The 127531-nt window shown below is 49.3% G+C and overlaps 1 protein-coding gene across 3 annotated transcripts; it reads right to left on the bottom strand.

Moving 5' to 3' along the window:
• Positions 1-31041: 31041 nt before the first annotated feature.
• PHF19 (PHD finger protein 19) lies at positions 31042-111980 on the bottom strand. 3 transcript variants are annotated; one of them, XM_088460902.1, is made up of 15 exons: positions 111905-111980; positions 95380-95587; positions 92799-92880; positions 87646-87741; positions 82282-82382; positions 80342-80490; positions 76488-76583; positions 72871-72939; positions 66903-67023; positions 64160-64227; positions 63137-63310; positions 61308-61395; positions 41600-41685; positions 40710-40805; positions 31042-39978 (listed from the first exon to the last, which is right to left on the bottom strand). In XM_088460902.1, exons 2-15 carry the CDS (start codon positions 95569-95571, stop codon positions 39621-39623), a joined length of 1776 nt encoding a protein of 591 aa, XP_088317028.1. In that variant the 5' UTR covers positions 95572-95587; positions 111905-111980; the 3' UTR covers positions 31042-39620. The 3 variants fall into 3 exon arrangements, with proteins under 3 accessions (XP_088317028.1, XP_088317029.1, XP_088317030.1); XM_088460903.1 differs by lacking the exon at positions 111905-111980 and adding an exon at positions 102934-102986; XM_088460904.1 differs by lacking the exons at positions 82282-82382; positions 87646-87741; positions 92799-92880; positions 95380-95587; positions 111905-111980 and having other exon boundaries at positions 80314-80399.
• Positions 111981-127531: the final 15551 nt, after the last annotated feature.

The raw sequence follows: 127531 nt of genomic DNA, 5'->3' as shown, positions 1-127531 counted from the left end.
GGGGCCAGGTGCTTAGTGACTGTGATGCCGAGCAGCTACGCCTGAGTCTTTTATGCCGATCCCCAGCGCGTCAGCCCCTCACACATCATAGGGGGCAGGTGCTTAGTGACTGTGAAGGCGAGCAGCTACGTCTGAGTCATTTATCCCGATCCCTAGCGCGTCAGTCCCTCACACATCATAGGGGCCAGGTGCTTAGTGACTGTGATGCCGAGCAGCTACGCCTGAGTCGTTTATCCCGATCCCCAGCGCGTCAGCCTCTCACACATCATAGGGGCAAGGTGCTTAGTGACTGTGATGCCGAGCAGCTACGCCTGAGTCATTTATCCCGATCCCCAGCGTGTCAGCCCCTCACACATCATAGGGGCCAGGTGCTTAGTGACTGTGATGCCGAGCAGCTACGTCTGAGTCATTTATCCCGATCCCTAGCGCGTCAGCCCCTCACACATCATAGGGGCCAGGTGCTTAGTGACTGTGATGTCGGGCAGCTACGCCTGAGTCATTTATCCCGATCCCCAGCGCGTCAGCCCCTCACACATCATAGGGGCCAGGTGCTTAGTGACTGTGATGTCGGGCAGCTACGCCTGAGTCATTTATCCCGATCCCCAGCGCGTCAGCCCCTCACACATCATAGGGGCCAGGTGCTTAGTGACTGTGATGCCGGGCAGCTACGTCTGAGTCTTTTATGCCGATCCCCAGCACGTCAGCCCCTCACACATCATAGGGGGCAGGTGCTTAGTGACTGTGATGGCGAGCAGCTACGTCTGAGTCATTTATCCCGATCCCTAGCGCGTCAGTCCCTCACACATCATAGGGGCCAGGTGCTTAGTGACTGTGATGCCGAGCAGCTACGCCTGAGTCGTTTATCCCGATCCCCAGCGCGTCAGCCCCTCACACATCATAGGGACCAGGTGCTTAGTGACTGTGATGCCGAGCAGCTACGTCTGAGTCATTTATCCCGATCCCTAGCGCGTCAGCCTCTCACACATCATAGGGGCAAGGTGCTTAGTGACTGTGATGCCGAGCAGCTACGTCTGAGTCATTTATCCCGATCCCTAGCGCGTCAGCCCCTCACACATCATAGGGGCCAGGTGCTTAGTGACTGTGATGCCGAGCAGCTACGCCTGAGTCATTTTTCCCGATCCCCAGCGCGTCAGCCCCTCACACATTATAGGGGCCAGGTGCTTAGTGACTGTGATGCCGAGCAGCTACGCCTGAGTCATTTATTCCGATCCCCAGCGCGTCAGCCCCTCACACATCATAGGGGCCAGGTGCTTAGTGACTGTGATGCCGAGCAGCTACGCCTGAGTAATTTATCCAGATCCCCAGCGCGTCAGCCCCTCACACATCATAGGGGCCAGGTGCTTAGTGACTGTGATGCCGAGCAGCTACGCCCGAGTCATTTATCCCGATCCCCAGCGCGTGAGCCCCTCACACATCATAGGGGCCAGGTGCTTAGTGACTGTGATGTCGGGCAGCTACGCCTGAGTCATTTTTCCCGATCCCCAGCGCGTCAGCCCCTCACACATCATAGGGGCCAGGTGCTTAGTGACTGTGATGCCGAGCAGCTACGCCTGAGTCATTTTTCCCGATCCCCAGCGCGTCAGCCCCTCACACATCATAGGGGCCAGGTGCTTAGTGACTGTGGTGCCGAGCAGCTACGCCTGAGTCATTTATCCCGATCCCTAGCGCGTCAGCCCCTCACACATCATAGAGGCCAGGTGCTTAGTGACTGTGATGCCGAGCAGCTACGCCTGAGTCATTTATCCCGATCCCTAGCGCGTCAGCCTCTGCCCTCACACATCATAGGGGCCAGGTGCTTAGTGACTGTGATGCCGAGCAGCTACGTCTGAGTCATTTATCCCGATCCCTAGCGTGTCAGGCCCTCACACATCATAGGGGCCAGGTGCTTAGTGACCGTGATGCCGAGCAGCTACGTCTGAGTCATTTATCCCGATCCCCAGCGCGTGAGCCCCTCACACATCATAGGGGCCAGGTGCTTAGTGACTGTGATGCCGAGCAGCTACGTCTGAGTCATTTATCCCGATCCCTAGCGCGTCAGCCCCTCACACATCATAGGGGCCAGGTGCTTAGTGACTGTGATGCCGAGCAGCTACGTCTGAGTCATTTATCCCGATCCCCAGCGCGTCAGACCCTCACACATCGTAGGGGCCAGGTGCTTAGTGACTGTGATGCCGAGCAGCTACGCCTGAGTCATTTATCCCGATCCCCAGCGCGTCAGCCCCTCACACATCATAGGGGCCAGGTGCTTAGTGACTGTGATGCCGAGCAGCTACTCCTGAGTCATTTATCGCGATCCCCAGCTCGTCAGCCCCTCACACATCATAGGGGCCCGGTGCTTAGTGACTGTGATGCCGGGCAGCTACGCCTGAGTCATTTATCCCGATCCCCAGCGCGTCAGCCCCTCACACATCATAGGGGCCAGGTGCTTAGTGACTGTGATGTCGGGCAGCTACGCCTGAGTCATTTATCCCGATCCCCAGCGCGTCAGCCCCTCACACATCATAGGGGCCCGGTGCTTAGTGACTGTGATGCCGGGCAGCTACGCCTGAGTCATTTATCCCGATCCCCAGCGCGTCAGCCCCTCACACATCGTAGGGGCCAGGTGCTTAGTGACTGTGATGTCGGGCAGCTACGCCTGAGTCATTTATCCCGATCCCCAGCGCGTCAGCCCCTCACACATCATAGGGGCCAGGTGCTTAGTGACTGTGATGTCGGGCAGCTACGCCTGAGTCATTTATCCCGATCCCCAGCGCGTCAGCCCCTCACATATCATAGGGGCCAGGTGCTTAGTGACTGTGATGTCGGGCAGCTACGCCTGAGTCATTTATCCCGATCCCCAGCGCGTCAGCCCCTCACACATCATAGGGGCCAGGTGCTTAGTGACTGTGATGCCGGGCAGCTACGTCTGAGTCTCTTATGCCGATCCCCAGCGCGTCAGTCCCTCACACATCATAGGGGGCAGGTGCTTAGTGACTGTGATGCCGAGCAGCTACGTCTGAGTCATTTATCCCGATCCCTAGCGCGTCAGTCCCTCACACATCATAGGGGCCAGGTGCTTAGTGACTGTGATGCCGAGCAGCTACGCCTGAGTCATTTATCCCGATCCCCAGCGCGTCAGCCCCTCACACATCATAGGGGCCAGGTGCTTAGTGACTGTGATGCCGAGCAGCTACGTCTGAGTCATTTATCCCGATCCCTAGCGCGTCAGTCCCTCACACATCATAGGGGCCAGGTGCTTAGTGACTGTGATGCCGAGCAGCTACGCCTGAGTCATTTATCTCGATCCCCAGCGCGTCAGCCCCTCACACATCATAGGGGCCAGGTGCTTAGTGACTGTGATGTCGGGCAGCTACGCCTGAGTCATTTTTCCCGATCCCCAGCGCGTCAGCCCCTCACACATCATAGGGGCCAGGTGCTTAGTGACTGTGATGCCGAGCAGCTACGCCTGAGTCATTTTTCCCGATCCCCAGCGCGTCAGCCCCTCACACATCATAGGGGCCAGGTGCTTAGTGACTGTGGTGCCGAGCAGCTACGCCTGAGTCATTTATCCCGATCCCTAGCGCGTCAGCCCCTCACACATCATAGAGGCCAGGTGCTTAGTGACTGTGATGCCGAGCAGCTACGCCTGAGTCATTTATCCCGATCCCTAGCGCGTCAGCCTCTGCCCTCACACATCATAGGGGCCAGGTGCTTAGTGACTGTGATGCCGAGCAGCTACGTCTGAGTCATTTATCCCGATCCCTAGCGTGTCAGGCCCTCACACATCATAGGGGCCAGGTGCTTAGTGACCGTGATGCCGAGCAGCTACGTCTGAGTAATTTATCCCGATCACTAGCGCGTCAGTCCCTCACACATCATAGGGGCCAGGTGCTTAGTGACTGTGATGCCGAGCAGCTACGTCTGAGTCATTTATCCCGATCCCCAGCGTGTCAGCCCCTCACACATCATAGGGGCCAGGTGCTTAGTGACTGTGATGCCGAGCAGCTACGTCTGAGTCATTTATCCCGATCCCTAGCGCGTCAGTCCCTCACACATCATAGGGGCCAGGTGCTTAGTGACTGTGATGCCGGTCAGCTACGTTTGAGTCATTTATCCCGATCCCCAGCGCGTCAGCCCCTCACACATCATAGGGGGCAGGTGCTTAGTGACTGTGATGCCGAGCAGCTACGTCTGAGTCATTTATCCCGATCCCTAGCGCGTCAGTCCCTCACACATCATAGGGGCCAGGTGCTTAGTGACTGTGATGCCGAGCAGCTACGCCTGAGTCATTTATCCCGATCCCCAGCGCGTCAGCCCCTCACACATCATAGGGGCCAGGTGCTTAGTGACTGTGATGCCGAGCAGCTACGCCTGAGTCATTTATCCCGATCCCTAGCGCGTCAGCCCCTCACACATCATAGGGGCCAGGTGCTTAGTGACTGTGATGTCGGGCAGCTACGCCTGAGTCATTTATCCCGATCCCCAGCGCGTCAGCCCCTCACACATCATAGGGGCCAGGTGCTTAGTGACTGTGATGTCGGGCAGCTACGCCTGAGTCATTTATCCCGATCCCCAGCGCGTCAGCCTCTCACACATCATAGGGGCCAGGTGCTTAGTGACTGTGATGTCGGGAAGCTACGCCTGAGTCATTTATCCCGATCCCCAGCGCGTCAGCCCCTCACACATCATAGGGGCCAGGTGCTTAGTGACTGTGATGTCGGGCAGCTACGCCTGAGTCATTTATCCTGATCCCCAGCGTGTCAGCCCCTCACACATCATAGGGGCCAGGTGCTTAGTGACTGTGATGCCGAGCAGCTATGTCTGAGTCATTTATCCCGATCCCTAGCGCTTAAGCCTCTGCCCTCACACATCATAAGGGCCAGGTGCTTAGTGACTGTGATGCCGAGCAGCTACGCCTGAGTCATTTATCTCGATCCCCAGCGTGTCAGCCCCTCACACATCATAAGGGCCAGGTGCTTAGCGACTGTGATGCCGAGCAGCCACGCCTGAGTCATTTATCCCGATCCCTAGTGTGTCAGCCCCTCACACATCATAGGGGCCAGGTGCTTAGTGACTGTGCTACGCCTGAGTCATTTATCCCGATCCCCAGCGCGTCAGCCCCTTACACATCATAGGGGCCAGGTGCTTAGTGACTGTGATGCCGAGCAGCTACGCCTGAGTCATTTATCCCGATCCCCAGCGCGTCAGCCCCTCACACATCATAGGGGCCAGGTGCTTAGTGACTGTGATGCCGGGCAGCTACGTCTGAGTCTTTTATGCCGATCCCCAGCGCGTCAGCCCCTCACACATCATAGGGGGCAGGTGCTTAGTGACTGTGAAGGCGAGCAGCTACGCCTGAGTCAATTATCCCGATCCCTAGCGCGTCAGTCCCTCACACATCATAGGGGCCAGGTGCTTAGTGACTGTGATGCCGAGCAGCTACGCCTGAGTCGTTTATCCCGATCCCCAGCGCGTCAGCCTCTCACACATCATAGGGGCCAGGTGCTTAGTGACTGTGATGTCGGGCAGCTACGCCTGAGTCATTTATCCCGATCCCCAGCGCGTCAGCCCCTCACACATCATAGGGGCCAGGTGCTTAGTGACTGTGATGCCGGGCAGCTACGTCTGAGTCTTTTATGCCGATCCCCAGCGCGTCAGCCCCTCACACATCATAGGGGGCAGGTGCTTAGTGACTGTGAAGGCGAGCAGCTACGCCTGAGTCATTTATCCCGATCCCTAGCGCGTCAGTCCCTCACACATCATAGGGGCCAGGTGCTTAGTGACTGTGATGCCGAGCAGCTACGCCTGAGTCGTTTATCCCGATCCCCAGCGCGTCAGCCTCTCACACATCATAGGGGCCAGGTGCTTAGTGACTGTGATGCCGAGCAGCTACGTCTGAGTCATTTATCCCGATCCCTAGCGCGTCAGCCCCTCACACATCATAGGGGCCAGGTGCTTAGTGACTGTGATGTTGGGCAGCTACGCCTGAGTCATTTATCCCGATCCCCAGCGCGTCAGCCCCTCACACATCATAGGGGCCAGGTGCTTAGTGACTGTGATGCCGAGCAGCTACGCCTGAGTCTTTTATGCCGATCCCCAGCGCGTCAGCCCCTCACACATCATAGGGGGCAGGTGCTTAGTGACTGTGAAGGCGAGCAGCTACGTCTGAGTCATTTATCCCGATCCCTAGCGCGTCAGTCCCTCACACATCATAGGGGCCAGGTGCTTAGTGACTGTGATGCCGAGCAGCTACGCCTGAGTCGTTTATCCCGATCCCCAGCGCGTCAGCCTCTCACACATCATAGGGGCAAGGTGCTTAGTGACTGTGATGCCGAGCAGCTACGCCTGAGTCATTTATCCCGATCCCCAGCGTGTCAGCCCCTCACACATCATAGGGGCCAGGTGCTTAGTGACTGTGATGCCGAGCAGCTACGTCTGAGTCATTTATCCCGATCCCTAGCGCGTCAGCCCCTCACACATCATAGGGGCCAGGTGCTTAGTGACTGTGATGTCGGGCAGCTACGCCTGAGTCATTTATCCCGATCCCCAGCGCGTCAGCCCCTCACACATCATAGGGGCCAGGTGCTTAGTGACTGTGATGTCGGGCAGCTACGCCTGAGTCATTTATCCCGATCCCCAGCGCGTCAGCCCCTCACACATCATAGGGGCCAGGTGCTTAGTGACTGTGATGCCGGGCAGCTACGTCTGAGTCTTTTATGCCGATCCCCAGCACGTCAGCCCCTCACACATCATAGGGGGCAGGTGCTTAGTGACTGTGATGGCGAGCAGCTACGTCTGAGTCATTTATCCCGATCCCTAGCGCGTCAGTCCCTCACACATCATAGGGGCCAGGTGCTTAGTGACTGTGATGCCGAGCAGCTACGCCTGAGTCGTTTATCCCGATCCCCAGCGCGTCAGCCCCTCACACATCATAGGGGCCAGGTGCTTAGTGACTGTGATGCCGAGCAGCTACGTCTGAGTCATTTATCCCGATCCCTAGCGCGTCAGCCTCTCACACATCATAGGGGCAAGGTGCTTAGTGACTGTGATGCCGAGCAGCTACGTCTGAGTCATTTATCCCGATCCCTAGCGCGTCAGCCCCTCACACATCATAGGGGCCAGGTGCTTAGTGACTGTGATGCCGAGCAGCTACGCCTGAGTCATTTTTCCCGATCCCCAGCGCGTCAGCCCCTCACACATTATAGGGGCCAGGTGCTTAGTGACTGTGATGCCGAGCAGCTACGCCTGAGTCATTTATTCCGATCCCCAGCGCGTCAGCCCCTCACACATCATAGGGGCCAGGTGCTTAGTGACTGTGATGCCGAGCAGCTACGCCTGAGTAATTTATCCAGATCCCCAGCGCGTCAGCCCCTCACACATCATAGGGGCCAGGTGCTTAGTGACTGTGATGCCGAGCAGCTACGCCCGAGTCATTTATCCCGATCCCCAGCGCGTGAGCCCCTCACACATCATAGGGGCCAGGTGCTTAGTGACTGTGATGCCGAGCAGCTACGTCTGAGTCATTTATCCCGATCCCTAGCGCGTCAGCCCCTCACACATCATAGGGGCCAGGTGCTTAGTGACTGTGATGCCGAGCAGCTACGTCTGAGTCATTTATCCCGATCCCCAGCGCGTCAGACCCTCACACATCGTAGGGGCCAGGTGCTTAGTGACTGTGATGCCGAGCAGCTACGCCTGAGTCATTTATCCCGATCCCCAGCGCGTCAGCCCCTCACACATCATAGGGGCCAGGTGCTTAGTGACTGTGATGCCGAGCAGCTACGCCTGAGTCATTTATCGCGATCCCCAGCTCGTCAGCCCCTCACACATCATAGGGGCCCGGTGCTTAGTGACTGTGATGCCGGGCAGCTACGCCTGAGTCATTTATCCCGATCCCCAGCGCGTCAGCCCCTCACACATCATAGGGGCCAGGTGCTTAGTGACTGTGATGTCGGGCAGCTACGCCTGAGTCATTTATCCCGATCCCCAGCGCGTCAGCCCCTCACACATCATAGGGGCCCGGTGCTTAGTGACTGTGATGCCGGGCAGCTACGCCTGAGTCATTTATCCCGATCCCCAGCGCGTCAGCCCCTCACACATCGTAGGGGCCAGGTGCTTAGTGACTGTGATGTCGGGCAGCTACGCCTGAGTCATTTATCCCGATCCCCAGCGCGTCAGCCCCTCACACATCATAGGGGCCAGGTGCTTAGTGACTGTGATGTCGGGCAGCTACGCCTGAGTCATTTATCCCGATCCCCAGCGCGTCAGCCCCTCACATATCATAGGGGCCAGGTGCTTAGTGACTGTGATGTCGGGCAGCTACGCCTGAGTCATTTATCCCGATCCCCAGCGCGTCAGCCCCTCACACATCATAGGGGCCAGGTGCTTAGTGACTGTGATGCCGGGCAGCTACGTCTGAGTCTCTTATGCCGATCCCCAGCGCGTCAGCCCCTCACACATCATAGGGGGCAGGTGCTTAGTGACTGTGATGCCGAGCAGCTACGTCTGAGTCATTTATCCCGATCCCTAGCGCGTCAGTCCCTCACACATCATAGGGGCCAGGTGCTTAGTGACTGTGATGCCGAGCAGCTACGCCTGAGTCATTTATCCCGATCCCCAGCGCGTCAGCCCCTCACACATCATAGGGGCCAGGTGCTTAGTGACTGTGATGCCGAGCAGCTACGTCTGAGTCATTTATCCCGATCCCTAGCGCGTCAGTCCCTCACACATCATAGGGGCCAGGTGCTTAGTGACTGTGATGCCGAGCAGCTACGCCTGAGTCATTTATCTCGATCCCCAGCGCGTCAGCCCCTCACACATCATAGGGGCCAGGTGCTTAGTGACTGTGATGTCGGGCAGCTACGCCTGAGTCATTTTTCCCGATCCCCAGCGCGTCAGCCCCTCACACATCATAGGGGCCAGGTGCTTAGTGACTGTGATGCCGAGCAGCTACGCCTGAGTCATTTTTCCCGATCCCCAGCGCGTCAGCCCCTCACACATCATAGGGGCCAGGTGCTTAGTGACTGTGGTGCCGAGCAGCTACGCCTGAGTCATTTATCCCGATCCCTAGCGCGTCAGCCCCTCACACATCATAGAGGCCAGGTGCTTAGTGACTGTGATGCCGAGCAGCTACGCCTGAGTCATTTATCCCGATCCCTAGCGCGTCAGCCTCTGCCCTCACACATCATAGGGGCCAGGTGCTTAGTGACTGTGATGCCGAGCAGCTACGTCTGAGTCATTTATCCCGATCCCTAGCGTGTCAGGCCCTCACACATCATAGGGGCCAGGTGCTTAGTGACCGTGATGCCGAGCAGCTACGTCTGAGTCATTTATCCCGATCCCCAGCGCGTGAGCCCCTCACACATCATAGGGGCCAGGTGCTTAGTGACTGTGATGCCGAGCAGCTACGTCTGAGTCATTTATCCCGATCCCTAGCGCGTCAGCCCCTCACACATCATAGGGGCCAGGTGCTTAGTGACTGTGATGCCGAGCAGCTACGTCTGAGTCATTTATCCCGATCCCCAGCGCGTCAGACCCTCACACATCGTAGGGGCCAGGTGCTTAGTGACTGTGATGCCGAGCAGCTACGCCTGAGTCATTTATCCCGATCCCCAGCGCGTCAGCCCCTCACACATCATAGGGGCCAGGTGCTTAGTGACTGTGATGCCGAGCAGCTACTCCTGAGTCATTTATCGCGATCCCCAGCTCGTCAGCCCCTCACACATCATAGGGGCCCGGTGCTTAGTGACTGTGATGCCGGGCAGCTACGCCTGAGTCATTTATCCCGATCCCCAGCGCGTCAGCCCCTCACACATCATAGGGGCCAGGTGCTTAGTGACTGTGATGTCGGGCAGCTACGCCTGAGTCATTTATCCCGATCCCCAGCGCGTCAGCCCCTCACACATCATAGGGGCCCGGTGCTTAGTGACTGTGATGCCGGGCAGCTACGCCTGAGTCATTTATCCCGATCCCCAGCGCGTCAGCCCCTCACACATCGTAGGGGCCAGGTGCTTAGTGACTGTGATGTCGGGCAGCTACGCCTGAGTCATTTATCCCGATCCCCAGCGCGTCAGCCCCTCACACATCATAGGGGCCAGGTGCTTAGTGACTGTGATGTCGGGCAGCTACGCCTGAGTCATTTATCCCGATCCCCAGCGCGTCAGCCCCTCACATATCATAGGGGCCAGGTGCTTAGTGACTGTGATGTCGGGCAGCTACGCCTGAGTCATTTATCCCGATCCCCAGCGCGTCAGCCCCTCACACATCATAGGGGCCAGGTGCTTAGTGACTGTGATGCCGGGCAGCTACGTCTGAGTCTCTTATGCCGATCCCCAGCGCGTCAGCCCCTCACACATCATAGGGGGCAGGTGCTTAGTGACTGTGATGCCGAGCAGCTACGTCTGAGTCATTTATCCCGATCCCTAGCGCGTCAGTCCCTCACACATCATAGGGGCCAGGTGCTTAGTGACTGTGATGCCGAGCAGCTACGCCTGAGTCATTTATCCCGATCCCCAGCGCGTCAGCCCCTCACACATCATAGGGGCCAGGTGCTTAGTGACTGTGATGCCGAGCAGCTACGTCTGAGTCATTTATCCCGATCCCTAGCGCGTCAGTCCCTCACACATCATAGGGGCCAGGTGCTTAGTGACTGTGATGCCGAGCAGCAACGCCTGAGTCATTTATCTCGATCCCCAGCGCGTCAGCCCCTCACACATCATAGGGGCCAGGTGCTTAGTGACTGTGATGTCGGGCAGCTACGCCTGAGTCATTTTTCCCGATCCCCAGCGCGTCAGCCCCTCACACATCATAGGGGCCAGGTGCTTAGTGACTGTGATGCCGAGCAGCTACGCCTGAGTCATTTTTCCCGATCCCCAGCGCGTCAGCCCCTCACACATCATAGGGGCCAGGTGCTTAGTGACTGTGGTGCCGAGCAGCTACGCCTGAGTCATTTATCCCGATCCCTAGCGCGTCAGCCCCTCACACATCATAGAGGCCAGGTGCTTAGTGACTGTGATGCCGAGCAGCTACGCCTGAGTCATTTATCCCGATCCCTAGCGCGTCAGCCTCTGCCCTCACACATCATAGGGGCCAGGTGCTTAGTGACTGTGATGCCGAGCAGCTACGTCTGAGTCATTTATCCCGATCCCTAGCGTGTCAGGCCCTCACACATCATAGGGGCCAGGTGCTTAGTGACCGTGATGCCGAGCAGCTACGTCTGAGTAATTTATCCCGATCACTAGCGCGTCAGTCCCTCACACATCATAGGGGCCAGGTGCTTAGTGACTGTGATGCCGAGCAGCTACGTCTGAGTCATTTATCCCGATCCCCAGCGTGTCAGCCCCTCACACATCATAGGGGCCAGGTGCTTAGTGACTGTGATGCCGAGCAGCTACGTCTGAGTCATTTATCCCGATCCCTAGCGCGTCAGTCCCTCACACATCATAGGGGCCAGGTGCTTAGTGACTGTGATGCCGGTCAGCTACGTTTGAGTCATTTATCCCGATCCCCAGCGCGTCAGCCCCTCACACATCATAGGGGGCAGGTGCTTAGTGACTGTGATGCCGAGCAGCTACGTCTGAGTCATTTATCCCGATCCCTAGCGCGTCAGTCCCTCACACATCATAGGGGCCAGGTGCTTAGTGACTGTGATGCCGAGCAGCTACGCCTGAGTCATTTATCCCGATCCCCAGCGCGTCAGCCCCTCACACATCATAGGGGCCAGGTGCTTAGTGACTGTGATGCCGAGCAGCTACGCCTGAGTCATTTATCCCGATCCCTAGCGCGTCAGCCCCTCACACATCATAGGGGCCAGGTGCTTAGTGACTGTGATGTCGGGCAGCTACGCCTGAGTCATTTATCCCGATCCCCAGCGCGTCAGCCCCTCACACATCATAGGGGCCAGGTGCTTAGTGACTGTGATGTCGGGCAGCTACGCCTGAGTCATTTATCCCGATCCCCAGCGCGTCAGCCTCTCACACATCATAGGGGCCAGGTGCTTAGTGACTGTGATGTCGGGAAGCTACGCCTGAGTCATTTATCCCGATCCCCAGCGCGTCAGCCCCTCACACATCATAGGGGCCAGGTGCTTAGTGACTGTGATGTCGGGCAGCTACGCCTGAGTCATTTATCCTGATCCCCAGCGTGTCAGCCCCTCACACATCATAGGGGCCAGGTGCTTAGTGACTGTGATGCCGAGCAGCTATGTCTGAGTCATTTATCCCGATCCCTAGCGCTTAAGCCTCTGCCCTCACACATCATAAGGGCCAGGTGCTTAGTGACTGTGATGCCGAGCAGCTACGCCTGAGTCATTTATCTCGATCCCCAGCGTGTCAGCCCCTCACACATCATAAGGGCCAGGTGCTTAGCGACTGTGATTCCGAGCAGCCACGCCTGAGTCATTTATCCCGATCCCTAGTGTGTCAGCCCCTCACACATCATAGGGGCCAGGTGCTTAGTGACTGTGCTACGCCTGAGTCATTTATCCCGATCCCCAGCGCGTCAGCCCCTTACACATCATAGGGGCCAGGTGCTTAGTGACTGTGATGCCGAGCAGCTACGCCTGAGTCATTTATCCCGATCCCCAGCACGTCAGCCCCTCATACATCATAGGGGCCAGGTGCTTAGTGACTGTGATGCCGAGCAGCTACGTCTAAGTAATTTATCCCAATCCCCAGCGCGTCAGCCCCTCACACATAATAGGGGCCAGGTGCTTAGTGACTGTGCTACGCCTGAGTCATTTATCCCGATCCCCAGCGTGTCAGCCCCTCACACATCATAGGGGCCAGGTGCTTAGTGACTGTGATGCCGAGCAGCTACGCCTGAGTCATTTATCCCGATCCCCAGCACGTCAGTCCCTCATACATCATAGGGGCCAGGTGCTTAGTGACTGTGATGCCGAGCAGCTACGTCTAAGTAATTTATCCCAATCCCCAGCGCGTCAGCCCCTCACACATAATAGGGGCCCGACGCTTAGTGACTGTGATGCCGAGCAGCTACGTCCGAGTCATTTATCCCGATCCCCAGTGCGTCAGTCCCTCACACATCATAGGGGCCAGGTGGTTAGTGACTGTGATGCCGAGCAGCTACGCCTGAGTCATTTATCCCGATCCCTAGCGCGTCAGTCCCTCACACAGATCATAGGGGCCAGGTGCTTAGTGACTGTGATGCCGAGCAGCTACGTCTGGGTCATTTATCCCGATCCCTAGCGCGTCAGCCCCTCACACATCATAGGGGCCCGGTGCTTAGTGACTGTGATGCCGAGCAGCTACGCCTGAGTCATTTATCCCGATCCCCAGCGCGTCAGCCCCTCACACATCATAGGGGCCAGGTGATTAGTGACTGTGATGCCGAGCAGCTACGCCTGAGTCATTTATCCTGATCCCCAGCGCGTCAGCCCCTCACACATCATAGGGGCCAGGTGCTTAGTGACTGTGATGCCGAGCAGCTACGTCTGAGTCATTTATCCCGATCCCTAGCGTGTCAGTCCCTCACACATCATAGGGGCCAGGTGCTTAGTGATTGTGATGCCGAGCAGCTACGTCTGACTCATTTATCCCGATCCCTAGCACGTCAGTCCCTCACACATCATAGGGGCCAGGTGCTTAGTGACTGTGATGCCGAGCAGCTACGCCTGAGTCATTTATCCCGATCCCCAGCGCGTCAGCCCCTCACACATCATAGGGGCCAGGTGCTTAGTGACTGTGATGCCGAGCAGCTACGCCTGAGTCATTTATCCCGATCCCTAGCGCGTCAGCCCCTCACACATCATAGGGGCCAGGTGCTTAGTGACTGTGATGCCGAGCAGCTACGCCTGAGTCATTATCCCGATCCCCAGCGCGTCAGCCCCTCACACATCATAGGGGCCAGGTGCTTAGTGACTGTGATGTCGGGCAGCTACGCCTGAGTCATTTATCCCGATCCCCAGCGCGTCAGCCTCTCACACATCATAGGGGCCAGGTGCTTAGTGACTGTGATGTCGGGAAGCTACGCCTGAGTCATTTATCCCGATCCCCAGCGCGTCAGCCCCTCACACATCATAGGGGCCAGGTGCTTAGTGACTGTGATGTCGGGCAGCTACGCCTGAGTCATTTATCCTGATCCCCAGCGTGTCAGCCCCTCACACATCATAGGGGCCAGGTGCTTAGTGACTGTGATGCCGAGCAGCTACGTCTGAGTCATTTATCCCGATCCCTAGCGCTTAAGCCTCTGCCCTCACACATCATAAGGGCCAGGTGCTTAGTGACTGTGATGCCGAGCAGCTACGCCTGAGTCATTTATCTCGATCCCCAGCGTGTCAGCCCCTCACACATCATAAGGGCCAGGTGCTTAGCGACTGTGATGCCGAGCAGCCACGCCTGAGTCATTTATCCCGATCCCTAGTGTGTCAGCCCCTCACACATCATAGGGGCCAGGTGCTTAGTGACTGTGCTACGCCTGAGTCATTTATCCCGATCCCCAGCGCGTCAGCCCCTTACACATCATAGGGGCCAGGTGCTTAGTGACTGTGATGCCGAGCAGCTACGCCTGAGTCATTTATCCCGATCCCCAGCACGTCAGCCCCTCATACATCATAGGGGCCAGGTGCTTAGTGACTGTGATGCCGAGCAGCTACGTCTAAGTAATTTATCCCAATCCCCAGCGCGTCAGCCCCTCACACATAATAGGGGCCAGGTGCTTAGTGACTGTGCTACGCCTGAGTCATTTATCCCGATCCCCAGCGTGTCAGCCCCTCACACATCATAGGGGCCAGGTGCTTAGTGACTGTGATGCCGAGCAGCTACGCCTGAGTCATTTATCCCGATCCCCAGCACGTCAGTCCCTCATACATCATAGGGGCCAGGTGCTTAGTGACTGTGATGCCGAGCAGCTACGTCTAAGTAATTTATCCCAATCCCCAGCGCGTCAGCCCCTCACACATAATAGGGGCCCGGCGCTTAGTGACTGTGATGCCGAGCAGCTACGTCTGAGTCATTTATCCCGATCCCCAGTGCGTCAGTCCCTCACACATCATAGGGGCCAGGTGGTTAGTGACTGTGATGCCGAGCAGCTACGCCTGAGTCATTTATCCCGATCCCTAGCGCGTCAGTCCCTCACACAGATCATAGGGGCCAGGTGCTTAGTGACTGTGATGCCGAGCAGCTACGCCTGAGTCATTTATCCCGATCCCCAGCGCGTCAGCCCCTCACACATCATAGGGGCCAGGTGCTTAGTGACTGTGATGCCGAGCAGCTACGTCTGGGTCATTTATCCCGATCCCTAGCGCGTCAGCCCCTCACACATCATAGGGGCCCGGTGCTTAGTGACTGTGATGCCGAGCAGCTACGCCTGAGTCATTTATCCCGATCCCCAGCGCGTCAGCCCCTCACACATCATAGGGGCCAGGTGATTAATGACTGTGATGCCGAGCAGCTACGCCTGAGTCATTTATCCTGATCCCCAGCGCGTCAGCCCCTCACACATCATAGGGGCCAGGTGCTTAGTGACTGTGATGCCGAGCAGCTACGTCTGAGTCATTTATCCCGATCCCTAGCGTGTCAGTCCCTCACACATCATAGGGGCCAGGTGCTTAGTGATTGTGATGCCGAGCAGCTACGACTGACTCATTTATCCCGATCCCTAGCGCGTCAGTCCCTCACACATCATAGGGGCCAGGTGCTTAGTGACCGTGATGCCGAGCAGCTACGGCTGAGTCATTTATCCCGATCCCTACCGCGTCAGTCCCTCACACACATCATAGGGGCCAGGTGGTTTGTGACCGTGATGCCGAGCAGCTACGCCTGAGTCATTTATCCCGATCCCCAGCGTGTCAGCCCCTCACACATCATAGGGGCCAGGTGCTTAGTGACTGTGATGCCGAGCAGCTACGTCTGAGTCATTTATCCCGATCCCTAGCGCGTCAGCCCCTCACACATCATAGGGGCCAGTTGCTTAGTGACTGTGATGCCGAGCAGTTACGTCTGAGTCTATAATCCCGATCCCCAGTGTGTCAGCCCCTCACACACATCATAGGGGCCAGGTGCTTAGTGACTGTGATGCCGAGCAGCTATGTCTGAGTCATTTATCCCGATCCCTAGCGTGTCAGTCCCTCACACATCATAGGGGCCAGGTGCTTAGTGATTGTGATGCCGAGCAGCTACGTCTGAGTCATTTATCCCGATCCCTAGCGCGTCAGTCCCTCACACATCATAGGGGCCAGGTGCTTAGTGACCGTGATGCCGAGCAGCTACACCTGAGTCATTTATCCCGATCCCTACCGCGTCAGTCCCTCACACACATCATAGGGGCCAGGTGGTTTGTGACCGTGATGCCGAGCAGCTACGCCTGAGTCATTTATCCCGATCCCCAGCGCGTCAGCCCCTCACACATCATAGGGGCCAGGTGCTTAGTGACTGTGATACCGAGCAGCTACGTCTGAGTCATTTATCCCGATCCCTAGCGCGTCAGCCCCTCACACATCATAGGGGCCAGTTGCTTAGTGACTGTGATGCCGAGCAGTTACGTCTGAGTCAATAATCCCGATCCCCAGTGTGTCAGCCCCTCACACACATCATAGGGGCCAGGTGCTTAGTTACTGTGATGCCGAGCAGCTACGTCTAAGTAATTTATCCCGATCCCTAGCACGTCAGCCCTTCACACATCATAGGGGCCAGGTGCTTAGTGACTGTGATGCCGAGCAGCTACGCCTGAGTCATTTATCCCGGTCCCTAGTACGTCAGCCCCTCACACATCATAGGGGCCAGGTGCTTAGTAACTGTGATGCCGAGCAGCTACGTCTGAGTCATTTATCCCGATCCCCAGCACGTCAGCCCCTCACACATCATAGGGGGCAGGTGCTTAGTGACTGTGATGCCGAGCAGCTACGTCTGAGTCATTTATCCCGATCCCTAGCGCGTCAGTCCCTCACACATCATAGGGGCCAGGTGCTTAGTGACTGTGATGCCGAGCAGCTACGTCTGAGTCTTTTTTCCCGATCCCCAGCGCGTCAGCCCCTCACACATCATAGGGGCCAGGTGCATTGTGACTGTGATGCCGAGCAGCTACATCTGAGTAATTCATCCCGATCCCTAGCGCGTCAGTCCCTCACACATCATAGGGGCCAGGTGCTTAGTGACTGTGATGCCGAGCAGCTACTTCTGAGTCATTTATCCTGATCCCTAGCGCGTGAGTCCCTCACACATCATAGGGGCCAGGTGCTTAGTGACTGTGATGCCGGGCTGCTACGTCTGAGTCATTTATCCCGATCCCCAGCGCGTCAGCCCCTCACACATCATAGGGGGCAGGTGCTTAGTGACTGTGATGCCGAGCAGCTACGTCTGAGTCATTTATCCCGATCCCTAGCGCGTCAGTCCCTCACACATCTTAGGGGCCAGGTGCTTAGTGACTGTGATGCCGAGCAGCTACGTCTGAGTCATTTATCCCGATCCCCAGCGTGTCAGCCCCTCACACATCATAGGGGCCAGGTGCTTAGTGACCGTGATGCCGAGCAGCTACGCCTGAGTCATTTATCCCGATCCCCAGCGTGTCAGCCCCTCACACATCATAGGGGGCAGGTGCTTAGTGACCGTGATGCCGAGCAGCTACGTCTGAGTCATTTATCCCGATCCCCAGCGCGTCAGCCCCTCACACATCATAGGGGCCAGGTGCTTAGTGACTGGGATGCCGAGCAGCTACGTCTGAGTCATTTATCCCGATCCCTAGCGCATCAGCCCCTCACACACATCATAGAGGCCAGGTGCTTAGTGACTGTGATGCCGAGCAGCTACGCCTGAGTCATTTATCCCGATCCCTAGCGCGTCAGCCTCTGCCCTCACACATCATAGGGGCCAGGTGCTTAGTGACTGTGATGCCGAGCAGCTACGCCTGAGTCATTTATCCCGATCCCTAGCGCGTCAGCCCCTCACACATCATAGAGGCCAGGTGCTTAGTGACTGTGATGCCGAGCAGCTACGCCTGAGTCATTTATCCCGATCCCTAGCGCGTCAGCCTCTGCCCTCACACATCACAGGGGCCAGGTGCTTAGTGACTGTGATGCCGAGCAGCTACGTCTGAGTCATTTATCCCGATCCCTAGCGTGTCAGCCCCTCACACATCATAGGTGCCAGGTGCTTAGTGACTGTGATGCTGAGCAGCTACGCCTGAGTCAATTACCGCGATCCCTAGCGTGTCAGGCCCTCACACATCATAGGGGCCAGGTGCTTAGTGACCGTGATGCCGAGCAGCTACGTCTGAGTCATTTATCCCGATCACTAACGCGTCAGTCCCTCACACATCATAGGGGCCAGGTGCTTAGTGACTGTGATGCCGAGCAGCTATGTCTGAGTCATTTATCCCGATCCCTAGCGCGTCAGTCCCTCACACATCATAGGGGCCAGGTGCTTAGTGACTGTGATGCCGAGCACCTATGTCTGAGTCATTTATCCCGATCCCTAGCGCGTCAGTCCCTCACACATCATAGGGGCCAGGTGCTTAGTGACTGTGATGCCGGGCAGCTACGTCTGAGTCATTTATCCCGATCCCCAGCGCGTCAGCCCCTCACACATCATAGGGGGCAGGTGCTTAGTGACTGTGATGCCGAGCAGCTACGTCTGAGTCATTTATCCCGATCCCTAGCGCGTCAGTCCCTCACACATCATAGGGGCCAGGTGCTTAGTGACTGTGATGCCGAGCAGCTACGCCTGAGTCATTTATCCCGATCCCCAGCGTGTCAGCCCCTCACACATCATAGGGGCCAGGTGCTTAGTGACCGTGATGCCGAGCAGCTACGCCTGAGTCATTTATCCCGATCCCCAGCGCGTCAGCCCCTCACACATCATAGGGGGCAGGTGCTTAGTGACCGTGATGCCGAGCAGCTGCGTCTGAGTCATTTATCCCGATCCCCAGCGCGTCAGCCCCTCACACATCATAGGGGCCAGGTGCTTAGTGACTGGGATGCCGAGCAGCTACGTCTGAGTCATTTATCCCGATCCCTAGCGCATCAGCCCCTCACACACATCATAGAGGCCAGGTGCTTAGTGACTGTGATGCCGAGCAGCTACGCCTGAGTCATTTATCCCGATCCCTAGCGCGTCAGCCTCTGCCCTCACACATCATAGGGGCCAGGTGCTTAGTGACTGTGATGCCGAGCAGCTACGTCTGAGTCATTTATCCCGATCCCTAGCGCGTCAGCCCCTCACACATCATAGAGGCCAGGTGCTTAGTGACTGTGATGCCGAGCAGCTACGCCTGAGTCATTTATCCCGATCCCTAGCGCGTCAGCCTCTGCCCTCACACATCACAGGGGCCAGGTGCTTAGTGACTGTGATGCCGAGCAGCTACGTCTGAGTCATTTATCCCGATCCCTAGCGTGTCAGCCCCTCACACATCATAGGTGCCAGGTGCTTAGTGACTGTGATGCTGAGCAGCTACGCCTGAGTCAGTTACCGCGATCCCTAGCGTGTCAGGCCCTCACACATCATAGGGGCCAGGTGCTTAGTGACCGTGATGCCGAGCAGCTACGTCTGAGTCATTTATCCCGATCACTAACGCGTCAGTCCCTCACACATCATAGGGGCCAGGTGCTTAGTGACTGTGATGCCGAGCAGCTACGTCTGAGTCATTTATCCCGATCCCCAGCGTGTCAGCCCCTCACACATCATAGGGGCCAGGTGCTTAGTGACTGTGATGCCGAGCAGCTATGTCTGAGTCATTTATCCCGATCCCTAGCGCGTCAGTCCCTCACACATCATAGGGGCCAGGTGCTTAGTGACTGTGATGCCGAGCACCTATGTCTGAGTCATTTATCCCGATCCCTAGCGCGTCAGTCCCTCACACATCATAGGGGCCAGGTGCTTAGTGACTGTGATGCCGGGCAGCTACGTCTGAGTCATTTATCCCGATCCCCAGCGCGTCAGCCCCTCACACATCATAGGGGGCAGGTGCTTAGTGACTGTGATGCCGAGCAGCTACGCCTGAGTCATTTATCCCGATCCCCAGCGCGTCAGCCCCTCACACATCATAGGGGGCAGGTGCTTAGTGACCGTGATGCCGAGCAGCTGCGTCTGAGTCATTTATCCCGATCCCCAGCGTGTCAGCCCCTCACACATCATAGGGGCCAGGTGCTTAGTGACTGGGATGCCGAGCAGCTACGTCTGAGTCATTTATCCCGATCCCTAGCGCATCAGCCCCTCACACACATCATAGAGGCCAGGTGCTTAGTGACTGTGATGCCGAGCAGCTACGCCTGAGTCATTTATCCCGATCCCTAGCGCGTCAGCCTCTGCCCTCACACATCATAGGGGCCAGGTGCTTAGTGACTGTGATGCCGAGCAGCTACGTCTGAGTCATTTATCCCGATCCCTAGCGCGTCAGCCCCTCACACATCATAGAGGCCAGGTGCTTAGTGACTGTGATGCCGAGCAGCTACGCCTGAGTCATTTATCCCGATCCCTAGCGCGTCAGCCTCTGCCCTCACACATCACAGGGGCCAGGTGCTTAGTGACTGTGATGCCGAGCAGCTACGTCTGAGTCATTTATCCCGATCCCTAGCGTGTCAGCCCCTCACACATCATAGGTGCCAGGTGCTTAGTGACTGTGATGCTGAGCAGCTACGCCTGAGTCAGTTACCGCGATCCCTAGCGTTTCAGGCCCTCACACATCATAGGGGCCAGGTGCTTAGTGACCGTGATGCCGAGCAGCTACGTCTGAGTCATTTATCCCGATCACTAACGCGTCAGTCCCTCACACATCATAGGGGCCAGGTGCTTAGTGACTGTGATGCCGAGCAGCTACGTCTGAGTCATTTATCCCGATCCCCAGCGTGTCAGCCCCTCACACATCATAGGGGCCAGGTGCTTAGTGACTGTGATGCCGAGCAGCTATGTCTGAGTCATTTATCCCGATCCCTAGCGCGTCAGTCCCTCACACATCATAGGGGCCAGGTGCTTAGTGACTGTGATGCCGAGCACCTATGTCTGAGTCATTTATCCCGATCCCTAGCGCGTCAGTCCCTCACACATCATAGGGGCCAGGTGCTTAGTGACTGTGATGCCGGGCAGCTACGTCTGAGTCATTTATCCCGATCCCCAGCGCGTCAGCCCCTCACACATCATAGGGGGCAGGTGCTTAGTGACTGTGATGCCGAGCAGCTACGTCTGAGTCATTTATCCCGATCCCTAGCGCGTCAGTCCCTCACACATCATAGGGGCCAGGTGCTTAGTGACTGTGATGCCGAGCAGCTACGCCTGAGTCATTTATCCCGATCCCCAGCGCGTCAGCCCCTCACACATCATAGGGGCCAGGTGCTTAGTGATTGTGATGCCGAGCAGCTACGTCTGAGTCATTTATCCCGATCCCTAGCGCGTCAGTCCCTCACACATCATAGGGGCCAGGTGCTTAGTGACCGTGATGCCGAGCAGCTACACCTGAGTCATTTATCCCGATCCCTACCGCGTCAGTCCCTCACACACATCATAGGGGCCAGGTGGTTTGTGACCGTGATGCCGAGCAGCTACGCCTGAGTCATTTATCCCGATCCCCAGCGCGTCAGCCCCTCACACATCATAGGGGCCAGGTGCTTAGTGACTGTGATACCGAGCAGCTACGTCTGAGTCATTTATCCCGATCCCTAGCGCGTCAGCCCCTCACACATCATAGGGGCCAGTTGCTTAGTGACTGTGATGCCGAGCAGTTACGTCTGAGTCAATAATCCCGATCCCCAGTGTGTCAGCCCCTCACACACATCATAGGGGCCAGGTGCTTAGTTACTGTGATGCCGAGCAGCTACGTCTAAGTAATTTATCCCGATCCCTAGCACGTCAGCCCTTCACACATCATAGGGGCCAGGTGCTTAGTGACTGTGATGCCGAGCAGCTACGCCTGAGTCATTTATCCCGGTCCCTAGTACGTCAGCCCCTCACACATCATAGGGGCCAGGTGCTTAGTAACTGTGATGCCGAGCAGCTACGTCTGAGTCATTTATCCCGATCCCCAGCACGTCAGCCCCTCACACATCATAGGGGGCAGGTGCTTAGTGACTGTGATGCCGAGCAGCTACGTCTGAGTCATTTATCCCGATCCCTAGCGCGTCAGTCCCTCACACATCATAGGGGCCAGGTGCTTAGTGACTGTGATGCCGAGCAGCTACGTCTGAGTCTTTTTTCCCGATCCCCAGCGCGTCAGCCCCTCACACATCATAGGGGCCAGGTGCATTGTGACTGTGATGCCGAGCAGCTACATCTGAGTAATTCATCCCGATCCCTAGCGCGTCAGTCCCTCACACATCATAGGGGCCAGGTGCTTAGTGACTGTGATGCCGAGCAGCTACTTCTGAGTCATTTATCCTGATCCCTAGCGCGTGAGTCCCTCACACATCATAGGGGCCAGGTGCTTAGTGACTGTGATGCCGGGCTGCTACGTCTGAGTCATTTATCCCGATCCCCAGCGCGTCAGCCCCTCACACATCATAGGGGGCAGGTGCTTAGTGACTGTGATGCCGAGCAGCTACGTCTGAGTCATTTATCCCGATCCCTAGCGCGTCAGTCCCTCACACATCTTAGGGGCCAGGTGCTTAGTGACTGTGATGCCGAGCAGCTACGTCTGAGTCATTTATCCCGATCCCCAGCGTGTCAGCCCCTCACACATCATAGGGGCCAGGTGCTTAGTGACCGTGATGCCGAGCAGCTACGCCTGAGTCATTTATCCCGATCCCCAGCGTGTCAGCCCCTCACACATCATAGGGGGCAGGTGCTTAGTGACCGTGATGCCGAGCAGCTACGTCTGAGTCATTTATCCCGATCCCCAGCGCGTCAGCCCCTCACACATCATAGGGGCCAGGTGCTTAGTGACTGGGATGCCGAGCAGCTACGTCTGAGTCATTTATCCCGATCCCTAGCGCATCAGCCCCTCACACACATCATAGAGGCCAGGTGCTTAGTGACTGTGATGCCGAGCAGCTACGCCTGAGTCATTTATCCCGATCCCTAGCGCGTCAGCCTCTGCCCTCACACATCATAGGGGCCAGGTGCTTAGTGACTGTGATGCCGAGCAGCTACGCCTGAGTCATTTATCCCGATCCCTAGCGCGTCAGCCCCTCACACATCATAGAGGCCAGGTGCTTAGTGACTGTGATGCCGAGCAGCTACGCCTGAGTCATTTATCCCGATCCCTAGCGCGTCAGCCTCTGCCCTCACACATCACAGGGGCCAGGTGCTTAGTGACTGTGATGCCGAGCAGCTACGTCTGAGTCATTTATCCCGATCCCTAGCGTGTCAGCCCCTCACACATCATAGGTGCCAGGTGCTTAGTGACTGTGATGCTGAGCAGCTACGCCTGAGTCAATTACCGCGATCCCTAGCGTGTCAGGCCCTCACACATCATAGGGGCCAGGTGCTTAGTGACCGTGATGCCGAGCAGCTACGTCTGAGTCATTTATCCCGATCACTAACGCGTCAGTCCCTCACACATCATAGGGGCCAGGTGCTTAGTGACTGTGATGCCGAGCAGCTATGTCTGAGTCATTTATCCCGATCCCTAGCGCGTCAGTCCCTCACACATCATAGGGGCCAGGTGCTTAGTGACTGTGATGCCGAGCACCTATGTCTGAGTCATTTATCCCGATCCCTAGCGCGTCAGTCCCTCACACATCATAGGGGCCAGGTGCTTAGTGACTGTGATGCCGGGCAGCTACGTCTGAGTCATTTATCCCGATCCCCAGCGCGTCAGCCCCTCACACATCATAGGGGGCAGGTGCTTAGTGACTGTGATGCCGAGCAGCTACGTCTGAGTCATTTATCCCGATCCCTAGCGCGTCAGTCCCTCACACATCATAGGGGCCAGGTGCTTAGTGACTGTGATGCCGAGCAGCTACGCCTGAGTCATTTATCCCGATCCCCAGCGTGTCAGCCCCTCACACATCATAGGGGCCAGGTGCTTAGTGACCGTGATGCCGAGCAGCTACGCCTGAGTCATTTATCCCGATCCCCAGCGCGTCAGCCCCTCACACATCATAGGGGGCAGGTGCTTAGTGACCGTGATGCCGAGCAGCTGCGTCTGAGTCATTTATCCCGATCCCCAGCGCGTCAGCCCCTCACACATCATAGGGGCCAGGTGCTTAGTGACTGGGATGCCGAGCAGCTACGTCTGAGTCATTTATCCCGATCCCTAGCGCATCAGCCCCTCACACACATCATAGAGGCCAGGTGCTTAGTGACTGTGATGCCGAGCAGCTACGCCTGAGTCATTTATCCCGATCCCTAGCGCGTCAGCCTCTGCCCTCACACATCATAGGGGCCAGGTGCTTAGTGACTGTGATGCCGAGCAGCTACGTCTGAGTCATTTATCCCGATCCCTAGCGCGTCAGCCCCTCACACATCATAGAGGCCAGGTGCTTAGTGACTGTGATGCCGAGCAGCTACGCCTGAGTCATTTATCCCGATCCCTAGCGCGTCAGCCTCTGCCCTCACACATCACAGGGGCCAGGTGCTTAGTGACTGTGATGCCGAGCAGCTACGTCTGAGTCATTTATCCCGATCCCTAGCGTGTCAGCCCCTCACACATCATAGGTGCCAGGTGCTTAGTGACTGTGATGCTGAGCAGCTACGCCTGAGTCAGTTACCGCGATCCCTAGCGTGTCAGGCCCTCACACATCATAGGGGCCAGGTGCTTAGTGACCGTGATGCCGAGCAGCTACGTCTGAGTCATTTATCCCGATCACTAACGCGTCAGTCCCTCACACATCATAGGGGCCAGGTGCTTAGTGACTGTGATGCCGAGCAGCTACGTCTGAGTCATTTATCCCGATCCCCAGCGTGTCAGCCCCTCACACATCATAGGGGCCAGGTGCTTAGTGACTGTGATGCCGAGCAGCTATGTCTGAGTCATTTATCCCGATCCCTAGCGCGTCAGTCCCTCACACATCATAGGGGCCAGGTGCTTAGTGACTGTGATGCCGAGCACCTATGTCTGAGTCATTTATCCCGATCCCTAGCGCGTCAGTCCCTCACACATCATAGGGGCCAGGTGCTTAGTGACTGTGATGCCGGGCAGCTACGTCTGAGTCATTTATCCCGATCCCCAGCGCGTCAGCCCCTCACACATCATAGGGGGCAGGTGCTTAGTGACTGTGATGCCGAGCAGCTACGCCTGAGTCATTTATCCCGATCCCCAGCGCGTCAGCCCCTCACACATCATAGGGGGCAGGTGCTTAGTGACCGTGATGCCGAGCAGCTGCGTCTGAGTCATTTATCCCGATCCCCAGCGCGTCAGCCCCTCACACATCATAGGGGCCAGGTGCTTAGTGACTGGGATGCCGAGCAGCTACGTCTGAGTCATTTATCCCGATCCCTAGCGCATCAGCCCCTCACACACATCATAGAGGCCAGGTGCTTAGTGACTGTGATGCCGAGCAGCTACGCCTGAGTCATTTATCCCGATCCCTAGCGCGTCAGCCTCTGCCCTCACACATCATAGGGGCCAGGTGCTTAGTGACTGTGATGCCGAGCAGCTACGTCTGAGTCATTTATCCCGATCCCTAGCGCGTCAGCCCCTCACACATCATAGAGGCCAGGTGCTTAGTGACTGTGATGCCGAGCAGCTACGCCTGAGTCATTTATCCCGATCCCTAGCGCGTCAGCCTCTGCCCTCACACATCACAGGGGCCAGGTGCTTAGTGACTGTGATGCCGAGCAGCTACGTCTGAGTCATTTATCCCGATCCCTAGCGTGTCAGCCCCTCACACATCATAGGTGCCAGGTGCTTAGTGACTGTGATGCTGAGCAGCTACGCCTGAGTCAGTTACCGCGATCCCTAGCGTTTCAGGCCCTCACACATCATAGGGGCCAGGTGCTTAGTGACCGTGATGCCGAGCAGCTACGTCTGAGTCATTTATCCCGATCACTAACGCGTCAGTCCCTCACACATCATAGGGGCCAGGTGCTTAGTGACTGTGATGCCGAGCAGCTACGTCTGAGTCATTTATCCCGATCCCCAGCGTGTCAGCCCCTCACACATCATAGGGGCCAGGTGCTTAGTGACTGTGATGCCGAGCAGCTATGTCTGAGTCATTTATCCCGATCCCTAGCGCGTCAGTCCCTCACACATCATAGGGGCCAGGTGCTTAGTGACTGTGATGCCGAGCACCTATGTCTGAGTCATTTATCCCGATCCCTAGCGCGTCAGTCCCTCACACATCATAGGGGCCAGGTGCTTAGTGACTGTGATGCCGGGCAGCTACGTCTGAGTCATTTATCCCGATCCCCAGCGCGTCAGCCCCTCACACATCATAGGGGGCAGGTGCTTAGTGACTGTGATGCCGAGCAGCTACGTCTGAGTCATTTATCCCGATCCCTAGCGCGTCAGTCCCTCACACATCATAGGGGCCAGGTGCTTAGTGACTGTGATGCCGAGCAGCTACGCCTGAGTCATTTATCCCGATCCCCAGCGCGTCAGCCCCTCACACATCATAGGGGCCAGGTGCTTAGTGACTGTGATGCCGAGCAGCTACGCCTGAGTCATTTATCCCGATCCCTAGCGCGTCAGCCCCTCACACATCATAGGGGCCAGGTGCTTAGTGACTGTGATGCCGAGCAGCTACGTCTGAGTCATTTATCCCGATCCCCAGCGTGTCTGCCCCTCACACATCATAGGGGCCAGGTGCTTAGTGACTGTGATGCCGAGCAGCTACGTCTGAGTCATTTATCCTGATCCCCAGCGCGTCAGCCCCTCACACATCATAGGGGCCAGGTGCTTAGTGACCGTGATGCCGAGCAGCTACGCCTGAGTCATTTATCCCGATCCCTAGCGCGTCAGCCCCTCACACATCATAGGGGCCAGGTGCTTATTGACCGTGATGCCGAGCAGCTACACCTGAGTCATTTATCCCGATCCCTAGCGCGTCAGCCCCTCACACATCATAGGGGCCAGGTGCTTAGTGACTGTGATACCGAGCAGCTACGGCTGAGTCATTTATCCCGATCCCCAGCGTGTCAGCCCCTCACACATCATGGGGGCCAGGTGCTTAGTGACTGTGATGCCGAGCAGATACGCCTGAGTCATTTATCCCGATCCCCAGCGCTTCAGCCTCTGCCCTCACACATCATAGGGGCCAGGTGCTTAGTGACTGTGATGCCGAGCAGCTACGCCTGAGTCATTTATCCCGATCCCCAGCGCGTCAGCCTCTGCCCTCACCCACCCACCCGCACACTGTGACATGTAACAGGGCATCCCCTGCACTCCTATACAGACCTCTCTAGAACCTGTCTCACCCACTGCTGTGGCACATTGCAGGACAGTGGGAGGATGGCGGCCATCCCTGTATGTACTCGCACACTAGCCCCTCACAGCAATGACTGTATATATGTATCAGCCTCTCCTCTCATTCCACATACACTGCCACCAAATGGCTGATTATATACTTACAGTTATATTTGCAGATGTAGCCTGATTTATTCTGTTCATGAGCGCCCTAAATATGTGTCCGTGTTCTCCTGAGTCTTTTTGGTTAGTTGTGTGAATCATCTCATGTAGAATGACACAATTCATGTGATATAACACACTGAGGTCTATGTATCAGGGCACATGTGTCATTCTACATGAGAGCACAGTGATCCTGGTATAGTCAGAATGACACAATTCATGTTATAGAACACACTGAGGTCTATGTATCAGGGCACATACAGAGCACAGTGATCCTGGTATAGTCAGAATGACACAATTCATGTGATAGAACATACTGAGGTCTATGTATCAGGGCACATGCAGAGCACAGTGATCCTGGTATAGTCAGAATGACACAATTCATGTGATAGAACATACTGAGGTCTATGTATCAGGGCACATACAGAGCACAGTGATCCTGGTATAGTCAGAATGACACAATTCATGTGATAGAACATACTGAGGTCTATGTATCAGGGCACATACAGAGCACAGTGATCTTGGTATAGTCAGAATGACACAATTCATGTGATAGAACACACTGAGGTCTATGTATTAGGGCACATACAGAGCACAGTGATCCTGGTATAGTCAGAATGACACAATTCATGTGATAGAACACACTGAGGTCTATGTATCAGGGCACATACAGAGCACAGTGATCCTGGTATAGTCAGAATGACACAATTCATGTGATAGAACACACTGAGGTCTATGTATCAGGGCACATACAGAGCACAGTGATCCTGGTATAGTCAGAATGACACAATTCATGTGATAGAACATACTGAGGTCTATGTATCAGGGCACATACAGAGCACAGTGATCCTGGTATAGTCAGAATGACACAATTCATGTGATAGAACATACTGAGGTCTATGTATCAGGGCACATACAGAGCACAGTGATCCTGGTATAGTCAGAATGACACAATTCATGTGATAGAACATACTGAGGTCTATGTATCAGGGCACATACAGAGCACAGTGATCCTGGTATAGTCAGAATGACACAATTCATGTGATAGAACACACTGAGGTCTATGTATCAGGGCACATACAGAGCACAGTGATCCTGGTATAGTCAGAATGACACAATTCATGTGATAGAACATACTGAGGTCTATGTATCAGGGCACATACAGAGCACAGTGATCCTGGTATAGTCAGAATGACACAATTCATGTGATAGAACACACTGAGGTCTATGTATCAGGGCACATACAGAGCACAGTGATCCTGGTATAGTCAGAATGACACAATTCATGTGATAGAACATACTGAGGTCTATGTATCAGGGCACATACAGAGCACAGTGATCCTGGTATAATCAGAATGACACAATTCATGTGATAGAACATACTGAGGTCTATGTATCAGGGCACATACAGAGCACAGTGATCCTGGTATAGTCAGAATGACACAATTCATGTGATAGAACATACTGAGGTCTATGTATCAGGGCACATACAGAGCACAGTGATCCTGGTATAGTCAGAATGACACAATTCATGTGATAGAACACACTGAGGTCTATGTATCAGGGCACATATAGAGCACAGTGATCCTGGTATAGTCAGAATGACACAATTCATGTGATAGAACACACTGAGGTCTATGTATCAGGGCACATACAGAGCACAGTGATCCTGGTATAGTCAGAATGACGTAATTCATGTAATAGAACACACTGAGGTCTATGTATCAGGGCACATACAGAGCAGCGCGCTTACAGCCTTTCCTCCATATTTACCTTCAGGCGGCCACTTTGCTAACACCCCCGCCCCCTCACACACACACCTGTAAGAAAGTATAGATGCGACATCACCAACAATATGTCGGCAGATCTGCTGGTCGTACGAGCCGCCAGCCATTTTTGTTAATGCAATGACCTATGGTAACCCAGAAGCCGAGACCAGGAAGCCGCTGGCTAACTGGTCATTGGGTATTCTCATTATGCTCTTCCTGCCTACACATAACAGGGCATCCCCTGCACTCGTCCACAGACCTCCATAGGACCAGTCTCACCCACTGCTGTGGCACATTGTAGAACAGTGGGTGGATGGCGGCCATCCCCCTATATGTACTCGCCCCTACACAGCAATGACTGTATATATGTCAGCCTCCCCTCTCATTACACATAAATGGCTGATTATATACTTAGTGCTATATTAGCGCTGTTTATTTTCTTCCTATGTATATGCCCATGTTCACATGTCTATTTGCTGTGTTTTATAGATATAAACATGTATTATCTCATTCAGGAGGGTCTGCAATACAGATCAACACACAGGAAAGCATTCTGGGATAAACGTTACTGCGGCCATGACAGTCACACCTATAACATGGAGAACTAGCTAGAAGTTTATAACAGAGAAGACCTTATCCCAGTATAGACTATATATACACAGCGCCACCTGCTGTCCCTCCAGTGTAATCACTTCTGTAATGTTTAACTTTCTGTACTCCAACAAGCACCACTCTGTATTCCTCCAAGATCCACCTTTATGTATTTCAATTACAGGCCCCCCGTTGGACTTACGATAAAGCAGGCAATTGTAGGGATGGATATCGGAAACCGATGGTTAGCAACCATCAATGTTTCAGATACGATGGAAGTACTTTTTTCCATCGAATGGTTGCCAGCCATCGTATGCAGCATTCCAATGTCCATCAGATGTCTGGCTGTGGGGAGAGCACTCCGCTGCTCTGCATGGGTGAGCAGCAGTAGAAGCTGTGCACATGCGCACGGCATCTATTCTCAGTGTAGGAAGAGCCTTGGAGCCCAGGGGCAGCCTAGCATCTTGGAGATTGCTGGGCACACCCCACAGACCGGGACAGTGAGAGGCGCGAGGCTCCACCCCTACCACATAGGCCCATCCCTTTTTGCACCACAAAGATAATCGAGTTGGTTATACTATTGAATAGTTGCAATGCAATGGCTGTTTGCCATCACATCCTGGATTTGATGTCGGAAGCCCTGCAACCATTCGATGCCAGGCTTCCGATGTCCATCCCTAGGCAATTATCCTATGAGTACTTACTTGCTGCAAGGTGGGGGGGCAGGATAATTGTACTGTGATGATGCTCCTGTCACATTTGCAGAACTATGGGCTTTGATCTTGTGATTTCTCCACCCCCTTTTCATCACAAAAGGCTTCATCAACTTCATCTTCTCCTACGTTGAAAAAGACTGTGTAGCACTTTAGAAGCACTACCCTAGGGGTGTAGCAACGTGCCTTTTGTTATGTATTCAGATTTGACCCACTGCAAAGTTAGGAGGTATGTGAAGGCAACAGGTATACATTCATCTGTCAGTCATTTATTAGTAGCAGGACTCAGATAAATTATCCGACCCAATAGATAATGCTGGGAGAAAGGCTCATATACCAATCTAAAGCCATCAGACCAGACCATACAAATGGATGTTTTGCCCAACATTACTTTTTGTCACATTAAATGCCCTGTAATACCGTTCTGTCTTTGTGTTATTAAACAATGGACGACAGGTTTCTTTTTTATAATGATTATTTGTTTGGTGTACAATAATACTGACTAAATTAGGCTGTGATGTGCATATTGGGATAAATCGGGAAGTAACAGAGTTAAAAGTCTGATACATAAAAGACACAAATTTTCTGTTGCAAAATATATCAAATGTTTTATTGATAAACACTGCGAAACGCGTTACACCTGGTGATAGCACAAATTTTAATGGACTGTTAAACAGCTGGTCTCTCCTTTTGTCACTGAAGAGAAAGGAAGGAGAGGGAAAAGGAAGCTGTAAAGTGACTACACCTATAAAGTAACAGATATATAAAGTGGCGATTGCTAGGAAAAGAACCAATTATTAATATTTTGATGATACGGCATACTTTGACTCCTCAGGGTAAGCAGTATGATAACATATTGTAGCGCCAATCAACGATTGTCAAACTTGCCAATTCTTTAAATGCCTGGTTAAAATTACGCTGAATTAATCCGTACGAGATAATCATTAGCAGCAATGTTACCATTATGATTAAATAAAACAACCACTACTGACCATGCTTAACACACTTCTTGTTTAGCATCTGAATAAAATTTTTAGTTTTGTTATTTATATTAGGAAAATATAACTAGTTATACGCAGCTATGACTATATAAAACAAGCAGCTGCTTCCCAGTAAATGGGGCGCCATACCGGATAGAGGCAGACATATTGTATTCATGATAATTAATGAAATAACACAGCTTTGCGTCAGCGAAATTGAATTTTAAATCATTTCTCCAATGCTAGTGCATTTTCACTAAAGTAATATTTATAAGCACAGATGCTCATATAAATTCATATATCTCTCTATATAATTTTTTTTTATATTTTACAGTATGTAACTAGGATATTCTAGGAGCGTTTTACAAAAATGTATGGCTTTTTTGTTTTAGTATCACTTTGTGCATTTCATCAATGCATTCATATAATCAGATAAGGTGCGTACACACGTAACAATTATTTTAACGATTTGTCGTTAACGACGTCATTATCGTTCAAAAAATTGTTCAGTTGCTGAGTTATAACGATGAACGATAATCGTTCAAGCGCGCTCCCGTTTGTAGTTCATCGTCCATTTCAGACTGTCCAACATAACGATTTTCATTAAGGGACGGAACATTTTTCGTTCATCGGTGTAAAAATCGTTCATTACACTTCAAAAAATCGTTCACTTTTTCAAGGGAAAATCTGACAGAAAATCGTTGGTTACGAAATCGTTACGCGTGTATGCACCTTTACAGTTTAGATCCCTCTCCTGGTATAGGAGATTTAGCTACTCTCTGGTTTCAGCTGAATGAAGAGAGCGGCAGAACGGTGTAATGTGCAGCACAAAGAAACAACCCTGTGTATTGATTTAAAGACATTTCTGAAAAGCACAGAGCCAGAAAGGTGCATTAATGCATTTAGTACAAGCTGCAGGAGGACACAACCAAGCACATTAAAATCATCTGAAGGTGGAACAATGGGCCTGATTCAGAGCCGGACGCTCTAACAGAGCACTCGCTCTGAATCAGGGCCGGCCCTCTGTTTTTTTAGAGCGGCCTCCTGGCACCCACAGCTATAGCGAGCGGCCAGGAAGATGGTTGCGATGGTCAAGACTTGTGGTAGGGTCTCGTTGCCGCAAGCCCAAGAGTGCTTTCGGCTCGCACCATCTTAGGGAAGTGATTACACCTCCCTGGTGGGCACGGGCCCCCACAAAAACCCAGGTACTTTGAATCCCCCCCCCCATTTATGCCCCTGGCTCGAGAGGGTCAGTGCTACAAATAGCACTAACAAACGGTTATTTAATAACAAGGTTCAATGAAGCAACATGAATGTGCAAATAGCAGCAGATTAGATGTTCCGGGTCACTAAGCAATGTATTTTTGCACCATATAAAAACATCTCAGTGCATCCAATGGCTGCAAGTTTTATGTTGTCGCCCTTCGCTTAACGCCTATGAAAAGCAACACAGCTTATGTGCGTTTCTTACTTACGTCTGGAATAATCTAATGCAGCTGTGTGTTAGAAGACATATGTGTAACCAGCCCCAGGTGATTATCCTGCACAAAGCTGGACTGTGATGTTCCCTCAGGTACGATCGGTGCACATAAGAAAATTATAAAAGGTTTCCAAAGGTTGTGTATTTCGTGCAAAATAATCATCTGGAGGGCAAAAGGCAGGTCCGCTACAACCCCCATTGTTCCGTATAACACACTGATATAAATGACAATGGGGAGACACCGGGCCTGATTCTGCATTGGTCGCAAGTGGTCGTCGGAGCAGCTCCCTGATTAGCTGAATGCGGCCAGCCTGTGTGTCCCATAGACTTCTATGGTGAGAAATCCCCATTGAAGTCTATGGTGGGAACCGCTACATCGTAGCCGCAAGATTAATAGAGGTTAATCTTGTGGTTACATCAATGATACAATGTCGCGACATTGTTGATAGTGTTAGTGTAAAGTGTAAAATTAAATGCTCCAATCAAGGAGCATCTCCGACGGAGATGCTCCCTGATTGTCTTGCGGCCCCTTCACTGACGGGGCACACGTGTGCCCCGGTCATTTACGCGGAGCAAATGTATGTGTACACACATACCTTTGCTCAGTCCGGCATGGATCGGGTTTTTTGCGTTTTCTTATTTTAACCCCTGGATTGCCAGTGGACGTGATTTACGCATAGGAGAGGTGAGTATGGATTTTTTTTTTCAGGTACACCCCTATGGATTACTTCGGATACTAGGTGAGTATGTGTGAGTGTGCATGTATGTTTTAATAAAATTTTACATTCACGTTGTATGTTTGTTTATTTACGTATTTCTTTAGTTGTGGAACTACAAGTGCCAGCGGGCCCGTAATGCCCCGCATGCTGGTATTTGTGGATCTCCAAATACCAGCATGCAGGGAAGGCTTGCTGGTACTTGTGGTTCTACAACTAAAGACAATATGCAAACTTTATTTTTACACTTTACACTATCAACCCGGCACCCACCGCCCTAGGGTGCCGGGGATAGCCCCGGGCTATCAGTCTAGGTCTGGGGTGCCCTGGAGAGGGAGGCCCCTTTATTGGGGGGGTACCCAACTCCCCAGGGATCCCCGGCCTGGACTGACTAGCGGTCAGGGATAATGCTTTGGCCGGGGAAACCGGTGAAAGGTTTTCCCTGGCTGTGGCATTATCCCCCCGCTAGAAAGAGTTCTGTACTGGTTCTGGAATTTTCAGGGGACCCCTACTCGTTTTGTCCCCTGATTTTCCAGAACCAGGACCAGCTCAACAAAGCCCTGTGCTGGTTCTTAATATACAGGGGCCCCCTATGCATTTTGGCCCCTGTATTTTTAGAACCAGAACAGGCTTTATAAAGCCCGGGGCTGGTTATGCTTTTGGCGAGGTGGTGCACGCTTTTTTTTTTTTTAAAACACACACAGAAGCCATCATGGATCTCACTGATCTGTGATAGCTTCTCTAAAACTCGCACCTTTTAATGCTACTCGCATTAAAAAGTGTCAGTTTACATAGTCCTAAACTCGCAAATGCAGTAGCCTCGAGCTGAAAAGTTCGCAGGCTATTGAATTTGCGAGTTTCAGTACAAACTCGCACTTTTTAAAAGTGCGAGAAAGTGCGAGTTTGTACTGTTACTAAAACAGACTACCTATTACATTTGGCCCCGAGTCTTAATTGCAACCACGACACATGCACTGTAGCTGTTTTTAGGGATTTTCGAACGTTGGGAAGTAGCAAAAATGTATTTAAAAAAAAAATCACTCGACTCAGAAGCAGGTCCAGAGTTTTTATATGCGAAACCCTCCCGCCATTGATATCTCGCCATTCCCGGTGCGTACTGTACCTCCCAATCTCCCTATATCGCTAGATATCTAATTCACCGACCGTGAAGTCACCGACTACCTGCAATTGGCCAGGGCGCACTTACTTCCAAATGGGCGATGACCCGCTCGCCCGAGGCATTTAAAATGAGGTTAAAGCTTTACCACCGTCTTCTGTCAGAGGACAGAGATCAACAGAGCTACAAACATACAAAACTACACTGTGAACGTTCCTGTAACAGCAAAGTCCCTCCGGTGACAGCTTCCAGACTTATCCCAGGAATTCCTCTCGTGTCCATCCTTTGTCATCGTATATATTTCTAGTTTTAGGCACAATTTATATGTAACACCTAAATGGTATAAAAATGAATGCACACAAATCCCCCATATATAGGTTGTTTTTTTTACCAGGCCCAGGGCCGGGCGTTAATGTAGACTCGTCTTTGCACAAACACCTCCCCATCCACACCCACATATCACATCACATCCTTGGCAAGACCAGGCCTTTGCTTCCCTTACCCCACAGGGAAATCAGCCATTACGTGAGGAGACACAGTGGCTACAACAACATGGAGGCGCATTGGTCCATACAGTAACAATGAGCCCAATGACCCAGCTAAGGCCGCACTGTAGCCAAGGCACCTGTGGTCAAGGTAAAAGGCATTTCTGGCAAAAGAAATATAGTTAGAAACATTTATGTCAGTTATATCCTTACATTTGCTTTACATTATATTAAGTACAATAGATTTTACACAGACCATTTCCGGCAAACCTAATAAGCAGTATATATCTGATAATAAGCAGCTCATATATACTATGTCAGCAAACATGGGGGTTTCCTCATTATGAAAGTGCCCCAGGTACAAAAATAAAATAAGTGCTTTAAAGGAGTTATTTCATTCCTTCACATATATAAGAATGACAGGAGGTAACCACAGCTGTAATCCTGCGTAACCCGGGGTCTACAACAGGAAAACTGCGCCACCTGCAGGTAGAAAAACTGAGCAGCAATAATTTACCTGGGGATTTTGTATATCATACCTCTCAGCAGCCCCTCTTTGTACACTGATTCCCCGAACCCTCTTTCCTGTCATTTATATCCATCGGGCAAATCCTAACAATAAACCTGAAGCATAGTAAGCAAACCCTGACTGTGCCAATAGCCGCAATGCAGACGATCTATAGGATCAAGACCAGTATGCGAGGACCCTGAAACCTGAAATAATCTGCAATGTCCACCATTGCTTTATACCAGGGGTGGGGAACCTCAGGCCCGGGGGCCGTATAAGGCCCCCAGGATCATTTGGTCTGGCCCTCGGAGCTTTTTTCTGCTAGCCTCATCTGGCTAGCAGAGTGCCTAGAATGGCACCCTGCAGCCAGAATCTATGCAGCAGTGCCACCTGGAGAGTCCTTAGGACGCTTCAGATGGTCACACCGCTGCCCTTACAGCTCCCAGGAGCATCCTCAGGATGCTCCGGGCATTGCTGTAATCACTGGCGATTGTGGCCCCACCCAATGTGACGTCACATGGAGGGGGCATGGTCTCCACCAGGCCCACTAATAATTTTATATATATCAAAATGGCCCTCCGCAGAAAAAAGGTTCCCCACCCCTGCTTTATACGGATAGAAAACAGAAAATGGTACAAGATCCCCACAAAAAAAGGAACCTTGACGGAGTCCAATACTAAAAAAAAAAAAGTTATTGACTGCTCTTTGCTGGTGGAATTCTGCAACAACAAAAAAATAAAAATATTTTTTTTTATAGCAATCGTCAGCTCTTGAACGTCTGCGTGTCCCCAGCTTTGCTATGGGCTGGGTTAGAGCATGCAGCAGACTGATATGTAAGTAGCAGAAGGAGCAAGGTCCTCCCTCCAGCAGTAATTAGCAGTGAGGCTCCCCTGACATGGATTGCTAGGATGCCTACTGATTGACCCCCTGCGCTTTAAAGTGCATGAAGCGAATTGTTACACTAAGTTCCGAGAGACCGAACATATCGTTCACGCCTTGTTTCTGGATCTGACCCGTTTCTGGAATCTGACAACTCGCTGACCTCTGGATCTGATTCAGAGACGGACGCGGGATCAATATTTACGCAGATCAAGCCATCGTTTGCCAGTGCGCATGCGTATAATTCACAATGCGCACGTGCCGCGATTGCTTTGCGATTACGTATGCACAGAGGATCCACTCGCCAAGTGAGTGACAGGTAGTCAGCGTTTGAGGGTGGAAACAAAATCGCAGGCGTGTCTGACCGTTTGAACGCCGTTTCATGCGCGTGCATAAATTATCCATCGCGATTGCATTCGCAGCATGAGAACCGTCAGTGTGCGAGGAGAGCTGCAATGTTTGGGGCTGGCCAGAACTTGCCACAAGGGCAAGATGGCTGTTGGATGTGCATCGATGTTACCGATATTTCTGCAGGTAAGCGACGTTGTACGCGGAGGAGTAGGCAGCAGTGGGTGTCCCTGTGCTCGGGTGATCTTTGCAACCATTAGCATATTTTCGTGGCTACGTTGCTTACAAAATGGCAGTTGCGATCGCATTAGCGTCCATCTCTGAATCAAGCCGTCCACCCACGTGGTCCATTTGCTTAGAGTACAGTCTATCCTTGGATGGCAGCCAATCTGACCTCTGCTCTGCACCCGGACCTATTTCACTGGGACAATTACTTTGCCTCTGGACCTTTCGCTTTTGGAATGACGTTTTCATTACCAAGACTGGGCCTCAGATTTCTAGGTACATCCGCTTTACCGCTCAGAGGGCTTCATTCAGAGCCGCTCGTTCGTTCCGAGCGATGTTCACACATCTGCGCATGCGTACGGATTGTAATACGCATGCGCGAACCAGTCAGTGCGGCCGAAAATCGTGTGCTCGCTAAATAGCGAATGCCTGCTAGTTTGAGTGACAGGAGGAGGCGTATGTGGGTGGTAACAGTGGAAGGTGCTTGAAAACGGGGAGTGGAGATCAGAACGCAGGCGTGCCTAAAAGTCAAAATGGGCGTTTTATGGGTGTGCATAATTAATACAGCAGCGTCAGCGACCACATCACTTGGTTGTTTTATAGTCAGAACTGCTCGTAATATAGCGGTACGAAAAACCAGCCACAAGAATAGCGAGCAGTTCATACGCTGTTCGATGTACTCGATTAATCTATTAAATAACGGACATGACGTAGGATGCGAGCGGCCAGGGGGCGTCTTTTTCCAAAATACGACCGCATGTTTTGTTCGCTCGTTCAGACATAGAGGCGTGAACAGACCGCAAAGAGCGAACGGTTCATTTAAATAGCCAGACCCTTTTTCTGAACGAGCGCAAATAGCGTCCGGCTCTGAATCAGACCCAGAGGGCACTATAGTAATTGGTGTCTGCTATATTTATATATCCAGTACTAGAGCCAAGTCTAGGATTTAAGCCCCTACTACTAAGACCTGGGGGCAACCATACATCCAACTTCTGTGTAGTTAACATTATATTATTCCGATTAGCTACAAGTCGCTCTAGCCCAGTGAATGTCCTAATGTCCGATTGGCTACAGGTAAGTCTAACCCATTGGATGTCCTATTGTCTGATTGGCTACAGGTTGATCTATGCTAATTTATGTAGGCACCGACTACACCAAAATGGTGGTGCACTAGTGCAGAATGAGACGCAGTTTTGTGCATTGCTAGGATACTGTAAATGATTGCACACAACTAGAATTATTTGCTACTGAGGGTTAGAATGCGCTTACATTCCTCTTAAGGTGTACATTTAGAGCCGGAGGGAGTAATATAAAACCTATATATCCGGAATAAGCAGCTAGAACAATGGAGAATTTCTTAAAACTATTACATCACAAAATGCAGCGAGTGCCCCACAGTAAATGGAGGAATATTCTTGTACGGGAAATATCGCAGGCCTATGTTTTTCATAACATAAAATAAAACTGGATACTGAATTTAAGCATGGTCATTAGCAAGGATACTCTAAGGGTGGGCAATATGTCGGCCCCCAGCTGTTGTAGAACTGGACATCCCAGCATGCCCTGGCACAGTTTTGCTGTTTGGTCATGCTTAAACTGTTGCAAGGCATGCTGGGATGTGTAGTTTCAGAACAGCTGGAGGGCCACTGACAGCCCACCCCTGCGGGCCTGCGATGGCCCCACTTATATGTGGGCTGAAGATATTAACGCCCTGCCTCAACTAGGAGAGTGTGATACCTACAGGCTAGTAAACCTAAACTGGAATTATATTATACTTTATACATTCTTCAGAAATGTGCAGGGCCCAGTTACAGCTGGCAGTCTCCAGCGCCCGTCCACTTCTGTCATGGAGTCTTGCAGGGGTATAATAGTCCTGTCGCCCTTCTCTCTGGTCTGTAGGCAATAGAGACTGCCAGCTGTTGGGAGTACCAGCTCTGTCTGCAGCCCTACGCGACTATGGAAGTGGTGGATATAAATAATAATCGTTACAGTTTAGGTTCACCGACCATTGAATCCCATCTAGCTGTTCCCGCACTGTTCTCCATATTCTTTATAAACCTCTCCTGCGAAATGCGTCTAATCACCAGCACAAGGAGGGGTTTATAAGGGGTGTACTGTAGTGAGTGAGGTCTTTGGTTCTAAAGACTGTGCCAGTCTGCCACCTCGCCACTCAGTTCAGTGTGTGAATTACAAACATAATGTCAGTAAAACTGTCAGTAATCAATCCCTAAAAGGCCAATCGGCTTTTGTACCCTGTTTAAGTGCTTTCTTCATATTTGCAGCATTAATTCATGACAAGTGTCCGAAGCAACTCACCGAGCCCCTCATTGCCTACAATACAATCTCCCCGGGGTCCTCAGCGAACCTTCCTTTGGTTATTTTACTAACATACACAATATATCATTCTAGTTGCTGATCTGGGTTAATACGGCGTGGTTCCATCCCACTCTACTAGATACTGGACTTTGCCCTCAAGGGTGATTCTACGCGCCAGCACCTGGTACTTTTCTCCACACGCCAACCTCCCCGCAGCGCCAAAGTAATTTGTGATGGAGGTTTTGAGGTGAGGCAGAGACCGGTCGTCCTCACTGATGCTTTCAGTTAGGGTTAAGGTGCGACAGTCTATGCCATTGTCTGGGAAGTCCGAGGGCCTGGTGTAATCCATGGCTTCAGGTCCACAGCCGTTGGGTCGGTCTGAGAGATCCACAGCCCGTCTCTTCGACTCAAAGGAAGTGTACAGCTTGGAGGTCAGCTTCCTCTTCCTGCTCCCGACATTACCTCTGTAAGCAGAAGAAAAGGCTTTATTATACAACAATAATAATAATTGGGGGTTAAACCGTACCCGGAACCTACACACAACAGCACATTAATCAGAAGTCTGAACAGACACCACAAAACAAAAGACAAATCCCACTTGGTGGCTGATTCAGAGGTGGGCGCACTGCCGATGCCGGACGTAATGGAGCAATGTTTTGTTACTGAGCGCACGTCTAAGTGGGACCGCGCATGCGTCCGTGCAGAGTCGCGGTTCTAATTTCAGACTCACGCCGGGAGAAGTGTATTGAAAATGTAGGGGGCGTTCCTGGGCCGTCTTATGGGAGTGTCGCAGGCGTGTCGGTGAAACGGTTTGTGCACACAGACGCTTGACCGCTCACATAAGAGAACTGCACCTGCCAGAAGCTTGGCGCAAGTTTTGATAATGCAATCGTTGGCATTTTAGCATCTATGGATGCTGACGGTGGGCATCTCAGTCCTAGCACATTTGGACGGATGGACGTATGCCAGGGAAGGTCTTCGCAGCAGCATTTGCATACAGCCGCGGACGGACTACCGCCAATAGACGCAGCTGTGTCTATAATGAAGGAGTCACAACCAGAACGCGCACAGTCTAATGGCCGGACAATGAAGTGGTTTAGAGCTAGCTGGCCGGATACTGCAGCAGGTACAGATCTGATCAGGATCATTCACACCGCCCTACACCTGTGATCTCAGCAGGGCGCCGTCGACTTACCGCGACTCGTACGACAGGCTGGTGGAGGCAGAGCCGGAAGTGCTGGCTGCATCGTTGGAATCCAGGTCAGACGTAAAGTTTTGTCCAGAACTAGCACTGAAAGAAAATGACAGAATACTGTACATGAACTATAGTAAGACAGGACGGACCTTACTGTACATTACTGTTACATTACGTTATGCAGCCCCCAGCGTATCTGCAAAGCCCCCTCCGATAAGAAAGACAGGCAGATACAGAACTGGAAATAATATGTGTATAATGCACAAGTGATGCTAATATGTGTATAAACATCATCACATGAGCGCTCATTAGGGTAACCTGCGTGATATAAGGAATAATGATACCCCCTACCATGAATTATTAGACACGATTTCTGAGGCCTGTAGAAAAATGCTCGGCCTGCTGCAATTACATAGACCACTTTAGTGACTTCTAATATCCATATTAAGGTCACATGCGAGTGCATTATCGTGGGCAGCATGGTGGCGCAATGGTTAGCTTTGCTTCCATACTGGAGTCATGGGTTAAATTCCACCCAGGGTCATATGTGTGGAGTTTGTATGTCATCCCCATGCCTGTGAGGGTTTCCTCCAGCTGCTCTGACCTCCTCCCACAATTCAAACACACATACCGCTAGGTCGTTTGGCTCTGCCAAAAAAAAAAAATCACCCTATTGTATATATGATAGGGAATAGTGACCCATAACTCCACTGAGGCATGGACGGATGTGACTGCGTATTTGCTGTAAAGCGCTGCGGAATATGTGCGCTAAATAAATAAATGCTCAATATAGAAACATGTATAAAATGATATCGGTCTGAGTGGGGCAGATACAGGTCAGGTGACTCCTGTTGGCGTCAATGATTTTCCTTGTATGTTATTTAATATACCTCTTCAGGCTTTGTATCTCATCCAGGGTGAAATCAAAGATGCTGGCAAGATGGTGGTTTGTGCTCCACGCAGACGTAAAATCACTCTGCAATGTAAAAAGGGGGCGAGAGAGGTCAGTGTACAGTTCCCGGCATCAGATCATACAGCCACTAAGATTGCACGGGGAGATTTCTGCTGTGTGTATATAAGTAATATGCTCTGTTATAGGCTCCTCTGGCTGCTGTGTGTATATAAGTAATATGCTCTGTTATAGGCTCCTCTGGCTGCTGTGTGTATATAAGTAATATGCTCTGTTATAGGCTCCTCTGGCTGCTGTGTGTATATAAGTAATATGCTCTGTTATAGGCTCCTCTGGCTGCTGTGTGTATATAAGTAATATGCTCTGTTATAGGCTCCTCTGTGTATATAAGTAATATGCTCTGTTATAGGCTCCTCTGGCTGCTGTGTGTATATAAGTAATATGCTCTGTTATAGGCTCCTCTGGCTGCTGTGTGTATATAAGTAATATGCTCTGTTATAGGCTCCTCTGTGTATATAAGTAATATGCTCTGTTATAGGCTCCTCTGGCTGCTGTGTGTATATAAGTAATATGCTCTGTTATAGGCTCCTCTGGCTGCTGTGTGTATATAAGTAATATGCTCTGTTATAGGCTCCTCTGGCTGCTGTGTGTATATAAGTAATATGCTCTGTTATAGGCTCCTCTGGCTGCTGTGTGTATATAAGTGATATGCTCTGTTATAGGCTCCTCTGGCTGCTGTGTGTATATAAGTGATATGCTCTGTTATAGGCTCCTCTGGCTGCTGTGTGTATATAAGTGATATGCTCTGTTATAGGCTCCTGGCTGCTGTGTGTATATAAGTAATATGCTCTGTTATAGGCTCCTCTGGCTGCTGTGTATATATAAGTGATATGCTCTGTTATAGGCTCCTCTGGCTGTTGTGTGTATATAAGTAATATGCTCTGTTATAGGCTCCTCTGGCTGCTGTGTGTATATAAGTAATATGCTCTGTTATAGGCTCCTCTGGCTGCTGTGTGTATATAAGTGATATGCTCTGTTATAGGCTCCTCTGGCTGCTGTGTGTATATAAGTAATATGCTCTGTTATAGGCTCCTCTGGCTGCTGTGTGTATATAAGTGATATGCTCTGTTATAGGCTCCTCTGGCTGCTGTGTGTATATAAGTAATACGCTCTGTTATAGGCTCCTCTGGCTGCTGTGTGTATATAAGTGATATGCTCTGTTATAGGCTCCTCTGGCTGCTGTGTGTATATAAGTAATACGCTCTGTTATAGGCTCCTCTGGCTGCTGTGTGTATATAAGTAATATGCTCTGTTATAGGCTCCTCTGGCTGCTGTGTGTATATAAGTAATATGCTCTGTTATAGGCTCCTCTGGCTGCTGTGTGTATATAAGTAATATGCTCTGTTATAGGCTCCTCTGTGTATATAAGTAATATGCTCTGTTATAGGCTCCTCTGGCTGCTGTGTGTATATAAGTAATATGCTCTGTTATAGGCTCCTCTGGCTGCTGTGTGTATATAAGTGATATGCTCTGTTATAGGCTCCTCTGGCTGCTGTGTGTATATAAGTAATATGCTCTGTTATAGGCTCCTCTGGCTGCTGTGTGTATATAAGTAATATGCTCTGTTATAGGCTCCTCTGGCTGCTGTGTGTATATAAGTAATATGCTCTGTTATAGGCTCCTCTGGCTGCTGTGTGTATATAAGTGATATGCTCTGTTATAGGCTCCTCTGGCTGCTGTGTGTATATAAGTAATATGCTCTGTTATAGGCTCCTCTGGCTGTTGTGTGTATATAAGTAATATGCTCTGTTATAGGCTCCTCTGGCTGCTGTGTGTATATAAGTAATATGCTCTGTTATAGGCTCCTCTGGCTGCTGTGTGTATATAAGTGATATGCTCTGTTATAGGCTCCTCTGGCTGCTGTGTGTATATAAGTAATATGCTCTGTTATAGGCTCCTCTGGCTGCTGTGTGTATATAAGTAATATGCTCTGTTATAGGCTCCTCTGGCTGCTGTGTGTATATAAGTAATATGCTCTGTTATAGGCTCCTCTGGCTGCTGTGTGTATATAAGTGATATGCTCTGTTATAGGCTCCTCTGGCTGCTGTGTGTATATAAGTAATATGCTCTGTTATAGGCTCCTCTGGCTGCTGTGTGTATATAAGTAATATGCTCTGTTATAGGCTCCTCTGGCTGCTGTGTGTATATAAGTAATATGCTCTGTTATAGGCTCCTCTGGCTGCTGTGTGTATATAAGTGATATGCTCTGTTATAGGCTCCTCTGGCTGCTGTGTGTATATAAGTAATATGCTCTGTTATAGGCTCCTCTGGCTGCTGTGTGTATATAAGTGATATGCTCTGTTATAGGCTCCTCTGGCTGCTGTGTGTATATAAGTAATATGCTCTGTTATAGGCTCCTCTGGCTGTTGTGTGTATATAAGTAATATGCTCTGTTATAGGCTCCTCTGGCTGCTGTGTGTATATAAGTGATATGCTCTGTTATAGGCTCCTCTGGCTGCTGTGTATATATAAGTGATATGCTCTGTTATAGGCTCCTCTGGCTGCTGTGTGTATATAAGTAATATGCTCTGTTATAGGCTCCTCTGGCTGCTGTGTGTATATAAGTAATATGCTCTGTTATAGGCTCCTCTGGCTGCTGTGTATATAAGTGATATGCTCTGTTATAGGCTCCTCTGGCTGCTGTGTGTATATAAGTGATATGCTCTGTTATAGGCTCCTCTGGCTGCTGTGTGTATATAAGTAATATGCTCTGTTATAGGCTCCTCTGGCTGCTGTGTGTATATAAGTAATATGCTCTGTTATAGGCTCCTCTGGCTGCTGTGTGTATATAAGTAATATGCTCTGTTATAGGCTCCTCTGGCTGCTGTGTGTATATAAGTGATATGCTCTGTTATAGGCTCCTCTGGCTGCTGTGTGTATATAAGTGATATACTCTGTTATAGGCTCCTCTGGCTGCTGTGTGTATATAAGTGATATGCTTTGTTATAGGCTCCTGGCTGCTGTGTGTATATAAGTAATATGCTCTGTTATAGGCTCCTCTGGCTGCTGTGTATATATAAGTGATATGCTCTGTTATAGGCTCCTCTGGCTGTTGTGTGTATATAAGTGATATGCTCTGTTATAGGCTCCTCTGGCTGCTGTGTGTATATAAGTAATATGCTCTGTTATAGGCTCCTCTGGCTGTTGTGTGTATATAAGTAATATGCTCTGTTATAGGCTCCTCTGGCTGCTGTGTGTATATAAGTAATATGCTCTGTTATAGGCTCCTCTGGCTGCTGTGTGTATATAAGTGATATGCTCTGTTATAGGCTCCTCTGGCTGCTGTGTATATAAGTGATATGCTCTGTTATAGGCTCCTCTGGCTGCTGTGTGTATATAAGTGATATGCTCTGTTATAGGCTCCTCTGGCTGCTGTGTGTATATAAGTGATATGCTCTGTTATAGGCTCCTCTGGCTGCTGTGTGTATATAAGTAATATGCTCTGTTATAGGCTCCTCTGGCTGCTGTGTGTATATAAGTAATATGCTCTGTTATAGGCTCCTCTGGCTGTTGTGTGTATATAAGTAATATGCTCTGTTATAGGCTCCTCTGGCTGCTGTGTGTATATAAGTAATATGCTCTGTTATAGGCTCCTCTGGCTGTTGTGTGTATATAAGTAATATGCTCTGTTATAGGCTCCTCTGGCTGTTGTGTGTATATAAGTAATATGCTCTGTTATAGGCTCCTCTGGCTGCTGTGTATATATAAGTGATATGCTCTGTTATAGGCTCCTCTGGCTGCTGTGTGTATATAAGTAATATGCTCTGTTATAGGCTCCTCTGGCTGCTGTGTGTATATAAGTAATATGCTCTGTTATAGGCTCCTCTGGCTGCTGTGTATATAAGTGATATGCTCTGTTATAGGCTCCTCTGGCTGCTGTGTGTATATAAGTGATATGCTCTGTTATAGGCTCCTCTGGCTGCTGTGTGTATATAAGTAATATGCTCTGTTATAGGCTCCTCTGGCTGCTGTGTGTATATAAGTAATATGCTCTGTTATAGGCTCCTCTGGCTGCTGTGTGTATATAAGTAATATGCTCTGTTATAGGCTCCTCTGGCTGCTGTGTGTATATAAGTGATATGCTCTGTTATAGGCTCCTCTGGCTGCTGTGTGTATATAAGTGATATGCTCTGTTATAGGCTCCTCTGGCTGCTGTGTGTATATAAGTGATATGCTCTGTTATAGGCTCCTCTGGCTGCTGTGTGTATATAAGTAATATGCTCTGTTATAGGCTCCTCTGGCTGCTGTGTGTATATAAGTGATATGCTCTGTTATAGGCTCCTCTGGCTGCTGTGTGTATATAAGTAATATGCTCTGTTATAGGCTCCTCTGGCTGCTGTGTGTATATAAGTGATATGCTCTGTTATAGGCTCCTCTGGCTGCTGTGTATATAAGTGATATGCTCTGTTATAGGCTCCTCTGGCTGCTGTGTGTATATAAGTAATATGCTCTGTTATAGGCTCCTCTGGCTGCTGTGTGTATATAAGTAATATGCTCTGTTATAGGCTCCTCTGGCTGCTGTGTGTATATAAGTGATATGCTCTGTTATAGGCTCCTCTGTGTATATAAGTAATACGCTCTGTTATAGGCTCCTCTGGCTGCTGTGTGTATATAAGTAATACGCTCTGTTATAGGCTCCTCTGGCTGCTGTGTGTATATAAGTAATATGCTCTGTTATAGGCTCCTCTGGCTGCTGTGTGTATATAAGTAATATGCTCTGTTATAGGCTCCTCTGGCTGCTGTGTGTATATAAGTAATATGCTCTGTTATAGGCTCCTCTGGCTGCTGTGTGTATATAAGTAATATGCTCTGTTATAGGCTCCTCTGTGTATATAAGTAATATGCTCTGTTATAGGCTCCTCTGGCTGCTGTGTGTATATAAGTAATATGCTCTGTTATAGGCTCCTCTGGCTGCTGTGTGTATATAAGTGATATGCTCTGTTATAGGCTCCTCTGGCTGCTGTGTGTATATAAGTAATATGCTCTGTTATAGGCTCCTCTGGCTGCTGTGTGTATATAAGTAATATGCTCTGTTATAGGCTCCTCTGTGTATATAAGTAATATGCTCTGTTATAGGCTCCTCTGGCTGCTGTGTGTATATAAGTAATATGCTCTGTTATAGGCTCCTCTGGCTGTTGTGTGTATATAAGTAATATGCTCTGTTATAGGCTCCTCTGGCTGCTGTGTGTATATAAGTGATATGCTCTGTTATAGGCTCCTCTGGCTGTTGTGTGTATATAAGTAATATGCTCTGTTATAGGCTCCTCTGGCTGCTGTGTGTATATAAGTGATATGCTCTGTTATAGGCTCCTCTGGCTGCTGTGTATATAGAAGTGATATGCTCTGTTATAGGCTCCTCTGGCTGCTGTGTGTATATAAGTAATATGCTCTGTTATAGGCTCCTCTGGCTGCTGTGTGTATATAAGTAATATGCTCTGTTATAGGCTCCTCTGGCTGCTGTGTATATAAGTGATATGCTCTGTTATAGGCTCCTCTGGCTGCTGTGTGTATATAAGTGATATGCTCTGTTATAGGCTCCTCTGGCTGCTGTGTGTATATAAGTAATATGCTCTGTTATAGGCTCCTCTGGCTGCTGTGTGTATATAAGTAATATGCTCTGTTATAGGCTCCTCTGGCTGCTGTGTGTATATAAGTGATATGCTCTGTTATAGGCTCCTCTGGCTGCTGTGTGTATATAAGTGATATGCTCTGTTATAGGCTCCTCTGGCTGCTGTGTGTATATAAGTGATATGCTCTGTTATAGGCTCCTCTGGCTGCTGTGTGTATATAAGTGATATGCTCTGTTATAGGCTCCTGGCTGCTGTGTGTATATAAGTAATATGCTCTGTTATAGGCTCCTCTGGCTGCTGTGTATATATAAGTGATATGCTCTGTTATAGGCTCCTCTGGCTGTTGTGTGTATATAAGTGATATGCTCTGTTATAGGCTCCTCTGGCTGCTGTGTGTATATAAGTAATATGCTCTGTTATAGGCTCCTCTGGCTGCTGTGTGTATATAAGTGATATGCTCTGTTATAGGCTCCTCTGGCTGCTGTGTGTATATAAGTAATATGCTCTGTTATAGGCTCCTCTGGCTGCTGTGTGTATATAAGTGATATGCTCTGTTATAGGCTCCTCTGGCTGCTGTGTGTATATAAGTAATATGCTCTGTTATAGGCTCCTCTGGCTGCTGTGTGTATATAAGTGATATGCTCTGTTATAGGCTCCTCTGGTTGCTGTGTGTATATAAGTAATACGCTCTGTTATAGGCTCCTCTGGCTGCTGTGTGTATATAAGTGATATGCTCTGTTATAGGCTCCTCTGGCTGCTGTGTGTATATAAGTAATACGCTCTGTTATAGGCTCCTCTGGCTGCTGTGTGTATATAAGTGATATGCTCTGTTATAGGCTCCTCTGGCTGCTGTGTGTATATAAGTAATACGCTCTGTTATAGGCTCCTCTGGCTGCTGTGTGTATATAAGTGATATGCTCTGTTATAGGCTCCTCTGGCTGCTGTGTGTATATAAGTGATATGCTCTGTTATAGGCTCCTCTGGCTGCTGTGTGTATATAAGTGATATGCTCTGTTATAGGCTCCTCTGGCTGCTGTGTGTATATAAGTGATATGCTCTGTTATAGGCTCCTCTGGCTGCTGTGTGTATATAAGTGATATGCTCTGTTATAGGCTCCTCTGTGTATATAAGTAATATGCTCTGTTATAGGCTCCTCTGGCTGCTGTGTGTATATAAGTGATATGCTCTGTTATAGGCTCCTCTGGCTGCTGTGTGTATATAAGTAATATGCTCTGTTATAGGCTCCTCTGGCTGCTGTGTGTATATAAGTAATATGCTCTGTTATAGGCTCCTCTGTGTATATAAGTAATATGCTCTGTTATAGGCTCCTCTGGCTGCTGTGTGTATATAAGTGATATGCTCTGTTATAGGCTCCTCTGGCTGCTGTGTGTATATAAGTAATACGCTCTGTTATAGGCTCCTCTGGCTGCTGTGTGTATATAAGTGATATGCTCTGTTATAGGCTCCTCTGGCTGCTGTGTGTATATAAGTAATATGCTCTGTTATAGGCTCCTCTGGCTGTTGTGTGTATATAAGTAATATGCTCTGTTATAGGCTCCTCTGGCTGCTGTGTGTATATAAGTAATATGCTCTGTTATAGGCTCCTCTGGCTGTTGTGTGTATATAAGTAATATGCTCTGTTATAGGCTCCTCTGGCTGCTGTGTGTATATAAGTGATATGCTCTGTTATAGGCTCCTCTGGCTGCTGTGTATATATAAGTGATATGCTCTGTTATAGGCTCCTCTGGCTGCTGTGTGTATATAAGTAATATGCTCTGTTATAGGCTCCTCTGGCTGCTGTGTGTATATAAGTAATATGCTCTGTTATAGGCTCCTCTGGCTGCTGTGTATATAAGTGATATGCTCTGTTATAGGCTCCTCTGGCTGCTGTGTGTATATAAGTGATATGCTCTGTTATAGGCTCCTCTGGCTGCTGTGTGTATATAAGTAATATGCTCTGTTATAGGCTCCTCTGGCTGCTGTGTGTATATAAGTAATATGCTCTGTTATAGGCTCCTCTGGCTGCTGTGTGTATATAAGTAATATGCTCTGTTATAGGCTCCTCTGGCTGCTGTGTGTATATAAGTGATATGCTCTGTTATAGGCTCCTCTGGCTGCTGTGTGTATATAAGTAATATGCTCTGTTATAGGCTCCTCTGGCTGCTGTGTATATATAAGTAATATGCTCTGTTATAGGCTCCTCTGGCTGCTGTGTGTATATAAGTGATATGCTCTGTTATAGGCTCCTCTGGCTGCTGTGTGTATATAAGTGATATGCTCTGTTATAGGCTCCTCTGGCTGCTGTGTGTATATAAGTAATACGCTCTGTTATAGGCTCCTCTGGCTGCTGTGTGTATATAAGTGATATGCTCTGTTATAGGCTCCTCTGGCTGCTGTGTGTATATAAGTAATACGCTCTGTTATAGGCTCCTCTGGCTGCTGTGTGTATATAAGTGATATGCTCTGTTATAGGCTCCTCTGGCTGCTGTGTGTATATAAGTGATATGCTCTGTTATAGGCTCCTCTGGCTGCTGTGTGTATATAAGTAATACGCTCTGTTATAGGCTCCTCTGGCTGCTGTGTGTATATAAGTAATATGCTCTGTTATAGGCTCCTCTGGCTGCTGTGTGTATATAAGTAATATGCTCTGTTATAGGCTCCTCTGGCTGCTGTGTGTATATAAGTAATATGCTCTGTTATAGGCTCCTCTGGTGTATATAAGTAATATGCTCTGTTATAGGCTCCTCTGGCTGCTGTGTGTATATAAGTAATATGCTCTGTTATAGGCTCCTCTGGCTGCTGTGTGTATATAAGTGATATGCTCTGTTATAGGCTCCTCTGGCTGCTGTGTGTATATAAGTAATATGCTCTGTTATAGGCTCCTCTGGCTGCTGTGTGTATATAAGTAATATGCTCTGTTATAGGCTCCTCTGTGTATATAAGTAATATGCTCTGTTATAGGCTCCTCTGGCTGCTGTGTGTATATAAGTAATATGCTCTGTTATAGGCTCCTCTGGCTGTTGTGTGTATATAAGTAATATGCTCTGTTATAGGCTCCTCTGGCTGCTGTGTGTATATAAGTAATATGCTCTGTTATAGGCTCCTCTGGCTGTTGTGTGTATATAAGTAATATGCTCTGTTATAGGCTCCTCTGGCTGCTGTGTGTATATAAGTGATATGCTCTGTTATAGGCTCCTCTGGCTGCTGTGTATATATAAGTGATATGCTCTGTTATAGGCTCCTCTGGCTGCTGTGTGTATATAAGTAATATGCTCTGTTATAGGCTCCTCTGGCTGCTGTGTGTATATAAGTAATATGCTCTGTTATAGGCTCCTCTGGCTGCTGTGTATATAAGTGATATGCTCTGTTATAGGCTCCTCTGGCTGCTGTGTGTATATAAGTGATATGCTCTGTTATAGGCTCCTCTGGCTGCTGTGTGTATATAAGTAATATGCTCTGTTATAGGCTCCTCTGGCTGCTGTGTGTATATAAGTGATATGCTCTGTTATAGGCTCCTCTGGCTGCTGTGTGTATATAAGTAATATGCTCTGTTATAGGCTCCTCTGGCTGCTGTGTGTATATAAGTAATATGCTCTGTTATAGGCTCCTCTGGCTGCTGTGTGTATATAAGTAATATGCTCTGTTATAGGCTCCTCTGGCTGCTGTGTGTATATAAGTGATATGCTCTGTTATAGGCTCCTCTGGCTGCTGTGTGTATATAAGTGATATGCTCTGTTATAGGCTCCTGGCTGCTGTGTGTATATAAGTAATATGCTCTGTTATAGGCTCCTCTGGCTGCTGTGTATATATAAGTGATATGCTCTGTTATAGGCTCCTCTGGCTGCTGTGTGTATATAAGTAATATGCTCTGTTATAGGCTCCTCTGGCTGCTGTGTGTATATAAGTAATATGCTCTGTTATAGGCTCCTCTGGCTGCTGTGTGTATATAAGTAATATGCTCTGTTATAGGCTCCTCTGGCTGCTGTGTGTATATAAGTAATATGCTCTGTTATAGGCTCCTCTGGCTGCTGTGTGTATATAAGTGATATGCTCTGTTATAGGCTCCTCTGGCTGTTGTGTGTATATAAGTGATATGCTCTGTTATAGGCTCCTCTGGCTGCTGTGTGTACATAAGTAATATGCTCTGTTATAGGCTCCTCTGGCTGTTGTGTGTATATAAGTAATATGCTCTGTTATAGGCTCCTCTGGCTGCTGTGTGTATATAAGTAATATGCTCTGTTATAGGCTCCTCTGGCTGTTGTGTGTATATAAGTAATATGCTCTGTTATAGGCTCCTCTGTGTATATAAGTAATATGCTCTGTTATAGGCTCCTCTGGCTGCTGTGTGTATATAAGTAATATGCTCTGTTATAGGCTCCTCTGGCTGTTGTGTGTATATAAGTAATATGCTCTGTTATAGGCTCCTCTGGCTGCTGTGTATATAAGTGATATGCTCTGTTATAGGCTCCTCTGGCTGCTGTGTGTATATAAGTGATATGCTCTGTTATAGGCTCCTCTGGCTGCTGTGTGTATATAAGTAATATGCTCTGTTATAGGCTCCTCTGGCTGCTGTGTGTATATAAGTAATATGCTCTGTTATAGGCTCCTCTGGCTGCTGTGTGTATATAAGTAATATGCTCTGTTATAGGCTCCTCTGGCTGCTGTGTGTATATAAGTGATATGCTCTGTTATAGGCTCCTCTGGCTGCTGTGTGTATATAAGTGATATGCTCTGTTATAGGCTCCTCTGGCTGCTGTGTGTATATAAGTGATATGCTCTGTTATAGGCTCCTCTGGCTGCTGTGTGTATATAAGTGATATGCTCTGTTATAGGCTCCTCTGGCTGCTGTGTGTATATAAGTAATATGCTCTGTTATAGGCTCCTCTGGCTGCTGTGTGTATATAAGTAATATGCTCTGTTATAGGCTCCTCTGGCTGCTGTGTGTATATAAGTAATATGCTCTGTTATAGGCTCCTCTGGCTGCTGTGTGTATATAAGTGATATGCTCTGTTATAGGCTCCTCTGGCTGCTGTGTGTATATAAGTAATATGCTCTGTTATAGGCTCCTCTGGCTGCTGTGTGTATATAAGTGATATGCTCTGTTATAGGCTCCTCTGGCTGCTGTGTGTATATAAGTAATATGCTCTGTTATAGGCTCCTCTGGCTGCTGTGTGTATATAAGTGATATGCTCTGTTATAGGCTCCTCTGGCTGCTGTGTGTATATAAGTAATATGCTCTGTTATAGGCTCCTCTGGCTGCTGTGTGTATATAAGTAATATGCTCTGTTATAGGCTCCTCTGTGTATATAAGTAATATGCTCTGTTATAGGCTCCTCTGGCTGCTGTGTGTATATAAGTAATATGCTCTGTTATAGGCTCCTCTGGCTGCTGTGTGTATATAAGTGATATGCTCTGTTATAGGCTCCTCTGGCTGCTGTGTGTATATAAGTAATATGCTCTGTTATAGGCTCCTCTGGCTGCTGTGTGTATATAAGTAATATGCTCTGTTATAGGCTCCTCTGTGTATATAAGTAATATGCTCTGTTATAGGCTCCTCTGGCTGCTGTGTGTATATAAGTAATATGCTCTGTTATAGGCTCCTCTGGCTGTTGTGTGTATATAAGTAATATGCTCTGTTATAGGCTCCTCTGGCTGCTGTGTGTATATAAGTAATATGCTCTGTTATAGGCTCCTCTGGCTGCTGTGTGTATATAAGTAATATGCTCTGTTATAGGCTCCTCTGGCTGTTGTGTGTATATAAGTAATATGCTCTGTTATAGGCTCCTCTGGCTGCTGTGTGTATATAAGTGATATGCTCTGTTATAGGCTCCTCTGGCTGCTGTGTATATATAAGTGATATGCTCTGTTATAGGCTCCTCTGGCTGCTGTGTGTATATAAGTAATATGCTCTGTTATAGGCTCCTCTGGCTGCTGTGTGTATATAAGTAATATGCTCTGTTATAGGCTCCTCTGGCTGCTGTGTATATAAGTGATATGCTCTGTTATAGGCTCCTCTGGCTGCTGTGTGTATATAAGTGATATGCTCTGTTATAGGCTCCTCTGGCTGCTGTGTGTATATAAGTGATATGCTCTGTTATAGGCTCCTCTGGCTGCTGTGTGTATATAAGTGATATGCTCTGTTATAGGCTCCTCTGTGTATATAAGTAATATGCTCTGTTATAGGCTCCTCTGGCTGCTGTGTGTATATAAGTGATATGCTCTGTTATAGGCTCCTCTGGCTGCTGTGTGTATATAAGTAATATGCTCTGTTATAGGCTCCTCTGTGTATATAAGTAATATGCTCTGTTATAGGCTCCTCTGGCTGCTGTGTGTATATAAGTAATATGCTCTGTTATAGGCTCCTCTGGCTGCTGTGTGTATATAAGTGATATGCTCTGTTATAGGCTCCTCTGGCTGCTGTGTGTATATAAGTAATATGCTCTGTTATAGGCTCCTCTGGCTGCTGTGTATATATAAGTAATATGCTCTGTTATAGGCTCCTCTGGCTGCTGTGTGTATATAAGTAATATGCTCTGTTATAGGCTCCTCTGGCTGCTGTGTATATAAGTGATATGCTCTGTTATAGGCTCCTCTGGCTGCTGTGTGTATATAAGTAATATGCTCTGTTATAGGCTCCTCTGGCTGCTGTGTATATATAAGTAATATGCTCTGTTATAGGCTCCTCTGGCTGCTGTGTGTATATAAGTAATATGCTCTGTTATAGGCTCCTCTGGCTGCTGTGTGTATATAAGTGATATGCTCTGTTATAGGCTCCTCTGGCTGCTGTGTGTATATAAGTAATACGCTCTGTTATAGGCTCCTCTGGCTGCTGTGTGTATATAAGTAATATGCTCTGTTATAGGCTCCTCTGGCTGCTGTGTGTATATAAGTAATATGCTCTGTTATAGGCTCCTCTGGCTGCTGTGTGTATATAAGTGATATGCTCTTTTATAGGCTCCTCTGGCTGCTGTGTATATAAGTGATATGCTCTGTTATAGGCTCCTCTGGCTGTTGTGTGTATATAAGTGATATGCTCTGTTATAGGCTCCTGTGGCTGCTGTGTATATATAAGTGATATGCTCTGTTATAGGCTCCTCTGGCTGCTGTGTGTATATAAGTAATATGCTCTGTTATAGGCTCCTCTGGCTGCTGTGTATATATAAGTGATATGCTCTGTTATAGGCTCCTCTGGCTGCTGTGTATATATAAGTGATATGCTCTGTTATAGGCTCCTCTGGCTGTTGTGTGTATATAAGTAATATGCTCTGTTATAGGCTCCTCTGGCTGCTGTGTGTATATAAGTAATATGCTCTGTTATAGGCTCCTCTGGCTGCTGTGTATATATAAGTGATATGCTCTGTTATAGGCTCCTCTGGCTGCTGTGTGTATATAAGTAATATGCTCTGTTATAGGCTCCTCTGGCTGCTGTGTATATATAAGTGATATGCTCTGTTATAGGCTCCTCTGGCTGCTGTGTGTATATAAGTAATATGCTCTGTTATAGGCTCCTCTGGCTGCTGTGTGTATATAAGTAATATGCTCTGTTATAGGCTCCTCTGGCTGCTGTGTATATAAGTAATATGCTCTGTTATAGGCTCCTCTGTGTATATAAGTAATATGCTCTGTTATAGGCTCCTCTGGCTGCTGTGTGTACATAAGTAATATGCTCTGTTATAGGCTCCTGGCTGCTGTGTGTATATAAGTGATATGCTCTGTTATAGGCTCCTCTGGCTGCTGTGTATATATAAGTGATATGCTCTGTTATAGGCTCCTCTGGCTGCTGTGTGTATATAAGTAATATGCTCTGTTATAGGCTCCTCTGGCTGCTGTGTGTATATAAGTAATATGCTCTGTTATAGGCTCCTCTGGCTGCTGTGTATATAAGTAATATGCTCTGTTATAGGCTCCTCTGGCTGCTGTGTGTATATAAGTAATATGCTCTGTTATAGGCTCCTCTGGCTGCTGTGTGTATATAAGTAATATGCTCTGTTATAGGCTCCTCTGTGTATATAAGTAATATGCTCTGTTATAGGCTCCTCTGGCTGCTGTGTGTATATAAGTAATATGCTCTGTTATAGGCTCCTCTGGCTGCTGTGTGTATATAAGTAATATGCTCTGTTATAGGCTCCTCTGTGTATATAAGTAATATGCTCTGTTATAGGCTCCTCTGGCTGCTGTGTGTATATAAGTAATATGCTCTGTTATAGGCTCCTCTGGCTGCTGTGTGTATATAAGTAATATGCTCTGTTATAGGCTCCTCTGGCTGCTGTGTGTATATAAGTAATATGCTCTGTTATAGGCTCCTCTGGCTGTTGTGTGTATATAAGTGATATGCTCTGTTATAGGCTCCTCTGGCTGCTGTGTGTATATAAGTAATATGCTCTGTTATAGGCTCCTCTGGCTGCTGTGTGTATATAAGTAATATGCTCTGTTATAGGCTCCTCTGGCTGCTGTGTGTATATAAGTAATATGCTCTGTTATAGGCTCCTCTGTGTATATAAGTAATATGCTCTGTTATAGGCTCCTCTGGCTGCTGTGTGTATATAAGTGATATGCTCTGTTATAGGCTCCTCTGGCTGCTGTGTGTATATAAGTAATATGCTCTGTTATAGGCTCCTCTGGCTGCTGTGTGTATATAAGTGATATGCTCTGTTATAGGCTCCTCTGGCTGCTGTGTGTATATAAGTAATATGCTCTGTTATAGGCTCCTCTGGCTGCTGTGTGTATATAAGTGATATGCTCTGTTATAGGCTCCTCTGGCTGCTGTGTGTATATAAGTAATACGCTCTGTTATAGGCTCCTCTGTGTATATAAGTAATATGCTCTGTTATAGGCTCCTCTGGCTGCTGTGTGTATATAAGTGATATGCTCTGTTATAGGCTCCTATGGCTGCTGTGTGTATATAAGTGATATGCTCTGTTATAGGCTCCTCTGGCTGCTGTGTGTATATAAGTGATATGCTCTGTTATAGGCTCCTCTGGCTGCTGTGTGTATATAAGTGATATGCTCTGTTATAGGCTCCTCTGTGTATATAAGTAATATGCTCTGTTATAGGCTCCTCTGGCTGCTGTGTGTATATAAGTGATATGCTCTGTTATAGGCTCCTCTGGCTGTTGTGTGTATATAAGTGATATGCTCTGTTATAGGCTCCTCTGGCTGCTGTGTGTATATAAGTAATATGCTCTGTTATAGGCTCCTCTGGCTGCTGTGTATATATAAGTAATATGCTCTGTTATAGGCTCCTCTGGCTGCTGTGTGTATATAAGTGATATGCTCTGTTATAGGCTCCTCTGGCTGCTGTGTGTATATAAGTAATATGCTCTGTTATAGGCTCCTCTGGCTGCTGTGTATATATAAGTAATATGCTCTGTTATAGGCTCCTCTGGCTGCTGTGTGTATATAAGTAATATGCTCTGTTATAGGCTCCTCTGGCTGCTGTGTATATAAGTGATATGCTCTGTTATAGGCTCCTCTGGCTGCTGTGTGTATATAAGTAATATGCTCTGTTATAGGCTCCTCTGGCTGCTGTGTGTATATAAGTAATATGCTCTGTTATAGGCTCCTCTGTGTATATAAGTAATATGCTCTGTTATAGGCTCCTCTGGCTGCTGTGTGTATATAAGTAATATGCTCTGTTATAGGCTCCTCTGGCTGCTGTGTGTATATAAGTGATATGCTCTGTTATAGGCTCCTCTGGCTGCTGTGTGTATATAAGTAATATGCTCTGTTATAGGCTCCTCTGGCTGCTGTGTGTATATAAGTAATATGCTCTGTTATAGGCTCCTCTGGTGTATATAAGTAATATGCTCTGTTATAGGCTCCTCTGGCTGCTGTGTGTATATAAGTAATATGCTCTGTTATAGGCTCCTCTGGCTGCTGTGTGTATATAAGTGATATGCTCTGTTATAGGCTCCTCTGGCTGCTGTGTATATAAGTGATATGCTCTGTTATAGGCTCCTCTGGCTGTTGTGTGTATATAAGTGATATGCTCTGTTATAGGCTCCTCTGGCTGCTGTGTATATATAAGTTATATGCTCTGTTATAGGCTCCTCTGGCTGCTGTGTATATATAAGTGATATGCTCTGTTATAGGCTCCTCTGGCTGCTGTGTGTATATAAGTAATATGCTCTGTTATAGGCTCCTCTGGCTGCTGTGTGTATATAAGTGATATGCTCTGTTATAGGCTCCTCTGGCTGCTGTGTGTATATAAGTGATATGCTCTGTTATAGGCTCCTCTGGCTGCTGTGTATATAAGTAATATGCTCTGTTATAGGCTCCTCTGGCTGCTGTGTGTATATAAGTAATATGCTCTGTTATAGGCTCCTCTGGCTGCTGTGTATATATAAGTGATATGCTCTGTTATAGGCTCCTCTGGCTGCTGTGTGTATATAAGTAATATGCTCTGTTATAGGCTCCTCTGGCTGCTGTGTGTATATAAGTAATATGCTCTGTTATAGGCTCCTCTGGCTGCTGTGTTTATATAAGTGATATGCTCTGTTATAGGCTCCTCTGGCTGCTGTGTGTATATAAGTAATATGCTCTGTTATAGGCTCCTCTGGCTGCTGTGTGTATATAAGTAATATGCTCTGTTATAGGCTCCTCTGGCTGCTGTGTGTATATAAGTAATATGCTCTGTTATAGGCTCCTCTGGCTGCTGTGTGTATATAAGTAATATGCTCTGTTATAGGCTCCTCTGGCTGCTGTGTATATAAGTAATATGCTCTGTTATAGGCTCCTCTGGCTGCTGTGTATATATAAGTAATATGCTCTGTTATAGGCTCCTCTGGCTGCTGTGTGTATATAAGTAATATGCTGTTATAGGCTCCTCTGGCTGCTGTGTGTATATAAGTGATATGCTCTGTTATAGGCTCCTCTGGCTGCTGTGTGTATATAAGTGATATGCTCTGTTATAGGCTCCTCTGGCTGCTGTGTATATATAAGTGATATGCTCTGTTATAGGCTCCTCTGGCTGCTGTGTGTATATAAGTAATATGCTCTGTTATAGGCTCCTCTGGCTGCTGTGTGTATATAAGTAATATGCTCTGTTATAGGCTCCTCTGGCTGCTGTGTGTATATAAGTGATATGCTCTGTTATAGGCTCCTCTGGCTGCTGTGTGTATATAAGTGATATGCTCTGTTATAGGCTCCTCTGGCTGCTGTGTATATAAGTGATATGCTCTGTTATAGGCTCCTCTGGCTGCTGTGTGTATATAAGTAATATGCTCTGTTATAGGCTCCTCTGGCTGTTGTGTATATAAGTAATATGCTCTGTTATAGGCTCCTCTGGCTGCTGTGTGTATATAAGTAATATGCTCTGTTATAGGCTCCTCTGGCTGCTGTGTGTATATAAGTAATATGCTCTGTTATAGGCTCCTCTGGCTGCTGTGTGTATATAAGTAATATGCTCTGTTATAGGCTCCTCTGGCTGCTGTGTGTATATAAGTAATATGCTCTGTTATAGGCTCCTCTGGCTGCTGTGTGTATATAAGTAATATGCTGTTATAGGCTCCTCTGTGTATATAAGTAATATGCTCTGTTATAGGCTCCTCTGGCTGCTGTGTGTATATAAGTAATATGCTCTGTTATAGGCTCCTCTGGCTGCTGTGTGTATATAAGTAATATGCTCTGTTATAGGCTCCTCTGGCTGCTGTGTGTACATAAGTAATATGCTCTGTTATAGGCTCCTCTGGCTGCTGTGTGTATATAAGTGATATGCTCTGTTATAGGCTCCTCTGGCTGCTGTGTGTATATAAGTAATATGCTCTGTTATAGGCTCCTCTGGCTGCTGTGTGTATATAAGTGATATGCTCTGTTATAGGCTCCTCTGGCTGCTGTGTGTATATAAGTGATATGCTCTGTTATAGGCTCCTCTGGCTGCTGTGTGTATATAAGTAATATGCTCTGTTATAGGCTCCTCTGGCTGCTGTGTGTATATAAGTGATATGCTCTGTTATAGGCTCCTCTGGCTGCTGTGTGTATATAAGTAATATGCTCTGTTATAGGCTCCTCTGGCTGCTGTGTGTATATAAGTGATATGCTCTGTTATAGGCTCCTCTGGCTGCTGTGTGTATATAAGTAATATGCTCTGTTATAGGCTCCTCTGGCTGCTGTGTATATAAGTGATATGCTCTGTTATAGGCTCCTCTGGCTGCTGTGTGTATATAAGTGATATGCTCTGTTATAGGCTCCTCTGGCTGCTGTGTGTATATAAGTAATATGCTCTGTTATAGGCTCCTGGCTGCTGTGTGTATATAAGTAATATGCTCTGTTATAGGCTCCTCTGGCTGCTGTGTGTATATAAGTGATATGCTCTGTTATAGGCTCCTCTGGCTGCTGTGTGTATATAAGTGATATGCTCTGTTATAGGCTCCTCTGGCTGCTGTGTGTATATAAGTAATATGCTCTGTTATAGGCTCCTCTGGCTGCTGTGTGTATATAAGTAATATGCTCTGTTATAGGCTCCTCTGGCTGCTGTGTGTATATAAGTAATATGCTCTGTTATAGGCTCCTCTGGCTGCTATGTATATATAAGTGATATGCTCTGTTATAGGCTCCTCTGGCTGCTGTGTGTATATAAGTGATATGCTCTGTTATAGGCTCCTCTGGCTGCTGTGTGTATATAAGTAATATGCTCTGTTATAGGCTCCTCTGGCTGCTGTGTGTATATAAGTAATATGCTCTGTTATAGGCTCCTCTGGTTATTGTTGCATCACTGGAGTAGACAAACACAACAGTCACAGGCAGATATGTACTAGGGGCCTGATTCAGAGCCGCTCGCTCGCGCTGTGCATTCGCAAGCGACCCGATGTTCTGCGCATGCGTACGCTTCATTCTGCGCGTGCGCGAACTACACACTGCGATCGCAACCCGCTCGCTCGCCCAGCAAAGGCAGCCCAGGGTAATGAGTGACAGGAGAGGACGTTTGTGGGTGGTGACAGGGGCAGGACACTAATAATTATCAGGCAGCGTCAAAGTACACGTCACTTGCCTTTTTTTTTTTACACTGATTTCCTCGCAATGCTTCCGGTAGGGTAAAGCTGCCTCAAGCACTGCGTTCACATCCGATGGTGCGCGATGTATCAATGTTTTAATACACTTCCTGGAGATGACGTGTTGCTGGTGGGCGGCTCTGCCTGTGCGATTGGGCGTACGCTCAGACAAAGTGGCCGCTCACTAAGACATGGTGGGCGTGCTTATGCCTTGGCGAGCGTTCGCTTCACGTGGCGTCACTTTGACAAATTTGCATACGCATCCAGCGAGCGTACGCAGATAGCGAACGGGTCTGAATCAGGCCTTAAGCCTTGGAAAACAATATAGTGGAGAGAGGTAAGGTACCAACCAATCAGCTCCTGTCACTTTACAGGCTTTATTTGAAAAATGACAGTTAGGAGCTGAGTGGTTGGTACTTTATCTCTTTCCAATGCTTGATACATCTCCCACACAGTATCGATGCTGCTATTCCTGTGCTGAGCTGTGGGCAGGACTGCAGGAGACGCATATTACCACCTATGGCCGCCCATGCAACACCCCCCCCCCCCACCCAACCAACACATTTTGCTGATGACGGCACCATGTGTGATATTTATGGGAGATGCTGCACGCACAGAAGATAGGAGACGCTCTGCTGCGGTCCTAGAGGCTTTACCACAGCCTGCACCAGCCCCATCTTTTCCAATATATCACACGAAAGATGGCGCAGCCGGCAAAAAGGTAGGGAGGGAACCGGCTGCAGGCACACCATGTGCAGGAATTAGATGCATGCCCTCCACCCCCTTCAACAAAGGGGCCCATGCACACCGCATATCCTGCACCCATAGATACGCCACGGAGCAAACATACTGCTATATGAGGAAGGAGAGCCGTTTCCATGACAACGGAACCCATAATTTTGCCCAAACACATGGAAAAGCAGGGGGACGAGCTGTAGCGATATATATATATATATATATATATATATACACATGCCTGTTTCTACATTTTATCCTGTAAAAGAAAGTACTAAATATTTCTCATTTAATGGACTTGGCAGCATTGGAGAAGAAACAGATATTTACTGACACTGGGAATGGCGTCCTCCAGAAGGAACCTGGACTGTTTCCTGCGGATTCCCCTCCCGGTCTGTTGCGGACAATCGTGGGGAAGCAGACTGCAAGAGGGAGACAATGAGATCACTGCCTGCGTCAGATAACAAACGGGAGATTGCGGCAATGTTCAACCATCTGCTGCGCACGACTATAACTGGGCACGCTGGGAGTTGTAGTCCTGAGCTGTAGCAGGATATGCGGCCGGGAAGTGACAGCAATATAGGGAAAATTATTTTTCTATGGCGAGAGCCTTTACCTTATAATCAGATAACATATGTATAGTTGTCCATTGATCTATGCATCATGTACTGTAATTAGCATTTTAGGTTTTGTAGCCGCTTCCTTTCTAAAATCCTGCCTCCTGGCCGCTCGCTAAGCTGTGGGTGACCACCCACAGCTTTAGCGAGCGGCCAGGTTGATGGTCGCGATGGTCAAGACCATCGCGACCATCGGGGCTTTCGACGAGACTCTTGTAGTAGGGTCTCGTCTGCTGCAAGCCCCAGTGAGCTTTCGGTTCTCGTGATGTCAGTGGGGCCGCCCCCAAATGGCAGGCGTTCCTTTGGGAACGCCTCCGTTTGGCCAGCCACCCCCCACCCCGCCTACAAAACGGTGCGAGCTGTCGATCACCATCGACAGCCGCCCCTTTTGTAGTGAGCCCCGGAGCGAGAGAATTTCTCTCTCACTCCGGGGCTTGCGCTCGCGCAGTGCGGCCGCTGCGCGTGCGAAGGGCCTCAACATCGACCCGCTTGCGAGTGCTCAGCGCTTGCGAGCGGGTCTGAATGAGACCCTCAGTCTGCTATGTAACAATAGGCAATTATCACATGTATAGATCATTCACTGTGGTTGTACTGTATATATTTATAGCAAGACTGTTTGGGCTATTCTGTATTTTATGCTGGGTACACACTGACAGATACATTGGCCAATCAACTGATCGGCCAATATTTCTGCTGGCCGTCGGCCAGTGTGTACCCATGATATGTCGGTGAACGTCGTCGTTCACTGATATATCGCATTGGCTGTGTTGCACAGCCGATGGACAGATATGTCTGCAGACCGCCCGTACACACATAGCGTCAGCCGCGGGGAGGGGGTTGGAACACCCCTCCCGCCCGCCGGGACACGCCCCCGACACACCCACTGGACGCCGGGACCCGCAACCAGACACAGATGATGGCCGTTCAGTGTGTATGAAAGACCATCACCTGCAGATATATCTGTATAGTGTGTACCCACCTTAAAGCCACAGTACAAGCAATTTACACAGTGTTACAGCACATAGCCTGGCATATTATCCAGAGTGACATGGGTGAGAGAGGGGGAGCACAGCAAAACTGTCTTGAGGGGCTACAAGCCATCATCACACTTTGGAGGGGAGACGTATCAACCCTTTGAGAGAGATGAAGTGGAGATGTTCCCCATAGCAACCAATCCCCTTGTAGCCAGCATTTATCTAGCACAGGGGTCTATTTACTAAGCAGTGTTAGGAGACAGAGTGATAAGTGATAAGAAAGTGATAAGGTACCAGCCAATCAGCTCCCAACTGTCATGTTTCAAACACAGCCTGTGAGATGACAGTTGGGAGCTGATTGGCTGGCACCTTATCACTTTCTTATCGCTTTTCACTCTGTCTCCTAACACTGCTTAGTAAATAGACCCCATAGTCTATAAAATGAGTTAGAAGAAGCAGATTGGCTGTTATGGGTCACTTCTCCACTTTATCTCTCTGGAAGGTCTGATACATCTGTGTAGTATTAATGTCTGAGCTGCGCAGTCAGTGATTGCGCAGAGATATAACGATACCTATTTTTGTGCGAATATTTGCTTCGTCCTCTCTTCTTTATGTCCCCACCCGACCTGTTCTCCGTCTGACCAAGCAGTTTGTCTGGCAAAAGTTTGCCGGGCGGACTCGGTGGAACTCGGATTCTCAGACGGAAGATGCACTTTTTTCTCTTCATCTCCTTGCCACAGAGAAACCTGGAACAGAGAATTCATCAGAGGAGGCTAAAAATGGGGGCGGTATAATCAGATGATCAGAGCATGAAATACAGGGCCACAAAGCACCTCCAGGTAGGGAAAGGTGCACGCATGCTGCCTGCAGTCACAGGGCCTGATTCAGCAAGGATCGCACAATTGCTAATACGCACGCCATCGTCCGATTGTTGCATTCTGCAAATGCATCGCAGTGCACGTGTGCGAACTAGCTATTGCGATCGTGACTGCGCTCACACCGGCTACGTAGACCCATCGCAGAGTGATTGACAGGAAGCACCGTTTGTGGGTGGTGACGGGAGGGAGGGGGGGGAAATACAGGCGTGCCAGTGCGTCTGAACGCCGTTGCGGGGGTGTGCATAAATTATCCACCGCGATGCCCTATGCAGTGTGAAGCCTGATAGCGTGCGTGGTTGTTAGCAATTCCTCAGTAATGTCAGGGTTTGTGCAAGTTTGAGTGAGGCTGCGATGTTACTCGATAGTACCGATGGTTTCACTATTCTGCTAAACATTACGGATGTGTGTAAGGTAAAGTGGGCGTCCTTGTGTTGTGCTAAGTTTGCATTGTGATTGCCATGGATTAGAATACTATCGCAGTTGAACTGCGTGCGTACGCAATCTTGCGATCCGTTGTGAATCAGCCCCACAGGCTGATCTAGTCTGTTATTCTGAGACATATTGATTCACAATAACTGTCGTAGGACAAATGCTGGGAAACAGCAGCCTCTATGTGGCAGGTTTTACGCTGAACCCTTTAAAAAACGGCTGAAACACAAATCCGACATATATAATCATTGGAGGCTTTCACTTATACCTGGAGGAAGGAAGTCTCACCTGCTCTTATAGCTGTTTAATGCCTCCAAAAGGTGCTGACCCCGGTCTTCAGCTGGGGTGACTGACAGCTAAAATAAAATGATTGACAGGTCAAGAAAGCAGTAATGCGATGGGCTGAAATTAGGTATCAACACTGGGTAAAACAGTATTGTGAAAGCAGGAACAGATTTTGATTCATAGCAGTTACATGGAATTGCTGCTAAGAAAAAAAAAAAGAATATTCAAGATAACTACATATATAGCGATAAATCACATTCAATGCACTCAGTAGACCTGTGATTACCAGCTGTTAGAATGTATTGGATATAAAGCTTCCCCCAAACTCAGACAATGCTGGAACGAGGTCTCCTCCAGTGCTTCCACAATTACTAATAGTCTCACACCGTGTGACCCTCCAAACCATCCTAAAACCCCCTGCAATGGTAATTCCCAACCACATTGGATTTTGTTTGCACTTCGGTGCTTAAACTTTTATCCAGTAATAACTATTGTTACACTACAAAACCCAGCATGCCTCATTAGCAAATGGAATATGTGCTTCAACAACAGCTGAAAGACCTGAGTGGCGGAGAGTTTCCTATCCTTGTAGCGCAGCAATGTACACATAAATACATACGTATTGTCGCATTATTGTACCGATTACAAAGTACTTGCTGCGGCCGTACGCATTTGCGTCTGGCAAAGAATCAGGCCCTTAATGTGTGGCTCAGAGGCTTAGCAATTCGCACTTTGGCCACTAAGTGGCAGTCAAGCCTCAGTTTTCCACACTATGATTTTCCAGTGAGCCCGGAGAGATGAACCAGTGCTGTGAGGTTCCCTGAGCTCCCAGCGTGATCAGCACCAGTCTAACAGGGTAGAGGAAAAACCATTCCCAAAAATACAGACAGGATCAGAGCTGACCTGGGAGCAGCACATTTAGCCTAAACTGTAACGTTTGTAGTGAGGCAAAGAACAAAAAGGACAGAATGATCCTGCCATGTACAGGGGGGCACAAGTCACAAAATTATCAATTCCTAACTAATGTATCCTCCTCTCATACTCAAAAAGTTAGTGGCTAGACCTGAGCCTGTGCACTAGGATGAACGACTCATCATGAGGGAGGTCTGTACTGTACACTAGTCATCATGAAGGAGGTCTGTACTGTACATTAGTCATCATGAAGGAGGTCTGTACTGTACACTAGTCACAATGAAGGAGGTCTGTACTGTACATTAGTCACCATGAAGGAGGTCTGCACTGTACATTAGTCACCATGAGGGAGGTCTGCACTGTACATTAGCCACCATGAAGGAGGTCTGTACTGTACATTAGTCACCATGAAGGAGGTCTGTACTATACATTAGTCACCATGAAGGAGATCTGTACAGTACATTAGTCACCATGAAGGAGGCCTGTACTGTACATTAGTCACCATGAAGGAGGTCTGTACTATACACTAGTCACCATGAAGGTGGTCTGTACACTAGTCATCATGAAGGAGGTCTGTACTGTACACTAGTCACCATGAAGGAGGTTTGTACTGTACATTAGTCACCATGAAGGAGGTCTGTACTGTACACTAGTCACCATGAAGGAGGTCTGTACTATACACTAGTCACCATGAAGGAGGTCTGTACTATACATTAGTCACCATGAAGGAGGTCTGTACTATACACTAGTCACCATGAAGGAGGTCTGTAGTGTACATTAGTCACCATGAAGGAGGTCTGTACTGTACATTAGTCACCATGAAGGTCTGTACTGTACACTAGTCACCATGAGGGAGGTCTGCACTGTACATTAGTCACCATGAAGGAGGTCTGCACTGTACATTAGTCACCATGAAGGAGGTCTGTACTGTACATTAGTCACCATGAAGGAGGTCTGTACTGTACATTAGTCACCATGAAGGAGGTCTGTACTGTACATTAGTCACCATGAAGGAGGTCTTTACTGTACACACTAGTCACCATGACGGAGTTCTGTACTATACACTAGTCATCATGAAGGAGGTCTGTACTATACATTCGTCACCATGAGGGAGGTCTGTACTGTATACTAGTCACCATGAGGGAGGTCTGTACTGTATACTAGTCACCATGAAGGAGGTCTGTACTATACACTAGTCACCATGAAGGAGGTCTGTACCGTACATTAGTCACCATGAGGGAGGTCTGTACTGTACATTAGTCACCATGAAGGAGGTCTGTACTGTACATTAGCCACCATGAAGGAGGTCTGTACTGTACACTAGTCACCATGAAGGAGGTATGTACTGTATACTAGTCACATGAAGGAGGTCTGTACTGTATACTAGTCAACATGAAGGAGGTCATGGGGACAATAAAATATTTCAATACATTTTTTAAAATGTTATAAAAGATCTTAAGTTATTAAATAAAATCTCAGACAGGAGTCAAACTTCACCAAATTATTTGGGCAAAAGGTTTATATTTTGGCAAATCTCATCTCGGCTATTTACCTCCATATATCAGAGGTTGTCAACTCCAGTCCTCAGGTGCCCCCAACAGGTCATGTTTTCAGGATTTCTTCTGTGGAAACAGGTGGAATATTTACTGACTTAGCAATATAAATCAACTCACCTGTGTATGATTAAAGAAATCCAGAAAACATGACCTACTGGGGGTACCTGAGAACTGGAAATGTAAACCACTAACCTATATCCTGGAAATCCCACTCCCTCGGTCTTGATATCCACATGAACCCCCGCCCACGCCCCAGCCCTTGGTGGTGAACCACGTACCTTCCCGAGCTGCATATGGTCCCAGTTATCATTGACAAAAGTCAGGATCTCCTCGAAATCAAAGTATTTCTTCTTGCTGAGGACCCCCAGGTTGTAGAGGGCGAGGTGAACCACATCCACCCTGTAATCACACAACACAGACGCTGGTTATACGACGCGTTTCAAGCCACACCCCAGGAACCTCCACTAGGAAATTCCATCCATGTCTCACAGCGCTGACCTATTCTGTCCGACCATCCTAATAAATTGAGGCTCTTCTGCACGTGACCAATTTACCCCAAAACTGTAATAAAATGTATAGTATAAAAAGAAAAAAACTCCAAAAGTTCTCAATAACCCAAGAACTAGTAAAAATGGTCACAATCTTAATCCCAAATGCAATCATCCACAGTCATTAGTGTTTATATAATGCACTCGCTACTGTAAATTATAGCGATATAAGAGCTCACCAAGGTGGTCACATAAAACCATGCTTACTTTTATTGTCTATAATAAGTTACAGTAGGTGATATAATCCCTCATACACACAAGTCTTCCTAATCCTAATGAACACAGAAGTGACCACAGAACCCAGTGATTGTAAAGAACGAACCTCTTTATAACAGTTGAGTTGCAGTCAGTGGTAGCTGGTAGATACAAACATTGCACAGACTGCAGCTGAGAGTACTACCGTCTGTATCAGACTACACAGCGGTGAGCCCTCGGACGCTATTGTTAGTCTCACACATAAATACTACTTGGGAAGTTAAATTTGATTTGGATCACTAGGGGAGGGCACAGATCACAGGGGGAGGGCACAGATCACAGGGGGAGGGCACAGATCACAGGGGGAGGGCACAGATCACAGGGGGAGGGCACAGATCACAGGGGGAGGGCACAGATCACAGGGGGAGGGCACAGATCACAGGGGGAGGGCACAGATCACAGGGTGTACGGATCACAGGGAGGATATGGATAACTGATCACAGGGGGAGGGCACAGATCACAGGGTGTACGGATCACAGGGAGGATATGGATAACGGATCACAGGGGGAGGGCACAGATCACAGGGAGGATACGGATAACGGATCATGGGGAGGGCACAGATCACAGGGGGAGGGCACAGATCACAGGGAGGATACGGATAACGGATCATGGGGAGGGTACAGATCACAGGGTGTACGGATCACAGGGAGGATATGGATAACTGATCACAGGGGGAGGGCACAGATCACAGGGTGTACGGATCACAGAGAGGATATGGATAACGGATCACAGGGGGAGGGCACAGATCACAGGGAGGATACGGATAACGGATCATGGGGAGGGCACAGATCACAGGGGGAGGGCACAGATCACAGGGAGGATACGGATAACGGATCATGGGGAGGGTACAGATCACAGGGTGTACGGATCACAGGGAGGATATGGATAACTGATCACAGGGGGAGGGTACGGATCACAGGGAGGATATGGATAATGGATCACAGGGGGAGGGCACAGATCACAGGGTGTACGGATCACAGGGAGGATATAGATAACGGATCACAGGGGGAGGGTACAGATCAGGGTGTACGGATCACAGGGAGGATATAGATAACGGATCACAGGGGGAGGGTACAGATCAGGGTGTACGGATCACAGGGAGGATTCGGATAACGGATCACAGGGGGAGGGTACAGTTCACGGTGTACGGATCACAGGGAGGATACGGATAACGGATCACAGGGGGAGGGCATAGATCACAGGGAGGATACGGATAACTGATCACAGGGGGAGGGCACAGATCACAGGGTGTACGGATCACAGGGAGGATACGGATAACTGATCAGGGGGAGGGTACAGATCACAGGGTGTACGGATCACAAGGAGGATACGGATAACTGATCACAGGGGGAGGGCATAGATCACAGGGAGGATACGGATAACTGATCACAGGGGGAGGGCACAGATCACAGGGTGTACGGATCACAGAGAGGATATGGATAACGGATCACAGGGGGAGGGCACAGATCACAGGGAGGATACGGATAACTGATCACAGGGGGAGGGCACAGATCACAGGGTGTACGGATCACAGGGAGGCTATGGATAAAGGATCACAGGGGGAGGGCACAAATCACAGGGTGTACGGATCACAGGGAGGATATGGATAACTGATCACAGGGGGAGGGTACGGATCACAGGGAGGATACGGATAACTGATCACAGGGGGAGGGCACAGATTACAGGGTGTACGGATCACAAGGAGGATACGGATAACTGATCAGGGGGAGGGTACAGATCACAGGGTGTACGGATCACAGAGAGGATATGGATAACGGATCACAGGGGGAGGGTACGGATCACAGGGAGGATACGGATAACGGATCATGGGGAGGGTACAGATCAGGGTGTACGGATCACAGGGAGGATACGGATAACTGATCACAGGGGGAGGGCACAGATCACAGGGTGTACGGATCACAGGGAGGATATGGATAACGGATCATGGGGAGGGTACAGATCAGGGTGTACGGATCACAGGGAGGATACGGATAACTGATCACAGGGGGGGGGTACAGATCAGGGTGTACGGATCACAGGGAGGATACGGATAACTGATCACAGGGGGAGGGCACAGATCACAGGGTGTACGGATCACAGGGAGGATATGGATAACTGATCACAGGGGGAGGGCACAGATCACAGGGTGTACGGATCACAAGGAGGATACGGATAACTGATCAGGGGGAGGGTACAGATCACAGGGTGTACGGATCACAGAGAGGATATGGATAACGGATCACAGGGGGAGGGCACAGATCACAGGGAGGATACGGATAACGGATCATGGGGAGGGTACAGATCAGGGTGTACGGATCACAGGGAGGATACGGATAACTGATCACAGGGGGAGGGCACAGATCACAGGGTGTACGGATCACAGGGAGGATATGGATAACTGATCACAGGGGGAGGGTACGGATCACAGGGAGGATACGGATAACTGATCACAGGGGGAGGGCACAGATTACAGGGTGTACGGATCACAAGGAGGATACGGATAACTGATCAGGGGGAGGGTACAGATCACAGGGTGTACGGATCACAGAGAGGATATGGATAACGGATCACAGGGGGAGGGCACAGATCACAGGGAGGATACGGATAACGGATCATGGGGAGGGTACAGATCAGGGTGTACGGATCACAGGGAGGATACGGATAACTGATCACAGGGGGAGGGCACAGATCACAGGGTGTACGGATCACAGGGAGGCTATGGATAAAGGATCACAGGGGGAGGGCACAAATCACAGGGTGTACGGATCACAGGGAGGATATGGATAACTGATCACAGGGGGAGGGTACGGATCACAGGGAGGATACGGATAACTGATCACAGGGGGAGGGCACAGATCAGGGTGTACGGATCACAGGGAGGATACGGATAACTGATCACAGGTGGAGGGCACAGATCACAGGGTGTACGGATCACAGGGAGGATATGGATAACGGATCATGGGGAGGGTACAGATCAGGGTGTACGGATCACAGGGAGGATACGGATAACTGATCACAGGGGGGGGGTACAGATCAGGGTGTACGGATCACAGGGAGGATACGGATAACTGATCACAGGGGGAGGGCACAGATCACAGGGTGTACGGATCACAGGGAGGCTATGGATAAAGGATCACAGGGGGAGGGCACAAATCACAGGGTGTACGGATCACAGGGAGGATATGGATAACTGATCACAGGGGGAGGGTACGGATCACAGGGAGGATACGGATAACTGATCACAGGGGGAGGGCACAGATCAGGGTGTACGGATCACAGGGAGGATACGGATAACTGATCACAGGGGGAGGGCACAGATCACAGGGTGTACGGATCACAGGGAGGATACGGATAACTGATCACAGGGGGAGGGTACAGATCACAGGGTGTACGGATCACAGGGAGGATACGGATAACTGATCACAGGGGGAGGGTACAGATCAGGGTGTACGGATCACAGGGAGGATACGGATAACTGATCATAGGGGGAGGGCACAGATCACAGGGTGTACGGATCACAGGGGGAGGGCACAGATCAGGGTGTACGGATCACGGGGGAGGGCACAGATCAGGGTATACGGATCACAGGGAGGATATGGATAACGGATCATGGGGAGGGCACAAATCACAGGGTGTACGGATCACAGGGAGGATATGGATAACTGATCACAGGGGGAGGGTACGGATCACAGGGAGGATACGGATAACTGATCACAGGGGGAGGGCACAGATCAGGGTGTACGGATCACAGGGAGGATACGGATAACTGATCACAGGGGGAGGGCACAGATCACAGGGTGTACGGATCACAGGGAGGATATGGATAACTGATCACAGGGGGAGGGTACGGATCACAGGGAGGATACGGATAACTGATCACAGGGGGAGGGCACAGATTACAGGGTGTACGGATCACAAGGAGGATACGGACAATAGATCACAGGGGGAGGGCACAGATCACAGGGTGTACGGATCACAGGGAGGATACGGATAACTGATCACACAGGGGGAGGGCACAGATCACAGGGTGTACGGATCACAGGGAGGATACGGATAACGGATCACAGGGGGAGGGCACAGATCACAGGGTGTACGGATCACAGGGAGGATACGGATAACGGATCACAGGGGGAGGGCACAGATCACAGGGTGTACGGATCACAGGGAGGATACGGACAATAGATCACAGGGGGAGGGCACAGATCACAGGGTGTACGGATCACAGGGAGGATATGGACAACTGATCACAGGGGGAGGGTACAGATCAGGGTGTACGGATCACAGGGAGGATACGGATAACTGATCACAGGGGGAGGGCACAGATCACAGGGTGTATGGATCACAGGGAGGATATGGATAATGGATCACAGGGGGAGGGTACAGATCAGGGTGTACAGATCACAGGGAGGATATGGATAACGGATCACAGGGGGAGGGCACAGATCACAGGGTGTACGGATCACAGGGAGGATACGGATAACTGATCACAGGGGGAGGGTACAGTTCAGGGTGTACGGATCACAGGGAGGATACGGATAACGGATCACAGGGGGAGGGCACAGATCACAGGGTGTACGGATCACAGGGAGGATATGGATAATGGATCACAGGGGGAGGGTACAGATCACAGGGTGTACGGATCACAGGGAGGATATGGATAACGGATCACAGGGGGAGGGTACAGATCAGGGTGTACGGATCACAGGGGGAGGGTACAGATCACAGGGTGTACGGATCACAGGGAGGATATGGATAACTGATCACAGGGGGAGGGCACAGATCACAGGGTGTACGGATCACAGGGAGGATACGGATAACTGATCACAGGGGGAGGGTACAGATCAGGGTGTACGGATCACAGGGAGGATATGGATAACGGATCACGGGGAGGGTACAGATCAGGGTGTACGGATCACAGGGAGGATATGGATAACGGATCACGGGGAGGGTACAGATCAGGGTGTACGGATCACAGGGAGGATATGGAAAACGGATCACAGGGGGAGGGCACAGATCACAGGGTGAAGCCGATTGGTTGCTTTGAACAACTTTCTCTCTCTCCAAGACTTGATACATCTCCCCATAATCATTTATATTCAGCTCTACTATTTCCAGTAGACAGTTACACTGGGGAATAATAATAGGGATAAGGAGACAGTAAAAATACTTTACTATAGGAACCTGCGCTGAACACAGACGTGGGAGAGCCCTAGTTTTACTCATGGAAGAGAGCTCTGCAAGACATATAGTATCGTCCCCAGTATGACGTCCCCAGTATGATGTCCCCAGTATGACGTCCCCAGTATGATGTCCCCAGTATGACGTCCCCAGTATGACGTCCCCAGTATGACGTCCCCAGTATGACGTCCCCAGTATGACGTCCCCAGTATGACGTCCCCAGTATGACGTCCCCAGTATGACGTCCCCAGTATGGGAATCTTACCATCTAAGGGGCAGCCGCTTGATGAATTCCGCACCTTGGTTACAAACCGAGCAGAAAAAGATAAAAAACCTACCAAGAAGAGAGAGAGAGAATAACCAGCATGACGCAAATACATTTTATTATCGGAAAATATCAGTCAGCGTAAGTAGCGGCATTATTACCGTATGATCAGCCCACGGATGGATAATCTATTCATACAGTGCTGGTTGCACATTACTATGCGACATCAAACATAATACAAGGTGGCATTACATCAAAATGCCATAATCAACATGTCAAAGCAAACCCTGGGTTTGATCCTTGGTCGGCTGAGTGACCATGGGGTGAGGCAGGCCGGCCATCGCATATAAGGAAAGGAGGCCAGGAAATCTCCGCCAGCCGATCGAGATCATGGCTTCCCTCCCCCCCAATGGCGGCGACACGCCACTGTAAACGCGCAGCACCGGTACTGCAGATACACAAGTACAGGTCCGGCGTCTGCACAGATTCCCGACCATCAGGAATCTGCATTCGGCAGTGCACTAGTGTGAACTGCTGAATAAGGCGCCACTTACATGAGCGTTGAAGGTATAATATGTTAAGTTGCGGCCCTCTATTCCGATTTCTTGTTGGTCATTTCCATTTGGACTATTGTGGGAAATAATATTCACATTTTTTAAGAGATAAAGGGCCTGATTCTGAGGCGCTCGCTATTTGCGAGCGCATGCTCTGAATAAGGGCGGATTTATTTTTAAAAAAATCCGCCTCCAGGCCGTTCGCATAGCTGTGGGTGACCACCCAAAGCTTTTGCGAGCGGCCTGGCTATGGTCGCGATTATCGAGACCATCGGGCTTGCGACGAGACCCTTGTGGTAGGGTCTCGGTTCCCGCAAACCCAACTGAACTTCCTGCTCTAATAGAGCAGGAAGTTCACTACTGACATCACGAATGATGTCAGTAGGGCCGCCCACAAACGGCAGGCGTTCCGATTGTCCAGCCACCCCCCCTCCCCGCCTACAAAATGGGACGAGCTGTCGATCAACATCGACAGCCTCCCCGTCTTGTAGCGAGCCCCGGAGCGAGTGATGTCTCACTCTCTCTCCGGGGCTCGCGCGTGCGCAATGGCCCACCATCGACCCGCTTGCGAGCGGGTCTGAATCAGGCCCAAAAGTTTGGATGTGGATGGGATTGTATATAATATGGAAAATGCAACATTTATTAATAATGTCGCCAATAGGCGATTCTCTCCTTTGTCTATGACACACTGCTACATTGTGTACGCATAGGGTAAGCTGGACGTATCTCGAGACATGTGCGACTCAATACATACACGCCAATTTTTGCAACAAACGTTCAGAGCGATAAACGCGTCCAACTCTACATGAGGCCCGAATTGTAGATCTGCAGGCTAAGTGCAAGCTGGTCATGGGGACTGGGCCTTTCCTCTGATCCAGAAAGCAATTTGTTAGAATGCCTGGAAGCAGTTATATACGCAGGATTATTCCAGACTGAGAGCTACTGTATAGGGCTATTTTCATCGATTTGCGTCACCCGCACATGGAGCAGAATCCGTGGATTTATCTTGCGGCTCAGCGCTGATGTAAGGAGATTTAGCAGCACTGACCGCTGGTGGCAATTATACAGAGCACGAAATAACGCAATTAGCCGATAGCGGGACGGGATCCTCTATGTTTGTGAGCGTGAGAGCTGGCCGGACACTTCTATCCAGCTGCACTGGTTTTCGGCGACCTGAAAGGGTTAAATGTGGGGAATTTGCCGTCTTGTAAGACTGGAAGGCCCCATTGCTGTGAAAGGCCGTCTCTCGGGAAGGTTCAAGAATGCAGGGAATGCCATTGAAACCGCATTGAATTTATTCTGAAAGCCATCACTTCAATTCTGACTGTACACATACACACATGAGCCAAGCACAGGGCAGGTCCCATCCAAAGACAGCGACCAAATTCACTAGGGAACCACTGAGGCCGCCGGAGAAACTCCAGCCAAAGACATGAACTCCAATACCGGGAGCATGTTACAAAGTGGCACCATATGAACTTTAGTGCAGTGTCAGAATAGGTCTAACGCTAATAACAGCACGGATATCATGGCTGCTCCCAATCCTCTAGTGCCCAGACTTCAGATCTGATGGGAGCCGGTATAAAACGCTCATGTACAATATTCATAATAATAAATAGACGTCTCTTTCCAGAACAAAGAGTGGTGTAAATACCACGCACATAATAGGCCTTATAACAACTAGTCAGACAGCTGCTTAGGGTGTGCTGGGACTTGTAGTTCCACAACAGGTGCAGCGTCACAGCAACTCATTTCTTCCCGACATATGCAACAAATGAAGCCAGCATAATAATAGTATTATGAAAATGACATATACTCCTGAGCGCAGTTTCTGATGCCCCGGTGGGTAGACCCCAATGGGTGAGAAGCAACGCAGGTATATCTGAGAAGGCGAGCTCTGTAGAGGGAACTTTGGCATGTGCCAAATATATGCCCCCTGCAGGCACCAAACCATCAGGGTAATCCTGATCGGAATGCTGCCTTCCTCCTGCGCCCTCGGTTTAACCCCCCCTGGCTGAGACCTGCTGGTGCTAAATGGCCAGTGGGGCTGCGAACGTGCGCAAGTTTGGACACACTTGCTTCCAGCTGTTGGCACGCGGGCCGCCTGTGCCCCCCCCCCTTGCGGAGGATTCTGCACCTAATACAGCCGAAGACAGAGGGTGGGATTCTGATTTGTACTTAGTGCGGTCGCATTCTGGACGCCTGCAGCAATGGCAAGTCCCATGTGATTATACATCTGTTTCGGAGTTGTAGCGGTCTATGTTATCGCACCTCCTCCAAGCCCCCCGGCCGCCATCACTATCAGCAGCACTTACATCTGTCCCATTGCTAGGAGCTGAAGATGCGACTGAAAATGGCGTGCACTCTGCATGCGCGCAACTCACAATAAGTCGCAGCTCTAGCTACACGTCCACGGTTCGCTTCTCTTACGTGGGGTCCCCCCGCTGCCGCATCGCTACCACCCATCAACGCCAATTCAGCCGCCGTAGAGAAAATACAGAGTTGGAGAAGAGTCGGAGTAACTCGTAAGTTCTTAAAGATGCGTATGCAGCCTGCGACGAGTGCGCAGTCTGCAAACGATCGCTAGTTGGGACCGCCATTGTACTATCATGCCGCTTCATATCAGGCCCCGAGTATGCAAACTGCCAATGAGTTGTACTATACAGCACACTGGATAAGAGCCTATTAGCAAGGCTCTGCAGCACAGCTCAGCTTCCCCTTTATAAGGGTCCCTGTTAATGTGTTAGTTAGTATAGTGGTCTCTTGCTGGAGAAAGACCCCCCCTGTTTTACTCAGCTGCTGACATTCCTCGCACGGTGTCTCCCACTTACTAACGCTGAGGAGCAAAACCAAGTTGTTTTAACAGAGCGCCCCAGCACAATTTACACAGGTAATAAGCCGTCAGCGCCGGAGCATTGACTGGGTGTTAACAGCTGGCGGGTCTGAGTGCTAACAGCCGAGAGCCTGTACAAATAAACCAGTCATTCCCCACACTGCAGGGAAGTGAGGGGGGGGGGGGGGGTACGTTTCAGGGCTCTGTGTGATCCTATTCGCAGGCTCTACCTGTCTCCAAACATCATGGGCTCGCTCAGGCACTGGATGCAGGCCTCGTGAAACCACTGGCGACACCGATAGCAATGGATCATCTTTAGGTACCACCTGCGGGAACACAATAAGGTCATTTACAAAGAGAGATTCAGCGCTAAACTTATTTCTCGGTAATTCAAGACAGTCAGGGTCATTTATGAAAATGCAAAAGGGCAAATCCCACAGTGCCGATGGCCTCTAGTGACGTCACATCTACTTTTACAGGGAATCGCCTGGAATTATGGGCTAATACTCCAGAAAGTATTTTCTTAGTATGATTTCTTCTATAGATGGTTTTGGCTTTAGAACACAGACAATAAATCAGGGTTCCTGTGATATATAATGCTGATTAAATCACTCTGAACCAATCCTAAAACTCCATCATATTAATGTGGGGACCGCACCGTTATACTGTAATACATATATGTGTAACATGGTGGCCGGGCTGTATACAATACAAGGACAGGGAGAGTGACATGTGCACCGTTATACTGTAATACATATATGTGTTTCCATGGTGGCCGGGCTGTATACAATACAAGGACAGGGAGAGTGACATGTGCACCGTTATACTGTAATACATATATGTGTTTCCATGGTGGCCGGGCTGTATACAATACAAGGACAGGGAGAGTGACATGTGCACCGTTATACTGTAATACATATATGTGTTTCCATGGTGGACGGGCTGTATACAATACAAGGACAGGGAGAGTGACATGTGCACCGTTATACTGTAATACATATATGTGTTTCCATGGTGGACGGGCTGTATACAATACAAGGACAGGCAGAGTGACATGTGCACCGTTATACTGTAATACATATATGTGTAACATGGGGGCCGGGCTGCATACAATACAAGGACAGGGAGAGGGACATGTGCACCGTTATACTGTAATACATATATGTGTAACATGGGGGCCGGGCTGCATACAATACAAGGACAGGCAGAGTGACATGTGCACCGTTATACTGTAATACATATATGTGTAACCATGGGGGCCGGGCTGCATACAATACAAGGACAGGCAGAGTGACATGTGCACCGTTATACTGTAATACATATATGTGTAACATGGGGACCGGGCTGCATACAATACAAGGACAGGCAGAGTGACATGTGCACCGTTATACTGTAATACATATATGTGTAACCATGGGGGTCAGGTTGCATACAATACAAGGACAGGCAGAATGACATGTGCACCGTTATACTGTAATACATATATGTGTAACATGGGGGCCGGGCTGCATACAATACAAGGACAGGGAGAGTGACATGTGCACCGTTATACTGTAATAGATATATGTGTAACCATGGGGGGAGGGCTGCATACAATACAAGGACAGGGAGAGTGACATGTGCACCGTTATACTGTAATACATATATGTGTAACCATGGGGGCCGGGCTGCATACAATACAAGGACAGGCAGAGTGACATGTGCACCGTTATACTGTAATACATATATGTGTAACCATGGGGGCTGGGCTGCATACAATACAAGGACACAGGCAGAGTGACATGTGCACCGTTATACTGTAATACATATATGTGTAACATGGGGGCCGGGCTGCATACAATACAAGGACAGGTAGAGTGACATGTGCACCGTTATACTGTAATACATATATGTGTAACCATGGGGGTCAGGCTGCATACAATACAAGGACATGCAGAGTGACATGTGCACCGTTATACTGTAATACATATATGTGTAACATGGGGGCCGGGCTGCATACAATACAAGGACACAGGCAGAGTGACATGTGCACCGTTATACTGTAATACATATATGTGTAACATGGGGGCCGGGCTGCATACAAAACAAGGACAGGTAGAGTGACATGTGCACCATTATACTGTAATACATATATGTGTTTCCATGGGGCCGGGCTGCATACAATACAAGAACAGGCAGAGTGACATATGCACCATTATACTGTAATACATATATGTGTAACATGGGGGCCGGGCTGCATACAATACAAGGACAGGGAGAGTGACATGTGCACTGTTATACTGTAATACATATATGTGTAACCATGGGGGGAGGGCTGCATACAATACAAGGACAGGGAGAGTGACATGTGCACCGTTATACTGTAATACATATATGTGTAACCATGGGGGCCGGGCTGCATACAATACAAGGACAGGCAGAGTGACATGTGCACCGTTATACTGTAATACATATATGTGTAACCATGGGGGCCGGGCTGCATACAATACAAGGACAGGTAGAGTGACATGTGCACCGTTATACTGTAATACATATATGTGTAACCATGGGGGTCAGGCTGCATACAATACAAGGACATGCAGAGTGACATGTGCACCGTTATACTGTAATACATATATGTGTAACATGGGGGCCGGGCTGCATACAATACAAGGACATGCAGAGTGACATGTGCACCGTTATACTGTAATACATATATGTGTAACATGGGGGCCGGGCTGCATACAATACAAGGACACAGGCAGAGTGACATGTGCACCGTTATACTGTAATACATATATGTGTAACATGGGGGCCGGGCTGCATACAATACAAGGACAGGCAGAGTGACATGTGCACCATTATACTGTAATACATATATGTGTAACATGGGGGCCGGGCTGCATACAATACAAGGACAGGCAGAGTGACATGTGCACCGTTATACTGTAATACATATATGTGTAACCATGGGGGCTGGGCTGCATACAATACAAGGACAGGCAGAGTGACATGTGCACCGTTATACTGTAATACATATATGTGTTTCCATGGTGGCCGGGCTGTATACAATACAAGGACAGGCAGAGTGACATGTGCACCGTTATACTGTAATACATATATGTGTAACCATGGGGACCGGGCTGCATACAATACAAGGACAGGCAGAGTGACATGAGCACCATTATACTGTAATACATATATGTGTAACCATGGGGGCCGGGCTGCATACAATACAAGGACACAGGCAGAGTGACATGTTCACCGTTATACTGTAATACATATATGTGTAACATGGGCACTGGGCTGCATACAATACAAGGACAGGCAGAGTGACATGTGCACCGTTATACTGTAATACATATATGTGTAACATGGGGGCTGGGCTGCATACAATACAAGGACAGGCAGAGTGATATGTGCACCGTTATACTGTAATACATATATGTGTAACCATGGGGGCCGGGCTGCATACAATACAAGGACAGGCAGAGTGACATGTGCACCATTATACTGTAATACATATATGTGTAACATGGGGGCCGGGCTGCATACAATACAAGGACAGGCAGAGTGACATGTGCACCGTTATACTGTAATACATATATGTGTAACATGGGGGCCGGGCTGCATACAATACAAGGACACAGGCAGAGTGACATGTGCACCGTTATACTGTAATACATATATGTGTAACCATGGGGGCCGGGCTGCATACAATACAAGGATACAGGCAGAGTGACATGTGCACCGTTATACTGTAATACATATATGTGTAACATGGGGGCCGGGCTGCATACAATACAAGGACACAGGCAGAGTGACATGTGCACCGTTATACTGTAATACATATATGTGTAACCATGGGGGCCGGGCTGCATACAATACAAGGACAGGCAGAGTGATATGTGCACCGTTATACTGTAATACATATATGTGTAACCATGGGGGCCGGGCTGCATACAATACAAGGATACAGGCAGAGTGACATGTGCACCGTTATACTGTAATACATATATGTGTAACATGGGGGCCGGGCTGCATACAATACAAGGACAGGCAGAGTGACATGTGCACCGTTATACTGTACAGAGCGCCATCTTACTCTCCGGGGCCCCCGCAGTAACAGTAACACTGCTGCTGGTTGGTCCTGTGTGGTGAGTCCCAGTCCAGGTCTTCGGGACTGTACGTCAGAATCATCTTCACCGCCTGGAGGGTCTTTGCGATTGGTCCTTTCTTCAGGGCGCCTCCTTTCTGCAGAGACAACGCATCATTAGCTCAGGAGACACTATTCACTTCTTACCTGCTGTGGAAAACATGGTCACTCCCTCAGCAAAATGCAGAGTCCCCATAAAAACTCTGCCAGCGGCCTGTACGTGCATTGAAGATGCCCTGAAACCCCTCATAAAACCACAGGCACGCAGCTGAAATACGCACTGCAGCAGCAACATATGAAGACTTCCTGCAACTGTCACTACATTACTTATTCTTCTTAACGTCCTTCTGAGGTTTTCAGCCATGTCTGTACACCATCAGCCAGAACCGTTTGTGTCTGTACGACACTGCCTTGCTGTGCTTTCTGCATGGGGTACAATAGTAACCAGAGACTCTCATGACTTGTGCACAGATAGGGGGGGCTCTCCTATTGGGGTTCTAATCCCATCTCAGACAAACGTATGAGCTGCACACGAGTGGGGGTGAAAGAGACGTACAGCTGCGTAATTATTTACGGTGTTTGGGCCTGATTTAATGCAATGCAGATTTCTAAAAAAACCTCCTCTGGCCCATTGCGTTACAAAGAGTGTACACATAGAGGCGCTGTTGCAATTGACATTGACGGTAGGAGAAATGTTGTGAATGGCGTTCCTGGACGATGACTAGAAATGTGCCCAAAGGAATGAGGCCTCCATATTGCCACCTAGCTGTCATTCTCCGTCTTTGCGCCCCATTCAACTGGTCTGAGTGTCAACAAGTGAATCAGCTGTCGGTCAGCCAGGTAGCGTCTAGTCGGATATTGTAAAGCACAGATGAATGATGACCTCAGCATAGCAAATAAAAGGAGAGCTCCAGAGTCCCTGGCACCAGTGTTAGACTTACTACTGTACGGTGTTATTTTCCTAAGCAGGACATGACTGGGGAGAGGAACTTTGTTTTTCCATGGAGTTTGGTAGAGAAGACACTATATCATTGTGCGCCAGTACACGCCGTTATTTACCTGGCACGGGGCTTGGAGATAGCTGGACATAAATCCGCCCCACAACATTATACGGCTGGAGTGGCCGAGAGGCTGTTGGATTCCTGCGTCTCTCACCACAATCCATTCCTATTGGGTGGCAGTGAGGGCCCAGCAGAGTTTTCCATGGACAAATTAAAGGGGTACTGTACAGTACTAAGCTAATTTCATTTTCTAGATGCAAATGGCCAACATAACTATTAAAGGATGAAGGGTTTTAAAATATTCTATTAATAGGATTGTATCTAGCTTCCATGATGGTGATAGCGAGACGGCTTGCATAGCTCACCATTCAGTACAGTTCCATTGTTTTTTTTTACTAAACACTCTTCGGTTCATCCTAATTTTTGGCTTACAGTATATTAGTCATGAAGGGGAGTAATGCCCAGTAATTATTCATTGCAGCACTTATGCGGTTGTGCAGCCTTCTTTTACAGTGCGGGAAGCACGCCAAAGTGAGTAGCAATAAAAGTGAAACGCGTGATCTCCTCCAGCTCAGAGCAGGTGTAACAGTAATTACAGTAAAGCTAAGCACGTGGCCTCCGCTCCGCCAGCAACGCCCCTAACAATGACGCCTCCCGTATGGCAGCCCTGATTACGCCCAGCTTCCAGCGTCAACGTCTACTCCTGCTCCAAAATGGAAAACACTGACATATTGTTCTATAGACCAGCCACCTAGGCCGAAATCCAGGCTGCGCGCGCCTCTACGTCCACCTCTAAATCAGGCCCACTGTGTGATAACGTATCCGTTCCTGCCGTCTCTCCCTTTATGTGCCCAATATTCATGTCGCCATAGAGCCTGCCGTTCTTACCCTGACCGCCAGGACAAAGATACAGCGCCTGCAGAACCAAGGCTCCAGGACCCCCTTCTCTCCACTCTCTACGATGGGGATGTGACACTTCTGATGATAGCCTGAAACACAAACAGATCACAGCAACTTATCTTAGGTCTCATTAACTACAGCCCCTGTGATCCTCTGGAGGAAAAGATCATGGGACTCGTAGTTCTACACGGCTGAGCGTTCACGAGAAAAAACAGACGGCGCTCACGGCAGTGTAAATGCACAGGGGCCTTCTGCCAGGGGTGGTAATGCGGCTGAATGATCGGAGCATAGGCGCTGAATGGACTATACTGCATAGCGCAATCCCCCCCTGGGCTGACCGGCGTAACTTGTGTGCCCAGCCCTGCAATTGTCATAGAGACACGGCTGCATCCAGTTCCATTCAGCGTAGTCGGTACAGAACGTCATGTGCATGCACTGCTAAGCTCGTTAACACATACAGGTTTATCGCGTGAATAGTGCGCTCTGCGCCAGCTTTAAAGCGGACAAAAAACAGAACCAAAACAAATGAGAGTCAATGAGGAGGTTCAGACAGAGGCAGCACGGAGGGTTTCTGGCACCAATGCTCACGTACACGTCAGATCTCATACAATCCCTGACCAATAAAACGGGAGCTACCAACTGGTGTGAAAATAAGAATTCACAAGTTATTACCGCAAGGGTGGAGAACGGTTATAGAGAGCACTTTGCTAATGACCTGACCTCAGCAGTAGCACCAGAGGCTCCTCTATGGTGCGTACACACGTAGCGATCAGCCAGCGATACGTTATCGCTGTCTGATCGTCCTGCACCCTCCCTGGTGTGCCGAGATGATTGATATCGAACACCCAGCACACCACCAACTCACCGATGACTATAACGACCCGCGATCAACGATCGCGGGTCCCTATAGTAACCTGCTCGATATCGAGCAAGTTGACCGGCATGCACGACCGATGGACGATATGGCTATCATCCATACGTGGCCGCGCATCGCTGGTTGATGGTGAGTTGGTAGGGACCATTTAAATGACCGATTCGATAACGATATGGTTATCGCTCAAATAGCTAATTTGAAATCGCTACGTGTGTACGCACCATAAGGGCCTGATTCACAGATGCCAATGTTGGACACTGTGGAGCATTTTACGAAAACTTCTGAAAAACGCAACTGCGCATGCGTTACCGTGAGTGTACACACAGAGGCGCTGTTGCGATCAGGACAGATGGTATCAGAACGGTTGTGGAAAAGTGAGCGCCGGTGACTGGGAGGTGGCGAGAAACGCGAGCAAAAAAGGTCCGCACAGTGGCCGTGTTATGGGGATATCAATGAAAGCGCGAGCGTACTGACACGCACAGACGCAGACGGCCGCGGCCAGACACTGGAAGCGCACCTGCCATAGGGCTAATGAAAGTTTCGATGTTTTGACCAAAGGCCGCCAATAGGCGCTGCTTTGTGCTCTTCTGCGTCCACGCTTGAACCAGGCTCATTCTGTGATAAAGTATCCGGCCAGCCCAGTACAGGTGTAGGGGGGAGGAGGATGCCCTTAGTCTACAGGCTGCCAGCCCCTAGAAGCACACTGGCAGGCTCAGATGGGTAATAACATTATAGTGGGTGTGCAGACAGATGTCCCTTTCTGTATCCTGCCAGTCCCGTGCAGTGGGCCTGATTCAGAGCCGGACGCTATTTGCGCTCGATCGTTCAGAAAAAAGGGGTGGCTATTCAAATGAACCGTTCGCTCTTTGCGGTCTGTTCACGCCTCTATGTCTGAACGAGCGAACAAAACATGCGGACGTAATTTTGAAAAAAACGCCCCCTGGCCGCTCGCATCATACGTCATGTCCGCTATTTATTAGGTTAATCGAGTACATCGAACAGCGTATGAACTTCTCGCTATTCTTGTGGTTGTTTTTTCCTACCGCAATCTTGCGAGCAGTTCTGACTATAAAACAACCAGGTGACGTGGTCAATGACGCTCCTATATTAATTATGCACACCCTTAAAACGCCCGTTTTGACCTTTAAGCACGCCAGCGTTCTGAATTCCACTCCCCATTTTCAAGCACCTTCCCCTGTTACCACCCACATACGCCTCCTCCTGTCACTCAAAATAGCAGGCATTCGCTATTTAGCGAACAAACGATTTTCGGCCGCACTGACTGGTTCGCGCATGCGTATTACAATCCGTAAGCATGCGCAGATGTGCGAACATCACTCATAACGAACGAGCGGCCGCTTACAAGCGGCTCTGAATGAAGCCCAGTGTCTGGTGCGAGCTGGACGTTACCATGAGGGAGAGTCGGAGCAGTAACAGGTGGCTGGGTGTACAGCCGGTGCCAGGACATTACCGCAGACCTGCAGGTGCTCGGGAACGAGTCGGCTTCCAGCAAACTTTACTCAGAGAGGAGTGACTTGTGAGGAGAGAGGTCTGTTCCGCTCAGCTGCAGACCTCACGCATCACTCAGAAGCCGTCGCTTCCTCTGGTCTTCCAGAGGGAGCAAATAATACTCGCCAGATGCGGGACCACTGGATAATGCTTAAAGGGGCCGCACATCTTTATTTTATACCGACACCCTAACTTCCCGGTTTACCGAAAGGCACAGAAGGGAAACAGGAAGATAAAGCAGAGTATTAGTAAAAATTGCAGGAAGGCGTGTACAGAACAGTGTGAAAAAATGGGCTATTGGTCCCGCAAGAAAGACGTCATTATCCTTTTCCTTTAACGTACTGCACCTGAGTGGGATGGAAGTGGATGTACAGACGGAAATCTGTAAACTGCGCATGCACCGTAGAAGGAAATCACCGGCAGCACATACACTGCATCATACACAATTACCCATGAATTACACACGGCCGCAAGCAGTACAGTACTTCTGTACTCGCGGATTTCTGTCCGCCTCCCCACAGCGGGTGTGGTATAAGAGATAGACAGTAATTAGATAGACAATGTTTAGATCAACCCCAGATGTTAGACAGTTAATAGATCGACAGGTACAAAAGGTCGACAGGTACAAAAGGTCGACACACTAAAGGTCGACATGTAAGAAGGTCGACAGGTACAAATGGTCGACAGGGTCAAAAGTTCGACATGAAAATGGCCGACACAAGATTTTTTTTTTGCGTAAATACCATTCGGTCCCTTGCGGGCTCGCTTCGCTCGCCGCGCTGCGGGCACGGTGGCTCGCTTCGCTTGCCACATGGATTTATTCCCCTTCCATGCCCACTTGGATGGTAGGGAATGACGTTGGATGGTGGGGAATGACGTTGGACACTGGCTCATCTTAAGTGCCTAAAAAAAAAAATCATGTGCCGATCATTTTTGTGTCGACCATTTTCATGTTGCCCTTTTGGCCCTGTCGACCATTTGTACCTGTCGACCATTTGTACCTGTCGACCTTTAGTGTGTCAACCTTTTGTACCTGTCAACCTTTTGTACCTGTTGATCTATTGACTGTCTAACATCTGGGGTCGATCTAGACATTGTCTAACTAATTACTGTCTATCTACAGTCCGGCACCCCCCACGGGGCAGAGCGCAAAACTGTGCGATTCCAGGCCGCAATGGGCGCGAGTTGCCGTCCTGTGGGCGTGTAGGCAGACTTCTGTGCTCAGTCGTAATGTGCATCCGGAGACTAGAGCCCTGTTTCTGGCGAATCTCTCGCATTTACCAATATCGCTGATGATGTTGGCGCGTGCGCGCGTGTGTGTAGGGGGGGGGGAGTGTTGGCATTCTGCAGACGCAGGCACGCGCATTATTATAAGGTCGTTATCAGGCTGCGTCCGTCGCAGAATCACGACCACTGTATGTACTAGAAAAAGTTACCGTTTTGAACTTGCGCTAAGTAAAGTATGTCACATGTTCAAAGTCACACGTTGTTATTCTGCCTGAGATAACCGGGAATGAAATACTGTATCTGTGATCTGGGGTGTTCTATAAATTGTTATTAATGCATTAAAGGGGGAAAACTAGGTCTGGTTTTTACTGATGCTTAGTAAACCATAAATAGGGGTAGCTACCCAGCAAAAACATCAGTGTGCCTCCAGTACAGTGCGTCAGAATTCAGCCGCGTCCACCAGATCCGATCATGCTGGTCAAAATAAAGTAACCGCGCGTTTCCGTCAAAGATCAAGGATCTCTCTGGTGCAGGAACGGAGCTGAACGCCGATGCATGGTACCCGATGGGAACCACAGAGGAGACAGAAGCGGGTACCTACCCCAGTTCTGCTTTACAGCACCAGTTTTCTATCAACTGATATGGGAGCCACCGGGATGCCCAATCTACCGCAAAGATGGCATTTCACCAAGCGATTCCCTTACCCGGCGGTGGTGATAGAACACTTGGAACTACATTGTTCTAAGATTTTACCCAAACATCCATGAGATGGGCAGAGCAGCTGGTATAACGCTAACGCCACCTATATGGCAACATTACACAGGGCACATTCACTGAAAATTATCCCACATTTCATGGCATCCTGTGTGTTGTAGCTTCTGACAAATATAATGGTCACAGATATTGGCTCTGAAAGTAATATTGTGCAAATCATAGCTAAGGCTTAAACAATGCAGAAATATACAGCGCAGGATTGCACTGAACAGCAGATTTGAAATGCAGCTCTTTGAGAGAGAATGATTTTACCTTCCACACCTAGATCACATCTCTTTGTTAGAGCGAACACAGGGCCTGATTCAGAGCCGGACGCTATTTGCGGACGGACGTTCTGAAAAAGGGTCCGGCTATTTAAATTGAGCGCTCGCTCTTTGCGGTGTGTGGACGCCTCTATGCCTGAGCGAGCGTCCGAAAAATGCGCTCGCTATTTTGTTAAGACGTCCCTTTCCCGTTCGCATCACACGTCATCTCCGGTATTTATTAGATTAATCGGGACCATCGGAAGGCATCTGAACTGCTCGCAGTGCTTGTGGTAGGATTTATTTCCCGCTATCACTGCGAGCAGTTCAGGCTAAAAGACAACCAAGTGACGTGGTCGATGACGCTGCTTTGTTAATTATGCACTCCCATTAAACGCCGTTTTGACCGTTTGGCACGCCTGCGTTCGGATCTCACCTCCCCCGTTTTCAAGCACCTTCCCCTGTTACCACCCACAAACTCCTCATCCTTTCACTCAAATTAGCAGCCCCTCGCTGTTTTACGAGCGCACGATTTCCGACCGCAATGACCGGTTTGCGCATGCGCATTACGACCCATACGCATTCGCAGTTGTGCAAACATCGTTCAGAGCGAACGAGCGGCTCTGAATCAGGCCCACAGAACACAAATAAAAACCTGCACTAATGTGTGCACAAGGCTAATAACCTGAGATGTCAAACATTTCTCCTTAATATAAATCCACCTACCCAGACCACACTTTCCACAGATAAGAATCTCATTTAGGGGGACGGAGGTCTTCCCCATGCAGATGTAGCACTTCGGTTCCTCTCCTGGGACCCCAGCTGTGGGCAGAATACAAATGATTAATGGATAAAATCACACTCACTGCAGCGGAGAGGATATGGTGTCATAATCACACTTACTATAGCGGAGAGAATGTAGTGTCACACTCACAGCAGTGTGGGGAATGCAGTGTCACACTCACATTTATTGCAGAGGAAAGCATGCAGAACCACACTAAGCAGCGTAGAAAATGCAGTGTCACACTCACAGCAGTATGCAGAGTCACACTCACAGCAGCGGAGATGATACAGCGTCAAACTTATTGCAGCAGAGAGGATGCAGTGTCATATTCACAGCAGGGTCCAGAGTCACACTCACAGCAGTGCAAAGGATACAGCGTCACACTTACAGCACTATGCAGAGTCACACTCACAGCAATATGCAGTGTCACACTCACAGCAAGGGAGAGGATGCAGTGTCATACTCACAGCAGCGGAGAGGATACAGAGTCACACTCACAGCAGTGCAAAGGATACAGCGTCACACTTACAGCACTATGCAGAGTCACACTCACAGCAATATGCAGTGTCACACTCACAGCAAGGGAGAGGATGCAGTGTCATACTCACAGCAGCGGAGAGGATACAGTGTCACACTCACAGCAGCGGAGAGGATACAGTGTCACACTCACAGCAGCGGAGAGGATACAGTGTCACACTCACAGCAGCGGAGAGGATTCAGTGTCACACTCACAGCAGCGGAGAGGATACAGTGTCACACTCACAGCAGCGGAGAGGATACAGTGTCACACTCACAGCAGCGGAGAGGATACAGTGTCACACTCACAGCAGCGGAGAGGATTCAGTGTCACACTCACAGCAGCGGAGAGGATACAGTGTCACACAGCAGCGGAGAGGATGCAGTGTCACACTCACAGCAGCGGAGAGGATACAGTGTCACACTCACAGCAGCGGAGAGGATACAGTGTCACACTCACAGCAGCAGAGAGGATGCAGTGTCACACTCACAGCAGCAGAGAGGATGCAGTGTCACCCTCACAGCAGCAGAGAGGATGCAGTGTCACCCTCACAGCAGCAGAGAGGATGCAGAGTCACACTCACAGCAGCAGAGAGGATGCAGAGTCACACTCACAGCAGCAGAGAGGATGCAGTGTCACACTCACAGCAGCGGAGAGGATGCAGTGTCACACTCACAGTAGCAGAGAGGATGCAGAGTCACACTCACAGCAGCGGAGAGGATGCAGAGTCACACTCACAGCAGCGGAGAGGATGCAGTGTCACACTCACAGCAGCGGAGAGGATGCAGTGTCACACTCACAGCAGCAGAGAGGATGCAGTGTCACACTCACAGCAGCAGAGAGGATGCAGAGTCACACTCACAGCAGCAGAGAGGATGCAGAGTCACACTCACAGCAGCGGAGAGGATGCAGTGTCACACTCACAGCAGCAGAGAGGATGCAGTGTCACACTCACAGCAGCAGAGAGGATGCAGTGTCACACTCACAGCAGCGGAGAGGATACAGTGTCACACTCACAATAGCGGAGAGGATGCAGTGTCACACTCACAGCAACAGAGAGAATACAGTGTCACACTCACAGCAGTGGATAGGATACAGTGTCACACTGATTGCAGCGGAGAGGATGCAGTGTCACACTGATTGCAGCAGAGAGGATGCAGTGTCACACTGATTGCAGCAGAGAGGATGCAGTGTCACACTGATTGCAGCAGAGAGGATGCAGTGTCACACTGATTGCAGCAGAGAGGATGCAGTGTCACACTCACAGCAGCAGAGAGGATGCAGTGTCACACTCACAGCAGCAGAGAGTATGCAGTGTCACACTCACAGCAGCAGAGAGTATGCAGTGTCACACTCACAGCAGCAGAGAGTATGCAGTGTCACACTCACAGCAGCAGAGAGTATGCAGTGTCACACTCACAGCAGCAGAGAGGATGCAGTGTCACACTCACAGCAGCAGAGAGGATGCAGTGTCACACTCACAGCAGCAGAGAGGATGCAGTGTCACACTCACAGCAGCAGAGAGGATGCAGTGTCACACTCACAGCAGCAGAGAGGATGCAGTGTCACACTCACAGCAGCAGAGAGGATGCAGTGTCACACTCACAGCAGCAGAGAGGATGCAGTGTCACACTCACAGCAGCAGAGAGGATGCAGTGTCACACTCACAGCAGCAGAGAGGATGCAGTGTCACACTGATTGCAGCAGAGAGGATGCAGTGTCACACTGATTGCAGCAGAGAGGATGCAGTGTCACACTGATTGCAGCAGAGAGGATGCAGTGTCACACTGATTGCAGCAGAGAGGATGCAGTGTCACACACACAGCAGCAGAGAGGATGCAGTGTCACACACACAGCAGCAGAGAGTATGCAGTGTCACACACACAGCAGCAGAGAGTATGCAGTGTCACACTCACAGCAGCAGAGTATGCAGTGTCACACTCACAGCAGCAGAGAGGATGCAGTGTCACACTCACAGCAGCAGAGAGGATGCAGTGTCACACTCACAGCAGCAGAGAGGATGCAGTGTCACACTCACAGCAGCAGAGAGGATGCAGTGTCACACTCACAGCAGCAGAGAGGATGCAGTGTCACACTCACAGCAGCAGAGAGGATGCAGTGTCACACTCACAGCAGCAGAGAGGATGCAGTGTCACACTCACAGCAGCAGAGAGGATACAGTGTCACACTCACAGCAGCAGAGAGGATACAGTGTCACACTCACAGCGGATAGGATACAGTGTCACACTCACAGCAGCAGAGAGGATGCAGTGTCACACTCACAGCAGCAGAGAGGATGCAGTGTCACACTCACAGCAGCAGAGAGGATGCAGTGTCACACTCACAGCAGCAGAGAGGATGCAGTGTCACACTCACAGCAGCAGAGAGGATGCAGTGTCACACTCACAGCAGCAGAGAAGATGCAGTGTCACACTCACAGCAGCAGAGAGGATGCAGTGTCACACTCACAGCAGCAGAGAGGATGCAGTGTCACACTCACAGCAGCAGAGAGGATGCAGTGTCACACTCACAGCAGCAGAGAGGATGCAGTGTCACACTCACAGCAGCAGAGAGGATGCAGTGTCACACTGATTGCAGCGGAGAGGATGTAATGCGGTTCCTCTCACTCAGACACCCAGGGAGAGGGGGTGAGACACCACGCTGTGCCTCTGGAGCTCTGGAGCCAGTCATGGTGCCCTTTAGGGCTGGAAGCAGGGGGATCCAGGTCAGTACCTGTAGCTGAAGTGACCGGTTTTCCCCTGTATGTTTCCCTATGCTGGGAGCAGGACTGCGACACAAGGAGGTAGCCATAACATTAAGCGAGCAGCGCCGCAGTGTACTTTGTTCCCGGCAACCAATAGGACTATGGAGGGGGAGGAGCTTGAGCTTTTGGAAGGTTTAAAGTGCCCAAACTGGTTATTTTAATCATTTTCACACATTTACCAATGGGTACTGAAAACAGATCCCTGATACCCCCTCTCCTAAGTCATTAGCGCCCAGCGGCGATGGTCGCGTGGATACATCCTCTTACGCCACGTACCTACATCAGTAGTGATGGAACATATTACTGGATGTACCAGCTACCAAAGCAAAGTTTCAGTTTTCACTTTAGTTCTCAGTTGTTTTACCATACAGAACACAACATCTGTTTCTTAGTGTGAGCAGCCTGTATTCGCCTGTCGCATCACAAGGAAAAATGTCGGTACCACAACCCTGCGGTGGACGGACTAGCTGCAGTGACTTACTGAATGTTATAAACAGGAACAGATTTTCCCAATTTCCTCACAAGCCCCTAGAACTTGTTAAATGATATTTGATAATCAACTAATCCGTTTATTTTAAAAGTGCACAATGGATTCATGTTTTCCATCTTCCAGGGCCTGCAAAGCACAGGGGGCCTAAGTGGCTGCTTAGCCCGGTTATAACCACAGGGGTGACGCGGGACAGATCGCTCTTGTAGGTCTGTAGTACAATGAGATGGGAACAGCAATGGCATTTCTGACAGACCTGGGCTACTGATGGTTTTGTTGCCAACTTTGGGAAATGTCAGGACTAAGGGCCTGATTCTGACCCGCTCGCGAGCGCTGAGCGCTCGCAAGCGGGTCGATGGTGCCCTAGTGCGCATGCGCACGACGGAGGGAGCTCCGTCTTGCGCATGCGCAAGACCCAAATAACGACAGGGTAGTCGTCGTTATGGGTCTTGCACCAAAGGGGGTGTGCTGTCGATGGTGAGTGACAGCATGCCCCCTTTGGTGGGCGTGCCGGGGGCGTGGCTGCCAGACGGAGGCGTCCCCATGGGAACACCTACCGTCTGGGTCCGGCCCCACTGACATCACTAGTAGGTCGCGATGGTCTTGACCATTGCGACCATCTTTTTGGCCGCTCGCATATGCTGTGGGTGGCCGCTCCAAGTTTAGGTAGGAGGGCCCTGATTCAGAGCGAGCGCTCTGGTCAGAGCGTCCGGCTCTGAATCAGGCCCTAATTTCGTAGGGTTTCCATCCTACCTGGCTAAAAAAAATTCCATCCTACATTTGTTGCCAACGTTTCAGGATCCCACTTTTAGCTGCCGAAACATGAAATCGGTGGTATTTTGAGGATAATAATGTAGCGCGCAAACAGCGGAAGCCGCCATATGCAGAGCTGAACCAATAGTCTTCAGCGCGCAGTTTAACAGCACACTGGAAACCAGTGACATCGCAGAGGTATGTCAGAGGAACCGGCTCCTAATGAGTTACCAGGCTGTGTCGCGACGTAAGGAATATTGGTTTGCCCCAACTAAATGGCTGCCTGCACTGTTTGTGGGGCGAAAGGTACACCTTAAAAAGGCCAAGCCTTCGTCTACAAGGGTCACAAATGCTTGGGAACAGATAAGTAGTGTACACTAATAGCTGGTTTGAGTAGCAGAGGACTATGGGATTGATCTATCAACCAATCAGCATCTGCCTATCATTTTATAGAATGTCTCAGATAAATGATAGCTGGAATCCGATTGGTTGCTATATCCACTGGTCCTCTTTAGCAGGATTGGTAAGTCTTCCCCATGGGGAGAGCAGGCAGCTGTAGAATACGTGTACGTACCGTGCTGAATGTCTTTCCACAGGACCCAGTATTTTGAATTGTCTTCAAATGTCACAAGACAGCTTTGCTTGGAGCTGCTCACCTACAATAGAGAAATAATATCACTGACACTCATACATAGCACCCAGGCGGTAATGTAATCTCAGTGTGGTCAGCAAGGAACGCACACTAGCAGACGCACGCACCCGGCCGCTGCGAGAATATGCTATGTATATGCACGGAGACAGCAGCCCTATATTAAGCCGCCCATTTCCCTTTACTCACAGCCTGATCAGTACGCAAGATAGCGTAAACATCGGCAACATCGAGAACCGTCAACCACATTTGCATAATAGTGGTCGACCAGACCTCACGCAGGATTTTGGCAACTTCCTGTGTGCACAGAGTCTCATCACTGCGTGCGGCACTGCAGTGGCTAATTTATGCACGCCCCTAAAACGGCGTCCCGATGCACAGGCACACCCGCGTTCACCCAACCCCCCCCCCTCCCCACCCACAAACGGAACTTCCTGTCAATCAATATCGGAAGGGGGCTGCGTGCACGCTGAGTGTAGTCTACATACGCTTAGCCGACCGCACTGGTTAGTTTGTGCACGCGCTGTGCGATGCTTCCGCATGCGCATTACAAAACCATCGGCCAAGTGCGTGCGTTCTCTCATGTGCGTTGCTTGCTGAATCAGGCCCTCAGCTGCCATCAGTCTGGAGCAAATCATTCTCAATATTTATTACTAGGCCATTATTTATATACTGCAGACATATTACGCAGCGCTATCCAATCAGATCATTTTATACAAGGAAATCTGGCCCTCATTCAGAGGCGGTCGCAAGAAGCGATCTCTCTCTCTGAATGAGGGCAACCGCTTCATTTTTTAGTGCGGCCTCCTGGTCGCTAGCTAAGCTGTCGGTTACCACCCACAGCTTAGCTAGCGACCAGCGTGATGGTCGCGATGGTCAAGACCATCGCGACCATCGGGGCTTGCGACAAGACCCTAAGGTTGGGTCTCGGCAACCACAAGCCCCAGGGAGCTTCCTGCTCTGATCGAGCAGGAAGCTCCCCACTGACATCACTGCTGATGTCAGTGCGGTCGCCCACAAAACGGCAGGCGTTCGCTTGGGAACGCCTCCGTTTGTGTAGCCACCCCCCGCCCTGCCTACAAAACGAGGCGAGCTGTCGATCACCATCGACAGCCGCCCCTTTTGTAGAGAGCTCCGGAGCGACAGAATTTCTCTCTCGCTCCGGGGCTTGCGCACGCGCAGTGCGGCCGCTGCGTGTGTGCAGGGCCAAAACATCGAGTCGGTTGCGAGCGCTCTGAAAGAGGTCCTCTGTCCCTTCCCCGGGTGAGCTTAACAATCTAATATTAATTCCGCAGGCACAATTTAATCAGGAGCCAATTGCTCTATAAGTTTGCTTGTGGGAAAACAGTAGAAGAAAAAAACATATGGTATTGTATAAAAATAGGAGCGAATACAAACTCCACACAAATAGCACCATGGCCACAGTCGTACCCAAAAGCTTCTTAGTTACCCACACCTATTATTATCGTTTATTTATATGGCGCCACAAGTGTTCCGCAGCGCCTTACATAGTACATAGAACTAATAAGTGAACAAGAAATAAGTAACTTACAGTACATTACGCTGCAGGACAAGGACACGATTTATATACATTGCTGCAATAGCGATTATAGCACTCACAGTAAGCAGCCGGGAGTCGGCAGTCACGTGTTAGGTGCCATAATGGGGAGTAAGGAGTAGAAGAAAATGTAAAGAGAAGCACATGAGGGAAGAGGACCCTGCTCGTGAGAGCTTACCTATTACCGTTATTATTAACATTTATTTATGTGGCACCGTCCAGTGTTTTACAATAGGGAACAAGCACAGTAATAAAACCATACCGGTGTATAAACCGACAGACAAAGAGGTTACAATCTACAGGACAGTAATACATGGTGTCACATATGGTATCGTACATTGGTTCAGCCATGTTGCAATGGGGAACGATGTCTAGTGAGGCTATATGGCCAGTCGCGCAGGTTGTTCAGGTTTAGAATGAGAATATATAGATCAGGGAATGCTAAAACTTTGTCAGGGCATGCTGGAATGTGTAGTTCCACAGCAGCTGGGGGGGGGGACGCGCATGTTGAATCCCCGCAACATTGATTATACATGGAGTGCATTTGTCAGTGTTTGTGGCGAAACGCTTTTTGGGGCGTTTGCTGTGACGGCATCGAGGCCAAACTTGATTTCACTATAATATTATATATATAAGCTACTCAATTCACTGCGATGTTTACTCCACCGGGAAGCTGTTAAGTCGGAGAATGCCGGTTCTCGCGACTTAACCTGGGTGTTTAGTCGCGAGAACTGGCATTCTCCGACTAAAGTGCCAGCCACGAGGCTGTTAGCGCCACGCCAAGCCAGAAAACAGCTGCCCCACCCACAGCCAGGGGGCGCCGTTTGCTGCTGAACAGTCATGGCCATAAGTCGGCAACAACTTCACCCTCCCTGCTACTGGCAATGGCGGTCCAAAACGTGTCACCGCGAAGCACCATCAGCGGTACAGACAGAAGCCTGGCCTTACCCGCTTTATCTTCCCAAGGTAATAGAGCCCATCCGTCCATCGACACAGCACGTATTGCCCTTCAGCCTGACTGACCATGAGCTCCGTGCAGCCATGTCCATTCTTCACAAGGGCTTCCATAGCGGGATGGTGCAGGTGTCCGCAGGCTGCGTAGACATCACGCAGAGCGGTTTCCATGCTGCCGCTCTCCATCACCAGCGAAGGGTACCTGCCGGATAAAACACACGGTGACTCTTTTATTACAGGGATCGGGTTATTCTATGAACAATACGAAGCCCCCCAGAATAATCATCTACTCAGACCAACCAGAGGTCAAGCAGGAAGCTCCTATGTCATATAGAGTATTAGGCCAGGCTGCGGCCTCACTGCCTTATCGTAACGCTGATTACTAGGCCATTCCTCATTCTGACAGATCAAAGAGTCTGCATCCATCCAATGGGTATGTAGTGAATATCCTGACGATCGGGATGCCGGCTGCCGGAATCCCGACATCACTGGGAATGCAGACGCCGAAATCCCGGCAGCCCAATCCTTAGGAGACCTGGGAAATGTAAGTATCAGCTGCAGGGGGGTTAGGTTTAGGCACACCAGGGGGACCTAGGGTTATGCTGCGGGAGGGGGGAGGTTAGGCTCCAGGGGATGCAGTCGGGAAACCGGCGGACGGAATCCCAACCGTCGTCTTCCTGACTGTCTAATCCCGTCAAGGGTTAAATGACAGGCATCGAAATCCCGAGGCATGACATTTTACCTACGCCGGGAGCCCGACGCCCGGCATCCCCATCGAAGGCAAGCCGGGCGCCGGGCGTGAACAGCTGCGGGTTAGGTTAGGGGCTCCTGTGGGGGGACAGGCACCTTCCCTGGAAGGGTTAGGTTTAGGCTAGGGGAAGGGGGGGTTAGGGTTAGGCATCCCGGGGGGAGGTTAGAGTTAGGCACCCCGGGGGAGGTTAGGGTTAGGCACCCCCCCCCCGGGAGACTTAGGTTTAGGCCAGCGGGGAAGGGGCGGTAAATTATACCGATCCTGGCTCCAGACAGGAGGGGTTGAGTTCAGGCACCACCGGGGGGAGGTTAGAGTTAGGCTCTAAGAGGGGAGGGATAGGGTTAGGCACTAAGGGGGGAGGGTTAATTTCAGGCACCACCGGGGGGAGGGATAGAGTTAGGCACTAAGGGGGGAGGGATAGGGTTAGGCACTATGGGGGGAGGGTTAGGTTTAGGCACTAACCAGGAGGGTTAGGGTGCGCGGTAGGGATGGTTAGTATTAGGGTACAGGAAAGGAGGGTTAGGGGGTAAATAGGACAGGGGAACATTACTTACCGTTCCCCTGTCGGGATTTGAACCATCGGGATGCTGTGGTCAGCGTACCAACAGCTGGAATCTCCTCCGTCAGTATTTCATACCGATTCCACCCAATGTGCTGAGAAAACTGCTGGCCCCATTAGGTACACATTACAGCGGACTTTTAGAATACGCTTTGTCCCTATAGATGCACCATTATTATTTATTATTATTTATTTATTTGCACCATTATTATTATTATTATTTACAGCAGGAATAAGGACACTGACTCATGTAACAACAGGATGGACATAGAACAGAAGAAGGTTTCCAGGACTGCAGCCCCCTTGCCGCATGTCTCCAAGTCATCTGCCTATAGGGCCTGTCCTACCTCCAGCACAATACAAGGACCCGTATGTATACGGCACACATACACTGGGAAGGAGTAGGCTCGATTGGGCACCTGAACGCATAGAGCCTTAGTAGGACGCGGGCGCTTTTACGTTTGGCCGCGGTAGCCTACTCACCTAATGCCAGAATCCACCCGTGGATGCTAAAAATCCTGCATGTGGAAGCCGATCCCGCCCACTGCGTTTACATCCGCTTGCGCCCACCCCCATGCTGCATACAAAAGCTCCGTCTGACACAAGCGCCCCATCTCCGTCCACACTCTACGAGCGAGCACGGAAGCCGGCCATGAGACAGGCGAGTGCGTTCATGGTCTTTTCACAGAAAAACCATATTTACGGATAGTGTGCTCTGTCGACGGTCCATCAATCCATACGCATTAGCGATCTCCGTTAAAGGGCATATACCTGATCCTGCGCAGATGCCAATTTATTTCTTTGGTGCGGTAAGTCCGCGTGATTCCTCCAACTCAGAATGAGGCCCACAGAGCGCAGACTGAATGCTTTCCATAATGCCCATAGCTCAGGGGACACAGTTACTGACATTAAAGTTAAATGAGATGATAATTTGCTAGAAGTAAGAGGTGCAGCAGTTGTGCTGGTTTCTGAGTATGAGTCAGTAGCCACTTCCGTATCCTGTGTCACTCAGCAGAGAACGCTCATCGCACCGCGGCATCAGCCCGATATGCAAAATGCCAGGAAAGACTGCAAGAAATGAGTCAATGGAATCCAGAGGCTGCCTGATCACCAGTGATTATTGCACTCATAGACCATCATTATCCCACCAGTGATTATTACACTCATAGACCATCATTATCCCACCATTGATTATTACACTCATAGATCATCATTATCCCACCAGTGATTATTACACTCACAGGCTATCATTATCCCACCAGTGATTATTACACTCATAGACCATCATTATCCCATTAGTGATTATTACACTTGTATGTGATCATTATCCCATTAGTGATTATTACACTCACAGACCATCATTATCCCACCAGTGATTATTACACACACAGCCCATCATTATCCCACCAGTGATTATTACACACACAGCCCATCATTATCCCACCAGTGATTATTACACACACAGCCCATCATTATCCCACCAGTGATTATTACACACACAGCCCATCATTATCCCACCAGTGATTATTACACTCATAGACCATCATTATCCCATTAGTGATTATTACACTCGTATGTGATTATTATCCCACCAGTGATTATTACACTCATAGACCATCATTATCCCATTAGTGATTATTACACTCGTATGTGATTATTATCCCACCAGTGATTATTACACTCATAGACCATCATTATCCCATTAGTGATTATTACACTCGTATGTGATTATTATCCCACCAGTAATTATTACACTCATAGACCATCATTATCCCATTAGTGATTATTACACTTGTATGTGATCATTATCCCATTAGTGATTATTACACTCACAGACCATCATTATCCCACCAGTGATTATTACACACACAGCCCATCATTATCCCACCAGTGATTATTACACACACAGCCCATCATTATCCCACCAGTGATTATTACACACACAGCCCATCATTATCCCACCAGTGATTATTACACACACAGCCCATCATTATCCCACCAGTGATTATTACACTCATAGACCATCATTATCCCATTAGTGATTATTACACTCGTATGTGATTATTATCCCACCAGTGATTATTACACTCATAGACCATCATTATCCCATTAGTGATTATTACACTCGTATGTGATTATTATCCCACCAGTGATTATTACACTCATAGACCATCATTATCCCATTAGTGATTATTACACTTGTATGTGATCATTATCCCATTAGTGATTATTACACTCACAGACCATCATTATCCCACCAGTGATAATTACACACACAGCCCATCATTATCCCACCAGTGATTATTACACACACAGCCCATCATTATCCCACCAGTGATTATTACACACACAGCCCATCATTATCCCACCAGTGATTATTACACACACAGCCCATCATTATCCCACCAGTGATTATTACACTCATAGACCATCATTATCCCATTAGTGATTATTACACTCGTATGTGATTATTATCCCACCAGTGATTATTACACTCATAGACCATCATTATCCCATTAGTGATTATTACACTCGTATGTGATTATTATCCCACCAGTGATTATTACACTCATAGACCATCATTATCCCATTAGTGATTATTACACTCGTATGTGATTATTATCCCACCAGTAATTATTACACTCATAGACCATCATTATCCCATTAGTGATTATTACACTCGTATGTGATTATCCCACCAGTGATTATTACACTCACAGACCATCATTATCCCACCAGTGATTATTACACACACAGACCATCATTATCCCACCAGTGATTATTACACTCACAGACCATCATTATCCCACCAGTGATTATTACACACACAGACCATCATTATCCCACCAGTGATTATTACACACACAGACCATCATTATCCCACCAGTGATTATTACACTCACAGACCATCATTATCCCATCAGTGATTATTACACTCACAGACCATCATTATCCCACCAGTGATTATTACACACAGACCATCATTATCCCACCAGTGATTATTACACACACAGACCATCATTATCCCACCAGTGATTATTACACTCACAGACCATCATTATCCCACCAGTGATTATTACACTCACAGCCCATCACTATCCCACCAGTGATTATTACACACACAGCCCATCATTATCCCACCAGTGATTATTACACACACAGCCCATCATTATCCCACCAGTGATTATTACACACACAGACCATCATTATCCCACCAGTGATTATTACACACACAGACCATCATTATCCCACCAGTGATTATTACACTCACAGACCATCATTATCCCACCAGTGATTATTACATACACAGACCATCATTATCCCACCAGAGATTATTACACACACAGGCCATCATTATCCCACCAGTAATTATTATACACACAGACCATCATTATCCCACCAGTGATTATTACATACACAGACCATCATTATCCCACCAGTGATTATTACACTCACAGACCATCATTATCCCACCAGTGATTATTACACTCACAGACCATCATTATCCCACCAGTGATTATTACACTCACAGGCCGTCATTATCCCACCAGTGATTATTGCACACATTTGACCTGATTCAGACCCGCTCGCTAAGGCGCGATCGCTCGATGTGAGCGATTTTCGACCATCTGCGCATGTGTATAATTCTCAGTGCGCGTGCACAAGCCATTCGTTGCGATCTGATTTTGGTAGCTCGTAAGCCACTATCAGGTCGCTGCTTTGAGTGACAGATAGCGCCATTTGTGGGTGGTAACAGGGGAAGGTGCTTGTGAAAGGGGGAGTGGTGTTGCGAACGCAGGCGTGTCAGTCCCCCAAAATGCCGTTTAAAGTGGCGTGCATATTTAGCAAAGTAGCGTCATTGTACATGTCACCCGCATGTATTGCAGCCCGCACTGATCGCAGTGCTTGCTGCGGGGAAAGGCAACCCCAAGGGCTGCGAGCTCCTCCGATGGCTCACGATGGTCCCGATTAATCATACATTTCCCAGAGATGACGTGTGTTGCGAGAGGCAAGGGGTTGTCTTCAGACACTTGCGAGCGCACATTGCCGTAACTCGCTAACACACAGTGGGCCTCCTTCTGCGACGCAGTGCGAGCGCTTAATTTAAATATCCGGCCCCTTTTGGCCAGCGAGCGATCGCATCTTGCGAGCGGGTCTAAATGAACTCCATAGTCCACAATTATTCCAATACATTAACATGTCATTATCTTTCTTACATAATTTTTTAAATGCAATAATTTATTGATCTGCTGTATAGAATATAAAGATTAAATACAGGTGTACTCTAGAATAGAGATCCCGGCTGTCATTTCTATTTCCTATTTCCCAATGAAGATTTCAAACTTTATTTATCTTGGTGTCATGCTGAGAGGAGGCGAACGACCTGCACGTATTTACTGCAAACACGAAAATAGGTTCCAGCGCCAGCCGCTTTCCACACGCTCCCTGTCAGCGCCAGCCGCTTTCCACGCGCACCGGTGCATTAAAGGGCAACTCCGCTCAGAATTCATATCCCCAAGTGGTAATAAAATGATTTGCAAATCATTTTTTAATAATTATTAATATTTCAGGTGCGAAGATAAGCTTAAAGTCAGGTTCTAACCCATCTACTTATTAACTGGGGATTTCAAATGACAGGCATGTCTGGAGTTCCAGAACAGCAGCAGTCTAGGTTCTCACCCCCCCCCCCCCCCACTTCCTCTTCCACACACACATTCACACCCACACTCACTGTGATACAGTTCAGCAGTCAGTCAGTTTTGCTTTAGATTTGTTATAACAATACTGATGTTATCCACAAACCAGCCATTATATTAGGGTTACAATTCAAAGGCTTTTTTTTCAATCCTAAAGAGACAAAAAATTATTTTTCAATGTTAATGTTGTAGACTGGGGGTACCGTACGACAGCGATAAACACACCTGAGTAAACGTCTCTTCATTAACGCAATGTCCCCCGCTCATCTGCGTTTCTTTCATTCAAAATAAAGGACTCTATAGATTTTGGCCTGGGCTAAAAAATGTATATTGGTGCTCTCCATGTTGTAGCGTATATACCGGATTATAGCAAGTCCGGATTTATCATTTGCACCCGAATGTCTGCAGAGGTTCACAATCGTGTCCAGGAATAATGTCTGAATTTGAGCTCGCTATACGGCGCCGCATACAGCCCAGCTGCTCCTCGGCGCGTGTCCTCAGAGAGAGCTTGGAAACGCTTCGTGGACAACGTTGGGAGACACTACCGGTTGTTAGAAGCCAAACTCCAAATACTGTCATATTGCAAAGAGTTCACCCTGTCCCTGCTGAGCAAGGTCTCATCAGATTGGTAAAGGCACTGAGATAATGGAGGCACGAGATTACCGCCACTAAAGGATTCACAAATTCATAGGTTTCTATGGGGGATGCGATGCCGTCAGCTTTACCAAGTTCTAGACTGCGAAGCATTGCGGAGCTTGGTCCTCGCAGCTTAAGCCATTTGAAGATGGCATGCGCCGCTAAGCATCACAAAAACTACCGGGAGAGGGTTCCACAGGAACCACCCCCAGCAAAGGTCGCCGTGCATTCGTGGCCTGCAGACCGCGCATGCACAGGAGTGAAGAGACCTCTGACGCAGTCACTAAACTCTCAGCACATCGCAGGGACAGGCTCCTTTCATACATCCCAGTGCTGTGATCGCATCTTGCAATGATATCGTGCCCAGATCGCATTGCAAATGCGATTATTAATAAATGGGCCCCTCAAGTTGACCTGGATCAGAGCGCAGCCAACGGTTACACCGGATCTGCTCAGGTCACTCCCGGACCCTGCATGACCAACCTCGGTGTAGGAACATCGCTGCTGACCTCGCAGTGGCGAGGACTGTGCGCTGGATGGCCCCATTGCTGAGTGCGCGGGGGATGGCACCGGTGAACGCGAGAATTGTCCTACAACAGATACGGGGGCTACAATGGCCTTTAAAGGACAATGCAAAATGACTACAAAGGCTATTCACAGCCTTAAAGATCCACTTTATTTGTTTTCAGATTACGCCTTTGTAACGGAGAGCTATTACACGGATAAGCCTGTAATCAGACCACAAGCAATCTATGGGGCTTATTTTAGAAACAACCCTTTATTACAGACTGGCACTAATCCCACCATCAGCCAACGACGAGCTGCCAATGAGCCTCAGGCGATGACCAGGATCATTACCCCAACCACTTATAGGTATTATACGAGGTGAGTCGCGCGTTACTCACCAGCCACAATGTTTTTGACACGCTTCCCAATACTTTACAGCAGCAACCACCGGATTACACGCCCTCGGGCTAGGAAACGCAGGCTGATGGAAGCGATCTGTACATAGCGGTAGAAGCCGTGTTACCAGGAGGACCACTGAACCCGGGACACATGGATCCGGTGCTGAGAATCCCCTTAGAGGCTCTGCATCTAATGACATTGCAATGCAGGCATGTATCCGCTATCAGTCCAGGTTTACACAGCTGATCAGGTCGTCATCTCAGGTGTGACAGAGGAGGCTTCTCATTTACATATACAGGTACCTTTTCCCAGTGATGCTGCACCCCCTAAAGGTATCTTTCCAGGCACTGTGACCGCACAGAGCACTCATAATAACTCAGGAGTCAGCAGCTTAGGTCTTTACCTTATTTAAGTTGCACATATCAGGGCTGAGGGTGAGCGCAGGACCAGCCCTCTGCAAAGCATCCAGGCGATATATTTATTTGTCTAATACGAGTGAGCCACAAAGTGCTGCTCTCAGCTCAGCCATCCTGACGTCTCCCGGCGATCTCCCCCTGAGCTTCCCTCACTTGTTCTCTGCCTGTCAGTGTGCTTCTCCGCCCTGTGGCGCCCACTCATACACAGCCCAGCGCCTCCTCTAATACGTTGCACTAAGGTGTCCAGCAGGTCAACCAAAAATAAGCAGCCTCCGCAGCCGGCCCGCCCATTGGCTGGTTCAAAAACTCTGACTCCCTCAGCCGGAGTGCATGGTGCGAGGGACGTCTCATTACACGGACAGCCGTGACTCACTAAACAGACTACACGGGTCACCGTCAGCATACACACACATGTGGAAGCCTTGGGGCTCTTTAACCTTTTATACACACTTACTTTACCCCAATGATTATATCAATCATATATTGTATTATTGTTCCTGGAATAACGTGAAAACTTTCATTATGCTTAAACAAGAAAAAAAAAAAAAAGTTGTACAAAATCAAATGTAGAATAAAGCAGATATATAGGCAGTACTGTACAGTCTATAATGTGGGGGTTACAACATATACATTAGCATTATTATTACAGTATTATGTGATCTCTCATCACCCATTTACATGCAATAAACATGTACACAGGTGTACGCCTATTTCCCAATGCCCCACCAGATGCACTATTATTAGTGACGATGTAATGACAGTATTAATTACACCAGATGTATAGATAACATCCCACCCGGTAGTAATCCTGTATTGCCAGCACATATGTAATTTACACCTAATTTATAGAACATGCTCAAGTCTCTCCTGGTAGTAAATGTAACACTTAACACAGAGACCCCAGACCCATTAACCCTAGTGTGACACCTGCTGTATCAGCCTGAGGAGCTTTTGCAGGTGCAATAGTAGCAGACACCACCCCCTCATTGCCCCCATGGTGACAGGACAAGACCATACCCCTGCTGGCTGCAAGTGCAACAGTAGCAATGAAAGAAACAACCCAGGCTCATTAACCCCCGATAGGCTGCAGTACCACCGGTAAGAGGACCCTGGGTAACAGAACCAGCAGCAGTGGGAATAATCCAGTCATTAACCCAGTAAGAGCCCCAGGTCATTAACTCATTTGTGACAGCAGCATTGGGAAACAGGAGCCCGTGCCCATTAACCCAACAGTGATGGCAGCATTAGGAGACAGTTCCCCAGGGCACATTAACCCCTCAGTGACAGCAGCATTGGGAAACAGGAGCCCGTGCCCATTAACCCAACAGTGATGGCAGCATTAGGAGACAGTTCCCCAGGGCACATTAACCCCTCAGTGACAGCAGCATTGGGAAACAGGAGCCCGTGCCCATTAACCCAACAGTGATGGCAGCATTAGGAGACAGTTCCCCAGTGCACATTAACCCCTCAGCGACAGCAGCATTGGGAAACAGGAGCCCGTGCCCATTAACCCAACAGTGATGGCAGCATTAGGAGACAGTTCCCCAGGGCACATTAACCCCTCAGTGACAGCAGCATTGGGAAACAGGAGCCCGTGCCCATTAACCCAACAGTGATGGCAGCATTAGGAGACAGTTCCCCAGGGCACATTAACCCCTCAGCGACAGCAGCATTGGGAAACAGGAGCCCGTGCCCATTAACCCAACAGTGATGGCAGCATTAGGAGACAGTTCCCCAGGGCACATTAACCCCTCAGTGACAGCAGCATTAGGAGACAGGGACCCCTCAGTGACAGCAGCATTAGGAGACACCCCTCAGCGACAGCAGCATTGGGAAACAGGAGCCCGTGCCCATTAACCCAACAGTGATGGCAGCATTAGGAGCCAGTTCCCCAGGGCACATTAACCCCTCAGTGATAGCAGCATTAAGAGACAGGACCCCCAGACACATTAACCCCTCAGTGCAAGCAGAACTAGAAGACAGGACCCCAGGTGACAGCAGCATGAGAAAACAGGACCCTTGGGCTCATTAACCCCTCAGTGACAGGAGCATTAGGAGACATGACCTCTGGGCACATTAACCCCTCAGTGATGGCAGCATTAGAAAACAGGACCCCTGGGCTCATTAACTCCTCAGTGACAGCAGCATTAGAACACAGGACCCCTGTGCTCATAACCCCTCAGTGACAGCAGCATTAGAAAAAAGGACCCCTGTGCTCATAACCCCTCAGTGACAGCAGCATTAGAAAACAGGACCCCTGGGCTCATTAACTCCTCAGTGATAGCAGCATTAGAAAACAGGACCCCTGGGCTCATTAACTCCTCAGTGACAGCAGCATTAGGAGACATGACCTCTGGGCACATTAACCCCTCAGTGATGGCAGCATTAGGAAACAGGAACTACGGGGACACCAGCATTGGGAGACAGGCCCATTAACTCCTCAGTGACAGCTGCAGTAGGAGAGACCCTTAGACACATTAACCCCTCAGTGACACTAGCTGAAGACAGGACCCCCAGACACATTAACCCCCCCTCAGTGACAGCAACAATAAGAGACAGAACCCCAAAGCATATTAACCCCTCAGAGACTGCAGCATTAGGAGACCACACAACTGGGCTGGTTAAACCCTCAGCGACAGATTCATTAGGAGACAGAACCTCCAGACACATTAACCCCTCAGTGCTAGATAGGACCCCCAGTGACAGCATAATTAGAAAACAGGACCCCTGGGCTCATTAACCCCTCAGTGACAGCAGCATTAGAAAACAGGACCCCTGGGCTCATTAACCCCTCAGACAGCAGCATTAGAAAACAGGACCCCTGGGCTCATTAACTCCTCAGTGACAGCAGCATTAGAAAACAGGACGCCTGGGCTCATTAACCCCTCAGTGACAGCAGCATTAGAAAACAGGACCCCTGGGCTCATTAACCCCTCAGTGACAGCAGCATTAGAAAACAGGACCCCTGGGCTCATTAACCCCTCAGTGACAGCAGCATTAGAAAACAGGACCCCTGGGCTCATTAACCCCTCAGTGACAGCAGCATTAGAAAACAGGACCCCTGGGCTCATTAACCCCTCAGTGACAGCAGCATTAGAAAACATTACCCCTGGGCTCATTAACCCCTCAGTGACAGCAGCATTAGAAAACAGGACCCCTGGGCTCATTAACTCCGCAGTGACAGCAGCATTAGAAAACAGGACCCCTGGGCTCATTAACCCCTCAGTGACAGCAGCATTAGAAAACAGGACCCCTGGGCTCATTAACCCCTCAGTGACAGCAGCATTAGAAAACAGGACCCCTGGGCTCATTAACCCCTCAGTGACAGCAGCATTAGAAAACAGGACCCCTGGGCTCATTAACCCCTCAGTGACAGCAGCATTAGAAAACAGGACCCCTGGGCTCATTCACTCCTCAGTGACAGCAGCATTAGAAAACAGGACCCCTGGGCTCATTAACCCCTCAGTGACAGCAGCATTAGAAAACAGGAATCCTGGGCTCATTAACCCCTCAGTGACAGCAGCATTAAAAAACAGGACCCCTGGGCTCATTAACTCCTCAGTGACAGCAGCATTAGAAAACAGGACGCCTGGGCTCATTAACCCCTCAGACAGCAGCATTAGAAAACAGGACCCCTGGGCTCATTAACCCCTCAGACAGCAGCATTAGAAAACAGGACCCCTGGGCTCATTAACTCCTCAGTGACAGCAGCATTAGAAAACAGGACCCCTGGGCTCATTAACCCCTCAGTGACAGCAGCATTAGAAAACAGGATTCCTGGGCTCATTAACCCCTCAGTGACAGCAGCATTAGAAAACAGGACCCCTGGGCTCATTAACCCCTCAGTGACAGCAGCATTAGAAAACAGGACCCCTGGGCTCATTAACCCCTCAGTGACAGCAGCATTAGAAAACAGGACCCCTGGGCTCATTAACCCCTCAGTGACAGCAGCATTAGAAAACAGGACCCCTGGGCTCATTAACTCCGCAGTGACAGCAGCATTAGAAAACAGGACCCCTGGGCTCATTAACCCCTCAGTGACAGCAGCATTAGAAAACAGGACCCCTGGGCTCATTAACTCCTCAGTGACAGCAGCATTAGAAAACAGGACCCCTGGGCTCATTAACCCCTCAGTGACAGCAGCATTAGAAAACAGGACCCCTGGGCTCATTAACCCCTCAGTGACAGCAGCATTAGAAAACAGGACCCCTGGGCTCATTCACTCCTTAATGACAGCAGCATTAGAAAACAGGACCCCTGGGCTCATTAACCCCTCAGTGACAGCAGCATTAGAAAACATGAATCCTGGGCTCATTAACCCCTCAGTGACAGCAGCATTAAAAAACAGGACCCTTGGTGACAACAGTATTGGGAGACAGGGCCCATTGACCCTTCAGTGACAGCAGCATTAGGAAGACCCTTAGAAACATTAACCCTCCAGTGACAGCAGCATTAGGAGACATGACCTCTGGGCACATTAACCCCTCAGTGATGGCAGCATTAGGAAACAGGAACTACGGGGACACCAGCATTGGGAGACAGGCCCATTAACTCCTCAGTGACAGCTGCAGTAGGAGAGACCCTTAGACACATTAACCCCTCAGTGACACTAGCTGAAGACAGGACCCCCAGACACATTAACCCCCCCTCAGTGACAGCAACAATAAGAGACAGAACCCCAAAGCATATTAACCCCTCAGAGACTGCAGCATTAGGAGACCACACAACTGGGCTGGTTAAACCCTCAGCGACAGATTCATTAGGAGACAGAACCTCCAGACACATTAACCCCTCAGTGCTAGATAGGACCCCCAGTGACAGCAGCATTAGAAAACAGGACCCCTGGGCTCATTAACCCCTCAGTGACAGCAGCATTAGAAAACAGGACCCCTGGGCTCATTAACCCCTCAGACAGCAGCATTAGAAAACAGGACCCCTGGGCTCATTAACTCCTCAGTGACAGCAGCATTAGAAAACAGGACGCCTGGGCTCATTAACCCCTCAGTGACAGCAGCATTAGAAAACAGGACCCCTGGGCTCATTAACCCCTCAGTGACAGCAGCATTAGAAAACAGGACCCCTGGGCTCATTAACCCCTCAGTGACAGCAGCATTAGAAAACAGGAATCCTGGGCTCATTAACCCCTCAGTGACAGCAGCATTAAAAAACAGGACCCCTGGGCTCATTAACTCCTCAGTGACAGCAGCATTAGAAAACAGGACGCCTGGGCTCATTAACCCCTCAGACAGCAGCATTAGAAAACAGGACCCCTGGGCTCATTAACCCCTCAGACAGCAGCATTAGAAAACAGGACCCCTGGGCTCATTAACTCCTCAGTGACAGCAGCATTAGAAAACAGGACGCCTGGGCTCATTAACCCCTCAGTGACAGCAGCATTAGAAAACAGGACCCCTGGGCTCATTAACCCCTCAGTGACAGCAGCATTAGAAAACAGGACCCCTGGGCTCATTAACCCCTCAGTGACAGCAGCATTAGAAAACAGGACCCCTGGGCTCATTAACCCCTCAGTGACAGCAGCATTAGAAAACAGGACCCCTGGGCTCATTAACCCCTCAGTGACAGCAGCATTAGAAAACATTACCCCTGGGCTCATTAACCCCTCAGTGACAGCAGCATTAGAAAACAGGACCCCTGGGCTCATTAACTCCGCAGTGACAGCAGCATTAGAAAACAGGACCCCTGGGCTCATTAACCCCTCAGTGACAGCAGCATTAGAAAACAGGACCCCTGGGCTCATTAACCCCTCAGTGACAGCAGCATTAGAAAACAGGACCCCTGGGCTCATTAACCCCTCAGTGACAGCAGCATTAGAAAACAGGACCCCTGGGCTCATTAACCCCTCAGTGACAGCAGCATTAGAAAACAGGACCCCTGGGCTCATTAACCCCTCAGTGACAGCAGCATTAGAAAACAGGACCCCTGGGCTCATTAACCCCTCAGTGACAGCAGCATTAGAAAACAGGACCCCTGGGCTCATTAACTCCGCAGTGACAGCAGCATTAGAAAACAGGACCCCTGGGCTCATTAACCCCTCAGTGACAGCAGCATTAGAAAACAGGACCCCTGGGCTCATTAACTCCTCAGTGACAGCAGCATTAGAAAACAGGACCCCTGGGCTCATTAACCCCTCAGTGACAGCAGCATTAGAAAACAGGACCCCTGGGCTCATTAACCCCTCAGTGACAGCAGCATTAGAAAACAGGACCCCTGGGCTCATTCACTCCTTAGTGACAGCAGCATTAGAAAACAGGACCCCTGGGCTCATTAACCCCTCAGTGACAGCAGCATTAGAAAACAGGAATCCTGGGCTCATTAACCCCTCAGTGACAGCAGCATTAAAAAACAGGACCCTTGGTGACAACAGTATTGGGAGACAGGGCCCATTGACCCTTCAGTGACAGCAGCATTAGGAAGACCCTTAGAAACATTAACCCTCCAGTGACAGCAGCATTAGGAGACAGGACCCCGGATCCATTAACCCAACAGTGACAGCAATATTAGGAGACAGGACCCTTGGTGACAGCATTGGGAAACAGGAACCCTGGGCCCATTAATCCCTCAATAGCAGCAGCATTAGGAGACAGGATCCAGGGAACATTAACCCCTCAGTGACAGCAGCATTAGGAGACAGGGACCCCTCATGACAGCAGCATTAGGAGACAGGGACCCCCGGTGACAGCAGCATTAGGAAACAGGGACCTCTCAGTGACACCAGCATTAGGGGACAGGGACCCCGTTGACAGCAGCATTAGGGGACAGGGACCCCTCAGTGACAGCAGCATTAGGAGACAGGGACCCCTCAGCAACAGCAGCATTAGGGGACAGGGACCTCTCAGTGACAGCAGTATTAGGGGACAGGGACCTCTCAGTGACAGCAGTATTAGGGGTCAGGGAACCCTCTTAACAGCAGCATTAGGAGACAGGGAACTCTGTTGACAGCAGCATTAGGAGACAGGGACCTCCAGTGACAGCAGCATTAGGGGACAGGGACCCCTCAGTGACAGCAGCATTAGGAGACAGGGACCCCTCAGCAACAGCAGCATTAGGGGACAGGGACCTCCAGTGACAGCAGCATTAGGGGACAGGGACCTCTCAGTGACAGCAGCATTAGGGGACAGGGACCCCCGGTGACAGCAGCATTAGGGGTCAGGGAACCCTCTTGACAGCAGCATTAGGAGACAGGGACCTTCAGTGACAGCAGCATTAGGAGAAAGGAACCCACGGTGACAGCAGCATTAGGAGACAGGGACCCCCGGTGATAGCAGCATTAGGGGACAGGGACCCCGGTGACAGCAGCATTAGGAGACAGGGACCCCCGGTGACAGCAGCATTAGGGGACAGGAACCCCCGGTGAGCAGCATTAGGGGACAGGGACCCCCGGTGAGCAGCATTAGGAGACAGGGACCCCCGGTGACAGCAGCATCAGGGGTCAGGGAACCCTGTTGACAGCAGCATTAGGGGACAGGGACCTCCAGTGACAGCATTAGGGGAATTAGGGGACAGGGACCCCTGGTGACAGCAGCATTAGGAGACAGGGACCCCGGTGACAGCAGCATTAGGAAACAGGGACCCCCGGTGACAGCAGCATTAGGGGACAGGGACCCCGGTGACAGCAGCATTAGGGGACAGGGACCCCCGGTGACAGCAGCATTAGGGGACAGGAACCCCCGGTGACAGCAGCATTAGGGGACAGGGACCCCGGTGACAGCAGCATTAGGAGACAGGGACCCCCGGTGACAGCAGCATTAGGGGTCAGGGAACCCTGTTGACAGCAGCATTAGGGGACAGGGACCTCCAGTGACAGCAGCATTAGGGGACAGGGACCCCCGGTGACAGCAGCATTAGGGGTCAGGGAACCCTGTTGACAGCAGCATTAGGGGACAGGGACCTCCAGTGACAGCAGCATTAGGGAACAGGGACCCCGGTGACAGCAGCATTAGGAGACAGGGACCCCGGTGGCAACAGCATTAGGAGACAGGGACCCCCGGTGGCAACAGCATTAGGAGACAGGGACCCCGGTGACAGCAGCATTAGGAGACAGGGACCCCGGTGACAGCAGCATTAGAGGACAGGGACCACCGGTGGCAGCAGCAATAGAGGACAGGGACCCCCGGTGACAGCAGCATTACGGGACAGGGACCCCCGGTGACAGCATCATTAGAGGACAGGGACCCCCGGTGGCAGCAGCAGTAGAGGACAGGGACCCCCGGTGGCAGCAGCAGCAGAGGACAGGGACCCCCGGTGACAGCAGCATTACGGGACAGGGACCCCCGGTGACAGCATCATTAGAGGACAGGGACCCCCGGTGGCAGCAGCAGTAGAGGACAGGGACCCCCGGTGGCAGCAGCAGCAGAGGACAGGGACCCCCGGTGACAGCAGCAGCAGAGGACAGGGACCCCCGGTGACAGCAGCAGTAGAGGACAGGGACCCCCGGTGACAGCAGCATTACGGGACAGGGACCACCGGTGGCAGCAGCAATAGAGGACAGGGACCCCCGGGGGCTCGGTGACAGTGCAGGGAAGGGGTCTCTCACCTGGCCGGGACACATGGAGTCAGGCTCCCGGGCAGCACACCGCCATGCTGGGGCTCAGGCTCAGCAGCCGCTTTTCCCGCGAATTATTGACGTTTCAGTTATGTAATTACCAGTCTCCCCCTCCCTCTGCTGCTCCATCATTGGCCGGACAGCCCCCGACTCTGCCCCCCCAGCCCGGGGCCGCTCTCACCGCTCCCCGGCTCTCTGTACTGTACATGACATGTGTCTGTGTGTTCCTGTACTCCACATGTATGTGTATCTCTGTACTGTACATGTGTGTAGGGCTATCTCTACTGTACGTGTGTGTCTCTTCTACATGTTCCTGTACTGTATCTGTGCATCTGAACTGTACATGCGTGCCTTGCTACTGTACATGTGTCTGTGTGTCTCTGTACTGTACATGTATGTCTGTATACTGTATTGTACCTGTGTGTCTCTACTGCACATGCGTTTATCTTCTATATGTTCATGTACTGTACATGTGTGTGTATCTGTACTTTACATGTGTGTTTGTGTGTCTATGTACTGCACATGTATGTCTCTACATGTGTGACTCTACTGTACATGTGTCTACATTATGTCTCTACTGTACACGTGTTTCTCTTATGCATGTTCCTGTACTGTACATTTGTGTATCTTCTACATGTTCCTGTTCATGTGTATCTCTGTACTGTACATGTATGTCTGTATTGTACCTGTGTTTCTACTGCACATGCATTTATCATTTGTGTCTCTGTACTTTACATGTGTGTTTATTTGTTATTTACTGTACATGTGTGTCTAATTACTGTACATGTGTCACATGTGTGTCTGTACTGTATGTGCGCGTCTCTGTACCTTACATGTGTGTTTATTTGTTATTTGTTGTACATGCATGTCTGTACTGTACATGTGTGACTCTCCACTGTATATTTGTGTACATGTGTGTCTGTATATGTGTGTTTGTTATTTACTGTACATCTGTGTCTAACTACTGTATATATGTGTCTGTACTGTACATGTGTGACTCCACTGTCTTTGTATATCTCTTTACTGTACATGTGTGTATGTACATGTGTATTTCTTCTACATGTTCCTATACTGTACATGTGTGTCTGTATGTCTCTACTGTACACGTGTGTCTCTTCTACATGTTCCTGTACTGTATATGTGTGTATTTTCTACATGTTCCTGTACTGTTCCTGTGTGTCTCTGTACTGTACGTGTATCTTCTTCATGTTTCTGTACTGTACATGTGTGACTATGTCTCTGTACAGTACTATACATGTATCTCTGTACTGTACATATATCTGTGTGTTCCTGTATTGTGCATGTGTATCTCTGTACTGTACATGTTTTTATGTCTCCTCACCGTATTTCTGTATTATGTATGCACATTCCTGTACATGTGTGTCTCTGTACTATACATGTGATCTGTACTGTACATGACTGTCTCTCTTACATGTTCCTTTGCTGTACATGTGTGTCTCTGTACTCTATATGTATCTCTGTATGGTCCTGTACTATATATATATGTGTGTCTGTATATTTTTTTTACTGTACATGGGTGTCCCTTCTACATGTTCTTTTACTGAACTCTACATGTTCCGTTACTGTGTCTGTGATGTACATGTATGTGTCTTTGTTTCTGTACTGTACATGTGTGTTTTTATGACTCTGTACTGTACACATGTGTCTCCTCCACAGCTTCTCTCTGTAATGTACATGTGAATGTGTGTCTGTATCTTCCTGTACTGTACATTTGTCTGTATATTATGTCTCCTCCAAAGGTCTCTGTTCTGTACAATACATGTGTGTCTGTGTCCTTCTCCACATGTTCCTGTACTGTACATGTGTGTCTCCTACATGTCTGTGTACTGTACATGTGTGTCTGTGTCTTCTCCACATGTTTCTGTACTGTATATGTGTGTCTCCTACATGTCTCTGTACTGTACATGTGTGTCTGTGCCTCTTCCATGTCTCTGTACTGTACATGTGTGTCTGTGCCTCTTTCATGTCTCTGTACTGTACATGTGTCTGTGCCTCTTTCATGTCTCTGTACTGTACATGTGTGTCTGTGTCTCCTCCACATGTTTCTGTACTGTACATGTGTGTCTCCTACATGTCTCTGTACTATACATGTGTGTCTGTGTCTTCTCCACATGTTCCTGTACTGTACATGTGTGTCTCCTACTTGTCTATGTACTGTACATGTGTGTCTGTGTCTTCTCCACATGTTTCTGTACTGTATATGTGTCTCACACAAGTCTCTGTACTGTACATGTGTGTCTCCTACATGTCTCTGTACTGTACATGTGTGTCTGTGCCTCTTCCATGTCTCTGTACTGTACATGTGTGTCTGTGTCTTCTCCACATGTTTCTGTACTGTACATGTGTGTCTCCTACATGTCTGTACTGTACATGTGTGTCCCCTACATGTCTCTGTACTGTACATGTGTGTCTCCTACATGTCTGTGTACTGTACCTGTGGTCTCCTACACATCTCTACTGTACATGTATGTCTCCTACACGTCTCTGTACTGTACATGTATGTCGCCTACATGTCTCTGTACTGAACATGTATGTCTGTGGCTCCTCCACGTTTCTCTGAATTGTTCACTTTCTGTTATATTGATTTTTGTATGCAGAATTAGTACATGCCCCCCCACCACCATTGTACAGCTCCGTGCAATATATGGTGCTTTATATAATATATACTGGGTCTCTTCTATATGGTAAAATATGGACAATAAGGGATTGGGGGGCTGATTCAGAGATGTACGCAATGCTGATATTTATGCATGTACACGATTATCGATAACCTGCGCATGCGTCTAAGTTGCATTGCGCCTTCGTCCAGGTATATTACTGCAGTGACTTGCAGCCACCTTTTACTCGCGTTGTGATTGACAGGGAGCTTTTGTGGGAGGTAACAGGGAATGGCGGTAAGAATCGCAGGCATGTCCAGACCATTGTCATGTCGTGTCACAGTCTGCAGTCCCGGACGCAATACAAATGTCTCCGGGTATCTCAGAGCCTAATTCAGAGCTGTATGTAAACCCGATAGTTTACACAGAACTCCGATATTTACCGGTCCGCGCATGCGCAGGATTTGTACTGCGCATGGGCCGGTGGCTGTCTCCCGCTCTGTGCTTCTTGCCATCAGGGTGCCTGGAACAGCGCCATGCAGCCAGTATCACTGCGCCAGCACTGCCATTGGACGCTCCGAGTATGCTATGCACCCTTACGCTTGTAAGTACAGCCACTCGGAGTGTCCTGAGGAACCTCTGGGCAGTGCTGCCCTTCCCAGTGCCGGTAGCCTCGCCCCCAAAGCGCGATGTAATGATGTCTTGCGCTCTGGGAGCGGGCCGGCACAGGGCGCTTGGGGGCTCTGTTACAGCAGTGGATTGATCCTGAATCGGGCATATCTCTTCACTGACGCAAATGGCGTTTTTTTTTTTTAATACAGCGCACGCGCAGAAACGAATTTACACATTTTTGCTTGTTTGTCCTATTCTCAGCTGGACGCAACTTGACTGGATCTGTCTTTACATGAAACAGGGCGTTTTGGGGCGTGAACTGGGCGGTGGCACGTAACCACCCTGATTTGTGGGGTTTTAGTGGGCGTGTGTCAAATTCTCTGTGCGATAAGGGGTATGGAAGCCTGTTTCTGACACATCTTCTACTTCTAGCACGGGGCTGGTGCAAGTGCAGACAGAGGTGGCAAATTATCGTGCGCCTACTTATCGATACTCTGTTGCCAGGACAGTGACTCCTATAAGTGCCTGTATGACAAAAAGTGAAAGTAAAGTGATAGCTTACGCTACATAATCACTGCAGGGTTGTGACATGGCTTAACTACTGCGCAGGTGCGGACATCGACTCACTCACGTGCAAGCATAGGCTGCCAGGGAGGGGATGCGGAGATCCCTCACCAGCAAGCCAAAATAACGAAAGGGCTGACGGAGATTTTCTGGCCTCTTTCTCTCATCTGTGGCGGCCGGCTTACGTGACCCCATTGGTCGCTTAGCCGGCCGATGTTCCCGCAGATTATCCGATGCTGCGTTGTACAATGCAGCTCGGATAAGTAATGCGTACAGGGGGCGTGATTCCCCCTGCTGCATTAGTATATTAGCAAGGACAGAATTGCAAAACTGCCTGTGTGCACCAATGCTATTCCATCCTAAACTGAATCACCCCCTCTGTGTGTAATGCATGTAGCATAGGGGTTTTCAGCCATTTTCGCTCATGCACAGTTGCATTACGTGCAGATTACAGGCCTGATTCAGATCCGCACACAAATCCCATCGCAGCTGTGGTATCTCACCGATGGCAATTGTGAAAATATGCTAAAGACCCTCCGTACAGTTCTTAGAGACGCCCACTAAAAGCATCTCACATCCACAGCTCACAAAACTGGAAACATCGAAAACATTGAACGCAGATCTGGCGGCCATCAGCCTTCTGAGTAAAGGCCCCCATACATCAACAATCGATTGTAGCAATTTGCAATCGATTGTGTATAAAAATCTGCAATGTATGAGGTTCACAGAGCGCTGATTCCAACCAAAAAGTGATTGGAATTGGTAAATCAGATTGTCCGACATGTTGGATTTCACAGATCGATTGGGGCTGTAAATTGCTAGCGTATGGACATGATCAGCAAATTTGCAGACCGTTACTAGTAAAATGATGGAGCCTTTCAAGATTGTCAGATCTGTGTTTGCTGCAATCGATCTGCAAATCACTGAAAAAGATCTGTATTGTATGGGCGCAGATTGCTCGATTGGGAAATCCTAAAATCGGACATCAACTCTTCATATTGTTCAATTGAGGTTATCTGATTGCTGATGTATGGGGGCCTTTAAATCGAAGCTCTCGCAGATATAGCGGGTCCCTGGGATTACATATTAGGACGTCTCCTGTTAAGTACAAGAAAATCCCTCAGATCGCAAACAAAGACCATTGCAATACTGGAATCTTTTGGGGATTTGGGGCCTCATTCAGACCCACTCGCAAGCGGCTGTCCGCTCGCAAGTGGGTCGATGGTGTGCACTGCGCATGCACACGATGGAGGGAGCTCCGTCGTGCGCATGCGCCAGACGCGACGAGCGAAGGACTTTCCTTCGCTCGTAGTGTCTGATCAAAGGGGGCGTGCTGTCGATGTTGATTGACAGCACACCCCCTTTGGTGGGCGTGCCGGGGGCGTGCCTGCCAGACGGAGGCGTTCCCAAGGGAACGCCTACCGTCAGAAGCCGGCCCCACTGACATCACTAGTGATGTCAGTGGGAGTGATTTTGGCTCTGATAGAGCCAAAATCACTCCAGGACTTGTGGTCGAAAAACCCGACCACAGGCTTCTGGTCGCACTGGCGATGGTCGTGATGGTCAAGACCATCGCGACCATGATCCTGCACGCTCGTATGTGCTGTGGGTGGTGACCCACAGCTATACGAGCGTCCAGGAGGACGCTCCATTTTCATGGAGGACGGCCCTCATTCAGAGCGAGCGCTCTGCTCAGAGCGTCCGGCTCTAAATGAGGGCCTTAGACTTTTACCATAAACTACAAATGAGGGACTTTCCTCGTGGATTCCCAAAATATCTCCTTGGAATTCTAGAATGATTTTCAATAAAAGTCTAAACAACTGTGTCTGTCTTATTCACATTCAGCTACAATTTGTGTATAATGGAACTCCTCAGCATTGTACTATACAAAGGTCGCGGCTCCGTGCAATGTACAGCCGATGTGCGCACTGCGCAACCGGCATCGCACAACTCCTTTGAGTGCTGGGTGGCATGTGGTGGCAGACCTCTGCCTGACCGCAGAGCATCCTCATGGCATCGGTGCCTCGTGGGACAGGGAGTGAATTAACAGAGGTCCTGACCCCACTGAAATGAATGGGAAATGCATAGTACTGATTACACTGTACATCTTCGCATGTAACCGAGGGTTTACGGCATATGGTACAATTTATACTTTATAAGAATCATATTAACTTTTCGGGGTGGCACTGCGAGTGTGTTATCAGGGCCAATGCCAAGATTACTGAAACTAAGGAAGGGGGAGGGGCCACAATTACATTATTCATTGGCAAGTTGCCTCATCAAACCGTCCGTACCACCCTCCCAGGGTCTCCGGGAGACTTATCTACTTTTCCAGGCATCCCTTAGTATTAGGGAAGTCAATTCCGGGATTGGTGGGATCCAGGGATTTAGCGGTCAAAACGCTGGGATTTGAATCCAGGGATTGGTGCCTACAATCCCGAGATTAAGCCGTGCACAGCGCATCTTCTCTTCAGCCCGAGGGCACTAGTTTCATCAGCTCAGATGCTGCCCCCGCGCCTCCTTAGGCTGTGCGGATGCACGTGATGTCATAGGGGCCATACTGCACAGCCGCACACCAGCTCGCCCCTTACGCAGCTGCACGCGCCCGCCCACTCTGGAGTCTGCTGTGGGCGAACGGCGGCAATGTTAAGCGGAGACCTGGCTTAGTCCCTGGACTGGTCCATGTCTGACTCTGTGCCCGAGGCGCCAGCGTCAGTGCGGCCAGAGAGGGGGAGGAGGACTGAAGGAGAGGACTGACTGGCTGGTGTGGGAGTTGGTGGGTACCACTGCCTGCTGCTGCATGCCAGTCCCTGCCCTGGGCTCTGCACTGGTTCCGTGCCTACACTCTCTCTGAATGAAGACTACAGGGTGAGTCAAGTGAATGTACGACACAGTGTCACACACAGCCTGGTATTTCTTAGTGTGGGGGGTGATCAAATCAATCCCGGGATTGAGACTTTTTTCAATCCTGAATCCCGGGATTGAAAATATGAGGCGGGATTGGCTTTCCTAGTTAGCATAATATACATTTATACATATGGTTATAAGAATGAGCACAGGAAGTGAGAATTCTAAGAAAAATAACTTTATTTCTGTTTCCTACCAGGAAAAATTAAAAATGGCGAACAAATCCAGATGTTTTCTAAGAATATAATTGCACTAGTATTTTTGAACCGTCATTCGTCGGGTCGCTAGGTAGTGGACCAGTCATGTAAGGTTTTGTTTGTTTCCTTGATCACCTCTGCTTCCCTCCGGCCGTGAACTTGTCACGCCTGCCCACAGCACGTATCAGAGATGGGATAGACCACCCTACTAACATTGCCGTCATTTTGTCAGATTCATAATTAATGTCTACACATTGTTGGGCTTTACATTCTCCCTGCAGATAGAATTAAATACGCAGTAACATTTCCATACATAGGGCGGAATTAAATTTTTTAGCGCGCCCGATCTCCCATGTAAAGTGACGGGAGATTGCGGGGCGCTATTCAGTTGATGCCGATTATCGCACCCATAGAGGTCGAGTTTAGCCGCGTAAAATGGCAACCCCCGACCGAAGTGCTGGGCACGATCGTGAAAAGTGTCTTTTGGGGGTGTGAGCTGAAATGGTGCGCCGGCAACTGATCGCGCCTGACAGGAGCAACAATTAAGTAGCTCTGTCGGGTGCAAAGGGAGCTCGAGAGAATTTAATTCTGTCCATTAACTGTTTTGGAAAGTAAGTCACTCATCCCCATACCCTACTCATAGCAGGAAAATGAACAGTTCCCTATATTTCCGATCCCTGCCTTTATATTATAAGAAAATATGTGTTCACAATTTTTTTTTTTTGCATTTATAAGCTAAAGGCTGGGTTAAGAAGAACAAATACTAAAGCTGTGTGTGCGAGGCTGTACGGGCAGTTCCGATATTCGCAGCGGATGCTGGATCTGCAGACTGTGCACAGAGATAAATCGCTCTAATGCTGCTTAAAGGGGAACCTCCCATCACTACTTTCTATACACACTGAGACGATATAGAAAGCTATATTAGAGAGCCCACTATTACATATATATGCAAATATTACATATATATGCAAATAAGATGGATAGGGGCGGTGCTACTCTGAATACAATAATTATATTACTTTTCCACACTTTAGCTAAGAAGCAGCCACAGCAGTCTCCTACAGTATGCCTATTGGGGGAGCGATCAAGCTGATCGCGCCCCCCACTGGTTATGCGCCGGCCTGAGGGGGCTCAATGAGCCCACCCTCGCCAGCGCGCAGCGCTGCAAAACATTTTTTTTCTAACCTAAGGAGGCATGGCCACGCCTCCACGATTAGGCCACACCCTTTTTTACCGGGGGCCCGCACGGCTCTTAACGGGCCTGATGGCCATCGATGATTAAAAATCATTGATGGTTTATGATCCATGCTAAATGCTTTTGCCATCGATGGCAGAGAGACAACGGTTCTTAAAAATTAATGGACGAGTGTCAGCAATGATTGTTGTTTTGTTCTTTTCTGAGCTGGACGGAGCTTAGCCCCGCCCCTGCCGCTCACTAAGCTCCGCCCCATTTTTGAATGGCCGTGCCCCGCCGTTCCCACAGCATCGGTGGCCATCGAGGGTTGCAAAGCATCTATGGTTCACCATAGATGGTTTGTGTGCCATCGATGGTAATCACCGATGGACCCATCGATGGTAACAATCGATGGGCACCCCACCGATAGCCATCCCTATTCTGAGGATGCTTTGGGCATTACTGTAATCACCGGCGATTGTGGCCCCGCCCCCTCTGCATGACATCGCGAGGAGGGGATGTAGCCTTGCCGGGAGCGCTAGTTATGGCACTGTGCTTGAAACACATGTTCTGGGATGGTCCTCTGCACAGTCTAATATCTAATTCTTGTGGTACCCTACTGATATTGCTGCCTAAGATGATATAGTTAAATTGCTGGTGTATGGGATGTCGGCTGCCGAAATACCGACGCCGGATTCCCGCCGGCCGGTAAAATGCAGACGCCAATATCCCGAAAGAGATCAGGATACCAGCGTCGGCATCCCGAACGCTGGAATCCCAAATGTCCGGACCCCGGTAACTACCCGGGATGGGGTGGTTAGCTTTAGCCACCCTCTGGGGGAGATTAGGGTTAGACACACCCCTGGGGAGGGTTAGGCTACAGGGAGGGGTGGTTAGGGTTAGGCACCCCCCCCCTGGGAGGGTTAGGTTTAGGGTGTGGAAGGGGGGGGGGTTACAAAACAGGACACACTACTGTGAGACTGAGGGGCCCATTTATTAATGATCGCATTTCCAATGCGATCTGGGCTCGATTTTAGCAACCATGATCGCATCGCTGGATGTGATCATAGCGCCCGAATGTAACAAAATGCACCCGCAGGGACAAGGGCTCCGAATGGAGTGCTGCGATGTGCTGGGAGTGATGCGACCGCGTCAGTGGTCTCTTCACTCCTGTGCCTGGGATCCTGCGCAAGCGCAGTCTACAGACCACACATGCGCCATAGCCAGGGTCTGTGGAACCTTCTCCTGGTAACTTTTGCCATGTATAGCCCATAGGCTAAAGCTGCTTACGCTATCGGTCGTTCGTTCTAAAACAAGGGGTGGCTATTCAAATGAACCGTTCGCTGTTTGCGGTCTGTTCACGCCTCTATGTCTGAACGAGCGAACAAAACTTGCGTTCGTTTTTTGGAAAAATACGCCCCCTGGCCGCTCGCATCCTACGTCATGTGCGCTATTTATTAGATTAATCGAGTACATCGACAAGGGTATGAACTGCTCGCTATTCTTGGGGTTGGTGTTTGCTACCACAATTTTGCGAGCAGTTCTGACTATAAAATAACCCAGTGACGTGGTCAATGACGCTGCTGTTTTAAATATGCACACCCATAAAACGCCCGTTTTGACCTTTAAGCACGCCTGCGTTCGGATCTCCACTCCCCATTTTCAAGCACCTTCCCCTGTTACCACCCACATACGCCTCTTTCTGTCACTCAAAATAGCAGGCATTCGCTATTTTGCGAGCACATGAATTTCGGCCGCACTGACTGGTTAGCACATGCGTATAACGATCCGTACGCATGCGCAGTTGGGCTAACATCGCCATTTTTCCAGCAGCAGTGGTCATAGAGGTGTGCAAACCATTGATGGTTCACCATAGATGTTTTTGTACCATTAATGGTAATCACCGATGGACCCAACCATGGTGGCCATAGATGGACACCTCACTGATGACCATCCCTACCAGAAACACAATTTTCATTGCTTTTAAAATCGAACAAAGTCAACCTATAGTAAATCTACCCCCCGCAGGGCTCATTGTTTTACAAACTTTTCCCATCTCGAGGGAAACTTCAGCCCTTCTCATAGATGAATTTGATTTTCAATTTTTTTGTAGTTGCTTTTTTGTTATTCTTTATTTCCTGGAAAGAGCAGATCTCGATGTCTCTCCCCTGCAGCCCATCCAGAGACTGGCCTGTGCCAGAGAAGCTGATCCCAAGCTCTTTCCGGTGTTTATAATGTTTGCAGGGAGTTAAACAATTGGAGAGAAGGCGATGACGTGGTTTAAGGGAAGAGGACTCTCTCTTTCCCTGATGCTAATCTATAACCTTTTGCATATTTCACATACCAGCACGATGGCATTCCTGATCATTCCCAGTGATTCATCGCCCTGGCAGGCAATCGTCTCTCTGTCATCATTCTCTTCCAGGAACAAATGCCATTTTTAATTCAGATTTGCGTTTCCAGTGTGTTAGATTTTCAGGATTTATTAGGGGTTCAGAAAAGGAAGGAAGAGAGTCGGGAGAGCAAAGTTCTATTCCCAGAAAATGATATATATTGGGAAAACTAGGAAAACAAAGGACTTTTTATTTCAACATTATTTAATTTAAAAAGGTGTTTGGAAACTTTCTCTATCCCGTTTTCTGATTTGCACGCAGACCCGCCTGCAGCTTGATGCTAATGCCAGTATCGACCTTTCCCCTAGTGTACAGGTGTGCGGCTGTACGCGCGAGGGCCGTGACGTCCACTTTCAGCGGTTACAGTCACAACCATTGGAGGCCTCATCGGAACTTCCACCAGCCCCGCGGTAGGTGCGGAATATTGCAAGTTGGTGAGCCACGGGGATTCCTAAAACAGCAGACCAGCTTGTGGAAATGGCGGAGAGGTACGTGGCGGCCGTATGTGGCCGCTTCTTGGGGAGATGGAGGAGGTCAAGCATTTGAGAGCGGGGAGGTTTATCAACTTGGTATCCCCAGCGATGAACTTGTTGCGCTCGAAACAGACATTTCTGAGTTGATCATAGTCCAGGGCATCAGTAAGGCTTAAGTCAAAACACGCCTATTGCGGTTCTCCTGACAAGAATGGCGCCAATAGACCTGCCCACTGACCTTTAGGCCAACTTTCTCTCACAGCTGTTCTTTCAAAAGTAGTTAAATAGGCTTTAATATCAATGCTTGTTATCTTTTGCAGAAAATGACTAGGCCCTGTATGGAGCTGGTTCTGGCTGTGACGGGCAGGGAGGCGTTTCCTGACATGGGTGCAAGACGCTGGACCACCTCATTCAAGGCTTCGCGGGTGTGGTTCTGTAGCCTGCAGTCGTTTGCCCCCCTCCCCCTTCCCAAAGAAAGGGTGTTTGTCACTTTCAATTTTTCACATAGTTTTTTTATGGCTGCAATATAATTTCTATTCCTGCATTCTCCACCATGTGTCAAGATCAGGTCAAAGGGCACTATCTCCTGTGGTAAACAGTATCACTTCTCTTGCAGCCGTCGATTAATATCACACCAGTCCAGGGCCTTGGTACAAGTATCTGCAGCTAGTTTTATTGCACAACACAACATAAACAAAACAAAAATATAAATCCTGCCCTGGCCGTTCCTAACTATACATACTGTATGTCTCTCTCTCGCTCTCTAAAGGTGGGAGGACCTAATGTCCAATTCACACAAAGCAGCTTTTAAATACAGCACATACATAAAGCCATAGCAGTGTCTCTCAACAGGTCTGTCAGCCTGCTCCCCAGGTAGTGAGAGACTGCCCACACCAGGTATTGAAACTGACACACCATTTATCAGCCTCTCACAGGTGGGCTGGAAATCAGGGCTGCTCATTACTCATTACCTGGATAATTACCACACAGAAGTTAAGAACCTAGAACATATATACAGCACCTCCCATCAACAATTTACCCAGTGCCTTTGGTGTTATATATATATATATATGTAATATATATATATATATATACAGGTATAATGGTGGTGAGTGCTGCCAAATCTTGAAAACATTTGGACCCCCCCTCTAGAAATCCTGCCTTTGCCCCAGGACAGTAGGGCAGTAGGGATATCAGACCATTGATACTTATGGCCACTGCACCATACAGTAAGTCAATGCCCAATGCAGGGAAAGATGTTGCATGATCCTTACAGACTAATGGTGCATACACACGGTAAGTTTAAATGTTTAACAAACCCCTAACCTTCCCACAGTCAGCTGTAAATTACACAGGTGCAACAAGGGGTTAATACACCACATAAAAATTTCTCAGATTTCCCTGGTCGATTTGAACGATAACAATATCGATATATCGTTATCGTTCAAATCGACCGGTTTCTGGGCCCTTCAAACGATGGTCGATGCACGGGCACGGATGATCGATATCGACCAGGTTAGCCTGTTTACTATAAGGACCCGCGATCATTGATCGCAGGGTCGTTATAGTAGTTGGGGGGTTGATGCATGTGTTGGATGTTCGATATCAAACATCCAACACATGCAGGACGATCAAATAACGATCGTTATCAGTATCTGATCATCTCCAAGTCTGACCGCATGTACCAACCATTAAAGTTAGTAATAGTAAAAGAGACAATAAACTGTAACAACTTAAAGCACGAACTACTTGGCAACGTAACAATTACACTAATTGATTTCACCTTTTTCGTCTGCGTCTGGCTGCAACAAACAGGAATGAGCAGACGGTTAGTCATCATGGCAGCAGCCACATGCTGAGATCCTCTCTATGCTCCAGTGTGCGGCTGGAAGTGACAGTAACACTGGCTGGACACAAGAAGATAACTGTGTAACAGCTGCTACATTGTAACTGTCTCCGTTACACAGGAGCTGGCAGAGTCATTTACACGCATTCCTGGACTGGCATCCCCTGTGGAAGAGCACAAGGCACATTCAACATGAGGCAGACTGATGTATAATGTGAGGGCACCAGCAAACCTCTGCCAGATCTCACCCATCCAGCATAAATCAATAGTACGGAAAACTAAGCTACAGGTGCCCTAATACACCTATCCTTTTTGAGCCATATGGTTTGCGACGCAAACCTTGGGTAGCGGTTCCTGGACTTTTGTACTTTTCCAAAATTTGGCACAAACCAACCTTTTTACTTTTGTGAAATGACTTCTGCCAGTCGTGCGTCCAATGACCTTGATTCAAGGGCTGTCACAGTGTGCCAGATGGTCGCGATGGTCTTAGCCATCGCGACCATCTTTTTGGCCGCTTGCTATAGCTGTGGGTGGTCACCCACAGCTATGTGAGCGGCCAGGAGGCCGCTCTAAATTTAGGAAGGACGGCCCTGATTCAGAGCGAGCGCTCTGTCAGAGCGTCCGGCTCTGAATCAAGGCCACTGTCAATTACTACATGTTGCACCCTGATGGAGACATTGGGCCTGATTCAGAGCCGCTCGCTAATTGCGGTCGTTCGTTTTATAAAAAGGGGTGGCTATTCAAATGAACCGTTCGCACTTTGCGGTCTGTTCACGCCTCTAAGTCTGAACGAGCGAGCAAAACTTGCGGTTGTAATTTTGAAAAATACGCCCCCTGGCCGTTCGCATCCTACGTCATGTCCGCTATTTATTAGATTAATCGAGTACATCGAACAGCGTATGAACTGCTCACTATACTTGTGGTTGGTTTTTTCAACCGCTATTTTGCGAGCAGTTCTGATTTAAAAGAAAACAAGTGACGTGGTCAATTACGCTGCTGTATTAATTATGCACTCCCTTAAAACGCCCGTTTTGACCTTTATGCACGCCTGCGTTCTGAATTCCACTCCCCGTTTTCAAGCACCTTCCCGTTACCACCCACATACGCCTCCTTCTGTCACTCAAAGTAGCAGGCATTCGCTATATAGCGAACAAACGATTTTCGGCCGCACTGACTGGTTCACGCATGCGTATTAAAATCCGTATGCATGCACAGTTGTTCGAACATCGCTCATAACGAACGAGCGGCCGCTTACGAGCGGCTCTGAATGAGGGCCATTGTTTCACATTTAAAGTGTCTTTGTATCAATGGAATTTTCACTTTCCCTGCAACACATTTGGAATATTGATACTAATTAATATATAGAGGACTCTTTATCTATTTTTATTTATTTTTGGATCGCTCTACATGTCATTGGGAATAATCTTACAGTTTTTATATAAGAATTATTGTCTGTATAGGCTGAATTACAACTACCCTGTTTTTTTATATTAATACTTTATTTATTTTATGTCATCAAATTATTTTTTTATACAGATATAGGTTGAATAAATATTTCTATATTTACATCATTTCTACATTATTGTTGTGATTTATATAGCGCAGTTCCTGGTTCGTATATATTTTTTTGCATGGTGACAGGTGCACAGTAATCAGGAGCACGGTGACAGGTGCACAGCAATCAGAAATACAGAGACAGGTGCACAATAATCAGGAGCACAGTACTAGGTGCACAATAATCAGGAGCACAGTACTAGGTGCACAGTAATCAGGAGCACAGCAGCAGGTGCCCAGTAATCAGGAGCACGGTGACAGGTGCACAGTAATCAGGAGCACAGCGACAGGTGCACAGTAATCAGGAGCACAGTACTAGGTGCACAGTAATCAGGAACACAGCAAAAGGTGCACAGTAATCAGGAGCACAGCAGCAGGTGCCGAATAATCAGGAGCACGGTGACAGGTGCCCAGTAATCAGGAGCAGGGTGACAGGTGCCCAGTAATCAGGAGCACGGTGACAGGTGCACAGTAATCAGGAGCACAGTGACAGGTGCACAGTAATCAGGAGCATGGTGACAGACGCACAGTAATCAGGAGCACCGCGACAGGTGCACAGTAATCAGGAGCACAGCGACAGGTGCACAGTAATCAGGATCACAGGGACAGGTGCACAGTAATCAGGAACACGGCGACAGGTTCCCAGTAATCAGGAGCACGGCAACAGGTGCACAGTAATCAGGATCACAGGGACAGGTGCACAGTAATCAGGAACACGGCGACAGGTTCCCAGTAATCAGGAGCACGGCGACAGGTGCACAGTAATCAGGAGCACAGGTGTACAATAATCAGGAGCACAGGTGTACAGTAATCAGGAGCATGGTGACAGGTGCACAGTGATCAGGAGCACGGGGACAGGTGCACAGTAATCAAGAGCACAGCGACAGGTGCACAGTAATCAGGAACATGGCGACAGGTGCACAGTAATCAGGAGCACGGAGACAGGTGCGCAGTAATCATGAGCACAGCGACAGGTGCACAGTAATCAGGAGCACAGCGACAGGTGCACAGTAATCAGGATCACAGGGACAGGTGCACAGTAATCAGGAACACGGCGACAGGTTCCCAGTAATCAGGAGCACAGAGACAGGTGCACAGTAATCAGGAGCACGGTGACAGGTGTACAATAATCAGGAGCACAGTGACAGGTGCACAGTAATCAGGAGCATGGCAACAGGTGTACAATAATCAGGAGCACAGGTGTACAGTAATCAGGAGCACGGGGACAGGTGCACAGTAATCAAGAACACAGCGACAGGTGCACAGTAATCAGGAATATG

Source organism: Taudactylus pleione, unplaced genomic scaffold (assembly GCF_031769625.1).
Source record: "Taudactylus pleione unplaced genomic scaffold, aTauple2 ptg000988l, whole genome shotgun sequence".
Lineage (NCBI taxonomy): Eukaryota > Metazoa > Chordata > Amphibia > Anura > Myobatrachidae > Taudactylus > Taudactylus pleione.
The sequence above is the reverse complement of the archived record's forward strand: the minus strand, read 5'-3'. Positions and strand labels throughout refer to the sequence as shown.

What these genes read in the sequence shown, in the direction of transcription:
- PHF19 (XM_088460902.1), bottom strand. Translation starts at nt 95,571, where the DNA reads ATGGAGAGCGGCAGCATGGAAACCGCTCTGCGTGATGTCTACGCAGCC. An exon ending in ACCATATGCAGCTCGGGAAG is followed by an intron (nt 64,228 to 66,902) that starts GTACGTGGTTCA and finishes ATTTTATTTTAG; the next exon opens with CTGTCAGTCACCCCAGCTGA. An exon ending in GAGATACAAAGCCTGAAGAG is followed by an intron (nt 40,806 to 41,599) that starts GTATATTAAATA and finishes ATTTTCTTTCAG; the next exon opens with TGCTAGTTCTGGACAAAACT.